This window comes from Procambarus clarkii, chromosome 10 (assembly GCF_040958095.1).
Source record: "Procambarus clarkii isolate CNS0578487 chromosome 10, FALCON_Pclarkii_2.0, whole genome shotgun sequence".
In the NCBI taxonomy this organism is placed as follows: domain Eukaryota; kingdom Metazoa; phylum Arthropoda; class Malacostraca; order Decapoda; family Cambaridae; genus Procambarus; species Procambarus clarkii.
The window spans coordinates 13847357-13968085 of NC_091159.1; the positions used below are offsets into that span (position 1 = coordinate 13847357).

The window sequence follows — 120729 nt, forward strand, 5'->3', positions numbered from 1 at the left end:
TATCCATTGTTTCGTGTTCTGTCCTGTGTTGATACTTTTAATACCCTATTAATATCCCCCCGGTTATGTCCATTCATCCACTTGTAAACCTCTATCATGTCACCCCTAACTCTTCGCCTTTCCAGTGAATGCAACTTAAGCTTTGTTAATCTTTCTTCATATGAAAGATTTCTAATTTGGGGAATTAACTTAGTCATCCTACGCTGGACACGTTCAAGTGAATTTATATCCATTCTATAATATGGCGACCAAAACTGAACTGCATAATCTAAATGGGGCCTAACTAGAGCAAGATATAGCTTGAGAACCACACCAGGTGTCTTGTTACTAACGCTGCGATTAATTAATCCAAGTGTCCGATTTGCCTTATTACGAACATTTATGCATTGATCCTTTTGTTTTAAATTCTTACTAATCATAACTCCCAGATCCCTTTCGCAATCCGACTTCGCAATCACAACACCATCTAGCTCGTATCTTGTAACTCTATCATCATTACCTAACCTCAGAACTTTACATTTATCAGCATTAAACTGCATCTGCCAATCCTTTGACCATTTCAAAACCCTATCTAGATCAACTTGAAGTGATAGTGAGTCCTCCTCCGAATTAATTTCCCTACCGATTTTCGTATCATCGGCAAATTTGCAAATGTTGCTACTCAAACCTGAATCTAAATCATTTATATATATTATAAACAACAGAGGTCCCAGGACAGAGCCTTGAGGCACTCCACTTACAACATTTTCCCACTCTGACTTGATTCCATTTATACTAACTCTCTGTTTCCTTTGGTATAGCCATGCCCTAATCCAGCTTAATATAGCACCCCCAATACCATGAGACTCTATTTTTTTAATCAGTCTTTCATGTGGCACTGTATCAAAAGCTTTGCTAAAGTCAAGGTATACAACATCGCAATCCTTACCACTATCAACTGCCTCAACAATGCTAGAATAAAAAGATAACAAATTTGTTAAACATGAACGGCCATTTATAAAACCATGTTGCGACTCAATTATTAATTGAGTATTAAAGCAAGGATTACAATGGTAAATTTGTATGGCTTTGGTACATATGTTGAGGGATTGAGAAGCACTAGGTACAGTGCTTGTTTCAAGCACTAGGTAGGAGACTATGAAGATGAAATTAGGTACTTTTTGGTTTTATTTTTGAATAAGGTAAAAGTTTGACAGCTTTTCAATTCGTTAGGGAGTGAGTTCCATACCTTAATTTACATAGAGTATTTAGAGATATTAAGTTTGACTCTGGGAATATCAAAGATATATTTATTTCTGGTGTGGTGTGGTTATTAAAGTCAAAGTCATACCTTTATTTGCATAGAGTGTTTACAGAGACTTTCGTTTATATAAATAATAAGTTTGACTGTGGGGATATCAAAGATATATTTATTTCTGGTGTGGTGTGATTATTAAAGTCAAAGGTACGCTTGATTATTCCAAGGGCTTATTTAGCGTTTTTAACTGCTGCTCCTACCTGTTGTGCAATTTTCAGTTTATCAAACTGACACTAAAAAAATTAGCAATTAAAAAAAAATACTACTGACCATAGAAAACGTCCCCCCGCCACAGTACCAGAAGCGACCGTCTGACGCCATCACCACAACAACCTCACAACAACCTCCGGGCGCATCCGATCACACGATCGTCGTCGCCCCTAACTCAACAACAATAACCTCCAGAGGGTATTTAATCGCCGTTGTTAATCGAGGAAAAGCTTCTTGCAGGCAACACGTATCATAAAAAGAGGAGGATGTTGTGGTGATCCCAGAAGTTGTTATGAGGTATAGTCAAATCATACACGGGCATCATTACAAAGGTTGTTTTATAACTAAAAACCATATATATCTGGACAGGTTATACATACTCAGCTTTGTTTAGGTTGGGTTGGGTTGAGTGGAAAGCACACCATGCTAAGGGTCTCTGTAATTCTGGCTGGAGTTTAGTAGTAAACTAATTGAGAGTTGGCCTAATTTTAGCCTTTGAAGGGCTAAAAAGGGAACTAAATTTAGTCATACTATGTCATTACTCTTCAAACAGATCTAACCTATCACACAAGGTTAGCAGGCTAAGCTATCACTTTAAGCAGATCACAGTTGACTTGAGAATGGTCCAGGACGGATCAAAGCGTCCTCGTCCCTTCACTTTCTAGTGTGTGGTTTGGTCAATAGATCTAACCTAGTAAAATTAACACTTTTGAATGCGGAGTGTGAGCGCAGCAGACTTTGACGTCATGCTCTCTGTGGTGCGGGCGAGCGTGCAGTCGAGCGTGCGGCGACACCGAAATGTGTATACTCTTTTCAATTTTCTTACCTTAATTCTCATGCTACGTCGTTCGTTTTGGTATCATTGTGTTCACAATAGAATTCACTACAGGTGTATATGTATATAATGTCCAAAATTATATTCTGACAGCTGAGTGGACAGCGCTTCGGATTCGTAGTTTTAAGGTTCCGGGTTCGATCCTCGTTGGAGGCGGAAACAAATGGGTAGTTTCTTTCACCCTGATGCCCCTCTTCACCTAGTAGTAAATAGGTACCTGGGAGTTAGACAGCTGCTACGGGCTGCTTCCTGGGTGAGTGTAACAAAATGGAGGCCTGGTCGAGGACTGGGCTGCGGGGACGCTAAGCCTCGAAACCATCTCAAGATAACCTCAATATAGGAGATAAGGTGTGTACATATGTGCCATCACTTTGACATATCAAGGTAGCATCTAGGGACATTTGTGGATACTACATCAGTCAGAGTGAGCACTTTTGGGACTAGCCAGTAACTGAATGGTGATTGTGCAGATAGTTTTGCCCTTTGAGGGATAGATCCTTGATCACTATAACAAGCTTCCTGTTACTGAGAGCAATATTCCAGTATAGCAGATAATGGAGCAGATACTGAGGTAGGCTTATAAACTTGATTGGTTTACCCCAACAGAGTCATGTACTTTACCAAATACTGTACTGTAATTCTTGGTTTTATTTTCAATGCTCATGCATTTAACTTAGAGTATGTTTTGATTAAATGTAGAAAAGTACAAGAAGCAAATTTGCTACCTCAATTTTTCTCTCCCTTAGGAAGAAAGATTTTCTTTTACTGTACTGTATAGAAAAAGTGGTGAACAAAGTATTTACTGTACTTCTAGGAGTGTTGCCTTGTTCTATCAGTAGCTGTATACTAAACCTGAAGATATAATTTTTTACTAGAATAATGCACTGAATTTCTGTATACTTGTTGCCTTATACATTACCATTATTATCATGAACAAGAAGCTTGTGAGGCTTATCATGGGCTCTCCTTAGCCAAGGCTGTGCTGTCATTCTTCCAGTTACTGGCTAGACCCAGTAGTGCTTAACCTGATAGTGATGTCCACATCATCTGCTGTACCATGACTTATTATACATTTCATTGAACTTATGCCTTGTGTTAGACTATACAGCTTATCACTTATACTATATTGAAGATTTGAAGAAAGATCTCTGCCACTGAATCATTAAGCTAAATATGGTTAATAATCATACTGTAGTTTGCAACTTTAGAAAACATGTCTGTCTACAGTTGTGTCATCAAACTTTTGTTTTTAATTAGCCATGAGGTAAAGAATTTGGGTGGGATTAAGCACATATTGTAATGTGAGCCCTTCGTTAGGTGCAATGTAGTAGCTTGTTACTATTGTCAGGATGTCTCATTACCCAAAGCTACCCAAAGCCACTCAAAGCTTCCTGGCATTACATTAGTAATGAATAAATATGATATATTTACTCATTATAATGTTGGTGCTGAATGTAAAACATGGAAAAACATATTTTTACTCTGAAAATGTATCATTTCATAACGAAATTAGACGAAAATAAGCTGCTGGTGACACCAAAGCAAGTCAACAGTCCAAGCGACAATGTTATACTTTTTCAGAATAAAAATATGTTTTTCATGTTCTACATTCAGCACCAACATTATAATGAGTAAATATATCATATTTATTCATTACTAATGTAATGTCAGGAAGCTTTGAGTGACTTTGAGTGGCTTTGGGTAGCTATTAGATGGACCGCTATTGTCATGTTATGTAAAATAGGAATTACATATATTTTTGCTTACTGTTATATGGATATTTGAATAATGTTCAAGAAAGCTTATTAGAAACATATGTAATTAAATAAAATGTCTTGTTTCCTAGTTAATGTGCAGGCCAGTGTTATTCATTAGTACAGTATAAGTAACAACTACACCATGTACTGGTACATAATTGGCAATTCAACATTGCAGGTTGTGAGAATTGTTTTTAAAATGTTGGAATATGAGAACCAGATGTTGCTGGATCTTTTGCACGAAGATGGCCTCCTTGTTGCAGCCAAGTAAGTACTGTACTGTACTGGCATGTTTCTGAATGTACAATCCAATTCTGAACTTACATGGGGCGTAAACTGTGCAGATCATTATAATGTGCTTTACAGTAAATTTAATGAAGCACAACATATTTTGCTCAGTCAGAATTTGAATTTACACAGGCTTGCTAGGTGAAACAAGTCAGTATTAAATGGTTCATCTTATTACACAAAAGCACCCAAAGTACTCTGCCCTAAACACTGTGTGTTAGTGGCTTTGCAAGGATGTACCACTCAATTACCAACACATACACTCTCACAACCCACTGTACCTTCTTTTATATATTTTAATAAATAAAAATACAAAATAATTATGCATATAATGACCCCTTTTGATTCTTGAACAAGTTTACTTAACAAGATTTGGGAGTGGAGTATTACACACAGAAATCACAATAGCATCATGCATCAATGAATAAATCCACAAGGGCTGTGATGAGGGTTCGAACCTACATCCGAGAGGATATGCCAACACTGTCAACAGCTTATTAATGTTGTCAACAGCTTATTGACAGAGCCCGGGTGCATGGAGGAATTGTGTAAAACCCTGGTTTGTCTCTCAGAGAGACTGCAGGATCTGTGTGAGGGCAGATGAACTCCCGGTTGCAATTCTTTTGACTGAGTCGCAGCACAGTCAATTAAGGCGTGTCTGGGATCCTCTCAGACGTAGGTTTGAACCCTCATCACGGCCCTTGTGGATTTGTTCGAGTGGAGTATCTTTTGCATCTTTAATATATCAGAAAGTGTTCAGTAAAAACTGCTTTAGAGTCTGTTATTAAGTACTACTAAAATTATTTATAATGTGTGAATATATTTACTTTAATTGGGATTGTCAAAATCATTTTATTATTCCAAAATATGTTTCCTGTGTGATATCTGCAATTTGCCTTTGTGTAATGGCTTGAAAATTATGTGACTACAGTACAGTATTGTTATTTGACCCATGTAGCCTCCTAGTGGTAGTACAGTATTTAGTACTGTACTACTGTACAGTACTAAATACTGTACTAAATTTAGCATGATAAAAGGTTGTGCAGTCTTGTTTGAACAAGAGTGCCTTCAGTAGGTTTTTGTACCATCTGTAACTCTAGGGAAATGCTTGAAAATCTTCCTGTTGGGACACTGGAGTTTGTCATCCTGTCAAACTGTGCATGATCCTGTCCAGCTAACACACCTTAAGGAGCTGCAGAATAATTTGCTCCATAAGGGGCTTATCACAAACTTGGAGCTGTATTTATAGCTGCATTTAATTATACACAAAGAAATCACATTAACATGATGTATCGATGAGAAGATCAGTAGGAACCATGAGGAGGATTCAAACCTGCACACTGGGTACACCCAAGCACACACGATAGACCATTTAACCACAATGTGCTAAAAGCAATGCAACCTGGGATTCAACTGAATCCTCTAGGAGTCCAGAGGCTTCCACTGCAGCCCTGTCAGAGATTCACACATAGCTCACATTCACTCTGGCTGTGGTATTCAAATGTTTTGTATAGGAGTTCTACCCCTACTGCTTCTCTTCAAATACACTAAGAAATCCCATTAATCATATTACATACAACAACGGAGAGAGATTTATTAGCTAATACTGTATATTAAAAACATTATTCTCTTCAATTTTCACAGAGGCCTGGGTCTTGAGAGAATTTTGGAAAGTTTGATCACTGCTTACAATGACCCTGGTAATTTGGTTATTGTAATAGGCACCTCTTCACGTGAAGAGGAGTATTTGTTATCTCAGTTGGAAGGTAGAGGAGTCACTCCTCTCCCACGTTGTGTTACTGCCGACTGCTCTGTGGGTGAGAGGTTAGTTCCATTCTGGAGTTTTGGGTTTTGTGGCATATGGATCTCAAATGTATAAATGTATTGTATATAGTAATGCATGAAAATGAGGTATACAGTATTAATTAATACTCTTTATTTCAAATTCTTATCACATACTTCAGTTCTGGTCCTGCTATTTTTTTAGTGGGATTTTTCTTGGTTTAATTTTTATTTCATGCTGTTCTGTAATATAATATATTATGATACTGCATTATTAAAAGTATGCTTGATTTATGATAAATATTCTTGAAATGCAATGGTTATTGAATTTTCCAAACCTCTTTTTAAATAATTATTCTTTCATTTGTCCATTGTTGGATGTACAGTACAGTACTTAAATTGACTAGGGCCAGTAAGCAATTACAGTTATTACACCCTCATTATATTTTATGTATGTAAGTAAAATGCTTAAACTTTTGTTCTCACCGTTGTCAGGAATTACATTTGTCTTATAAATTGTCAGCCTTCCTTAAACACTGATTTTTTAATAGAGATATGGATGCTTGCAGATCACAAATTTACCATCAGGGTGGAGTGCTATTTGTTACGTCACGAATAATGGTGATGGATCTGCTGATGGAACGTGCTCCTATTGAGCTTATTACAGGTTAGAACAAATCCTTTGTACTCTAAAAACTCTGTCTAGAATTTTTCCTGTTTCAGAGTTGTACAAGTAACTACAGTACTATTCTGTATTTTCTGGGGGGGAGCCCCGTCGGCTCCCCGGAGCTATCCCAGGCTGATATGCTAATGTCAGACTTTGGCATCAGTCATGTGTATGGAGTTCTTAGGCCTACCGGGGACCACGGCCAGAACCGGGCCCCCTCAGAGAGGCAAGGGGAGCAATGGCCTATAGAAGCCCCCGTGTAGTTGGAAGCATTCTATGTCTGCCATCGACCGGAACAGGCACCCAGAAAGGTAAGCGCCCCAAATCAAACCCCTATTCTGGTTAAAATTGCTACCAAAAACCGAACTAGTGGATAGAACTCCCCAACCGAAAACAAACAAACTAGTGTGACGTCACACACTGCCGCGCCGCTGTCTGCGCAGCTCCCCCCTCCCCGGGAGGGGGAAGGGGGAGCCCCAGACCCCCCGCGCCGGCTACCCACACCTCAGTTCTTGAGGCTGATGCTATAGGCGATGGTCGTGTGCTCTGGCTCCGGTGTCGCTACTGCACTGTGCTTTGCGTGTGGTGTTAGTTTTGTGGGTGCGAGAGCCAGGAGTTATCTTCAGTACTCGGGCTGCATGCGCCTAGGGCTGTCTTCCCTAGGTGCCCTGTAAGTACTGCCCTTGGGGCTTGGGGCCACCTTCCACAGGCTCCTCGGGGTCTGCCTCTGCTGGTCCGTTTTACCTTTCGGTTTTTCGGCCGCCTGTTGGGCTCTTGGGTGTTCTGTTCTCCCTTGTTACCGGCAGGTAAGAGGCAGTTTGCACTGGTAGGGGCGCAGGGTGCTGCTCAGCTTGTATTTCCCGACATCGCGGCCGGCTCTGTTCCTTGGGGTTCGCTGTCCTCTTGCGGGGTTTTGTTTTTCTTTTTGTTTTTGCCTGGTAGGGGGTTCTGTCATTTTATTCAGTTTGTTTTTGCCCTTCCACTGTTCTCCTCGGTGGCGCCCCCTGCTAGGCCCCCGTGAGTGTACACGTCCCTGGGGTTCAGCTTTAGAAGTTCCTGTACCTCTTTCCCCCGGTTCGGCTGTTGCTCCAAGTCCTGACTCGCTTAGAGACTTACCGGGGGAGAGTTGTCCTTCTGGCCCCTTGGTGGCCGGCCCAGCCTTGGTTTCAGGCGCTGGTTGCTTGGTGTCCGAACCCGAGGGTTTTCCCGCGGCTCCGCCTCTTTCAGCAGATCGGGCCGGTACGTCACGTGGCTGGTTCGATCTTCTCCTCGAGTCTTCGCGTATGGTTTTTTTGACTCGAGTCTATCATCATCTCTATGGTGAACAGGTGGCCTCCTTGTTGGTGTCCCACCTGAGGGCTTCTTCTCGGCGGCAGTATGAAGTTTCCTGGCGGTCCTTCCGTTTCTTTTTGCGTCTTCGTCGTGTTAGCTCCTTGTCTGTTCGGGTGGTCTTGTCCTTCCTCTCGTGGTTGTTTCAGGACCGTCATCTTATGCCTAACACTGTCGCTTCGTATCGTGCGGCGCTGGCGGAGCCGCTTCAGCTTGCTTTCGGTATCGATGTTACGTCTGCGCCGTTTCGCAAGCTGTCTCGTGCATTGTTTCACCTCTGGCCTGCCTGAGCCGTCCTGGTCTTTGGACAGAGTGCTCGCTTTCCTTTCATCTCCTCGTTTCGTTGTGGCCCCTTCGGTCCAGGATTGTTTTTCCAAGGCACTTTTCTTGTTGGCTTTGGCCTCTGGGGGTCGGGTAGGGGAGCTTCATGCTCTCCTCCGGCGCAGGGGTTTCTGCTCTTTTGGTCATGGTGATTGTTTTGTTCGTTTGCAGCCGTCTCCTTCTTTTCTGGCGAAGAATGAGACTGCTGCGTTCCGGAGGGGTCCATGGGTGGTTGATGCTTGGTTGGTTAGGCCGGGGGGTGCATCATGTTTTGTGTCCGGTTGCGGCGCTTCGCCGTTATTTGCGCGCCACAGCTTCTGTGTCCGGGGACGTGCTGTGGGTTGATCCGGTTTCCCTTCTTCCCTGTTCGCGGGTTCGGGTCTCTCAGGTCGTCCGCAGGGTTATTAGGTCCAGCCAGCCTGCGGTCTATCCCCGTGCCCATGACGTTCGTAAGTTCGCGGCTCTTGCTGCCGTCTTTGGGAATATGTCTTGATCTGATATTCGGGCGCGGGGATTTTGGCGGTCGAACAGGGTCCTGGCTGCTCGTTACCTTGTGAATGTCCCTGGGCCTCGTCGGGCCTGTGTTGCTTTGGGTCGGCGGTTGCAGCCAGTTGTCTCGGCTTCGAGTTGAGGGGTGAACGACGACCGCCTCCCGGGTAAGTCCCTCTTTTTCTGTCTGTGGGTAGTTAGCTCCGGGGAGCCAACGGGGCTTCCCCCAGAAAACCAGCATTGAATGTAATGAAACGCCATTTTCTGGGTGAGTCCCGGAGGCTCCCCGGCATCCCTCCCTCCCTCCGGTCGGCGGTTTTTCGCGTTTTTGACATCCAGCCTCAAGAACTGAGGTGTGGGTAGCCGGCGCGGGGGGTCTGGGGCTCCCCCTTCCCCCTCCCGGGGAGGGGGGAGCTGCGCAGACAGCGGCGTGGCAGTGTATGACGTCACACTAGTTTGCTTGTTTTCGGTTGGGGAGTTCTATCCACTAGTTCGGTTTTTGGTAGCAATTTTAACCAGAATAGGGGTTTGTTTTGGGGCGCTTACCTTTCTGGGTGCCTGTTCCGGTCGATGGCAGACATAGAATGCTTCCAACTACACGGGGGCTTCTATAGGCCATTGCTCCCCTTGCCTCTCTGAGGGGGCCCGGTTCTGGCCGTGGTCCCCGGTAGGCCTAAGAACTCCATACACATGACTGATGCCAAAGTCTGACATTAGCATATCATCCTGGGATAGCTCCGGGGAGCCTCCGGGACTCACCCAGAAAATGGCGTTTCATTACATTCAACGCTGGTTTTTTTGTGTACTAGTATGATATAAATATTATTTATGATTTTAAGAATGCTCACCTTACAAACTTCTGATCTTGTTTATTACCAGAATGGTGGTCATTCTGAATAGCTGAGCTACGTTTTATGAAATTTGGAATGTATAGGCACTCCTAAAGATGTTTTAGATTGCTTATTTTTATTATTTTCCTCTGACATAATTGCCCAATTGTGATAAATCCTAATGTGAATATTTCTCAAGCCATAGTATGTTGCTTGAGGAATTAAGTAGCCCTCCTCTAATCTTTATGTTTGGAATTTTTGTATGTGAGTCTGTCATCATTTGTATGGTGCACAGGTGGTTGAGTTGTTGATTCCACCTACATCTTTCTTTACAGCAGCGTTTTGAAGTTTCTTTGCTCTCTTTCTTCTTTCTTTGTTATTTGTTGTCAATTTCAGTTTAGGTGGGTTTGTCCTTGTCTTGGTTGGCATCCTATGCATTATACTGTCACCTCACCTTCTTGGTTCCCTGTTCCAAGGCCTGTCTTTCTCCAGCTGTGAATTAGCCAGCCTACGGTCTACCCTTGGGCATGCAGTTTTGTAAGCCCCGCCTGAGCTCTCTTCTTCAAGAGTTTAATTTTCGTTTTCCTCCCTGGTAAGTCTTGGTTTCCTTAGTCTTTGTGATTAATTAGCTTCATGGAGCTACCATTCAGCTCCTTCAGAAAATAAGCATTCAATGTAATGAAACACCTCTTTCTGGTTGGGCCTTGGTGGCTCCCGGGTCCTCTTCCCCTGTACCGAGTGTGTGTCAGTTGTGTGATCTTCAGCTCCAGACTGAGGTGTGTTGACATTGAAGCTGATAGCTCCCGGTGGTGCTACCACCTGCTGGTGGCCAGTTGTAACTAGAGGGGTTCAAACTAACTACTGGGTGAATTGCTTGCAAAGTCATTTGTTCCATTTTTTGCTTCTCTGTAAACCTTGCAGTTGTCTATTTTACTTTGCTTGCTTTCTGAATGATTCCTTGGTATGGATGATCATAAAGAATCCCCATCTCTCATCATCCCTGTGAGAGGGGCCAGGTTCTGTCTCAGGTCTCCAGTAGGCTAGTCAGGACGCCTATGGCTGATATGACACGTGTGTGTGGTGCTATTTCATTTCCTCACTGTTTTGATGACTCCAGGGAGGCCCAACCAGAAATACTCATTTTATTGCATTCAACTGTGTTGTTGTTCTTTTACACAGATGGTTACAGGAACAGATGATTCTAACTTTCCTTTCCTTTTCTTTTATCATAGCTCATGATAAAACCTACCCACTAGTTTTCTCTGGAACATGACCCAACAATCAGTTGAGAACCAGGGGCCAAATTCACAAAACAGTTACTCAAACACTACATCTTTTCTCAATCTTTGGTGGCTTTGTTTACAATTATTAAACAGTTAATGAGCTCTTCAGCACCAGGAGGCTGTTTATAACAATAATAACAACAGTTGATTGGGAAGTTTTCATGCTTGTAAACTGTTTAATAAATGTAACCAAAGCCGTCAAAGATTGAGGAAAGATGTACACGTTCATAAGTACTTACGTAACTGCTTTGTGAATCTGGCCCCAGGCACCCAGTTACTGCTAGGTGAACAGGAGCAACAGTTAAGGATTGGCACTCAAACACTCATCCCTGACCAGGACACAAACCCAGACTAAATCGCTTGTGAGGCACTAGGAAATTGTGTTACCTCAGTAACTTCTGGAGGCAGCACTGGAGCGACTTGATTTCCATCTCCACCTCATCCTTGAAAAATGTGCGGCGAAAAAAATGTTGACCTGCCTTAATGGTGTAGTACTTGAGCTTGTCTTAGGGAAGAGTAGGTCACTAGATAAGAGAGCAACCAAGTGGCCTGCTCAGTAAAAAGCTTATTATCTCCACTCGAAACCTTATTTTTTCAGTTAAATTCTTAACCAAGTATTTTGAGGACAACTTAAATATGAGGTGTCTGAGCATGCATCTCTGCTTTAGAACTAGGAATGGGTTGTTCGGTGTTTGATTTTGAAGATTTTAATGCATTAATTTTCTTGCATTATCTTGCCGATAGAACTACGACTATAATGTAACGTGTATAATTTTTCTCTTCAGGCATAATTGTATGGAAAGCGCACAAGATTTTGGAGTCTTGCCAAGAAGCATTCATCCTCAGATTGTATAGACAAAAAAATAAGGTATGGTGATAATGACAAGTTACAACATTTTTATTCACACTTTTTGTTGGAAAACCTTAAAGTTGCTTGATTTACATGACAGCCTCTGTAGTAGCCATGATGGGGATGGAAAGGCCTCTTCATTCTCCTTGATGAACTTTTATACAGTACAGTACAGTGGAACCTTGACTTATGAATGCCCCTATTTGTGAATTTTTTGAGTTATGACTCCAATTGCATCGGAAAATTTGACTCGACTTACAACCTTTGCCTTGACGTTGCGACTTTGTTGATACACGTATGTGTCGACGGAGCGAGTGGTTCCTGGTGGCACAAGCAACCCCACTTCAGTTTATCAGACCGCCCGCTTAGTGACGATCGCGCTTGAATTCTTTGTAAAGAATTTAATTTTTTTTAAACATAAAAGTAATTATTATATTTCATGCCATGGATCCCAAGAAAGTCAGTGGTAAGGTTCAACCTAAGAAAACACATGTGTGGATGACCATAGAGGAAAAACAAGTCTCTATGGAAAGGTTCTTAGTGAGACAAACAAGGAGTTAGTCACAACCAGATCCTAGTGTTATGCAGACAAAACGTAGGAGAGAGAGTACCCCAGGGAAGTTATCACTTCCTGATGTTATACTGGAAGGAGACTCCCCTTCCAAACAGTAACACCTCTCCTCTTCCCCCCCCTCCCCCGTCCTCACTGTTTTCTATACACCAACAAGTCATCAATAAAGATAAGCTATAACTTGTACATACTACAAGTATAGCACAAAATATGTGTGTGTGTATTATGTATGAAATGTATTTTGAAGTTAATATTTTTGGGAGTGTGGAACAGATTAATTTAATTCGGATTATTTCTTATGGGATATTCTTTTCGAGTTACGAATTTTCAAGTTAAAACTCATCTCTGGCAATGGATTAAATTCGTAAACAGAGGTACCACTGTAGTTACTGTATATTTCAAACTGTAGCACTGTGTTAGTTTTTAATGCTTTGGTTTTCTGTGAACTGTGCAGTTGTCTGTACAGGAGTAACTCAGTTTAAGAGTTTAATTCGTTCCTGGAGACGGCTCGTATTCCAAAAACTCGTATTCCGAAGCTAATTTCCTCATAAGAAATAATGGGAAATGAATTAATCCGTTCCTGACTACCCCAAAAACCCCACATCAAACTAAATTTTTATACCTAATTCGTCTAAATAAACCTACAAAACTATGTTCAAGTTATTACTTACCTTGCTGTTGAATGCTGTAGGCGTATGGAAGATGGTGAGGAGGGGGGAGGATGAGAGAAGTTACTGTTTGGAAGGGGAGTCCCCCTTCCATTATCACATCAGGCAGTGAGGACCTTTCTGGTATGCACTCCCTGGCACATTTTATCTGAGTTTTATCACAGTTTTATCTGTATTTATCTCTTGTTTCTCCTCTATTGTCATCCTCACATGGGCTTTCTTGCCTTGATCCTTACCACTGGCCTTCTTGGGACCCATGGTGAGATATATAATAACAAATTGTATAGTCAAATGACCAAAAATCCAACAAAACACTGAAAATCCGGGTGAAGAATTGATGTGGGATAGTCACTGGGCGCGAGACAATGGTAAACTGAGGGGTGGAGGGGCGGAGGGACGACGATCGCCGAACCACCACGCGCTAGGTCGCCCTGAACGCGTATCAACAAACTCGCGTTCCGAGGTAACCCTCGCCTTCCGAGATATATTTTCCGAGGAAGTCCTGCTCGTATTCCGAAAAACTCGCATACAGGGACACTCGTGTTCCGAGGTACCACTGTATTGCTAACTTACTTTCTGGATGCTTTCTTAGTGTGGGTGACTGTAAAAATCCCCGGCTGTCCGTGCCTCTATGAGGGGGGGCTATGTTTCGCCTCTGATTCCCAGTAGGCCAAACTGGACTCCTATGGCGATGTGACTCAGTAATGGGAGCCACCGAGGCTATTTGAGAATAAGGCATTTTGTTAAATTCAGTACTGGTTTTTTGTTTTACTTTGTTACAAATTATATGTTTGCAAATACTGTAATTGATTATTTAATGTTTTGTAGCTTCAGAAATACAAAGAAGCATGACATTATGATAATGAAATGCACAATAGACACAAGGAAACTCAATTTAGTGGGTAGATAGGTGACAAAATGACATGACATACTGCATGATATATTAATTTAAATTCAAGCTACTTTCTTCAGACAGGGTTTGTGAAAGCTTTGACAAGTAGCCCACTGTCATTCACAGCTGGGTTTTGTCATGTGGAGAGAGTCATGCGAAATCTTTTTGTCAAGAAATTGTATTTATGGCCGCGTTTTCACATGGATGTTACGGCTTGTCTGGAGAAATGCAAGGTAAGCTGATCCTATAACTTTCGTATTTGAATGATATTTAAGCATATACAGTACACACAAGCATATGTACACGTCTGTGAACTTGTATTTTCTAAACCCATTTTATTTGTTCATATAGTAGGGAGAATCTTTACCTCTAAACCAAACCAGTTTAACATTTATATTTTGTTTAATTACAGTATACTGTATACACTACCTGATTCATCAACTGTGGTGTCCAACACTTTGTGTGACACAGTCCTTCATTTTTTTTGTTTACCTTATAAATCTTTTAATATTGACCCAAAATGTTAGGACTAAAAATTCTAATCTGAAAAATCTTCTGTGCAGTATATACAAATGCATTAATAATGAGGAAGCATTGTCTAGAACAAATTGTGATCAGACTAGCAATAACAGTTAAGAAATAAATAAAAAAAAAGCTGATATAAATTATGTAGTGAATGTAACAAGGCATGCAAAGACAAATCCTGAAAGGTTCTTTCAAATACATAAAACAAAGAGTAGGGGAGAAAACTGTGACCACTGAAAAAAAGAGACAGGTAAGGTAAATATACAGTAGATGCCACCTTCCTTGGCTGTAGAAGCAAGTTGCTTGAAAAGGACAGTTATTGCATAATATAAAATAGTATTAAAAGAAAGGTGAATTATTGTATACATGTATGTTATAATAACAGCCTGAGGTTGTGGAGCTGCACCTGCAGATGACACCACCAGTGAAGCAGATCCAGATGGCAGTGCTTGATCTCATTACTGCAACAGTCCAGGTATGATTAGTATGAGGTATGAGTATAGTTGCAAGATATTGCAGAAATTATTAAAATACGTTGCTTGTGAATATATATACTGTATATATATATATATATATATATATATATGTCGTACCTAGTAGCCAGAACTCACTTCTCAGCCTACTATTCAAGGCCCGATTTGCCTAATAAGCCAAGTTTTCCTGAATTAATATATTTACTATAATTTTTTTCTTATGAAATGATAAAGCAACCCTTTTCTCTATGTATGAGGCCAATTTTTTTTTATTGGAGTTAAAATTAACGTAGATATATGACCGAACCTAACCAACCCTACCTAACCTAACCTAACCTATATTTATAGGTAAGGTTAGGTTAGGTAGCCAAAAAAAGCTAGGTTAGGTTAGGTTAGGTAGGTTAGGTAGACGAAAAAACATTAATTCATGAAAACTTGGCTTATTAGGCAAATCGGGCCTTGAATAGTAGGCTGAGAAGTGCGTTCTGGCTATTAGGTACGACATATATATATATATATATATATATATATATATATATATATATATATATATATATATATATATAAATAAATAAAACTTAGGAGCATTTTCTATTGATTATTCTAATTTTAATAGAGCTAAAGATGATTACATATAAATTTTGTTTACAGGAACTGCGGAGATCAAATAGCACAATTGACACAGAAGAATTTACACCAGAAAATGCTATATCAAAATCTTTTGAAAAAATGCTTCAGGTGCAGTTGGAGCCCATCTGGCATCAGCTGTCAATACGCACCAAACAACTTATTGCTGACCTTAAAGTTTTACGAACAATTTTAGTGTAAGATATGCTTCTGTCAATTGTATGTTATATAAGAGGTTTTTGTAGTAAGATGTAATACACTTGTTCCATAATGCTTCAATTATAGAAAATTATTTTACTTTATAGTGTATAGCTAGCAATGTCAATTAATTATTTGATAAGTGGTATAATCCTGTAGCATTTTAATATTGAAAAATGCCATAACCTTTGATATAAATAATGTACAACAATTATTTTTAAAAATTGGTAAAAAAAATTAGAAATGCAATATAGCCTTGATTTTATCGATCTAACATGACCCTTGATATGGAGAAAAAATGTTGGAATGTCCCTGCTAACTCATAGTGGAAAAGGAAGTCACTGGTGAAAACTATCCAGCCATAAAGAGCTCTTGGAAGCTCATTCATCTACTGTACACTCAAAATCCTCTCCATGTGAGACTAAGCCTAAATAATACCACCAAATATTGCTGCATTGTGTGACCTTGATTATTCGGACCAGTTGATATTATCTGGGTACAATATTTGGATATGTACCTTATAATTTGACTAAATGAATAAAACCTGAGACCTAATTAATATACAAACAATGTTTCATCTTTTTTATTTATTTTTTTATTTATTCTTGCACATATTGGCTAAAAAACCCTGTATTGGTATTTTAATATGAATGTACAAACATGTATATATGTAGAAACAACAAATTTTCTATTTGGTATAAATAAGTGTCCATTTCCGAAATGCATGAAATTTTCATTGGTAATGGGGTGAAGAGGTGGAAATTTCTAAGTCCAGATAATACAAGAATTTGGTTAATAGGGATCAGAATAACAGAGGTTCTGCTGTACTTGAAAAAATTATGGAAGTTGTTAAGAAGAAAGATTGATTGAACAGGAGTTATTAGGGTGGAATTCATTAAAAAATAGAAATATTGTACAAAAGGCTAACAAATCCCAGGTTCCAGGGTATGTAGTGAATGCAAAAAAAAAAAAAATGAAAAAATGCTCTGGCTCATATTTTGATGACTATGACCAAAATTAATTTATTATATATTTAAAAATTTTACACAAGAAAATACTGTACAGAACTTGCTAATATATTACGTTGATAAACAAGTAAAAATATGTGCATTACCATTTTCAGTAAGGAAATGCCATCAAAATCAACGAAATTGAATGAAAATGTAATACTGTACTAAATAAAATCTAGAATTGGAAAATATGAATAGGGTTCAGGACTATATACAGTACAGTATTCTGGAATTTTGAGGTAGAATCTTCATGGGGGCAGTAGCACTCCAGGTTGCAATTCTTTTATTATGTCGTGGTTCAGTTGACTAGAGCGTGTCTGGGAACATTCAGCGCATAAGTTCGAATCCTCATCAAGGCCCTTGTGAATTTGTTCATTGATATATCACGTTATTGTGATTTCTCTGTGTACAGTATTGTTATACATAAATTGGGGGATGCCGGTATCTGAAATACGACAAGAATATCATAATGATTTTTCATTTTTATTTCCTTAGGTATCTTACACAGTATGACTGTGTCACTTTCTACAACTTGGTAAATTCTTTGCGGACAACAGAGAAAGCTATACAGAGCTCTGGATGGATGTTGCTTGGTTCTGCAGAGTCGTTATTTGTCAATGCTAAGTTGCGTGTGTTTGGAAAAATGAATAGCCCAACTAAAAATGATAAAGTGCAAGATGGAACTACAAGCAAATCGAAGAGTGATTTAATTGGTATGAATGAAAACTTGACTAATTTTGTTTAATTCTACACATTATTTATAAAAAATATTTGCCTATAAAAGATTCAACGAACCTATAAAACCTTGATTCAACGAACCTATAAAACCTTGATTCAACGAACCTATAAAACCTTGATTCAATGAACCTATAAAACCTTGATTCAACAAACTATATGAGACCAACCCCAATTCGTTGCAGCGAGGGATTCACTACAGCCAGAGATGCCTTTAGCTTGCATTTCTCATGCCCTGTGGGCTAATTTCACTTAGTAAAATATTAATTTTAACCTAAAATATAACAAACTACAACCAAATAAGTATGTCTGCAAACAAATTTAACCACATCTAGCTTATTTCTCACATCCCCCACCCCTCAAAACTCATTTTCCAACGGTAGCAGAGTTCATACCCGACTGAACAAAAACCTTGCCAACTCAAATTGAAAACAAACCAAAAAATACAAAAACTCCCAAGAAAAAAATGCAAAATTCCAAGAATAAATTCCAAAATGGCAAAAAAAAATTCCAAATTCCAAGTGGAGATTTGCAGAATTAAGGCTCATTGAATCGAGGTTTCACTGTATTCTGTATTCCACTGTAAATTCAAAGTAATGTACTGTATTTTTAATTCTTCACTAAATCTTTTTCTTTTTCTATAATGAAGAACCAGATTTGGAAGTAAACCCAAAGTGGTTAGCTTTGTCTGAGGTCTTAGATGAAATTCGAAAAAATGTCTGCGAGAGTAAGATCTTGGAGAAATGTTTGGTGGTAACTCATGATGATCGGACAGCCCAACAACTGAAGGAGGTATGAATGGATAATAGTTTTCTATCACTTTCTTTTATATTTGTAATACAATTGATTAGCTTTATCATTGCATTAAAAAACCAGCGTTGAATGTAATGAAACGCCATTTTCTGGGCGAGTCCCGGAGGCTCCCCGGAGCTATCCCAGGCTGATATGCTAATGTCAGACTTTGGCATCAGTCATGTGTATGGAGTTCTTAGGCCTACCGGGGACCACGGCCAGAACCGGGCCCCCTCAGAGAGGCAAGGGGAGCAATGGCCTATAGAAGCCCCCGTGTAGTTGGAAGCATTCTATGTCTGCCATCGACCGGAACAGGCACCCAGAAAGGTAAGCGCCCCAAAACAAACACCTATTCTGGTTAAAATTGCTACCTAAAACCGAACTAGTGGATAGAACTCCCCAACCGAAAACAAGCAAACTAGTGTGACGTCACACACTGCCGCGCCGCTGTCTGCGCAGCTCCCCCCTCCCCGGGAGGGGGAAGGGCGAGCCCCAGACCCCCCGCGCCAGCTACCCACACCTCAGTTCTTGAGGCTGGATGTCAAAAACGCGAAAAACCGCCGACCGGAGGGAGGGAGGGATGCCGGGGAGCCTCCGGGACTCACCCAGAAAATGGCGTTTCATTACATTCAACGCTGGTTTTCTGGGGGGAGCCCCGTCGGCTCCCCGGAGCTAACTACCCACAGACAGAAAAAGAGGGACTTACCCGGGAGGCGGTCGTCGCTCACCCCTCAACTCGAAGCCGAGACAACTGGCTGCAACCGCCGACCCAAAGCAACACAGGCCCGACGAGGCCCAGGGACATTCACAAGGTAACGAGCAGCCAGGACCCTGTTCGACCGCCAAAATCCCCGCGCCCGAATATCAGACCAAGACATATTCCCAAAGACGGCAGCAAGAGCCGCGAACTTACGAACGTCATGGGCACGGGGATAGACCGCAGGCTGGCTGGACCTAATAACCCGGCGGACGACCTGAGAGACCCGAACCCGCGAACAGGGAAGAAGGGAAACCGGATCAACCCACAGCGCGTCCCCGGACACAGAAGCTGTGGCGCGCAAATAACGGCGAAGCGCCGCAACCGGACACAAAACATGATGCACCCCCGGCCTTACCAACCAAGCATCAACCACCCATGGACCCCTCCGGAACGCAGCAGTCTCATTCATTGCCAGAAAAGAAGGAGACGGCTGCAAACGAACAAAACTATCACCACGACCAAAAGAGCAGAAACCTCTGCGCCGGAGGAGAGCATGAAGCTCCCCTACCCGACCCCCAGAGGCCAAGCCAACAAGAAAAGTGCCTTGGAAAAACAATCCTGGACCGAAGGGGCCACAACGAAACGAGGAGATGAAAGGAAAGCGAGCACTCTGACCAAAGACCAGGACGGCTCAGGCGACGCATGAGCAGGCCGGAGGTGAAACAATGCACGAGACAGCTTGCGAAACGGCGCAGACGTAACATCGATACCGAAAGCAAGCTGAAGCGGCTCCGCCAGCGCCGCACGATACGAAGCGACAGTGTTAGGCATAAGATGACGGTCCTGAAACAACCACGAGAGGAAGGACAAGACCACCCGAACAGACAAAGAGCTAACACGACGAAGACGCAAAAAGAAACGGAAGGACCGCCAGGAAACTTCATACTGCCGCCGAGAAGAAGCCCTCAGGTGGGACACCAACAAGGAGGCCACCTGATCACCATAGAGATGATGATAGACTCGAGTAAAAAAAACCATACGCGAAGACTCGAGGAGAAGATCGAACCAGCTACGTGACGCACCGGCCCGATCTGCTGAAAGAGGCGGAGCCGCGGGAAAACCCTCGGGTTCGGACACCGAGCAACCAGCTCCTGAAACCAAGGCTGGGCCGGCCACCAAGGGGCCAGAAGGACAACTCTCCCCCGGTAAGTCTCTAAGCGAGTCAGGACCTGGAGCAACAGCCGAACCGGGGGAAAGAGGTACAGGAACCCCCACCTCGACCAGTCGAGCCGAAAGGCATCGACCCCGACGGCCTCGCAATCGGGGAAGGGCGCCGCATAAACGGGAAGACGCCGCGACCACGCCGACGCGAAGAGGTCCACTTCGGGGCGCCCGAACGTCTGGCAAAGCCAACGGAAGGACTCGTCGTCGACCGTCCACTCCGTGGAGAGGGGAACGAAGCGAGACAGGGCGTCGGCCAAGATGTTGGACACGCCCCGTACGTGAACCGCCAGGAGAGCCAAACCCCGAGAACTTAGCAGACGAGTCACCTGAAGCGACCAACCCCAAAGAGACAAGGACCGCATCGAACCCCCGCGGTTCAGGCAATGAACCACCGGAGAGCAGTCCGAATGGAGCCGAATCGTCGATCCGCGGGCCACCCGAATCCTCCCCAGAGCAAACCACACTGCCGCGAACTCCCGCACCGTACTGTGAGCTCGACGGAAGGATGGATCCCAACGCCCCTGGCCGGCCTGGTGAGCACTGGTCACAAAACCCCAGCCGAGAGACGACGCATCCGTGTACACATCGAGCGAGGGCTCGGGTAGGCGCCAAGGCACTGAACCCCGAAAAAACCCGAAGAGGAAGCCGGTGACGCAGCAACCGACGCAAGTCCCCCGGGGGTCGAACTCTGCGATCGCGAGAGAGGCGGAAGGGGGAACCCCGAAGGAACCAGAACAGCCGTCGAAGCCAAACCCGACCCGGCGGGTAGACCACCATCGCGAAGTTCAGGCTCCCGCACAGCCCCTCGAGCAACCGCCGGGTGACCCGAGGGCCCTCCAGAAACAGACGAAGGCGGGACCGCAGCCGCAGGAGAGACTCCGGAGGGAGAGACAAGGAGGCGGTTCGAGAGTCCCACACGAGACCCAGCCAAGTCCGAACCTGAGAGGGAACCAGATGGGACTTCCTCCAGTTCACCAAGAACCCGAACCCGGCGAGCTGGGAAAGAACCAAATCCCTGGCTAGCAAGCAAGCTGACTGGCTGGGAGCCCAAACCAGCCAGTCGTCGAGGTAGGCCAACACCCGAACACCTAGGAGACGCAAACGAGCCACCACAACCCGTGTAAGGCGTGTGAACACGCGAGGTGCCAGGTTCAACCCGAACGGGAGACAACGAAAGCGGTAACTCAGACGCCCCACCACAAAACCGAGCCAGTCCCTGAACCGCGGATGAATCGGGACATGCCAATAAGCGTCCCGGAGGTCCTGGGACACCATCCAAGCTCCCGGCTCCAAGAGGAGCCGAACCTGAGACAGCGTAGTCATCCGAAAGGAGGGGCAATGAACCCAGGGGTTCAGACGGGACAAGTCCAGAATGAACCGCAGGTCCGCGCAGTCCCGTTTCGGAACCGGAAACAGACGGGAAACCCATCCGAGGGACGACGTCGTTTCGACGACGCCCAAGCGTACCCACTCCAAGACGACTCGACAGAGCGCAGGGGAAGAAGCCTGCCCTGCCAGCCCCGACCCCCCAAAGGGGGGAGGGGCCACCCAACGCCACCGCAGGCCGCGAGACACGACCCGAAAGGCCCACGAATCGTGGGACCAGGCGCGGGCGAACAGCGCAAGCCGCCCCCCCATCGCCCCGTCAAGGGGGCAAACTGCGAAAGGGCCGGCGACCCTTACGAGACCCAGAACCCCGCACAGCGCGAACACCGCGCCGACCAGACGAGGGAGGGTCCGCAGGAGCCAACCCCAAACCTGACACCAGAGGCCTACCACGGCGAGAGGAACCCCGAGCCCTGGCACGACCTTTCCGGGAAGACCCACCCCGGGACCCCCGGAAAACCAACAAGTCCGACATCGGACGACAAGCCGCCGACGCAGCCTGAATAAACTGCGCCACGGCCGACTCCCCAAACAGGAGAGGACAAAAAGGTGAAGAACGCCTAAGAGCCAGAGCCCAAGCAGATTCCACTGAGGAACCCAGCACCGCCTGCCGACACGCGAGACGGGAAGCATAGAACAGGGAAACCGCATCCCGCAAAATCGGCGTGAACAACTTCAACAAGGCAGCCGACGAACGCGCAGCCGAGGACAAGGTGCCGGACCCCGGGACGGACCCAAGCGTCCCCACATCCTCCACGAGCCAATCCGAAGACAGCTCCAGGAGGGAAAAGAACCGCAAGGCTGAACACAAAAGGCCCCGAGCGCGCAAGTCCTCCGCCACGAGCGCCGCCGAAATGGAGGGAACCTGCACATGGAGCTGAATAACGCCCACATCGCGGGGAAGGGCAGGGGCAAACAAGCACTCATTCAGGTACTCAAGTTCACCCCCTAGGAAAACCTGAAGCACCGTGGAAGCTTCCCGCCACTCCAGCGTGCGGGAACGACAGAAGGAATGCCAGGAATCCAGACCAAACAAGGGGCAGTCTGCTAGCCAGGACGACTCCGGAACCTCGTAACGGAGCCAGAAAGGGAACGAAGTCCCAAACCTGAACGTGGACGGATCCATTTCCGAGGCATAATCCGGGTCACGCAGGAGGTAAGCCGCAAAGGCCGCTCGCACCACACCAGGTTGGATGCGATAAGCCGAAAACCTCCGGAAGGACGGAACCGACGTACCCGGGGGAACACGGAACCGAACCCGGGGAGGGGCCGACACCAAATCCAACTCGTACGCAGAGGGGGGGAAAGAAAACCCCACTCCTTGTAACAATAAGCCCCGCTCAGTGGGAAGAAAAACCCAGGCGGGGTCCAGCGGGGCCCAAGGCCCCCAAGTCAGCCCCTTCCCAGCCTCGAGGTCCGTCACCACAGGACCCGAGGCCGAGTCCTCTCCCCAAGCCCCGACCCCACAAGACAAGGACGGAGCAGCCGAAAAAGCTGGAGGAAGGGGGGCCCACTGGTCAGACCCTGAAGCTTCGGCCGGGAGACAAGACTCGAATGCCTCTGCCGCCCCCCCCCCAGAAGGGGCAACCCCCGAAGCTGCCCGAGTCTCGAGATCAAGTAACCCCTGCTCCGACCCCGAAACCCTCAGACGCTTCGGGGCCGGAAGCAGGGGCGGGGGACCAGAACGAACAGAAGGGGAAGGACGAGGAGGTGCGGACTGAACCAGGATCGAAGCGACCCCCACCCCCAAGTCCGGGTCTCGAAAAGCAAAGCGGGGCAGCCCCGGGGCATCCAGGGAAGCAACCAACCGAGCGCGTTGCAACAGACGAAACCTAGACTGCAACGCACGTGCCGCCTGTACCCGAATAGAATCATCAGAGGATTGGGTAAATTGAGTCACAAGCAAGCAGCAACACTCACAGGACTCAGGGTCGAAAGTATCACCGACCCAACAGGCAGCGTGGCAGAGGCAAAAACAATGAGGGTCACCCTGAGACAAGGGGACCGAGCAACCCTCAAACTCGCACACAGCGAGTGGGGACTCCGGGGTCACATCCATCGGACCCACGCGCCCCCTAGGGGATTCCCAGGGTCCTGAGCGTTTACTTTAAGAGGACTCGCGCTCAGGTAGTCCCAGGCAGGGTGCTGCAAACCGGCGCCCAAAACTACCAAGCAAACTTCTAAAGCTGAACCCCAGGGACGTGTACACTCACGGGGACCTAGCAGGGGGCGCCACCGAGGAGAACAGTGGAAGGGCAAAAACAAACTGAATAAAATGACAGAACCCCCCACCAGGCAAAAACAAAAAGAAAAACAAAACCCCGCAAGAGGACAGCGAACCCCAAGGAACAGAGCCGGCCACGATGTCGGGAAATACAAGCTGAGCAGCACCCTGCGCCCCTACCAGTGCAAACTGCCCCTTACCTGCCGGTAACAAGGGAGAACAGAACACCCAAGAGCCCAACAGGTGGCCGAAAAACCGAAAGGTAAAACGGACCAGCAGAGGCAGACCCCGAGGAGCCTGTGGAAGGTGGCCCCAAGCCCCAAGGGCAGTACTTACAGGGCACCTAGGGAAGACAGCCCTAGGCGCATGCAGCCCGAGTACTGAAGATAACTCCTGGCTCTCGCACCCACAAAACTAACACCACACACAAAGCACAGTGCAGTAGCGACACCGGAGCCAGAGCACACGACCATCGCCTATAGCATCAGCCTCAAGAACTGAGGTGTGGGTAGCCGGCGCGGGGGGTCTGGGGCTCCCCCTTCCCCCTCCCGGGGAGGGGGGAGCTGCGCAGACAGCGGCGCGGCAGTGTGTGACTTCACACTAGTTTGCTTGTTTTCGGTTGGGGAGTTCTATCCACTAGTTCGGTTTTAGGTAGCAATTTTAACCAGAATAGGGGTTTGTTTTGGGGCGCTTACCTTTCTGGGTGCCTGTTCCGGTCAATGGCAGACATAGAATGCTTCCAACTACACGGGGGCTTCTATAGGCCATTGCTCCCCTTGCCTCTCTGAGGGGGCCCGGTTCTGGCCGTGGTCCCCGGTAGGCCTAAGAACTCCATACACATGACTGATGCCAAAGTCTGACATTAGCATATCAGCCTGGGATAGCTCCGGGGAGCCGACGGGGCTCCCCCCAGAAAAGCTGTCTTTTGTCATGAAACTTTCTCTCTTGCTAAGGATTAGTTACACAAAGAATCTTTGAATAAGTTAGTGTACAGTACTGTACAGTATAAGGAAATATCAGTAGGAGTAGCTGTACATGAAATGAGGAGCAATGATGATTATAGAGTTCAGCTGTAAGGTATTATACAGTATATTCAATAACAATTGTTGAGCAGTGAGGTCTTGTCCAACAACTAAAGAACTGTGATATTTCACTTTACATCTACATTACTCTTCTTCTTCTTCTTGATAGTACTGTAGGTGCAGTTTGCATGAAGGGTTTGTCCTCCCAATGACTGCTACATTTCTCAATTTACAGAAGTACAGTACTGTATTTACAGTTTGGCTTATGACCCAAACTATATCTTTTGTTTGTTTGATTTTTGAAATGCTAATTTGATATTAAAATTTCCTTTTTATTATGCTTCCTTCACCCCATTAAGGTAGGAATGGATTGGCTTATTAATTGAAAATGTATTTCCAAATAATGTACTATTCTACCCAGTTCACAAGGTTCTACTGCATTTTAATATTTAATGATGCAATATATTTCTTTGAAGCTTACCTTATTAATGTTTACATACTGCTTTTTCTGTTTGAAGTATTTAGTTGATGGTGCTCAAGTGGTCCTTCGCAGAGTGTTCTACAGCACCATTGGAGCCAAAATGGGACTTCAACCACCGGAACATTTCCTGAAAGAGCTGAACAGAATTAAAAACAGCAATAGAGAAAGAGGAAACACACTCACTGGAAAAAGAAAAAAAGATTTAAGCGAAGTACCTCAGAGAGAAGAAAAAGATAAGGGAAAGAAAGGTAAAAAGACAAAGAAAACAGAGGATGAACAAAAGGAGGACATTACATTAACACAAATAACAAGTAAATATAAGTTTGTTGGCCAAGATGAAGAAGAATGTGATGATGACAAAGAGAAAGAGGAATACAGATTAATATCTAGAAGATTTTTATCATCGCCTCTAATAATGGTGCAGTCTGTGCGGGTAAGAAACACAATAAAATAGTCTTTTTAAGTTTTCTCTGGCTTTAGTTAGTGTTATATGGTAATACTTAATTGATACCATGTATTGTTAATTCAGTATTATGCACTGCATTGTAATTTAAACAAAATTCAAGTAAATCATAAGAAGGTCTTTGTGGAGTCTACAATATTTAGTTACCATGGACCACTTGTAAGCTTTATTCCTTTTCAGACGCTTCATATAGAAGTATGGGACATCAAAATCTAGGCAGTGTAACAAGCCAGATGACATGTAGTAGATCATGGTCATTACGTTTAAATTACATATTTTATCATTTTCACCTAAATCATAACAAATGTACAGCGAAGCCCCCATTATCTCGATCCTGTTTTCTGGATTATAAGATTATCCGGACATAGAAATTTATCATTCTATTCTCCACTACTTTTATCCATGCAGTCATGGCACAATTTGGCAGACATTTATTTGTACCAAAGACACAATAGTTTCATTGGTTTTCTACATTTAAATTGGTGAATTCCTATTAATATTGAGTGCACTTAGCACTTAACATTATTAGCTATTGACACTGAGGTCACCAGCTAACCTGGAATGCGCTAGTACTAATGGAGCATGCACACAAACGGCAAGAAATGCCATCATAACTGACCAAGTCAGTGAGTGAGGGAGCAGGTTGTCTAGGACCACAAGTGACCTGAGCTGTCACCTGGTGGTGGCCAAGCATATTACGGTTAAGGTGTCAAATTTTCTTCAGGTAGCTGCTTTTTTCAGTTTTTTTCTTGGGCTTGGGTTGATCTGTGATCTCAAGGCCCCCCTTGCCTTGCCTGGCTCCCAATAGACAAGGGTGGATCTCAGAGGCCTGGTGCATCTTCCTATAGCTTGACTGGACCACCACTTAGATCAGGGAGCTATCTTGAGGTTATCTTGAGATAATTTCGGGGCTTAGTGTCCCTGCGGCTCGGTCCTCGACCAGGCTTCCACCCCCAGGAAGCAGCCCGTAGCAGCTGTCTAACTCCCAGGTACCTATTTACTGCTAGGTATCAGGGGCATCAGGGTGAAAGAAACATTTTGTCCATTTGTCTCCGCCTCCACCGGGAATCGAACCTGGAACCTCAGGACTACGAATCTGAAGCACTGTCCACCCAGCTGTCAGCTACTAATGTCTCTACCAGAAAGGATGTTTCATTACATTTAATGCTTGATTTTATATATACAGTATATTTCTTTTTTTAAACTATAAGCCATAAATTATATAACTTCTAGATTTTTCCATTCATTTTAAAAATTCAGTCTTGGGAAGATAGCCAGGTTAAGCCCAATGCCAATAAGTAACTTTATAGAGCAGCAGCAAGCAGTAATAGTTTCTGAGTCTGTAAACTTGAATTTAAATTTTCATGTAATAATTAATATTGTGTTTTCATATGGAATAGTCAAAATCTTGAATGGCTTGTGAACTGGATTGTGCAACTGTGATGTTAAACAGGGCACAACAGTGTATATACACCATCCTCTAATGCACTATGGCAGAAAAAATAAGAGTGGAAGGATGCTAATTATTATTATGAATGAATGAATGAATGTAGTTGCTGTAGGCATACTTTTGAATAAAACATTTCAAGGAAGAAATGCATTAGAAAGGCATTAGAAATGAGTACATCACCTTCTTTCAGGATACTGGTGATCCTTTCATGATGCCACGATTATTAGAAGAGATTCAACCCAAGTATGTTGTCATCTACGACTCTGACTTAACATTTATTCGGCAGCTTGAGGTAAAGCTAATTTTTGTTTGTATATTATTTGTTGTTTTAACAAAATTCAACATTTACCATCTTATGTAATACAGTACGTGATACATAATAGTGAATCAATATTTTTGATACTAAAGCCAGTTTCAAGCAAAAAAGGTTTGATAAAGTACTATACTGTATTATAAATGAGCAAATCCACAAGGGCAGTGGTGAGGGAGAGTATGTACTGTACTATACTGTAGTAACAAAATCACCTTGATACATTATTCATCATAAGTACAGGATATTGTACATTGGAGGGAAAACTGTAACCCAGGGCCCCCCCCCCCTTTTTTTTAATTCTCTTGCTTCATTCACTCTGTATGATGTATAATTATGTATAACTATATACCTGAAGTCTGTATTAGTAATATGGTACATATGTTCCTTTCAATGCATGAAGAAAATGGTAAGCTAAATTCTCTGGCATTTGTTGTTATTGTTATATCATTTATATAGTTTTTAAATAACAAGTCATTGGTAATCACATTTTCAATCAAAACAAATTCTCATACAGGTGTGGCAGGCAAATTATGGGGAACGTATACTTGTGTATTTTCTCGTGTACAAAGGAACTACCGAAGAGCAAGTTTACCTTACCAATGTCAAGAGAGAAAAGGATGCTTTTGAGTACCTAATTAAGGAGAAATCTGTAAGTACAGGGTACTTGGAAATAAACAAATTAATACTGTACTTATACAATATATAAATAAAATGTCATAATTTCTGTGTTTTCCTACTTTATTGGGTGGCAGGCATCTGCCCAGAAGAAAAGTTGTACAGTACTGTACATTTTAATGATTTGTAGGAGATATCTTAAACTGGATTGAGCATATTTGTTTCAAAACAAATAGTGTCAGCATAAATGGAGTGAAGTCTGAGGGAGGAAATTATGGCAAGTGTTTATACTTGCCATAATACTTGTATATGTTTATTATACCCCAGGTAGGTAGTGGGGTGTTTACCATATACTGCACTATATAAAAATGACTCTGGACACTGGAATAAAGAACATTAGCAAATTTGCTGATGACTAGAATAAGGCTCAATGAAGAATTGACGTTGCTATAGGCATTTAAAAAAGGTGAAAGAGTAGCAGATGCAATTTAGTTATGGCAAATGTTGGGTTCTGGGCCTAAGAAATTTAATTTTCAGGTAGTGTATCAGTGTACTAACACTGAAAATAGCAAATTTGAATTCAAAGAGGACTAGTTATGATTAGTAGGGAGCTTAAACCAAGAAATCAATGAAGAAATGTTTGAAAGTAACCAAATTAGATACAATAATGAGATTCACATCCAGAAGCCTTAGTAATAATACATAAAATATGTTATTCTTCTGCTTTATCTAGCCCTCGTTAGGCTCTGTTTAGATTATTAATTTAGGTGTTTAGTACAGTACTGTACTATAAAATGGACATTAAATTCCTTTTATAGTTTACAGGAAAGGTTTACAAAAGTTAATTCTGGACATTGGAACTTACCTTATGAAATGAGATTACTGTAAGTATAATTTCAATTATATAAAAACCCCACCGTTGATTGTAATGAAATGCCATTTTCTGGCCGAGTCTCGGAGGCTCCCTGGAGCTATTTAGGTTGAATGGATATGTATAACTTTCTGGCATCAATGTGCACAGAGTTCTTGCCTACCGGGGACCATGAGCCAGAACCTGGCCTCCCCTCAAGAAAGGCACGAGGAGCAATGGCCTATAGAAACCCCGTGTGATTGGGAGAATTCTGTCTGACATCGACCGGTTCTGACACCCAGAAAGATAGGCGCCCCAAAACAAACCCCTATTCTGGTGAAATTATTGCTACCGAAAGCCGAACGAGTGGACAGAACTCCCCTAACGAAAATTAGCAAACTAGCATGTCGTCATCATGTCACCATGCTGCTGTCTGCGCAACCCCCCTTCCTCCCTGGGAGGGGGAGGGGGGAGCTCCAGACCCCCATGCCAATGATCCACCCTTCAGTTCTTAGGCTGGATGTCAAAATACGCAAAAACACCGCCGACTGGAGGGAGGCAGGGATGCCGGGGAGGCTCCGGGACTCGCCCATAAAGTGGCGTTTCATTACATACAATGCTGGTTTCCTGGGGGAAGCCCCGTCGGATCCTCAGAGCTAACTACCCAAAGACAAGGAAAAACAGGGACTGACCGGGGCGGCAGTCAGTCCTCACTCCTCAACGCGAAACTGAGACAGCTGGCTGCGACCTCCAACCCAATGCAACGCAGGCCCTATGAGAACCAGGGACATTGAAAAGATAGCGAGCGGCCAGGACCCTGTCTGACCTCCAAAAACTCTGTGCCCGAATGTCAACCCAATACATGTTGCCAAAGACGACAGCCAAAGCAGCAAACTAACACACGTCGTGGGCACGAGGATAGACCACAGGTTGGTTAGCCTTAACCCTTACACTGCTCAGGGGTCCTTGGGACATTTACACCCCTGTGCGCAAGAAAAAAAAAATTCAAAATTTTTTTTTCGTCTTCTAAACATGTTAATTTGTGTCCCCTGAGCATGGAAAAAATAACAAAAAAATCGTAGGTGACATATTTTGGGCGCAATTGACCGAGGAAGTCTGGCAAAAAGTGGGCGTTGACAGAACGGTCGTCAGACCCGGTCAGCGTCACCCGCGCTGACACATGGGAGTTGCCACAAAGATATTATTACCTAATTGTTTCAATGTCTCCGATTGATTTTTTCTTAGTTTTTTTGCAGTAATATTATTCAATAGTGTGTATTGTAATATACAGTGGTACCTCGCATAACGATCGCCCCAAAAGACGAACATTTTGGGTAACGAACGGCCCGATCGGCATCAAATCGTCCCGTATGACGAACGCTGGTTTGAGTAACGTCAACACCACATGGTGGGCCAGGTGGGGTCGCGCTGCTTCTTGCACATTCTTAGACGCCTCCGACGATGCACATAAATTATGTTGTTCTTGCATAAAGATGCTAATGATGCTGGGATATAAAAGGGTGACTGCCGAGATGTTGCAAAGCATTGACGTTTTTGTAGGAAAAAAGAAATGAAATGTCTGATATACAACAAATGTCAAAAAGGTTCGTTCGGTGTTCAGCAGGTAGGCTGCTCCATTATAACAATCTTTCTTTGTTTCAAATGTGTTCCATTTGTTTTGTATTTGTCATTTACGTCTCAATAATGGAGAAGCCTACCTTACATACACTGAATAAACCATTATGACATTTTCCTTTCTTCAAATGTGTTCAATATTTATTTTTCATTTGTCTTATAGCAAAAGGTTCGTTCGATGGTCGGCAGGTAGGCTGCTCCATGTTATTTACATACAAAAAATGTAAATAATAAAAAAAAATGAAGAATTTTGAAAACCAGTACAAATGTCAAAAAGGTTCGTTCTGTCATCTACAGGTCGGCTGCTCCATGTTTCTTAAATAAAAAAAAAAAAAATAAAAGAACTGTTGAAACAATTTGAAAAATGGACAAATGCCATAAAGGTTCGTTCAGCGTTTGTCGGGTAGGCTGCTCCATTATTGAGACGTAAGTGACAAATACAAAACAAATGGAACACATTTGAAACAAAGAAAGATTGTCATAATGGAGTAGCCTACCCAACACTGAACAAACATTTTGCTATAACAAATATGAAAGACAAGGGCTGCTGGCTGGGTTAGTACTGCGTGAGCAACCATTTGTAGCACATGTGCCTCTGGCTCTCAAACACCTGTCCCACACGGTGTTGAAAGACTGCGCTAAGTCGGTGCAATTCAGACCCCTATTGTTTGAAGAACATAAGGGTCATAACATTGGTGAAGCTAGGCGCAATAAGGGCTTAACACAACGGTCGGATGCCAGTGATACAGCACCTATGAGGATGATACAGCGAGCGTATCCAGTTGTAGCTCTGAGCCCCACCCGTGCCATCTCAAATTTATATAGATGATACATAGATGAATCGTTTTCTGCGTTCAGTGATGATGCATCTGATACAAGTAGCATAGATGAACAGTGTTAGCGGCTTCCATGGTGGTGGTATTCATTGATATTTTCAAGAACACCTGAATCTCTTCCTGACTGATGGACACTCTTTGAGGCTAGCTGAATCTCTTCCTGACTGATGGACACTCTTTGAGGCTAGCTGAATCTCTTCCTGTGTGGGACATTACAAAGCGATCTTTTCAAGATTACCTTACAAATTGAGCTTTTCCTATAATCGTTTCAATACTACCTTATGCAAGCTTGGCATAAGCTTTACAAGCTTGGCTACATTCCACCTACAAGTACTAAAGCCAAGGGTGCACTCAAGTGCGTTATTTGCAAGCACATAGAACGATGAAACAGGAAACGAAAATCTATCTGTAGCTGGTGCAAGGAGAGCAAAGTCGCGCTGTGTACCATGGACTACTTCGTTGACTATTACGCACCTCCAAAGTACTGAGTGTGTAATACAGTGTATTACTGTGTAAATAGTATGTGAAACTGTACATATTGTAATTTTAGTGAATTTTTACCACGTAATATTGTGACAATAAACATTTATTGTGGACACATTACTGACACATGTATCACAGTTTCATGGAAAATTATGAACATTCTACTGTATACATATTGTAAAGGTCACAAATATGCATCATATACGATAAAAGAAACAAATAAAACCTCATTGGAAATGCATAGAAAAAATATTTGAAAATATATTTGTGGCAACACGCGGTGCTTGAATGGCCTGCGCGACCGTGTCTGGGAGCTTCACACACGGGCAACCAGGCCCTGATGACATCACAGCGCACCTTGTCCACGCCTTCACAGCCAAAGTAAGTGGAATTTGGTAATTATTTTTACATAGACATGTTCAGGGACGGTAATTTATCATTTTGCAAAGAAAAATGATATTTTGGGGAACATTTGATGTCATGCACACTGGGGGAATTTCACAATAAACACAGTGCATCACACTGGTTACATGGGGGACACTCGTTTTGTATGACGTCCGTTTCACATGACGAACATGGAACGGATTAAATTCGTTATGCGAGGTACCACTGTATTTATGTAATAAAAGTGGTGAATAATCGCTATACTCAAAAGTATGATGTGCATATTAGTGATTCAATTATTATGTTTATAAAACAATAAACAAATAGTTTTGCTGCTATTACACTCTATACACAGGTTATATATAAGTATCTGCATGTTTTGGTCACCATAACGAACCACTAAGTTGGTATTGAGAGTTGAAAAGCAACGAAGAGTTACCGCCACACACCATCCAGCCACTCACTGCTACTCCCTCAACACACGCACTAAACTTTCTCCCTCAACAATACCATTTGTGGTGTTATTACACTATATACAGACGTTATATATAAGTATGTATATATTTTGTTCACCACAACTGTACTGCTAAGCTCATATAGTTAGTTCAGGTACTAAGAGTCGTCGCTATACACAGATGGCGGCTGGCGGTTCCCTCACTCTTTCAAGGTCACACGCACTAAACTTTCTCCCCCAATAATACCTTTTGCAGTGTTATTACACTATATACACATGTTATATATAAATATCTACATGTTGTATGCACCGTAACTGTACACCTAAGCTTGTAGTGCGCCCAAAGAGCATAGTGGCCACCCTCTAAACAGCTAGACAAATCGTGCAGACGACGTCACCTCCGTCACCCATATGGCTCCTCCCAGCATAATCCTTTTGCTGTTATTACACTAATACACACATTATATGTGTCTGTATGACGTCCGTTTCACATGACGAACATGGAACGGATTAAATTCGTTATGCGAGGTACCACTGTATTTATGTAATAAAAGTGGTGAATAATCGCTATACTCAAAAGTATGATGTGCATATTAGTGATTCAATTATTATGTTTATAAAACAATAAACAAATAGTTTTGCTGCTATTACACTCTATACACAGGTTATATATAAGTATCTGCATGTTTTGGTCACCATAACGAACCACTAAGTTGGTATTGAGAGTTGAAAAGCAACGAAGAGTTACCGCCACACACCATCCAGCCACTCACTGCTACTCCCTCAACACACGCACTAAACTTTCTCCCTCAACAATACCATTTGTGGTGTTATTACACTATATACAGACGTTATATATAAGTATGTATATATTTTGTTCACCACAACTGTACTGCTAAGCTCATATAGTTAGTTCAGGTACTAAGAGTCGTCGCTATACACAGATGGCGGCTGGCGGTTCCCTCACTCTTTCAAGGTCACACGCACTAAACTTTCTCCCCCAATAATACCTTTTGCAGTGTTATTACACTATATACACATGTTATATATAAATATCTACATGTTGTATGCACCGTAACTGTACACCTAAGCTTGTAGTGCGCCCAAAGAGCATAGTGGCCACCCTCTAAACAGCTAGACAAATCGTGCAGACGACGTCACCTCCGTCACCCATATGGCTCCTCCCAGCATAATCCTTTTGCTGTTATTACACTAATACACACATTATATAGCAGTCTCCGTGGTGTAGTGGTAAGACACTCGCCTGGCGTTCCGCGAGCGCTATGTCATGGGTTCGTATCCTGGCCGGGGAGGATTTACTGGGCGCAATTCCTTAACTGTAGCCTCTGTTTAACGCAACAGTAAAATGTGTACTTGGATGAAAAAACGATTCTTCGCGGCAGGGGATCGTATTCCAGGGACCATAGGATTAAGGACTTGCCCGAAACGCTACGCGTACTAGTGGCTGTACAAGAATGTAACAACTCTTGTATATATCTCAAAAAAAAAAAAAAAAATATATAAGTATCTACATTTGTGTTCACCATAGAGAACCACTGACCTGGTATGGTGAATGCAAACAATAACAGCTAGCCACACAGTCAGTAAACGATGCTGTCTCCCTCCATCTCTCAGCATCACTCCTCCCACAGCGCTAATTATTACAACAATCCTGCTATTATCACAACCCTGGTTATTTATATCACAGTCATGGGTCATCTGTAATATTGTCATCGCTAAATAATAACAATTATATATTTATTTTGACATTTTTCGGCGATGCTGTGGTCACAAGCTGAACAGCAATGCTGTTCGCTCATGCTGCGTGCGCCGGCCTTGGTTGCTCCAACAGTACTGTGCCTCTCACACCTGAGAATATTGCCCACGATTTTTTTTTTAAATGGCATCTGTTTACAAGAGCCCTGAGGAAGCTACTGTGAACCCCGTGTAGCCGCGGGCCATTTGAATCAGGCCTGGCACCCTATGGCGTATATATACGCCATGCGCACCATGGGACATGTTACTCAGGGCGTATATATATGCCATGCGCAGTTTAAGGGTTAATAATCCTGTGGACGACCTGGAAGACCCAACAGACGTCTGGGAGAGCAGACGTAACGTCAATATTGAATGCAAGCTGGAGCGGCTCCGCCAGCGCCGCATGATAGGAGGCGACAGTACAGTACAGTATTCAGCATAAGATGACGGTCCTGAAACAACCACGACAGGAAGGACAAAACAACCCTATCAGAGACTGTAGTACACCTACGCAGTGATAGAAAACCCGAAAGTACTGCCAGGAAACCTCATACTGCCACCAAGACAAGACACACAGATGGGAGACCAACAACGAAGCCACCTACGCTCATACAAATGCTGATAGGCTCGAGTCAGAAAGACCAGACACGAAGACTCAAGAAGAAGAGCAAACCAGCCTCGTAATGGGTAGGACCGATCTGAAAGAGGCGGAGCCGCAGGAAGACCCTCGGGTTCGGACACCGAGCAAGCAGCGCCTGAAACAAAGGCTGGGCCGGCCACCAAGGGGCCAAAAGGACTACTCTCCACTGGTAAGTCTCCAAGCGAGCCAGTACTTGGAGCAACAGCTGAACCGGGAGGGGAAGAGGTACAGGTAACCCTACCTCGCCCAGTCTTGCCTGAAGGCATTAACCCCGATGGCCTCGCCATTGGGGAAGGCCACCATGTATACCGGGAAACACCTCGACCACGCTGACAGAGAGATCCACTTCCAGAGGCCCGAACATCCGGCAGAGCTAAAGGAATGAGTCGGCGGCGACCGTCCATTCCATGGACAGGGGATTGAACTGGGACAGGCCGTCTGCCGGGACATTGGACAACCCCCAAAGCGACCAGTCCCAAAGAGCCAAAGACTGCATTGACCCCCTGCAGTTCAGGCAATGAACCACCAAGAGAACAGTCTGAATGGAGATGGATCGTCGATCCGCGAGAGACCCGAATCCTCTGGAGCGACATCCACACAGGCGCGAACTCCCGCATCGTGCTGTGAACCCAACGGAGGGACAGAACCCACGGCCCCTGGCTGGCCTGGTGAGCGCTGGTCACAAAGCCCCAGCCAAAAGATGACACGTCTCTGAACACATCGAGCGAGGGCTCGGGTAGGCGCCAAGGCACTGAACACCCCCCCCCCCCCCCCCCAAAAAAAAAAAAAAAAAAACACGAAGAGGAAGCTGGCGACGCAGCAACCAACGCAAGGCCCCCGAAGGCCGAACCCAGTGGTTTCGAGAGGCAGAAGGGACGTCCCCGAAGGAACCAGAACAGCCGATGAAGCCAAACCCGACCCGGCGGGTAGACCATCATAGCAAAGGTCAGGCTCCCGCACAAACCCTCGAGCAACTGCCGCATTACCCGGGAGCCCCTCAGAAACAGATGGAGGCAGGAACACAAGCGAAGCATAACCGCCAGAGTCAGAGACAAGGAAGTGGTTCGAGCATCCCACACAAGACCCAGCCAAGACCGAACCTGAGAGGGAACCAGATGGGACTCTCGCCAGTTCACCAAAACCCCGAACCCAGCGAGCTGGGAAAGAACCAAATTCCTGATAAGCAGACACACAGACAGGTTGGAAGCCCAAACCAAGCAGTCATCAAGGTAGGCCAGAACACGAACGCCTAACAAATGCAGGCGGGCCACCACGACCCAAGTAAGGAGAGTGAAAATGCAAGGCGCCAGAATCAAGCCGAATGGAAGGCAACGAAAGTGGTAACCTCGATGTCCCACCACAAAACCGAGCCAGTCCCTGAACTGCGGATGAATCGGGACGTGCCAATACGCGTCATAGAGGTCCAAGGACACCATCCCAGCGCTCGGCTCTAACAGAAGGCGGACCTGGGACAGAGTAGTCATCCGAAAGAAGGGGCAATAAACCTACGTGTTCAGACGAGACAAGTCCAGAATAAACTAAACTGCGAACCAGCACCCATGACTACCAAACAATCTGTTTAATTGCTGAATCCCTGGGACATGTCCACTCACGGGGGCCTAACAAGGGGTACCACCAACCACACAAAAACTGAGAATAGATATAATGATAGATATATACACCCCAACACAGAAGGGGCAACCACTAAGGCAGACCCCCTGACTGGGCAGAAAAACAAAAACAAAAGCAAAACCCCACAAGAGGACAATGTACCCAGGTGAAACAGAGCCAGCCACTGTAAGAGGTGAAAACTAGCTGTGCGGTACCCCCGTGCCCCTAGCAGTGATGAAAACTACCCCTATCCAGAGGCAACATGGGCAACACAGACCCCCAGTTGACTCCAAGAGCAGCCAAGTACCGAGCAGTAAAAGACACAGCGGGGGTAGATCCTGAGGGACTTGTGGAAGGTTACACCAAGCCCTAAGGTAGTACTTACAGGGCACCTAGGGATGGTGGCCCTAGGCGCATGCAGCCCGAGTACCGAAGAATATTTCTCCTGCCTCACACACATCACCAGTAGAGACAGTCCATACCACAAGGCACAGAAAATAAGACAAGTCGATAGAGCCAGAGGCACAAGACCACGACAGTAGCACATCAGCCTGAGAACTGAAGGGTGGATTGCCAGTGTGGGGGTCTGGGGCTTCCCCTTCCCCCTCCCGGGGAGGGGGGGTAGCACAAACAGTGGTGCGGCGACATGATGATGTCATGTTCGTTTGCTAATTTTTGTTTGGAGAGTTCTGTCCACTCGTTCGGCTTTCGGTAGCAATAGTTTCACCAGAATAGGGGTTTGTTTTGGGGCCCCTTACCTTTCTGGGTGCCAAATCTGATCGATGACAGGCACAGAATGCTCCCAACCACACGGGGGTTTCTATAGCCCATTGCTTCACGTGCCTCTCTTGAGGGGGGCCAGGTTCTGGCTCATGGTCCCCAGTAGGCAAGAACTCCATGCACATTGACAGATGCCAGAAAGTTATACTTTCTGGCATCTGTCAATGTGCATGGAGTTCAATGTGCATGAAAGTTATACGTCAGGGAGCTGACGGGGCTGCCCCCAGAAAAGCAGAGTAAGGGAGGAACTGACTGAAGCATGCAAGTGGATAACAGGGTATAACGAGGTGGCTATTATCAGGGTGCTACACATATTGATACAAAAGAGGGAACACAGTTTGAATAAGTTTAGATTAAGAATAGAATTGGGCAAATACTGGTTTGTAAACAGAGATTTATGAAACAATTTGCCTTGACCAATAGGCCCTCTACAGTAATATATGATCTTAATTTTCTTAGATCTTACAAGGTCGTCAAGATTTCATAGATCTATTTCTGATGGTCATTTATTTGTTAAACAGTTTAACTTCTGCAGACATTTCCCTACTTTCTTAGTCATTGTATATCTTACACATGTCAGAAGTTTGGTATCTTAGCTTTCCTTGAAGAGTTTGCTTTTTAGGTAATCTGTTATTAATAGTTGAATTTTCTTTATACAGTACTGTATATCAAGAAGTAAAATAAGTAATGTTGGAGTCAATTGAAGGTTACTCCATCAGTAGGAAAGTTTAAAAAGAGTTGGAAAAAGAGCTGTAGTGACAAAATTTGAAAATATAATCATCTAAATTATTTTCTTGGGTTATTTGACATATATTGTACACTACTGTATTTCTATAATCCTGCAGTCAATGGTAATCCCGGAGTATAATGATGGTAAAACTGAAGATCATCCAGACCTTGTACGCGATCCTCGTAAAGCCAGTGAAATTATTGCCCAGGAAGACAAAAAGGACACACGAAAGGGAGGACAGACGAGCATAGAGGCAACAGAGCCTCAACGGATTATTGTTGATATGAGAGAATTCCGGAGTGAACTCCCTGCTTTAATTCACAAAAGGGGAATTGATATTGATCCTGTAACCATAGAGGTTTGTATTGGTGCATATTATCACTGCATACATAATAATAAAAAAATAATAATTTGTGGCAGCCTTTACATTGTGTTTAACAACCCTCAGAAGACACAACATGTGTATCTGTTTAAGATATCATGTGACTTAGGGCCTATCACAAACTGGTGTTCATTCATATCAGTAATGAGATATATAGTTTAGTTACTTCTTATACTCATATTATTATGATACTACAGTATTACGTTTTTGTATATGGCTTAAAATAGAGGTAAATGGCTTTTCTGTTTTGCAGGTTGGTGATTATATCCTGACTCCTGATGTTTGTGTAGAAAGAAAGTCTCTCAGTGATTTAATAGGATCCTTGAACTCAGGGCGTCTATATAATCAAGCTCAGGCCATGACCAGATATTACAAACAGCCCATTCTACTTATTGAATTCGACCAAAATAAGCCATTTCATTTGCAGGTAATCAGTTTTATTTTATTTCACAATATAAGAGTTATAATTCCATAATCATAAGTTATGTAGGTTGTGATACTTGCTAATTCCATACCATACTTATTCAAAAACATTTAGTATATTCAGATTCAGCTGATAAGATGAATTTCCTTGTTTCAGACATACACAAGGCTTTCCATTCACCTGGACTGTATGGGTCTTGAACCGTGGACCTCACGTGTGTAAGGCTGTAGCTCAATTGACTAAATGGCCTCACACGCGTGGGGTCCACGGATCGAGACCCATACAGTCCAGGTGAATGGAATGGAAGTGGGGATGGCAATTTGCATAAGTGATAATAATCATCTGTTGCATGTAGAAATCTCATTAAAATAAGCCAAATTTAGTCTTTTCAAGTAATGCATAAGTTTGGTAAGTAGTTCATTTGTTGTGGAATATTTATTGCCAAGAGAGCAATTTATTCCATTCACCTTAATATTTACATTTTTTTGCATTTCATAGTTATTCGTTGTAATTGTAAACAACCCAACCATATCATAATCTGTAATTTGCTTGCAAATTACAGATGATATGGTTGGGGGTGTAATTTTCAGAACCTGCTAGCAATTTACAGACCACGTTATGGTGTAGCATTTTCTGCTTTACTAGCTACCTATCTTATGTATCATATACATTTTAAATTTTCAGTCAAGTAAATCTCTCTTGACAGTATCTTTTTGTAGTGTATAAATGTGACTAAAATCCTAATAAAAATGCAGAATTCTTTGTTCCATGTTTTTTATTTTTTGCTGGATCTTCAGCACTTGAAAATATTGATACTTTATATGACTAATTTATTTGCCAAAATGTTTTAATTAAGTAATTTGTTATAACTGTATAAATCTGTGAAGATATCAAATGATAGTATAATTCATAACACCTGCATTATGGAATCCTGCCTACACAGTAGGTAAGTAACTTGCTGAGAAACAAAAGTAAATTAAGATGTTGGTGCCATGCTTGTGTAATTGTATACTGATAATATACTTTGGAATCAGGGACGGTACTATTTGTCAAGTGACGGATCATCTTCACCAAAGGACGTTGCTGCAAAATTACAGTTATTGACGCTCCATTTTCCTAACCTGCGTATCCTGTGGTGTCCTTCTCCGTATGCTACTGCCGAGATATTTGAAATGCTCAAGGTAAAAAATAATACATTAGCATTGTTAGATTACAATGATCAATAGTTTTATCAGTACATTATGCTTAATCATTAAGTACATTATCAGTAAATTATGATTTATCAGCTTAAAATAATTATCAAGCTGGATTTACGGTATTGTGAAGAGAAATAGTTAAAAAAGTGAAATGCCATTTTTGGACATGTTCTTGGTGCATGATTCAGTGCTTCAGTGAGATTTATAATTTTTTTCCCCACTGTAGTATCTAGAGGAGTAAAGCTTTTGTGGTGAGCAGCTTATTTTAAAATGAGTACAATGGGGCCTCGACTTACGATGCTAATCCGTTCCCAGAGACGGATCGTAAGTCAAAATATCATAAGTTGAAGCGATTTTTCTCATAAGAAATAAAGGGATTTGAATTAATCCGTTCCCCACCCTCCAAAACATTAACATATAAATACATTTTATACTGAATACATTGTTTTTTTTCTAACTACAATACAGTACCTAAGTTTATCTTACCTTCATGGAGGGCTCTTGATGGCATATGGAAGATGGTGATGAGGGGAGAGGAGGAGAGTTGTTACTGTTTGGAAGGGAAGTTCCCTTCCATTATCACATCAGGCAGTGATGTTTTCTCTGGGGTACTCTCTCTCCTACATTTTGCCTGAATATCACTAGGACCTGGTTGTGGTTCATTGCTTGTTTGTCTCACTACAAATTTGTCAGGAGACATTTGTTTTTCCCTTCATTTTAACATTTGTCTGTAATGATGCATCACTTTAGCACCCATAATGTCCTCTTTCTTAGCCAGTATGGTGGATATCGTTGACTGAGATTTGTTGTACTGTACTGCCTAGCCAGTCCAATAACCCGCACACCATCTTCATATTTACGAATGATCTCTTGTTTCTGCTCTATGGTCATCCTTACATGAGATCTCATATGTTGAGCCTTACCACTGACTTTCCTGGGACTATGGTGTGATATATAATTATTACTTTAATGTTCAAAATGCAAAAAATCACCACAAAAGCGAAATTTCTTATAGGCGCGATCGTCACTAAGCGGGCAGCTGTAGTAAACTGAGGCAGGTCGGCCGCGTGACCGGGAACCACGCGCTCGGTCGACCCGAACGTGTACCAACAAATATCATAAGTCGACGACTCCATCGGATGTCGAGTCGCATTTTTCTATGAAATTTACATGGTAACTCGAAATTATCGTAAGTAGGGGCAATCGTAAGTCGAGGTGCCACTGTACTTGTTACCCCTGTACCTTATTCCACAAGGTGTCACAGTCAGGGTTCCTGTATACTGTAACTTTTTATTTTTACAATACATACCACAAAGAAACTTTTCAAAAGAAACCCTAAATGTGGGTTTTACATTGTGAAACAAATTAGAGGTGTTGTAGTCTCTCATGGTGGAATGCACCTCTTACCGCAGCATCACTTTGACTGTCTCACAAGGCAAAAAAAAGTGTTGAATACTGTACTGTTTAAATTTTATAGCCTTTGGAATTTGCATAATTTATATACAGTACAGTATGTTCAGTCCAGGTACATTGTGATCACACCATATATATATACGTAATATACTTTGGGTGTTTCTGAAATGGGTTACAGCTCTGTAAAATTCTGCCACCACTTTTCTGCATTAGTTTATAATTGCATTTTAAATTGTCAAGAGTATGAGGTTTTGCAGCATAGATCACTGATTTAATAGAAAGGGCATACAGTATCTGTAAACAAAATGAGAAAATTTAAAATTTATGTAACATTTAATTTAATTAATGTTTTTCCTCTTTGAGAATGGAGTTTTGCTGCACCCTGTATGTTTTAGATGCTTTGTGTATTTTAATACTTTTATTATTTAAAACATCTACTCCTGCTTGGTGCCTGATAAGAATGTGAAGCGCTGAACATAAATTGCAAAGCTGGTCACACTTAAAATCAGAAATATTTAAAATAAATATTTATTGCTTGCTAGACTTAATACTTAACATTGCCTTAATATTTAATTCTCTTTGCTAGAAGATTGCTTGATATATATCTTTACATATAATCAAATCAAATTATTAAATTAGATTTGATATTATTTGAAACTTGACTTTTAATACATAGCATTACTCATGTGCAGACTGGCAAGCCTGAGCCAGTGGTGGCCCAGGCTCAGGCTATCACTGCTGAAACCAACCCAGATACTGATTCCGACAAGTTCAATCCCCAGATAAAGGTAAATAGCTTTATCTTTTATCAAAGTAAGTGCGTAGTCTGTGAAATGTAGACATACATATTTTATATAGTACAGTAAATAAAGTTGAATTAAAGATCAAAGTAGTTATGACAGAATTATATGGGTATACAGTATTAAAAATCCAATACTGTATCTTTAATGGTGAGAACACACCCTAAATTTGTAATTGAAGTATTTTCTAAGCAAGTACATCATTATATTCGTCCACAAGTTGGGTTTTCTGTAAATGAGCTCGTCACTTCTGTAGTATAATTACTGTAGCTGACATTCCTAGAATTTGATGTTTGTTCACAGTAGGATTGTATTTTCTGAATACAATAAGTCAGATTACCAACTGACTTATTACTGTATTGATTATCAACTGTTATATATATTATAACATATATTTTTCTTTCAGGACTTTGTGTCCAAACTACCTGGAGTTACCACAAAGAATATCTATACACTATTGAACAAGGTGTCAAGTCTGGTGGAGTTGCTGTCGTTATCTAAGGAGGCTCTGTCAGATATACTGGGCAATAGCCGACATGCCGAAGCATTACATGCTGGTCTTCATCAAAGCATGAAGCCTCCAGAACAAGCTCAGGAATCAAAAAGGGGTGGCAAGTTCACCAAGAAGGGAATGAGACGTTTCAGAACCTGAGGGATTTATTATTAAGATTGTAAAATATGCTAGTGCTGCCCTGCTGGATAGTAGAAGAGAGCAATGTGATACAGATGTGCTGTACTGTAGATATAGTTGATTATTTAACTTGTATGAATGTGTTGGAGAACCCATCAGTGATCTTAGTGACAAACAGTGCTGGTATCAACTACTTGCCTTATGTCCCACCTTATCTGTTACAAACAGGGTTATGGCAGTAATCTTTTAATTCTTAAACTGAACCAAGAAAAATGTTCTACCTCCTCCTCCTCCTCCTTTCTTTAGTCGTTGGATTTTCTTTCCTGCTGTCTGCTAGCTCAACAGTGGGGATGGTTGTTATCATAGGACATTTAGACTATTGCAAACTCTGGGAGCGTGATGTGCACCCGCCACAGGCAAATAAGTCACCGACTAGCTGGCATGGTGGCCAATTAGACAACAAATTGGACTTAAAGATAAAAATGATGGATCAAGATTCTTTACAAGGTGGAATGCACACTACAGTCCCAATCACAGTGAAAGGATGCCCACCACATCCTTCAGAAGTGTAGTGAACCGCTGGGGACAGAAACTGTAGTTGCAGCAACAGAACAGAAGGCAGAAGATGAGAATTTGATGCCAAAGGGCTCAGTTGGGGGCTGCAGAGGCTGCCGCTGCAAAGCAAGATCCTACAACACAGCCGCAATCTTATAATTCATTGCACGAGGACGACTCAGCCTGTACAGAAGTTCTATGCCAGAAAACAGCACACATCTTAGGGTAAAAGGACTCCTGAACCCAACAAGCATAATGTTTGAGGCAACAAAAGTAACCATTGAGGGTCCAAGAAGGAAGTACATAGCAGTGTCAGGATAGAAGGAGGGCAAGGAATACTAGCTACCTTGAACATACACAGTTGAGCAACTATGCCAGGCATAGGAAAAATGTCTTTGCTGAACAAACATTGATCCCTGACCCGAGCCACTAGGCAAGGGAAGTCATATGCAGCCAGGGGCATGAACAGTCACTTAAGTGACCCAACCATATCCTGAGCTAAAGCACACGGCCTGCCTGCACAGAGGAAAGAGCCAGGTGTGATAACCTCGCAAGCAAATAGCTAACTGCTGTACTTTCAATCTCCGTCAATAGGCTTTGTAATGGGGATCAAACCCATGCACTACCCGAAAATGAGATAACTAGAGGATTCAACTCATAGAGGCAAAGGCATAGACAAAATGGCTTGCAAAACTAAAAACAAAGAAAAGAGCTACAAGGAGAGGCTAGAGGTGTTAAATATGCTAAAGCTAGAAAATAGAAGAAAAAGAGGCGACATGATCACTACATACAAAATAGTAACAGAAATCGACAAAATTGACAAAGGAATTCTTGAAACCTGCAACTTCATGAACAAAAGGTCATAGATTCAATAAAGGGAACAAAGGTTTCAAAAAAATATTAGAATGTTCTCTTTTGTAAACAGAATAGTAGATGGTTGGAACAAGTAAAGTGAGAAGACCATGGAGGTCAAAACCATCAGTAGTTTCAAAGCATCATATGACAGAGTACTGGGAAGATGAGACACCACAGGCATCTCTCTCTTATTGTAACTACAGTTAAGTAAATACAAAACACAAATGTGAAGCAGGAAATGTAACAGACTCAAATTTCTGTGAGTGGAACAAAACATTCCAAGGATAGCCAATGGCACTCATCTGAAAGTGTGAAGCTGAATGTGGGTCTAGCAGAGAAGTTCGACCCAGGATACACCAGGCAAATGAATGAGTGACCTTGGCTGCCAAGTCGTGACTGATAGGCATGTCTTGACTGTAGTGTTTACTCCGCAGCAACGATTGCTGTCATTGTTTTCCTGAGTTACCAATTTCCTTAAACATGTTGCTTGTTTTGATGCATTTATACTTTCTGGTGACATTGTTTTCTTTTCATGTTGGGTTAATTGCTGAACACTAAACTTCCTCTCACCTCATAGATGAGGTGAGGGATGTCCTGGCTCCTAGTAGGCTGGAGTGGGTCTTAGAGAGGTGTTATGATTGTATAAGTGCTATAGCTTGGTGAGCTACTTAGGAGGCCCTACAAAAAAATGGAACAATTGTGCAGAGTGAATTTGCATGAATCGAACTCATGAATTAAAGTTTTATGGGAAAAATAGGGATGTGTTCCACAGGTATCCAAATATCAAGTTATTGTACAATACAAAAGTATTCTCATCACTTTGTAGCCCCAAATACATATACAGTACTGTACTGGAGTACTCAACATATTGTAGTAATGAATAAGTACAAAAATAATATTTAATATAACTACAAAAAGTTTGCATCTTTACAAGGAAGATTTTTGTATAATTCGCATTATGTATTTACATTATTTTACTTGTAGACATTAATATATTAGAAGAAAGCAGGGCAGCAGGGATATATGTGTTCCAAGGTATATATACAGTACCATATACACATACAGCCGACACTGCCCTTTCTTGTGTACTCAAGCAGCATGAACTTTAAACTTTGTATTTCATATGTTTTATCTAAATGCTGTGTACAAATAATTTTATAAATAAATAATGTTAAGTGACCACTGTATAACACTATTCCCACCAGCTTGTTGTAAAACCGTATATGGTTCACAAATATCCACCTCAATGAGGGAGGTATACATTCTGGTCTCTCATAATCTGCTGAGATTACTCCAGACTAACAAATTGGTTGACTCATCAGCATTTCGTTCTTGCACTGTAAATGGGTAACTTACCTGCATTGGGGGCATAATCCATGAAAGAAAAAATATTTGTGCCTGCTGACGGCCATTTTCTTTTTTCTGGATTTTGTTTAAAAATGCAAATAACATCTGTTCAACTTTTATAAATACCCAAATCAGTGCATAAAATATCTTGACAAATTATATACTGTACAGTACATCACTGTACTATACTATATACTTTATGTCTAAAGACTTGAAGACTTGAAATAAATGGGAAGATTCTGCATGTTGTCATCCCCTCAAAGGTATACAGTCCCCAAGTAAATTCATAAGTATTAATGCCATACATGGGTAGTTTTACTAAAGGTACATTATTGTAGGGTGATTTTTTAACTTTAGTTAAAAAAACATTCTATATTTTCATGCTGATTTTATAAAGTTAGTATCTAGCTATCTTACAGAAGCGAGGCATTTAGTTAATATTTAATTACCTCGATGTTTACTTCTATCTTATTAATCATACCAGATCACAATCTTACATCATCTTTATATACTTTCACATGTACACGTTCTGGACATTTTTCATGACATCTAAGATATTCATTCTCTACACAGTAATTATTAATTAAATATGATTTACTGTACCATATTTGCTGACATATTTAGGGCGCCTGACCGCTTCGGATTCATAGTTTTGAGGTTCCGGATTCGATCCCTGGTGGAGGCGGAGACAAATATGCAAAATGTTTCTTTTACCCTGATACCCCCTGTTACCTAGCAGTAAATGGGTACCTGGGAGTTAGACAGCTGCTACGGGCTGCTTCCTGGGAAATGTGTAACAAAAAGGAGGCCTGGTCAAGGACCGGGCCGCAGGGATGTTAAGCCCCAAAATCATCTCAAAATAATCTCAAAACAACTTGACCCATAGAACCACATTTTACCTTAATATGTCTTATAATGATACTTTGCATCAAATGGGATCTGAAAGTTGACCAAGTATACCATTCACTAATGTGTCTCAATGCATGTTAGAGGTTGTCCAGTAAGTGATAAAGCCAAATACTGTACAATTAATTTGACACATTTTAGCAGACATAATTTTATTGAGTTGGCAGGGGCAAGAAAGTAGAATTTTGCAGTACCACTTGTAGCAGCCAACATGGATCTGTAGCAACACACACACATAGGGGTAGTACAGTTGGGTTTGTTCTTGACTAACAACTGGGAATTCTGGGATCAAATCCGGGGCAGGCAGCCCGTCCTCCAAACAAAGACCCAAAAGTGATTCCATGCACCCGCCAAACCCTCTGTTTATGAATGAAAAGCGGTTTACACACGACTCACAACTGCTGACGTTCGAACATATCCGGAACAAGTGCTTCACTGACAAATTTTGTTTGAACCACAACGCTATAAATGCTTCACCCACGTACTACAAATACAAATAATCACCAACAGAACCTAAACACCTAACCTAACCTAACCTATGGTTATATATACACAATATGCTAATATATTATAATGTTAATTTAGATTTGAGAAAATTCCAGTTTTGAATGAAGAGCATGTAAAAGTTTATGAATGCGTCTGTGGGGTCGACCGCTGGATGGAATGGACTTGAGTCGAGGACAGGTTGGGGCAGGACAGAAATAGTTGGGTGTGTTTCTTATCACCTAATGTTACCGTTTACCTAGCAGTAAATAGGTATCCAGGAGTTAGTCAGCTTATTGTGGGGTTGCATCCCAGGGAGGGTCAGTAATTTGACCTTAGGGTGGATCTACTTATAAGCCTAATATGTATATGGTATATACACCTGGCTCCCTGTCCCCCAACAAGATAAATTATAGGTTACACAAGATGCAAATTTCTTGTAATTCATAGCTCCTGTTACGGTAAAACTCCTAAGCCCATTTGACTGAAAATTGCCCTTTGAGTAGATCTGGACAAAATAAGTGTACAGCACAACACTTGGTTGATGGAATTTGATGAGAATAAATGCCATGTTAGGGAGTGTGAAACAGGAGAAAATAGGCCACACACAACATACAAATTATGTGAAAAGGTTTTAAAGAACGCTGATAAAGAGTTCTTGGGGCGGTTCTAGATAGAAAACTGTCACCTGATGACCATGTAAAGAACATTGTGCGAAGGGCCTGTGCTACACTTTCCAACTTTAGAATAGCTATTCAATTCATGGCTGGCAAAATATTAAAGAAAATGATCATGACCTTAATGAGACAAAAATTGGAATACTGTATGCAATAGTTGTATGGTGCCCATATCTCAAGAAGCATACCAATAAACTGGAAAAAGTTGTAGACATGCAACTAAATGGCTCCCAGAACTGAAAAATGTGAGTTACGAAGAGAGGCTAAATGTGTTAAATATACCAAAGCTAGAAGATAGAAGTAGAAGAGATGATATGCTCACTACATACAAATTAGTAACAATAATTAACAAAATTGACAAAGAAGAATTCTTGAAACCTGCACCTTCAAGAACAAAAGGTCATCATAGACTCAAGTTAAGGAAACCAAACTGCCAAAAAAACATTAGAAAGCAATTGTTTTTATTAAATATCAAACATTACAATACTATACATACATGTTGATTGTGCAGAATTTTGTCTTCAAATAATTTGTTTGGGCACTAACTGATTGTTAATTGTATGTACAATATTAGAGAACATTTCACAAGGACTTGAAGAATTAAAATACAGTATTCATGCTATATTTAAGACTTGCAAGTGTGAAGAATTAAAATTATATTTGACTGCTAGTGAGAGAAATGGAAGGTAATCATTCACCTCGGTTAACTTCAGGTATTTCTACAGTGGCATGAAACATACCTTCCCTCCAGACAACATCCAAGCTAACATTTTCACCCTCAAGGACTTCCAAAGGATTATTTAACACAAAAAGACTTTGGTTGCACGGAGAATCCGGGTGGTTCGTTGATAAAACAATGTTGTCATGTGGAGTTGTGCTATGACCTGATGGAACTAAGGAGGGCAGTTCAGAGGTTGATTCTGAAGGCAATTTAGATGAAACTTTAGTTTTTTGAGGTAATTCACCTCTGATGTGAAACCAATATGGAACAGCGGTAATGGTTGATGAGTCAGTGACCAATACGTTGGTAAGTACATTAACCACCTCTCCTCCCAGCACTAGCAAACTTGCGTTCTCTTCCCCTAGTTCCTCCCGCAGTGGGCCTAGAGGCTCTGCATGACTGGAGACAAGTGACAACCTCACTACAGGGACAGGATGTTGTATTACTGTTGCATGTGATATTGCAGACAATGGTACATCCAGGTGGTGAGTTGTCTGAAATAGTAAAAAAAAAAGTTCTTAACCACACGCATTAAACAAATTAAAACAAATATAATCATATCCAATCTTTGCATTGTCTTGTTTGCAAAGTCTTGATATAAATTTAGGCTAAAATGAGTGTACATTTGTGAAATAATTCCCTACAGTCAGAGACAGGAAGGGATCTCTTAGACCAATTGACCTATCCCAAGATGTAACCCTCAACATTTGCCTAAATTACAGGCACCTATTTGCTGTCAAGTGGACAGTGGCATCCAGTAACAATAAATGTTTCCCAAACCCTTCAGTCCCACTGAGGGAATCCATCCCAGCTGGAACCTTTTGACTGACATAATTTGCATATCTGTATTTATTTATTTATTTATTTATTTATGCATATACAAGAAGGTACATTGGGATTGTGAGGATACATAATATGGTAATTACAATCTCTGCCCGAAACGCTGCGCGTGCTAGTGGCTTTACAAGACTGTAATTACCATATTTGTATCCTCACATTCCTTATGTACATTCTTGTATATGCATAAATAAATAAAATAAATTGTAAAGCCACTAGTACGCGCAGCTTTCGGACAGAAAACGTATATTATGTATTTTATGTAGGCCTAACTAAATACATTTTGTATTTGAATTATGTTAAAATAAATTGTAGAAAATAAATAAAGCAATAATTAAAATGAAGTAAATTTAAAAATTTTCAGTTATAGAAAAAAAGGTAATACAAAAATAAATAATTCACATTAAGCAAGTAACCCACGACAGCTTCCCGCGAGACCCGTTTTCTCTGATCCTCGCTCGCGAGGCTTGTTTACATTGTGAAGTACTTACGGGAAGCCAGAGTCTGAGAACAATGTCCCAAAACTACACTAAAACGTGTTTTTAAATGAGTTCCCGGCATCTCCACGTACACCACTCGTTCACTAAACACACTTAAACATCGTGAGTAACTTGCAGCAACAGTGAGATCGTCCATCCTTCACAGTCTTCCCAGTCAACTTACTCGGTCCAGCAGCCCCAGTCATGTCCAGACTGGTACACAAAGGAAAACCGTAAGCCCCAGGTCATCAAATATTGCGCCACTGGCTAGATATGTGACCAATGGTTCTACGTCATCCTCCCTCCCTATCCTAATTGCTACTTAGCATCATCATGTTGCTTACCTATTAGTGACTACAGTAGGGTTCACAAATGTCCAAACGTTGTCATCCTGTCATTGCTATCCTTCGAATAAACTTAATCTATCCTACCCCAACAATAATGTAAGACAATAGTTTTTTTATATAACTGTGCAATGCTATTAGCTTGCTGCTTTTTTCAATAATTCTGTATGGATGCTCTAGTATTTTATGCCCTACCTACCAGCTTTTAAATACCCGCTGTCGATTTTATATCTCAGTGTTCGAGTTTTGTACTGGATCTATTTTTGAAGTGGCCAGAAATGGGTTCGATGATCTCGTCTTTCATTGCACTTGCTGCTCTTCCTTTGTGTTATTATTTAGTTCTGCTTTTCCAATACTGTACTGTACTTCAACACTTAATATTTAATGCCAAGAACACTAATTATGTTTACTCATAGCATGATGGTTGCATATTAAGTTTTTGTCTTCTTGGAGCATGTATAATGCTCCAAGAGGATTATACATTATAAAAGAGTATATGTTATCAATAATGTATACACAGTAGTATACATTACTACATGATATTTTTAATAGTATTCCTATACAGAACTTAGTAGTTACTAGGTTGCAGTTGATGTTTAATTTGTAAATTAATGTTACTTAACCTAATAGGGTGTATAAAAACTTGTTAATTAACAAAGCATAAAGATGACTGGCCAGTTTTCATATACTCTACACACCGATATCAGCCTGAGGAGATTGTAAGGTCTATGGCCTGAAGAGACTATAGGGATCCCATCTAGGGACCCCATCATATAGGGACTCCGCTATTTCCCAGTATCAGGCAGCCAGGGCGCATTCGATCCCACGATCGTTGTCGCCTCTAAATCAACACAACAACAACACACTGATATCATTTAGCCATTAGCTGGGTTAAGAATGATCAGGTAGGTTATCTTTGGAGAAAATTAGTAAATAGGCAATTTGGTCTGCCTCAAGACATCATGCACTAATTAAATTATGAATGTATCATGTATAATGGGTGTGTAGTACAGTTCGTTCCTTCTCAACTCACAATCAGAAATCCTAGGTTTGAATCCTGGGAGGAAGAGAAATGGTTGGGCACATTTTCTATCACTTAATACCTCTGTTCATCTAGCAGTAAATAGATACCTTGGAGTTAGAATCAATGTCCCTTACGTTGAGGGACATAGGTTTCCCTGTTGTCTTCCTGTCCTCTGCTGTTGCAGCAGTCTCTTCTGGTACAACTTTCTACATGTTAAATTTTGTATGTCTTTCATAGTATTGCCTCTTTTTGTAGTCTTTTGTCAATTTTATCATTACCAGCCAATTTATTTTTGACCATGTAATGGCCAAGCCTGAAAACTTCAATTATATATTTTTCACTCCCCCACCACCTGCTTTGGTTGTGGATATGCTAAATAATTGACAAGCATATTTTCTCAAGTTAAGACGTACAAACAAATTCCCTGTGATTATAGATTTCTGATAATGAGGTAACAACCATCTGATAGTGAAAGAACAAATTATTGTATCAGGTATTTGTTCACACAGAACTGTATTATGTTGCTTCTACTTTTTATTGAATATGGATGTATGTATATTGTTAGGAAAGGAAGCCTCTGCATGTCTTGTTGAGATATTACTTGAAATGGAAGATTCATGTTCGTGTGGTCGCCCATCTAGTTACTGGCCAGAAACCAACACCTAAAGTTACTGGATTCTGTCAAGTTGAAACTAATATCTTTAATACTGTACATATTGGATTATATTGTACGGAGATTTAATTTAAATTTAATGGGTTGTGAATGTCTTAATTTAGTTTTTAACAATATCCCTTATATGAATTTATTTTTCTTACAGAATGAATAATCGTCCACGGTATAGATCCATGGAGATTGCACTGCCACCTCGTGAACGCACAACCAGCACAAGCAGTCTGATTGATGATGGAACAAAGCGAAGATCTTCATCTCGTGCCATTAAACGGCCAAAATTTGATGATGAATTGGTGGAATCTAGTCTTGGAGGACAAGGGTCTACACCAATTAGTAAAATCCGTACACGTAATCCATCATTATCAACTGCTTCCGACTGCTCACTGTCTTTACCCCCAACACCTTCCGTCACATCTGACGTTCGTAAACGTTTGTCGTCAAAGTCTTCCAGTAAACGCGCTAGAAAAGGCCGGGGATCACAGTCTATTGTTACTAAAGACTTGGGCAGGTGGAAACCCACAGATGACTTGGGACTGATCATTGGGGTGCAGCAAACATGTGATTTGGTTACAGTACATAGAGGAGTAAAGTTTTCATGCAAGTTTACACTTGGTGAAGTTCAAGAAAGATGGTATGCATTACTTTATGACCCTACAGTATCAAGAATTGCTCAGCAAGCTATGAAAAATTTACATCCTGACCAAGTAAGTACAACAGAGACCTCCATAACTGTATTGCAAAGAGTACATTTGACAGTACAGCAATGTTTAACTGCTTAAGTCAGCTCCCCAAAATATATATATATTAAGCATTTATTATTAGAAGTTACATAAAATATCTAAGAATCGTACCCACATCTTAATACATGCAAAACCCTGGAATTATTGTGTGACCTGACAATGCCAGTATATAACATGGAATTTGTTTATAAATTACATATTTATGGTTTCTTCCCCTGCCTGTAATGATTTCTTGCAAAGCTATTACACACAATTTACTTAGCTACGATTTCTAATACAGATACAAGCAGTGCAGTCTCGAGCACTATACAGTAAGGCAGAAGAGGAACTTCTAGGTACCATCAAGTCTAACTCTAACCCAACACTTCAAACATTTGAGCAACACCTTAAGGATAACCCACACGTATTCTTCCTGTCTCGAACAGCAAAGAGTCTACTGGCTCACTGGCAGTTGCTTAAGCAGTATCATCTTCTACCTGACCAAAGTGTTCCACCTCTCAATAAGAATGGCCCAGTTAAGGATTTTACAGAAGCAGAGCAACAGGTAAGAACATTGTGTGTGTAATTACCCAAGTGTAGTTACAGGATAAGAGCTACTTTAGTTGTGTCCCGTCTTCCCAGCACTATCATGTAACGCTTTGAAACTACTGACGGTTCTGGCCTCCACCACTTCACTTAACTTGTTCCAACCATCTAACACTATTTACGAAAGTGAATTTTCTTATATTTCTTTGGCAGCTTTGTTTAGTTAGTTTAAATATAAGACCTCTTATTCTTGAACTTCCAGGTCTCAGGAATTCTTCCCTATCAATCTTGTTGATTCCCATTACTATTTTGTATGTAGTGATCATATCACCTCTTTTTCTCCTATCTTCTAATTTTGGCATATTTAATGCCTCTAACCTCTCCTCTTAGCTCTTGTCTTTCAGTCCCAGGAGCCACTTAGGGTGTGTGTTGAAAGGGGGGGAGGGGGGTCTAATGCCTGGCACTTTACAACCATGGGTTACTCAGTGGTTATTTAATGACTCAAATAAATTTATTTGAATTAATTCCTTTGATACATAATTCCTAATGTACAAACATTAAAAAAATATGTGTACTAAATATATACCTGTCATGACCAAGTGTGATTGAATACGTTAAATCAAAATTTTATATAATAATTTTTAAGTTATTATTATTGTTGCAAAAAAATTATAATTTTTCATACTGTATATTACAAATATTGTATACTTGCATAAACAGATTCATGATTCAGAGTTGTATGAAAGTAGTGATGACCTGTTAGAGCATGAGCTTGGAATAGCCAGCAGAGGAAGTAAACGTGAAATTCGCCTTCTTGAAGATCAGGTCTCCAAGTGGCAAGTCTTGGTTGACACTGTTACAGGAATCTCTCCACCGGAGTTTGACAACCAGACCCTTGCTGTTCTCCGTGGTCGATTAGTCAGGTCAGTATCATTAGAGTTTGTTTTACCTTAATACTTTAATATTCTGACCCCTTTCCACACACCTGATTGTAAGCATTATGGGCCTCTTAAGGCATGTATGAGAGTGCTTAATATATCAATATTATTGAACATTTCTCATCAATTTTGTCAATATTAATAACATATTGACATGAAAATGTGTGCACAAACTCAGTCTATATAGCTGTAAGAAAATAAACAACTTTCATATTTTTCAACCAGGTAATTTATAGACAAAAATACACACAGGCTAAGCAATTATTAAGTGACGAGGTGAGTGACCTAATTGATCCTCAGTGGATCCCTTGATACAGTAATTTAATTTGTTTCCCTGCTAAGCTCTGCACACTGTGCTCATGTGCTTGATTTTTATTAGTTTTTTCTTATATTTTGTTCAGATGATGCATCTTAGGATGATTAGAAAACCAAAGTGTTTAAATAAGGTTAACCAATAAAGAACGGCTATCAGCAAAATTGACACCTCACCGTTGTGGAAAAAGAAATCATAATTTTTTCTTATAGCAAATAATAATATTTGCACGTAAAACAATAAGAGAAAAAAAAATCAAGTCTCTTTCATGCCTATTAGTGGGAGAGCTAGGTGTGGAAGTGGAGGGGGGGCATGCGCCAGATGTTGACATGAGATATGCATTTTGCCGACTTGTTGTGTAAAGAGGCTCCCTTATTAATTGACATACTGTATTATGTTCTTTGTATTTAATAACTCAATTTATGTACACATAATTGACAAAAAAAGCAATTGAGTACTCTATATAGGTCTACAATGTAATATATGCACTGATAGAACACAAGCCTTTTACTGGCACAGCTTATAGAAAATGTTTTTGCAACCCAATCCCTTCTTTCTATTCTATCCAGGAACGTCTTGCAGAAATAGATTCAAATACCAAATTGCAATTTGATGATAACTGTAGGCTACTGGTACATAACTGCATTGCACAGTTAGCAATTAAAAATGATAGCAGAAGTTTATGTAGGTCTAGGTTAATTGTAATACCTGTACATCCATATATTGTAGATGTATTATAACCATATTTACATAATTTGTATAAATGCCAGGCAATAGTGATTTTAAGATGTCACCATCATCCATGATCCCCTGGATGATACAGTTATTATAGCATCCAGGGGATCAAAATATGACAATAACTATATTTTTTAAGGGTTAAAAACACATTTTCAGTCCGTATTGTATAGCCTGTTTTCAAAGGTATATATAATCAATCAGGCCTGATTTTTAAGGTTGTACTGCTTCAAGTACAGTACATTAAAAATGGCACCTAAGAGTTTATTGTACAATAATAACCATTTAATTTTCAGGTATCTAATGCGCTCCCGAGAGATCACTTTGGGCCGAAAAGCTGCAGGTGTGAATGTAGATGTTGATCTTTCATTAGAAGGACCAGCATGGAAGATATCTCGTAGACAAGTGAGTTTAAAGTATATTATTGGTTATTTATAAGCTAGAATTTGTATTGTTATTCATACTTGAATCTGTGTACTAAAACATTATTTTAAGAGTCTCGCAATGAAAGTCTCTAGTTGTATTATGAATAGCTGATCAATGAAGATATATTGTTACTGAAACACCAAAGATTATCAATTTAAAGATAATGTATTTGGTCATCAATTACTATTTTTCCTAGCATATACCTGTCATGATTTAACATTCTTACAAGCTATATCATAAAATATAGTACTGTATGCCTTTGAATGTGATTAGTCAAAAAATGCAAAAAGTGCTTTTACCACCAAATCAGCTCCTAGGTATTTTATATATCCACTGTTATACTACATAGTGATATGTCTGCTTATATTATTTTTGTGTTGTAAATGCAGGTCGTGTACTGAATTTAACAGTGATTAAATGACGTTAAAACATCCACAGGGTATCATCAAGCTTCGCAACACTGGTGACTTCCTTGTTGCAAATGAGGGAAAGAGACCAATATATGTTGATGGGAAACCTGTGTTGGCTGGCAACAAGACCAAACTCATTAACAATTCAGTGGTTGAGATAGCATCACTTAGGTTCATATTTCTCATTAACCTTGATCTTATTAATGTTATTCGCCAGGAAACTGCAAAACTTAGTGGTCATTAATGGAGATAAAATGTAAATAAGTGTTCATCTTAATATTTTACACAACATTTTGGGTACTTGCTAGATAGGTAACCCATGATATAACTTGCACTTGTCTTGTAATACAGCCTAACATCTGTATAACAAGAAGGAATTTTATATATCATGATAAATCCAGTGTTACTTATAATTCATTGTACAAAAAAACAATATTTTGTAATAGACCATAACACAATAGACCAAAGATTAAAGCCACAATAAATGAAATATAGAAAATCATTTGTAACTCCATTGGAATAATTTTCAACATTTGTGCAGATAATTATATGGTGTAACTGTTAAGAAGTACCTGTGTACCTGGAACAAATAAATTAGTATGTATTTCTATTGCATTTTAATTTTTACTTCCTTTAGAAAATTTATATGGTATTGCATATTGTGAAGGACATTTCTTTTAATACTGTTTTACATTTAACAAATAAAACAAAAAGACTTTTCTAGATTTCCAATAAATTAGTAATTGATCTGTGCCATATGCAAATATTGGAAAGATAGGTGATTAATGCTAACTAATGATAAACTATATGGCATGAAAAACTATTTACTTCTAAGGAGTTCATCATGTAATCAAAATAAGACATGAAACATTAGGTGAATTACATACTACATAATCCTACATATTGCATATTACATAATCAAATCATTTTTTTTTTATAAACGGTACACTGTTGAAATCTTGTTTTCCAGTAGATGCATAGATGAAGTTAATAAATCATGACTAAAAGAAAAGCACATAGGCACTTAATGGAAAAGAAAACTCTCTACTATCCAAATTTAACTATTCTGTTCATAGTCACACATTAGAATAAACAAAGTTACAGAAGGCCTAATGACCCATACAAAGCAGTTCCTGTTTCAACAGTTGCTGCCTATACTGTTGCCTTATTTCATTTGGTTTTAGCCTCTCTTACTGGCATTTGGGTAGGGAAGGTGGGTGTGATCTCACTTCTTTCCCTTGGTATTCTTTGAGCTTTGGCTAGGGTCCAATATGCACTTTTCCTGCGATTGCAGTGCAGCATTTCTGCTCTCTCCTTGCAATGTTAGGCTCGGAGCTTTTGTTTGTCAACCCTATTTATCATCTCTTTTGTTCCAAAGCTCACCATTACCAGATCCAGGTGGTGGTTCAGTCCAGCCATCTGGCTGTTTTGTCCCTGATCTTGAAATGTGTGGATGTTTACTACTTCAACACCTTTCTTTTCCATTTTGTCCAAAGCGGGTATCAGGCTCTGGGATTCTAGTGGTTCTTCTGATGTCCTTAAGTCATGCCATTCTTGGACGTTTTGTAAGCAGCTGCTGTTCTTTGTTCTGGACTTTACTCTTTCATTGTTCCTCTCCCACAAGTCAGCCCAGGCCAACTTTACAGCTTTATTTGAAAAGCCTGCTTCCACTACTGAGGTGTCATTGTGAGTAAGCTTGGGGAACTATCAAGGGATCCCTTCTGGATATTAAGTATTAAATGTAATGAAAACCCTCTTTTTTTTTTTTTTTTTTTTAATGGACCTCAGTAATTTCCTGCCCTGTTCACTTCTTTCCTGTAGGGTTTTGGGCTTTTGCACAGGCAGCTCCAGAGTAAGCAGGCAGGCTGGCTAAGACCTCAGGTAACCTGGCCACTATCTAGTGGTTATTAGGCACATCACAACCACTTGTACAGCCACTAGTACGCTACGCATACTAGTGGCTGCTTGTATGTATCTCAAAAAAAAAAAAAAAAAAAAAAAAAAAACCAAGGTACTTAACCCACAACAACAATCATTTGTTGTGTTTTCAAGCAGTCACTTGTTTGGTTGCACTATGCTTTCCGGTGGGGTTCAGTTTTATGGTTATTCTCTAAACTCCTGCTCCCCTAACCTCATAGTGTAATCCAGATTCTGGTCCTGGTCCCTGGCAGATGATGGACAACCAGGAGAGGCATAGGCAGGGCCTTTACTTTCCAGGTCAATAAAAATAATTGTAATGTAATATGTAAAAAAAATCACTTTATAGTATTACTGTGTATATGTGTGTGTAAAGATGATATTTTTCTTCATTTTATCATTTGCATAATACTTAAATGGCTCCAATCACAACCTTCAACTACCTTCTGTACACAAATTGGCAAATGCAGTATTTTTTACATTAGTTTTGTAAATATTTTTTTGTCATGTAGGCCTTTCAATTAGCTGAGCCTTTTTGGATTAAAGAACACTCCTAAAAATTGGTGACAGCCAAAATATAACAAAAGTCAGAATACTGTATCTCAAAATTCTGACTGTTGTGAATCTGGAATAATATGGTATAATCTGAATTTTAAGAGTGCCAGTGTACTGTAATAATACAAAAATATTAGAAATACCTGTATAGCATGACCAATGCATACCAGAAACTAAGTTTCATGTGTCAACAAATCAAACATAAAATGTGATCCCAAACTGCAAATTGTACATGGGACAGTCAGGAAGTATGTGAGCTGGCTCGCATCAGTCGGCCTTGATGCTTTTACTTGGTGGATGTTAGTGTTGACTGCCAGGCAAAACAACCAGTAGTTAGCAAGAACCCAATTTGGCATTCACTTGCAATGCCAAAAAGATTCAAAAAGGCTTTGACTGTCTAGCATTAACATCATCTTGCACAGAAATGTTGTTTGACTTTAGAGTTAAGCCTGGCAGTTAAGAGCATAGAAATCTTCTTTTAGGGAGTAAATGAATGTGATAGCTCCCAAAATGTATCAGGAAAACTCAATGGATTCATCATTAGTTTGCCTTCTTATGTTTGTGTCATAATGGTAATTTTGTATATTATAACTAACATTTTATTTGTACTATGTTAAGGTACACAATAGAAAGTTTCCCACCTTAACAATGTTGAAGACTTCTGCCACCTTGACATCACATGTGTTTTGATCATGGACTCGTGTCATCGCTGCCAGCGCTGGAGAGCTGATGATGCTGACGACGAGATCTATCTCTTGTGGATACACTAGGCCATCTCTGGCCATCATTAACCTAATACATTTAAAAGCATATATTTTTGTTACAGTTTTAATAGTCTTGCACAATAAAATAATGCAATTTTTTTTTATCATTATTGCTAACTAAATAAGATTTTGTACTCATATTGTTTTTGGCTAAAAACTGGTGAAAGGGGATTGAGTGGGTGGTTATTTATTTAACATTACTGTATTATTATTGCCAGTGTCACACAATAATCCATGCTTCCTACAAATAAACTTGTTTTTGCACAAGTACAGTACTTGAACTTTAAAAGACAAAGCACAGTAATTCCATCCTACCTGTACATGATAATGTTTTTCACTAGTCCATCCTTCAGTGTTCCTTCTTTTGTTATTGGCCACATAAATAGGACATCTATCTTCTCTTCCAGATCTTCACAAAGGTGAACAATAATTCCTAATTCATTTAGTGCATTCTTTATGTCATCATCCTCTACATAAAGCTTAGAGTTTGGGAATGCTGACTGTACAGCCAGACCAGCCACTGGGAACGGTGTGGTGTCACATATAATTACTGGACGCTTTCTAGGAGCTTTATTCCTTCCTGCCTGATGCAGGTACATGACCATTTCCTGTGCAACACAGAGAAAACAGTTTACAAATTTTTTACTGTTCAAAAATCTTATTGCATTTTCACTGAGATAAAAACAGTCTTCATGTTTTGATGTTGTTGAGCTATCTTGTATTGACAGCTTTATGACACCTGAACACTTAAAGTCAACTGTGATGATGTTTTGAGTAACAGCACTAATTAGGTTTGTAACTGGATACACAGCATTCTCCCACAGAGTATTACCTGTATCCGGAAAAGTATCAATGTAATGTTCTTCATCCATGTAAAGCTTAAATGCAATTATGATAGCATCAATAGGTCCATTTTCTGTGCAATGCAACTTTAAAGTTTTATTTACTTTCCCTGTGAGGTGTTTTTCTATGTCATCAAGAGAATTGAAATCCACTGTAGTTAAATGCGTCCACTTTGACAATAGCTTAAAGCCTCCAGGTACTTGACTCAATTTCTCTGACATATATGGCTCCTGGAGCTTTATGCAAACATTTTTGTTTCTGAAGTATGACAAATCAGATCTGTGAACCTTACTTTGCTTTGCAATGTAATCACAGCTGATAAGAGCAAAAAATACTTCAGCCTTGGCAGGAATAACTTTCCCAAACTCTGAAGATAGGGGATCTGTTTTCCTACATAGCAATCTTTCCCTGTCTGCAGTCATAACCTCCAGAGGGTCTGTAGATATTTCTGAACTAGATTCAACTTGTGTTGAAAAATTAGATTTAACTGAAGTTTCTGGCTTTTGAGCTAATGATGACATAACTTCTGACTCATGGGGCATTACTGATGACTTGGGGGGCAAAAGAAGATGTTTCCATGCATGTTCTAGTGTTGTGAGGATGTGTTCTCCAAACAGCCCAGCATCCATTATCTCACTCACTACCAGTGATACCCTGAGGAAATCAGAAAATCAAGATTAATGAAATATATTACATCATTATTTTTCTCTTGAATTATAACTTGTAATTATGTAATAATAATTTTGTCTGGGATATGAAGCCTGTGTATGTACAGTATATACTTTAGGCTTGTATTGAGGTTCCGCCCCCCAAAGGTCAAGCTACCGATTATTCCCCCAGGATGTAACCCCCACAGCAGTTCTCCAACTCCAAAGTACCTATTTACAGCCAGGCAAATAGAGGTAACAGGTAAAAAGAAAAGTGCCCAACCAATTTTTGTTGTGCCCGGGGATTGATCCCGGGAGAGTCAAGACTGTATCCACCATACTACCAAGACACAACAATTTGAAGATAAGAATTTCACTGACAAAACTTGTAGAATGTAAAGTGAATTTTTTAGTCATTTTTTATGCTGTATTTCACATTATTCAATTGCATCACTATTAAAAGAAAGTGTAAAATTAGGAAACAATCATACTAATACAGCATCTACTTACTGCATCTGTTACAGAAAAACCTACTACAGTAATAAAATATAGATACACTGTATTCAAGTATGATTAGTAACTAGCAGCTCATTTAGTGCAAATTTACCTTGCTTAAAGGGAAGAAAGCTACATATATGTTGGTTTTAAGACTTGCCTACTTTTTACTTTTAATATTTTTCCTAAACATTAGTGTGGTTAATGCCTTATAATTTGTCTTTTAATGCTGTACCATGTATGTATATAATGTAGTATAACCAGTACATTTTCTTGTATAATACATTTTATTAGTATTATAAATAGATACAGTATATTGTTTTATAAACATTTAAGACATTTAATTAACTCACTTTTGTGGGATGTGTGAAGCGATGATAATATCTGTGCTGTGTTGGTTAAGTACATGAATCACTGGTGGGTCCATGTTGGCCTGGAGAATACTGTTAGATAACTCACACATAAACTTGTCAACTTCACAGGCATACACTTCCCTGGCATGAGCTCTCTTGGCAAAAATGCTGGTGAAAAGGAGGAATATTTGTTAGAAAAGCAGCTCTTATTTATGTTCTGTATTATACCCAGTCAATATTGGAAGGACTATTATGGAAGTTTAATACAACTAATAACCCAAAATATAATCTAAAAATCTACTGTTTTGTAACTTAATACATATCCACTTGGAATGGTTGGTACATCATCCTTGCTTCTTGCAAGGTCAACATTTAATTTCTGATGCCCCAAGTGGTTAGGTCCTACTCCGGTACTCTATCCTTTTATCTATTCCAATGCTAGTCGTACTGTACTGGTTTGGCACTTTCTTCTATATCACCGTACCTTTTACTATCAAAGATATTAAATAAGCCAAAATATTCTCACAAAACGGCTCTTCATTCATTCTTTTACTCATTTTGCTTGCATTTTCTCATTAACAGCATTACAATTATCGTTTATTCACAGTTACAGCCCCGCTCCTGTGCCAGGTAAGTCCACTACGGGCTCACTATAGCCCGTGCTACTTGGAACTTTTTGTTCTGAATAGCTGAATCTAAAACAAACAACATACTGTTTATTAACCTACCATACATAATTTTGTTTATAGCTGGACTGGCATCAGTAACCCATGTAGTACAGTACAACAGCTTACAGTATTTGTACAAATATTTAATGTCAATGACTGTACAATGATGCAGTTTCAAATTCTCTAATTTAAATATTTTAGGCATGCAATAGGGGGGAAGTTTTTCACTTTTATTATATACCATTACTCAATAGAATTTTGTTGCTGCCATTCGTGGTCCCCGTGGCACAGTGGTAAAGCACTCGCCCGGTGCTTCGTGAGCACTTTGGCCTGGGGTTCATATCCTGGCCGGGGAGGATTGACTGGGTGTCAATCCTTAACTGTAGCCTCTGTTCACCCAGCAGTGAATGGTTACCTGGTTGTTAAACAATTTGGCAGGTCATATTCCAGGGAAAATTAGGATTAAGGACCTTCCTGAAACACTGTGCTAGTGGCTTTACAAGAATGTAAGAACTCTTGTACAGTATATATAAATAAAAAAATATTGGCTATCTGTATAATGACCTGGTATTTATCTACCCTTCCCTCTCCAATATTTTAAATGCCTTGGTCATATATAATCATGCTTCACAGGCATGCATATCTGCAGCGGGTAGAAGTTAAGTTTTCAGGTTACAATAGTACAGTACAATCAACTTTGCTGTACAATTATACTTTATCAACTGTGTTCATGCAATTCTAGAGCTTCCATCAAATACAGTAGATTTTAAATACTTCATTCAAGTTTATTGTGAAATTTCATATCAACATATAATTTAAGTGTACTGTAAGGATGACACAAGCAACTATGTCAAAGTTATACTACTTCACTTTTCTAAATTTGCATTTGATGAAGGAATCACCTTAACTAACCTGAGTAGGCCAGTTCCTGATCCTATATCCAAAACACTGTGGTGCCCCTGTTCCACAGCTTTCTCTATAGCCAGTTTAAATGCAGAATTCCGGGTGGAGTCATTAATCATAGGCAGATGCCAGCGGTCAACCAAGGCATTGGTCAACCTGCTTCGGGTCTCTTGAACATTTGGATCTCGTGGGCATTCCACCTGAGCAAGACACGCATGATTCCAAGCTTCGTGTACACTTCCATGTCTGTAAAACCCAAGGAAAGTGAAACTATACATATGCACAGCCAATTTTATTGCACATACATAGATTTATAAAATTTAAATGGCAATAGATTACTGCATACAAAAATTATTAAGTTAAATTTTACAGAACTGTAAAACAAGATTCTAAAATTGTTTAACATACTAATTAATATATAGTATTTTATTACCTGTTTTGAGATACTGTACTGTAAAAATCCTTAGCTTGAATTTATTATAGTACTTCATAAATTTTAAGAATACAGTATCATGCCATGATTAACCCTTCCACTGTAGACAGCATTTACGAGTGATTTCCTAGTTCCTGTGAGGTCTGATAACTGCACCTGTGAGTGCAGTGACATGTCTGCAAATGTTTGGTTTTGCATGCAACTACTGTATCAAGTCTTTGACAAGTGACCTTCATTTGATAAACTTTTTGGAAGTTATAGTGACCACCTAACCCATGAGGGGAACAGATCCCCTGCTTCCATCTTGCCCTGACAGCTACGAGATAGGGTATTGATGTTTATTTGATATTATTAGCGATAATTTAATAATATTTGTAATAACGAAGGATCTACCTGAACAAACTTGTGAAAGTAATATTGATACTGACTTAAAAAGTGGCAGGAAATACATTCTTTGAAGGCAGAACTACCGTGTGCATACGGAAACCGGAATAGCTCAAGTCATCCCTTCACGTGTTTGTGTATGCATAAAAATAAAGTACAGCAGCTAGATTTTTTGTCCTTTTACCATAACCTACATATGTTCTACTCTATTTTCATGAGTTTGACAAAGAGGAATCTATACTTTACTTACTCTATTTTCAATAGTTTTTTATAACTGTTAGGAACCATTTCATTTAGAATTGTTATTCTTTTGCAGGGGAAGATACGCTATCAGTGATACACCCTTTTTCAGCCCCTACACCCACATTATGGCAAAAAAAAAAATTGTACACAATGTACTGTATTTGTTTTGGTGGGGGGAAGGGGGGGGGGGTGACAGGAAAGATTGAGCATTGTGGGTAAATCAATTTTTGGGGGCCTATCACAGCCAAACAATAACATCTAGATTTTTTATTTTCCTGATAATATCTTCTCGTCATAATATTTTCACTAATTTCACAAATCCCTGACATAGACAAGCTCCTGACATAGACATAGTTCCTGACAAGCTCCTGACAGTCATTTTAACAAAATTCATTTAATTTTGTTAAAAAAAAAATACATGAGGTAACCCCTAAATAAGGCTTCGATGGAAGGATTAAATGACTACTGTACACACTGTAGATCTTATAGTACAGACAAAAAATAACTTATTGCCTGGCTCAAGTTGAACTCCAAGCATTGCACTGTACAGTACAGACATTTTTAATGTAATACTGAGCAACCAAGCTAATTATTCATTAATGCAAAAGCTGCAACTCTAATGAATGATAAGTCTTGATTCTTATAAGCCACCATTATCTTTTGTACCACACCACCAATAATTATTATATTTTTTTAATAATCTTTATCTTGCAATTTAACATTAACTCAATGTTAAACATTTTACAAATAAGTAAAGAAGTGGCTACTATTACCAGAGCCGAACACCCAAAATACGAAATGACTGGGTCATGCATTGTATAATCTATACATTTTTGGATTCTAGTCTAATAATGGCATAACTTTACTAATACACTATAATTTATTTGCAAATTTATACTCTCTTTGTATAAAGAAATAAATGTTAAAAGCATTGTAGTAGAATATTTTTATTTGACTTACCAAGGCAAGAAAATTACAAGAGTATACTAATGCTAATTAGTATACTCAGCTAATATAACTGGGAACAATATCCATAACCCAGCAAGCTCAGACATATGGCAGTCTTCAAAGGCACACATACATTATCATAGTAAGCAAACCCTTCCAAGCTATTCAATTATAAAGCAGAAATACAGTTTATCATATGAAAAACAACATGCTGTACCACTGCATGATATGGCAATTTCCAAAGCTAACCAGCAGTTATGTTGGTGCGTGTCGCCTCCTTTTCTTGACCTTCCCTTGCACCTAGTCACAGATATGGTAGACTTCTATACACATTAGTCATTATCAATATAATTAAACCAGAAACAAAAATTCTAGACCAAGGAATGATGAGGACTCAGTGATGATTGTGCTCCTCTTTACAAACATCCTAGCAAGGTTTATGTCCATAAATACAGTACAGTACCATAGTAAGCAAATCCATCCGAACTATTTCATCAATATATTTCTTGACAGCAGAAGGTACAGAAAACCAATCTACTATATACCAGACATACATACATATACATACACACACACATTATATATATATTACGCACACACAATATACACAAACACACACACATATATAGTTTATGTATTTTAATATTTCTTCAAAAAACACAGTTGTCTATCCCATATCTCTGTTGGTTAAAGTGTGGCTAGGGATGTCTGTTGGTATGGGTAGATGGATTAATTGGAGAGGATGGAGCAGATGGGAAGGTTGGTGTGGATAAGAGGCACAGAGTGGCACTATGGGAATGCTTAGCCAATTGTATCTACAGGGCATGAGATCCAGCTCCAGAGCCCCACCTCAGCTAATGTAACTGCTGCCATTATAACCTCACTACAGTACTGTTATATTTACTTTTGAAGCTGTGAATGACAGTTGCTTTCATCATCTTTAGCCTAAGCTCATTTCACTTGTTTGCCACTCCCAATGATTATGAGCATTTTCTCACATTTCTTTGGCTCATCCATGCTTTCATCTTCCACCTGTGCCCCCTCACTCTGTTTTCATTTATCACACAGTTGATAAAGTTTTTGAAAGGCATCTGTAGCAAACCACATTATAGATAATGTGTCAGCTACTTACATTATTCCCAAACTACAGTATTCAACATTCCAATAGATTCTATTGTAACCACCTAAATGTTCCCACTAATCCGATTATTACTAATGACACCTGCAATCTATTCACTCACATATAAGACTGTTGAGAATACAGCAAGGCCAATGAAGAGGTCCAACTTTCATACCTGATGTTACAACCCTCACTCTGAAACAGAACGAGCCAGAGCAGCCCGTCCTCGCATACAAAAATCCTATCTCATTAATCCAGCTGCCAAACATTGTTTACGAATGAAAATCAGTTTACGCACAACTCAGTCCGTCCTCATAAAGGCCCAAAGTGATTCTACGCAGCCGCCAAATCCAGTAGCAGTCCTAGGCGTCCAATCCCCGACCGTCCAAGTGGTTTGGCACCATTCCTCCCCATCCCATCCCAAATCCTTATCCTGATCCCTTCCCGGTGTTAAATAGTTAAGACTGTTGAGAATACAGCAAGGCCAATGAAGAGGTCCAACTTTCATACCTGATGTTACAACCCTCACTCTGAAACAGAACGAGCCAGAGCAGCCCATCCTCGCATACAAAAATCCTATCTCATTAATCCAGCTGTCAAGCATTGTTTACGAATGAAAATCAGTTTACGCACAACTCAGTCCGTCCTCATAAAGGCCCAAAGTGATTCTACGCAGCCGCCAAATCCCGAATATGAATTAAAACAGTTTACACATGACTCGTATCTGATGATGTCCGAACACTTCCGGAATAAGTGCTTCACTGACGAATTTTGTTCAAACCTCAACACTGTAAATGCTTCACCCACGTACTACAAATACAAATATCCGCCAACAGAAACTAAACACCTAACCTAACCTAACCAATGCCTAAATATGCACAATATGCTAATATATAATAATAATACTGTATTAATTTATATTTGAGAAAATTCCTGTTTTGAATGAACAGCATGTTAAAATTGATATGTCTTTGGGGTCAACCACTGGATGGAATGGACTTGGTCTGAGAAAGTGTTGCACAACTGATGATGTTCGAACACTTCCGGAACAAGTGCTTTGCTCACATCCTCTGTTCAAACCACAATTCTATAAATGCTTTACTTACTTCACATATAATCGCCAACAGAACCTAAACACCTAATCTAACCTATGCCTAACTATACACATAATTGTTATGTATAATATTAATTTATATATGAGAACAAACCTATTTTCAATACACTTAAAATTGCTGAATGCATCTGAGGAGGACAGCCGCTGCTTTAAACAGCCTAGCGAGAGGATGGGTTACATAGTGACAACCACATTCAAGCTCTTCTCCCGCCCTCATTCGAGCTTTCCGCTCCAGGCCTTCCACAAGCTCTTATTCTCCAGCCCCATGTCCTACCTAAGTCTGCCAGCAGCACGTAACAAGCATCCTCGTCTTTTTTTTTTTAAACCTTTCATTTTAAAAGAAAAAATATCACCCCTACTCCAAATATTCTCACTTAAAATTGTATACCTTACACATCCATATGTTTATTAGTCTGCTCATAAATAGGTACAGTATTCAAATTTTCATGCCAATAAGACTAGGAAGTCTCACAGTATTGGCCCATATGCAATAGCTTTAAATCTAACCATTCCTACTTGGAGACTTAACCTAAGCTACATAGCCTTCCCGGTTTGGTGCCTTCTTTTGATAATTACCTTACTTAACCTATGCTTGTTTGAAAAGTTTCTTGTATAATGTTGCATAACAGTTCTGCAACCCTTATTTCTGAATCAGTGGTTACTCATCTATTAACCAAAATGTTATGACTACCATTTCAATATTAAATTTCTTTATTATCTTTAACTTTTTTCATCGAAATTCTATTTTTTGCTTTCAAAAAAAGTTAACTGCAGTATTTAATTCTTCCCTTCGAGTTTCTTTACCAACCTTGGTAAGAACTCTGTCACTTTTTAACCGGTTCAAAATGATCCTAGAATGATGTAATTAGAGACTAGATATACACAGCATGGTTTAGGTGTGGTCTAACTAGTAATACCCAGTTTATTCAGGGGTTTATTTTTTCTCTCTCTCAATAAAGCCAAGAATTGTGTGCTTTCCAATTACATTACAGTATAACACGTTGACCGCTTCTCTTTATATTCAAATGCTTCTTTACCTACACGAAGATTTTTTATAATGCTGTACTGAGAAATAATCTGTGAAAGTAAGTAATTATCAAAAGAAGGCACCAAGCCGGGGAGGCTATGTAGCACAGTTAAAAGTTTGGGATATTCAATAGGCGCTAAATATCAGGTGATGCCAGTATGAGAACAAAAGCGCACACAGCAAACCACATCAAAGGCATCCAATTCACCAAGGATACTATCGAGGGACACAAGCTGTTTAAGTATGTGCATACTGTAATTAAAAATACTGGGGGATGAATGGACTTTCAGGACAACGGGCAGTTTGTCAATTATCAGTTCATTGGTCACATCCTTTCATGGAAAATAACTGGCTTTGTTTGCAAAGCTTTTCAGGAAAGTTGATAATTCCAAATGAACATCACTCTAGTGAATTATTTTAAAGGAAATTTTATTTATAATACATAAAACTTCATTACCTATGTACAGTATTAGCATATTTACATGCACTATCTAATTCCCAACCCTAAAGTGTCAAGAACCAATTTGACAGAACAAACTAGCTTTTTAACTTTGCAATAATCAAGGCTCATAGTAGTCTTGTGAGGAATTTACTTTTTTTCTTTAGTTTATATATATTCAGTATACTGTATATATATATATAAAGACTATAATTATTGCTTAAACTCAGATAAGGTAGTATTGTAGATAACTATACAACAAAAACATTTAAAATATATTTTATGCTAATCCAAACAGAGCAACTTTCCTCTATTTAGCACCGATTTGAGATTTTAGTCCTGCAAAAGACATACAGTAGTCAAAATAATATCGTGGAAATAACCGATCCTCAAATATAATTTAAGTTTGTATAATACTGTATATTGAAACATATAGCTGCAACCTATCTTCCTGTTTAGATAGTAGGTATTGTGACGATCGTCAATAGTCACAAATTTGTACATACAGTACTTAACTTTTAGATAGCAGTATACAGACTAGTAATGATTTTTTAAAATAAATGAAGCTTAAAAAAACAAATTTAAATATTTCTAGGCCTAGTATAGCACACATGTACTGTATTAGGCCTCTGATATTGTCTATTAGGCCTAGGAAGGTTAGGTTAGTTTGTCAAAGCAACAAGTAAAAAAAAAGTTTCAGTTTGTCCAACTCAACAGTTCAGATTTCTACTTTCCAATTTTGTTGTACATCGCTATATATACTATGGTCCTCATCGTTACTATAAGTACTACCAAAACAGGAGGATGGGCTGATAGTTCTATGTATATTGTGGTTATACATTATTGCAGGATAATGTTAAATTTTAATAATCTTTGCTGTAGCAGAAAGTAATATGCTAAAACACCAACACTTGCCCATTTAAAAAATAATACAGGAAAATTACATAGAAATTTATTATAAAGCTACAGAAAGACAAAGGACTGAATCACACCGGAATCTTGCATTCGAAAAGCTGCCAGCTTGCTCAATCCTAACATTTACCACATTTCCCCAATGTTCGATACCTCGTCGTAGATCTCCTTCCAGAACTTCAGGTATACTGAAGGAAAATAACTCTACAACAGATCCATCAATAGAACAATTAGCACTCAGTTTGAATACTTTGAGGGGCATGCCAGAAAGGCTGTTGCCACCCGATTCACCTTCCCACCAATATATATGTGGGTAACCAAGCAGACATCCAAATATTGTACTAAGGTTAAGATCATCTGGTAGTTTTATTTGTGCTGCTTTTATCAATCCCGAGTTACAAGTTGAACTTTGAGCAGCAGTGTGAGGAGCACCGTCAACACCATTCTGGGTGTGAATACCCACAGAATCTGGTATTGAATTGTCTTCATTCTCATTGGTAATAATACCCAGCTGAGCAATGATGGAGTTAAGATGAGTCCGGAATTCCTGGTGATTTTCACTGCTGCCAAGTTTGGGAGTAGGACCACTTATATCAATCAACCAGGTTGGGGGTGCACCAGTGATGCCACCAAGGGTACGGATTACAGCAGCAACATTAACAATAAACACATCAAGGCCTAATTCCACCAATACAAGTTTTGATACTAGAAGGCTTTTTAACCTTGCTTGGTTGAGAAGGGCCAGCAAAGCTGAGGTGTCTGCAGTACACACATCCCATAAGAGAGATGGCTTTACACCTTGGTCAACAGCCACTAACAGAGGTGCAATCTCATCACAATATTGTGCCCCACGTCCACCCAGACACTCTTTGAATAACACGCGCCATGTTTCTAAAGCCATGATGCAAAGGTCTGCTCATGTAATAAAAAAAAATGGATTTGCTATTTGCTCAATTTTTTTTTTACCCCAATTATGTCTAATTTTCCTTGTATACAATTATTTTATTCCATACAAAAAATATTTGTATTAATTTGTCTAATTTAAATTGAACAAATTATTAATATTGCCACATATTTCGAGAGTATGAAATAATTTAAATAACATACAATTAGACGTAGAACAAATTATACATTGAACAAGGACATGGCAATGTGAAAATATGCAAATATTGTCTGGACATGCGTGATGTTCATACACCTGTAGTACAATAACACAGGACTGTATTCCTTTCCCAAGTATTGATTAAAAGGTTGGGTTAGGTGCTAATTCTTAAAAATGACCAACAAATACGGATGCAGTTTACTTTGCCCTTATCAAGCATCAAACTACCTGTAGAGAATCTTAGCAAGCAGATGGTGCAGATCTGGAGACTCTGGATAATGGTTGAAAGCAACCTCAAAAATAGTCATCGCCTCCTGAAAGCCATTGTTCTCTTCAACTTTTCCAATCCAGTCTTCTGTAACAAATAAAAAATTTAAAATGTTATTTTACAGCCAGTGAGACAATAGAAGGGCAAAACAGGCAGAGTTAGGAAGAAGTGTGGAAGGTGCTACAAGGGACAGTTGTAAATTAAGATATTCAGAAATAGTGCGCACAAACTATTGCATGATTAATACAAATTACCATGCAGCATTGTTATATTTTGACCTTCCAAGACAAAGATGATAATACAAAACCAGTAGACAAATAAATAAATATACTAGACAATAAATCACAATAACATGGCCAAAACTGACAAATATGAAATAATATATATATTTTACCTACTTTAACCTAACAAGCATGAAAATTGTTATACTGTACTTCAAATACATAATATTTTTCATTACAGTATGTACTTATATGAACATACTGTATGTTCAATCCTTTATGTGAAAAGGAATGAACAGTTGTAAAAAAAAAAAAGATACCAAAACATACAGTACTGACCAAAAACTTGAAGGTAAGTGGAGTAATACTCTGCTTTGAGGTTTGGCAAAATGCAAAGCACCAAAGACAAATGTGAAAAGCTCTGGCCAATTTCCCCTCTTTGCTGGCACAGTTCAAATGCCTGAAGGTGACGCTCTGCAACCTGTAATATGAATTACAAATCATACCAACCATACTGTGAAATGGATTTCTTATATCACCCATATATTTAAGAGCTTTTTTTTAATTACATACAATCTGGTGATGAAGATGGAAATAGTCTACATACAATATTAGACTATCTAAATGAAAAGTCAATGATCTATGTTAAGATTTAATAAATAAAAGAAAAATTTTATGCATTCAGTACTGCATTTATGATTACACACTACATTATACACTGTGGTTTATTTGCTGCCACTCCTGAGAAGGTTTTCTACTCTTACCGCCTAATTTGAGGCCAGCCCTCCCGGGTAAATACCTAATCAGTCAAGTAAGTAAGTAAGTAATTATCAAAAGAAGGCACTAAACCGGGAAGGCTATGTAGCACCATCAAGTACGCAAAATAATCAGAGGGCGCTAAATATCACCAAGGATGCCAATACGAGAACAAAAACGCATAAGGTGAACGATATCAAAAGTATCCGAGTCACCAAGAATTCTATCGAGGGACAGGTGACCGCGAGGGGCGGTCGGAAAGCAAGACACACGCTCGTCCTGGAAGTCAGGACATTCAAGAAGGACATGCACGACCGTAAGAGGGACGATGCAACTAGGACAATAAGGAGCAGGGCGGCGCTCCATCAAGTGACCATGGGTTAAGCGAGTATGGCCAATACGCAACCTCGCCAGAGCTGTTTCCCACCGCCGGTTACGGTGGAAGGAGGACGGCCACGAGGAAACACAACATTTAAGAGTACGTAGCTTGTTACCAGTAACAGACAACCAAGAAGCCTGCCAACGGGTAAGGACTGAGGAATGGATAACCGGGTAAAAGTCGGAATACGGAATGCCTTTGTGAGAGATGGGACAAGAGCGGACAGCTTCCTTGGCAGCAGCATCCGCACGCTCATTTAAAGACACACCAATATGGCTGGGAACCCAACAAAACTCAACCGACTTAAATTTACTGTGAACGAGAAACAGCCAATGCTGGATCTCGACAACTACTGGATGAACCGGATTAAAGGACCCGAGAGCCATGAGGGCACTACGAGAGTCAACAACAACCACAAAGGAAGACTGACAACGAGAAAGCAGGAGACGAAGAGCATAGAGAATAGCATAAAGTTCCGCTGTAAAGATGCTAGTCTCCGGAGGCAAGCGACACATATAAGTGCGATCAGGAAAAACAACAGAGTAGCCAACACCATCCGCTGACTTAGACCCATCGGTGAAGACAGAAACGGAGCGGGAGTGAGAAGAAAAGTGCTCGAGGAAAAGGCGTTTGAGAACCGTAGGAGGGGTAAAAGCTTTAGTGATACGGGTCAAGGATGTACAAAACCGCGGAAGAGGGACCCTCCACGGGGGCAAAGAAGGAACAACACGAGGAGAAACATCAGAAATACGAACGGAAAGAGAATCCTGTAGGCGAGACAACCGGACAGAAAGAGGAAGGTGGTGAAGAGGAACAGGAACCGCAGGAGGGGTAAAAGTTAAAGCACGACAGAGGCGAGAGGAAGGATGTTGTAAGGACCGCGCAAGATAGCGAAGACAGTAGCGATCACGGCGGTCCTGGAGAGACAGGAAGCCAGTGTCAACATACAAGCTAAGGATGGGAGTCGAACGAAAGGCACCAGAACTGAGACGCAACCCAGTATGGTGCAAAGCATCAAGACGGCGAAGAGTAGAAGGAGAAGCAGACGAGTAAGCAGGGCAACCATAATCGAGCTTAGACAGGACGAGAGAGGAATATAAAGCAAGGAGAGTGCGCCTATCTGCCCCCCAAGAAGTATGGGACAAGACCCGAAGGAGGGTAAGGGCCTTAGAGCACTCAACACGGAGGTAAGAGATATGGGGAGACCAAGACAAACGAGTGTCAAGAAATAACCCCAAAAGCTTCGCGGAATCTTTGTATTCAAGGGGATGACCATAAAGTGACAAAGAGGGACGAAGAACAACCCGTTTCCGCGTAAAAGTCATGGCACAAGTCTTAGAAGTAGAGAACTTGAAGCCATGACCTGTGGCCCAAGACGACACGGCATCAATGGCAAGTTGAAGCCGGCGTTGAAGGAGAGGCGAATCATCACCCTGACAACAAAGGGTAAGATCATCGACATAGAGAGCGGAGAAGACACCAGAAGGAAGAGAGGAAAGAAGACCATTGAGGGCAACCAGAAAAAGAGTAGTGCTCAGAACACTACCCTGGGGCACACCTTCGTATTGCTGAAAAGAGGGAGAGAGAGCGGTACCAAGGCGCACCCGAAAGGAACGACGAGAGAGGAAGCTGCGGAGAAAGAGAGGGAGATGACCACGAAGGCCAAAAGAATGAAGTTGAGATAGGATATGATAACGCCAAGTGGTGTCATAAGCCTTTTCTAGGTCAAAAAGGACGGCAACAACGGAGGTCTTCGCAGCAAAAGCAGTACGAATATAGACCTCCAAGTTCACCAGGACATCTGTCGTGCTGCGGCACTTGCAGAAACCAAATTGAGAAGGGGAGAGGTGATGGTGTTCCAGGAACCACATCAGACGAACGTTAACCATACGTTCAAAGAGTTTGCAGACACAACTTGTGAGAGCAATAGGGCGAAAGTCCTTAGGGGAAGTACCCAGAGACCCCGGTTTGCGAACAGGGAGGACAACGGCATCGAGCCAGTCCTCAGGGACTGACGACGACTCCCAGATCCGATTATACAGACTCAGTAAATACCGAGACGTGCTCGGAGGGAGATGGCGAAGCATCTCATAATGAATACCATCGGAGCCCGCCGCCGTAGAACCGCAGAGGGCCAGGGCAGAACGAAGTTCAGAGAGAGAGAAGGGATCATTATAGGGAAGCTGAAGATGAGTGCAGAAATCTAAAGGACGAGACTCAAGGACAGGTTTACGAAGAAGGAAAGATTGGGGAAGATGAAGACCAGAGCTAACAGAAGAAAAGTGGGAACCCAGTTCGGAAGCGACCTGCAACGGGTCCGCCACAAGAGTATCATGGAGGTGAAGGACCGGAGAAACATCGGGAACGAACTTACCCGCTATCTTGCGGATACGCTTCCAGATCTGGGCCAGAGGGGTTGCGGACGTAATTGTTGAGACATAAGATGCCCAACATTCACGTTTAGCCGTACGGATGGCCCTACGGGCCACCGCACTCGCTTTCCGAAAGAAAAGAAAAGAATCGGTCGTCTGCCTACGGCGGTGCCTCTTCCAGGCTGCACGCTTACAGCGGACAGCCCGAGCACAGTCCGCATTCCACCAGGGAACGCACTTCCGTGGACCCCGAGAGGAAGAGCGAGGAATAGAGCGGAGGGCAGCGTTGAAGACAGTGTCATGAAAAAGGAGGAGAGCGCGAGAGAGGGGCAGAAGGGAGAGGTCAGAGAGAGTAGCACTGAGGGAAAATAGGGTCCAGTCCGCTTTAGCAAACTGCCACCTAGGGAAAGAGAGGGAAGGGCGAAAAGAGAAAAAGGAAACAAGGATGGGGAAATGATCACTTCCATGGAGGTCATCAAGAACCTGCCACGTGAAATCTAAGTAAAGAGAAGAAGAGCAGAGAGAAAGATCAAGACAAGAAAGGGTGCGAGTTCGAGAGTCCAAATGAGTGGGCTCACCAGAATTCAGAAGAGACAGGGAAGAAGAGAGGAGAAACGGCTCAAGGAGGCGACCCCGGGTATTCGTGAGGACGTCACCCCAAAGAGAATGACGACAATTGAAGTCACCAGGCTCCGGCAAGGAGTCTAGGAGGTGTTTCAAATCAGGAAGAGAGAGCGGGACACTCGGGGGGAGATAAATGGAACAAACTGTGTACCATTTCCCCACAAAGATACGAGCAGCAGAACAATGGAAAGGCGAAGGAAAAAGTAAAGGAACAAAGGGAACATCAGCCTGAATCAAGAGAGCAGAAGAATTAGAAGCCCCAGCAATAGCGGGGGGGGGGGGGGGGGAGAGAAAGGAATAGCCACGAAAACGACCAGGACGAGCACCAAGCATTGGCTCCTGGAGACAGACACAAAGGGGCGAAAACCGCGAAATCAGAAGTTGGAGTTCGAGGAAATTTGGCGTAATAACCTCGAACGTTCCATTGAAGAATGAACAACGACGAGAAGAGAAAGGACAAAAACAGAGAACAAGGAAGAAACAAAGGCGAAAGAGCAACAGAGCACGTTAAAGAATATCAGGGTCGGGATCAGGGTCAGCAAAGTCAGGGTTAGGGGGCATGGGTAAACTGAGCAAAGACGGAGGGAAGGAAACGGGAGAACAGATCAGAGGTGGGCGGGCAGGGTCCGGAGGAGGAGGAGGAGGAAGAGGAGACAACGGAGAGGAGCAGTCAAGGACAGCAGCAGGAAGAGGGGGAGTAGAAAGAGGGGAGCGCACCCCAGCAAGAGCAGCAACCGAAAGGGAAGCAGGGGCCAAAGAAACCTCCATAGCAGGAACAGGGGGCGCAAGCACTGAAACGGGAAGGAAAGGAGCAACAGAGCCAGAAGGAGGAGCTGAGAAAGAAAGCGAAGCCTTCTTACCCGCCGGGGAAGAGGAAGGAGAGGAGCCAGGCTTACGCTTCTGACTTAAAGAGACCGGTGTCCCAGCAACTACGTACCGGGCAACGGATTCCAGTGTCTCAACAGGAGAAGCCGAACGAGAGCACACACGACGGCCGTTAGGAGAGCGATGGACATCCGCCCGCACCGACAGGCGGTGGGGAGAGCCGATAGATGGAGGAAGAGGATGGGAAGGAGGATCGGAGGGGGACGAAGAAGAAGACACAGAAGACACGACAGACCGGGTAGAAGGAAGGGGAACCCCAGACAGAGGACCAGGAGGAGGATCCTTCGGGAGAGAACCCAAAGGGACAGAGGAGGGGGCAGTGGGCGCATCAGGGTCCAAGGCCCGGAAACGGTTGTGAGTCTGAGGAAGGCGGGAAGGACGAGGAGAGGAAGAGCGCAACACGCGAGCATAAGAGAGATTATTTTTTTTTTTTTTTTTTTTTTTTTTTTTTTTTTGAGATATATACAAGAGTTGTTACATTCTTGTACAGCCACTAGTACGCGTAGCGTTTCGGGCAAGTCCTTAATCCTATGGTCCCTGGAATACGATCCCCTGCCGCGAAGAATCGTTTTTTCATCCAAGTACACATTTTACTGTTGCGTTAAACAGAGGCTACAGTTAAGGAATTGCGCCCAGTAAATCCTCCCCGGCCAGGATACGAACCCATGACATAGCGCTCGCGGAACGCCAGGCGAGTGTCTTACCACTACACCACGGAGACTGCAATTATTAGCATAAGGCGGGAGCCGGCGAACCTGGCGCCTCGCCTCAGGAAAAGATAAACGCTCCCGGTGCTTCAAGTTGAGGACAGCTGCCTCAAGCTTGTAATGGACACACGCACGGGAGAAGGTAGGATGGGCCTCACCGCAGTTGAGGCAACGAGCCTGGGGAGAAGCGCACTCCGACTTAGAGTGACCTTCGCCACCACACAAAGGACAGAGAGAGACAGTCCCGGAGCAGCGGAGGGCACCATGCCCAAACCTCCAGCACTTGTTGCAGAGCCGAGGAGAAGGAATGTACTCCTGGACAGAGCACCTGGCACCAGCAAGAATGACAGAGGGTGGAAGGGTCCTACCATCAAAGGTAATCTTCACGACCCGGAGGGGTTGACGGCGACTACCACGAGGGGGACGAGTAAACGTGTCCACCTGGAGAATAGAATGGCCCTGGGCAGCGAGGATATGTCGAATATCGTCGTGGCAGTCGCGCAGGTCCCGAACACCGGTCGCAACATGGGGCGGGAGCAAAATAGTGCCAACACTGGCATTCAACTGAGCGTTCTTCGAGACCCGAACGGGGGTCTCGCCAAGGCAGGATAAGGCAGCCAAGCGGGAAGCAGCATCCTGAGAAGGAGCAGCAACGACACGTGTACCGAGACGAGTGGGGTTGAAAGTAATGGAGGCATCCACGGAATCAATGAGATGTCGATGGAGGGAGAAATCGTCAGGAGGCGCAGAATCAAGAGGGAGGAGATCAAAATATTTGGCCCACGAAGCGGGACCAAACAAGGCCTGATAGGTAGCAGAACTGGAAGGAATCGAGCGAGGGCGGCCGTGACGAGGACGGCGGTGAGAACCCCCAGAGACAGAGGGGTTAAAAGGTGCAGTAGTTACAACCAGAGAAGGAGCCGCGCCAGGGGACGAGGTAGTCACCACTGGGGGCTTGGGGCTCGACCCAACCACAGAGGAGGGAGGGGAGCCAGAGGAAGGAGTCAGAGAGGCCAAAGGAGGAGCAAGGTCGGGGCCCAATGCAGCGGAGGCTACAGAGCCCGGTCTTCCAATACGGACCGACTCGGGGGCTTGGTCGCCCACCCCACGAGCCTGAGAAGGTAAACCAGAAGAAGCCGAAGCAGGGGTAATCATCTTGACGAAAGAAGAATTCACTCACGAATGTGCCCCCACACCCACCATGGAACCACAATTAGAGGCAGGACACCCAACAAGAAGCTATCGCCGATCTTGTCGGGGCCTCCTAGGGGTGCGTCGTGAGTATACGCCCCACAAACGCCACCTTAAGAAACCGACAGTCCGTCGAGATCGGGTTCAGTGACGAAGTGGGGATTGACAATAAAAGGTTCCCCTCGCTCTCGACGTCGGGTACTGCAGTTCTACGGGTGCAAGAGTATGCCTCCTCAAGCACCCGGGCGTCAAAATAGAAGAAGTCCAAGGGAAGAACCAGAACGAGCAAAAGGTCGGCAGGAAACGGCAAGCAGATAGGAGAAGAGGGGGGAGAAAAACGAAACAGAAGGAAAAGGAAAAGATGCCCAGCAGAATTGGAGAGGACGGCAGCAGGAGCACAAGGCTAGAAAAGGACAGAGGACTGTCCCAAGGAGCATCACACTCCGGCAGCCGCCCACTAAGCCCCCACACGGCGACAACGAGCTGAGCGGGGAGGGGGCCTAATCAGTCAAACTATCGATTCTTATGGCCTGCAAACCAACTAAGCCGCCACAATGTAAGTTCTCTGCCACAATGGCAAGAACCTATCAAGATCACAAAAATTTTAACTTGTGTTCATTTAACCCTTCATATATATTTTGCAAGTGGAAATCTGAAGTGTAATTACCCAAGTGTAGTTACAGGATGAGAGCTACGCTCGTGGTGTCCCGTCTTCCCAGCACTCTTTGTCATATAACGCTTTGAAACTACTGACGGTCTTGGCCTCCACCACCTTCTCACCTAACTTAGGTGAGAAGTGTGTTTGTAATTACCTAAGTGTAATTACCTAAGTGTAGTTACAGGATGAGAGCTACGCTCGTGGTGTCCCGTCTTCCCAGCACTCTTTGTCATATAACGCTTTGAAACTACTGTTTGTGTTTGACCTCTAGTGTTTTTCTAACTACGCAGCATAACTTTTCACTGCGTTTATCCTGTACCTCTTACTGTATGTTACTACTTCAAGTTACTATCCAAGAGTGTAGATTTAGGACCCAATTTATAATTATTTTCCATATATAGGTTACGAGAAATTATTGCATGCTGTTGTGTACAACATACATTGTGTTAACTGAACTTGAATTGGAAATAAATTTTTTTTTAATCATTATCAAGTGATGAAATCAATATCAATTCAATGGTCAATCTTTTATAGCGTTGGTTCAACATCAAACCAACACTACTGTACTCTGATATCGTGACCACTGGCATCAATTAGTTTCTATCATTTATTTACTAAAAATATTATCTACATAAGAATATTAATAAATACTGTATAAAGGAATGAACAAGTCAAAAAATAGAATTTAAGGCATAATAAAAGATAGCAACAAGCGAAGCCTGGCTATAAATCTGCCCCGAGCTACAATAATTAAAAGCGACGTATTGCAAAACAAGTTTCAGTCATTAGGGAAATAAATATACCACTGTATAAAAAATACATGCACAATTATTATACAAATGGACTCAACCAACCTGTGATCTAGCCAAGAGACTCGTCTTGGACCTGCCGTTATCGAGACCCTGAAATATGGGCCGTCCTGGCATACTTTTCTCAGCTTTGAAATGTCTGGTGGAAATTCACCAAGAACTGCTGTGGAGAAATTGCAGTGGTTTAGAACAGGTTTAGCAGAGTAAAAAATAAACCAACCTGCCAAAAGTCCCCACTGTGCCATAGATACTATTTGGAAATATTCAGGAACCAGGTAGTGCTGTGTTTTTATACAAACACAGTCAAATAATACCACACATAATGCATATAATAGACCCTAATATTTATCTGGCAAAATTCTCTTGCATATTAGTGATGTATTGCCGTCCAAATTCTAGCACCCGAGAGCTCAGGCTTCATGCAGCCCTTTCTATCTGGGTACGTAAATATTTGGCCTAACATTTCATTAGCATGAAATGTTACATACAATATTATACACGTCACAGTCATTATACATACCGATGTTTACAATACTGTATTACAGTACTTATACTTTTAAATAAAATGTAAACACCTCATCAATTTAATTCTCATGATACTAACCTAAACCTATACAACTAACTTATCGAGGCCCTCGTAGCAACCAGCAAGGATAGGTCTGGTCACCCTAGACTACCAGGATCAGCTCAATAGTTCGAGTTGAAGTGCACTTCAGCCACAGTGCCCAATTTATCCTTACTGTCCAGGTTTAACTGCACCATTTTCCCAACGCCTGGGCAATGTCCTTGTCCCTTAAACATATGCAAAGTGGAAATGTCACAGGTAAACTCAGGCACGTTGAGGTAACTCGTTTGAGTTATGTTAGGATTGCCATAATGAACTTCGTGACCTTTAATGACTTTACTTTATACCGAGGTTTTAGAGAATTGTATTTTGTTGTTACGGGGAATCACGATTTAAAAGAAAATTAAAAAAAAACTGTCACCTTGCTGGTCGACTCTCGCTACGATTACTTCAATGCTTTACACTTGCATGGACCACGGGATCATGTCGACACACACACAGGACTCTCCCAAACACCTGCAACACCCTGCTAACAACACACACACCAGAATGACTGAACAAGCCAGGTTAATCACCCGTGGTGTAGTTTTGACCCCTGCGGCCACCTCTCCCTCCCTACTAAAGCCAGCCTCCACACGCCGCCCTGCCTCACCTCTCCTCTCATCCATATAACAACGCTTCCATAATACCTATAGAATTTCAATATATAATACACAATTTCTCCCACGTTTCTCAAGAATTTGGTACTTGGGATTATTTTGTGCGGGTTGTGTGGCCAAGTATTCCCCTAGTTGTATTCACCTAGTTGTGCTTGCGGGGGTTGAACTCTCAACTGTTAATCAATCATCTTTTTTTGTTTTCCACAAGGTCTCACTGGTCACTGGTCATGGTCACTGTTGTATACATTAATAATTAATAATTCACAGCATCTAGCATAGATGACATAGACACATCAACACATTCTAATTCTTTCCCATTCCCTTCAGTCCTTCGATATGCATTTAATTGTATAGTGAATTAATTGAAATTTATTATATTGTTGTAATTTATTTATTATTGTTGTAAATTAGTTGATTTAATTGTATAGTGAATATGCAACTTAATTGTATAGTGAATTAGGATATATATATATATATATATATATATATATATATATATATATATATATATATATATATATATATATATATATATATAGCTATAGGGTAATATTATCCAAACTATTACATTGAAATTGAAATTGAAATTGAAATAAGTTTATTGAGGTAAAATACACACAAAGGGATGAGGTAGCTCAAGCTATTCTCACCCCGTTCAGTACAACGTGTTAGTACATACATAGACACACATCACAAACAATAAACCTGTTACCAAACATTCTGAGAGATAAACATGTACATTTCCTCCTTCACAAGTGGTATGGTATCAGACGTACACAAATAATTTTATGACCTAGTTATACGGATAATTCAACAAAATATTACAGTCTTGGTGCAAAATTCTTATATCTCTCAAGAATATCATCAACCTTTCCTTTGTGACACATCCAGGCTATTTGCTCAGGAACAGTCCTTATCTCAGTGTTTCTAAATACATTAATCAACGGACAATCAAACTATTACAATACCAGGCCTTTACGGAGACTACAGCTGATAAAAAAGGTCTCAAGTAATAAATTTCCGGACAGGGCGAAGATGTTGTTCACGTTTCCTTTCACCTGATGCCTCTGTTCATTTACCTGCAGTAGTTAACTATTTTTTTTTTTTTTTTTTTTTTTTTATAGTGAATTATATATTATAATTAAGCTAATATAATTATTCTTGTCCCAGCAACAATTAATTATTTATATAATTAAGTTGTAATCCCATTAATGGGAAGCCAATCAAATAATTAACCTGTAAATGACGCGCTTCGATCTATATACGTGTTGACGGATAATAAATCAATTTTATTTAAATGGGTTACCTTAATAATTATTGAAGATAATGTAGCGACACTCTAAGATTGATGAAACATCAACTAATGCGCAGCAGCGGCTCATTTGTCTGGTTTCATGAGCATTGTGGGTTCTCGCGGCGAACTCTTGAGGGGCTCGACCCTCCCAAGATTCGAATCTTTAAAGGTTCGAGTCCCTTAATACATGTATATAAATGTTTAGTAATTATAAATATGCAAAAAGGAATAATTAGGGCGTGAGAATACACGTGTTGGCTTTTAAATGATACATTCATGAAAAGTCACTCAGCATATAGCGTATCCGCCAGGCCCTGAAGATTGACAAAGAATATAAAATGACAGAATTTGAATTCACGTACATACTGTATTAACTTAAATGGTGATAAAATAAATTATATTGGCGTAGTTGTAATTCTAGATAGTAAATTATACTATAGGTGAGTTACCGGGACAATTTTGTATCTATATAGAACACTAATTCATCAACTGTTCTACTTTTGAAAAGTATAGGTTGATTTTTTTAACTTTCTTAGGAAGGGGACCCTTTTATTGGCATGGCGTGTTTGCATATATTAATTTAGTCTGATTCCTGTCGATCATGGTCTGTGTTGTCCTATAACAGAATTTATTATAATTCTTATAGCTGGTCTTTGCTAGATAATATGATGGGCATGTTATTGCAGTGGTTGAACCCCATGTACAGATACCACAAGTTAGATATAGGCATAGATTAGTGAGTAGTATTTGGTGAGAACAGTAGATCGAGTTGGGAACATATAACGTCGGACTTTTTAGAATGAGTGGCGAGGTTCACGAGTGAATATCAGGGTTGATGTGTGAGTGTCAGGGTTGATGTGTGAGTATCAGGGTTGATGTGTGAGTATCAGGGTTGATGTGTGAGTGTCAGGGTTGATGTGTGAGTGTCAGGGTTGATGAGTGTCAAGGTTGATGAGGGAGTGTCAGAGTTGATAGTGTTAGCGTTGATGAGTGAGTGTCAGGGTTGATGAGTGAGTGTCAAGGTTGATGAGTGAGTGTCAGAGTTGATGAGTAACTGTCAGGGTTAGTGAGTAACTGTCAGGGTTGGTGAGTAAGTGTCAGGGTTGGTGAGTAAGTGTCAGGGTTGGTGAGTGTCAGGGTTGATGAGTAAGTGTCAAGGTTGATGAGTGAGTTTCAGGGTTGATGAGTGAGTGTCAGGGTTGGTGAGTAAGTGTCGGGGTTGATGAGTGAGTGTCAGGGTTGGTGAGTAAGTGTCAGGGTTGGTGAGTAAGTGTCAGGGTTGGTGAGTGTCAGGGTTGGTGAGTGTCAGGGTTGATGAGTAAGTGTCAAGGTTGATGAGTGAGTTTCAGGGTTGATGAGTGAGTGTCAGGGTTGGTGAGTAAGTGTCGGGGTTGATGAGTAAGTGTCAGGGTTGGTGAGTGTCAGGGTTGATGAGTAAGTGTCAAGGTTGATGAGTGAGTGTCAGGGTTGGTGAGTAAGTGTCGGGGTTGATGAGTGAGTGTCAGGGTTGGTGAGTAAGTGTCAGGGTTGGTGAGTGTCAGGGTTGGTGAGTGTCAGGGTTGATGAGTAAGTGTCAAGGTTGATGAGTGAGTTTCAGGGTTGATGAGTGAGTGTCAGGGTTGGTGAGTAAGTGTCGGGGTTGATGAGTGAGTGTCAGGGTTGGTGAGTAAGTATCAGGGTTGGTGAGTAAGTGTCAGGGTTGGTGAGTGAGTGTCGGGGTTCACGAGGTCTCGAGTCCGGCGGGGAGAGAGTGAAGCAGCGGCAGCCGTCCCGGTGTCTTGCGGGTCGGTCGTCAAGTCAGTCAGGATGTTCCGCCGGGCGACTATTCTCGTCAATTACAAGTAAGAGAAGCGTCTGCCCCGGGCGAAATGTTAGCTTATGCATGCCGAAGCATCTCTCTCTTTCATGTTCAGGGCTCGAGAGGAGAGAACTAGCGAGTACAACGTAGATATTAGGTCGAGAAATGGGAAGCGAAAATGGCTTCCATGGCCGGCAAGCATCAGCTGATACAAATGTAAACATTGTTGGATAGGTCTTAACCTGGTGAGCTTGGCAGGGACTCCTTTGGGATAGGTTATCCTATGCCCTCGTGCTCCCGTATCGGGGTCTTAAGTGATATATGAGATCTTTAATATTTTGTGACGTGAATCTATCACAGGTATTTCAACGCCTCCCTAGTGATAAAACTGTATCATGATTGGGTTGGATAGATTTTAAAATCTTTTTGGCGAACACTCATGGGTATTAAGTGACCTGTATTCCATAGTTATACATTGTATAGTTATACATTGTGAATGTTTTTAATATACGAGAGATGGTTAGATGCGATCTCCGTGGTGCAGTGGTAAAACATCCACCTGGCGTTTGGCAGGCACTTTGGCCTGGGTTTGACGGTAGAGCGACGGTCTCGCTTCATACAGGTCGGTGTTCAATCCCCAACGTCAAAGTAATTGGGTACCATTCCTTCCCCCCCGTCCCATCCCAAATCGTAATCCTGACTCCTTCCCAGTGCTGTAAAGTCATAATGGCTTGGCACTTTCCCCTGATAATTAAAAAAAATTGGCCTGGGTTTATATCCTGGCCGGGGAGGATTAACTGGGCGCTAATCCTTAACTGTAGCCTCTATTCACCCAGAAGTGAATGGGTAAACGATTTGGCGAGTAGTATTTCGGGGAAAAAACTAAGATTAGGACCTCCCCAAAATGCTATGCGTGCTAGTGGTTTTACAAGAATGTAAGAACTCTCATTATATATAATATATACTGTGTGTGTGTAGTGTGTGTACATGTATGTATATATATATATACAGTATATGTACAGTATATATAAAATAATAATAACAAAAATAATGCTAGTCACATTGTGCACAAGACTTCGCCAGTGGATTTTAAACCTGCCAAACCTGAAAACAACCCCACCTTCCCCAACAAAATAAATGACTGACACTTAGAGACTGAGCTTTTGTCAAAATGCTGTGTATATTTTGACCATACCCTGAAAAGCTTGTCAGTATGTTAACGTGATGGGGTTATCAGGGAAGCTACGGAGCTGGAATACACGTTTACATATTGGCCCTGTTTAGTGAGTTGTCATCCTATGTAATTGGCTCTCAAAACGGATCTGGCAGTATTGTATTGGCTGATGATCAGCATCGGCAAGCCATGTTCAATTGCTTGTACTTGAGTGCTGAGAAATGAGATCTGATACTTATATTGAAGTTAATATAGCATGCTGATATGTTATGGTGCAATATGTCACTTAAAATGTTATTCCACTTGCCACTGGATTTTAAAATCTATCCAATCCAACAAAGGCCTATTCTATCCTGATCTAATAATTTACATAACTTTGTCAATTGGTTAAAAATAGACATTTGTGTACAATTTTATTGTATTTTAGTCTTTTAATTACATTTAAAGAAGTAATTTTGCTAGCTTAGAGCAAGATCATGAGTTATTATGGCACCAGTATCTGAGTAATATTGTACCCACAATGCACATTACTAGGTGTCTACCCTTGTTCATTACATCTGATGATAAAGGCCATGCAATAAGGTTTGCATTTGAATATAAAATTCTAAAGATTTTAAGTGGAAAATGATTATTACATAAATTCTAAGCATTTACAGTCTTCTACTTTAACTGGGCAGAGCAAGAGCCAAATGCCCATTACTTTTTTATTTATATATATATACTGTATATATATACACACAAAGAGTTCTTACATTCTGGTACGCGTAGCGTTTCGGGCAAGTCCTTAATCCTACGTTCCCTGGAATAAGACCCCTGCGAAGAATAGTTTTTACAACCAAATACCCATTTTACTGTTGAGTTAAACAGAGGCTACAGTTAAGGATTTGCACCCAATAAATCCTCCCCGGCCAGGATACGAACCCAGGATAAAGCGCCCGCAGAATGCCAGGCGAGTGTCTTGCCACTACGCAATGGAGACTGTGCTGTGGATATAAAATATCCAATGTAATATATCAAAATATAAAAATAAATCAATATATATCAATATATCAAATATATCAATATATATCAAATATATCAATATATATCAAATATATCAATATTGTAACGGGGGTGTGGGGGAAATAGCTCTATCTTGTCCATTATTCCACCCCCCAGTTAACTAACGAGGCCGGGGGAAACAGCTCTCTCTAGTCCGTTATCCCGTCCCCAGTTAGCTAACTATTCTAGAGCACTCCCAGAGTTCCTAAGGCAACCTCTCTCGTTCAACACCTTGTAACCTAGGTATTTGACTACCTAGGTGCTAAGACTACAAGGCGCCGTAACTGGACCAGCTACCCAAAACTCTAGAGAGAACTCTAGAATACAGAATCATTGCCACAAACGTATAAGAGGAAACGAAAGGAAAGAAATGAATAGTGAAGTAATTAGTGAGGGCTTGGGGTGAGAGGGAGAGAGGTGGGAGGAGCGAGGAGGGTCATTAGTTGAAAGTGAGAGTTCAGAGAGGGGTGGAGGGAGAGGTGTAGATAGGTAGGAGTAGAAGAGTAGATAGTAGAAGTAGAAGAGTAGATAGTAGAAGACGAAATGCTGCCACCATCCATTCATGATCATTACATACAAGACAAGGAATGGAACTTGCCTGTATCACAAAATTCTCAAAGGATGTTATCATGAGTTCATTATTAGTATGTTCCCTCTGTACCATGTATCAACTCCAAACATGTACTCATTAATATCTTGAATCTAGTAATCACCGAGGCTTTCTCACCTCAACTCAAAGCTCTAGGGAACAAAGACGATTTAAATAATAAGTTCATATATTTCACATACTAAGTATCATAATATAAGCAAACCACTTAAAATGTTAAAGATTAATGTGGGAAATTTTTACCCACCATATCTAATAATCATCTAAGAAATGTATAATTTCTATATCATATCTAAATCATATCAAAATCATATCTAAATCGTATCAAATCATATTTGAATCATTAAAGATTCATTATAGCTTGATCCTGGATGACAATGGCACCATGAACACGTACGCAACAGGGGCCCTTTTGATGCCTACGTGACTTTGTACATGATTTCTCAAGGATCCAGAAGCTTCTAGAAGGACTTCTTAATTAAAAAACTATTGGAACATTGATTCAACATCCGGTAGGATTAAAAATCGAATCCTTAATAAGATTCAGTGGTACTTTCAAATACTACTTATAATCTTTAAATCTTATATCTAATTATATTATAATCACATCTTATCTTAATCATAAGTCTAGACTGTAAAAATAATCAATCAATATTCATAGAAGGCTACCGTGCTCAGAGAGCATGGCAGGGCGATGGGGGGAGTGAAGCGCCCACGACGATGCCTCGCGGCACTCCGCGTTTGTTTACAAATGAGTGAACAAGTGACTGATCCTTAGCGAACATTACCAGCTCAAGGACACCTTATCTAATATTTTTTATCGCCAGTGAATACTCTCTAGAACTGGGGGAGTACCTGGACAATATCTACAAGGAAAATCCTAGAACATTCACATAAAATAGAGTGTATAGTGGAGATCAGTGACACGGTTTCCTCCACCTTCATTCATAAACCTTTATCTCGAATCATTCTTCTGCAACTGCAGGATAATCACGTAGCAACGCTACCAGATCATCATACAGCAACGCTGTAGCAAAATATCGTGCCTAAACTCAACAAGAGAGAGTTAATCAGTCTGGCAAACTTGTCAGACAGGCACCCCGACTGGCAGAGAAGTATATTGAAGGTTATTTGGTGTATGATTGGCCAATTGTATGCTTGTGTAGCTTTAATATCCTATAAATCTGTCTGTTGGTTAAAAAGCGAGGCTAAGCCTCACATTTCAGTAAGTTTATTAAAATTGTAGTGTAGCTGTGAATCTTATCCAAGCACTGAACCTCATGAGTGTCCATTCTGTCAGAAAAGAATTCAGCCTCAATAAGTAAAAACCTCACAAGTGTCTACAGCGTTGGAAGAGATTCACTCAAGCTAACTGTATCATATAAGTGAATATGTCTGCATATATATTTGAATATATAAATTAAGTTATCAATTGCTTGCTTAGTTATTTTTAAGTTATCATATAAGTTCATTTAATTGAATATAATTTCTAGTACTAAGTTAATAGTATTAAGACTACATTTAAGGTCATTTATTTATACTTTTACAATTTAATTTGTTGTTTATAGTATAAGAATCTATTGGCTGTTAAGTTATGGTGCTAGGTTAGACTATGTATGTTTAAATCCCTGATTTAAACAGAGCCAGTGTTCAGTCAGATAACTGAATTTATCAAATCTTATCCTTGTATAAAATACAAGCTGATGTGAGATCCCTGTCTACAGGTGGATTGGAACTTCTATCAACAAGTCATTCACCCCACCTGTCCCTTACAGCCTATAGTTTGTCATTAGGAAAAGAGGATCTAGGATTTACAACCCTAGCTAGAGATTTTAGTTGAATTAATTAGCAGACAGTGAATTTTTAATTTATTTCAGTACAAGTCCCTGGTAGTCTCCTCTTATATCAATCCCAGCAGGTTTTTCCCACATTAATGGTCCTTCGAACCTAGATAATAATGGTCCTTTGTACCTAGATATTTATGATCATTTGTTTACCGAATATTTCAGTGCCAAATAGATAAGAAACTTCTTGATTTTGCATTGGAATAATTCTTACATATTCTAGCCTAACCTAGCTATCAGCCAATATTTATCATAGCTATATATCTAAGTAAACAAATAGTTTGCAGTGGCTTAAGCCACCATATCCATTAACTAGTAAGCATTCATAACAAACTGATACTGTTTTGTGTTAAGAAACCTCAGTAATTAAGTATATCAGTGTCAAAGACACAACTGCATCTTAATCATAAAATACCATTATCTACCTCATTGTGGTAACAATACATATATATTTAAGTGTATTATCTAGCATTATCTCCAATCTACTGATTTTCAGAGCTGCTCATTACATAATATTCTTTAAAAAAGTGTTATCATCACTGTAAGAGCATCATTACAATCTATCTATAATCAACTATATCATACCCTATTCCAGGTAAAACCAGTAGACATTCTACTGTATTTTATCTAACAATTATTATGGTAACAGATTTTGTAATAACTTTGCAAAAATAGTGCCATTTACTATTTTTAAAAAATCATTACAAGATTTACCAACTTGGTGCATTCGTGCATTCGGGTCACAAATCAAATTATTACAATACTTTTGATAATTGAACACCTGCTACAACCAGATTCCAGGGAGGAAATGAAGGACGATCTTTGGAATCATTACCTAAGTAGACAGGAAAGCTCATTTATCAAAATACATTAACATCAAACATATTTATCAGAAAAAAGAGAAAAATCTCGGAATCTCCAAAACTCGGAAAAGGTCAAAATGGCTGACAGTGTTCCACCAGCAGCTGAAACAGGAAATAGGAGGACACTTAATGGTCTGCAAAATCACCTAACTCAACTGATTGACAAATGTCAAAAGTTGGCTAGGCAACCATCTCCTGATTTAATAATTCTGAATACCAGAGTAAAAGCAGCTGTGGATAAGTATGAACAAATCAAACGCCATGCAGAGATTTATCTAACAGAAATGGCTAATGCAGATTTAACCCGAAAGGAACTTCAGGAAATTGTCGTTGAAATGACAATGTATGAAGATAAAATCCAAGATCAACTTGATCCTTTAATCAAACAAATATCTCAAGCAGGAACCCAATCCAATGTGAGCTCATCCACTCAACAGAGCAATGCAACTATCACACATATAGCCGCAGAGCTCCCAAAGGTACAATTACCATATTTTGAGGGCAAGGATGAAGACGATTGGGATACCTTCTGGAGACACTTTGATTCTATAATAAATTCCAAGCCCTCTCTCAAAAAGGCGACAAAGTTTCAATATTTGCAAGGCCAGTTACGGGGAGAGGCAAGGCAGGTCATTGCTAATTTGTCATTAACAGATGATGATTACGACCATGCCTTACAGTTGTTACAAGATAACTACAGTGATAAGGAGACTGCAATTGCACGTCTCTCATACAAATTATTGGATTTACCCTCTCCAAATAAAAGTTATGAGTCACTACAATCATTTCGATTGTCTATAGAATCAATCATCAAAGCCCTCAGTACAAAAGTACCTGTAGGTGATGCAGAGTGGCTTATAAAGTTAATCATTCAAAGGAAACTTCCAAATGAGGTCATAGACAGCCTATGCACTCATTATAACACCAACATCTTATCACAAAGCCAAATCATTGATGGACTTCGAGCTTACGTACAAAGATTACGAAGCCGAGGAAAACTTAGATCTCAAGAAAAAATCCCCAAAGGTGAATCCACGGACAAAAGCAAAAATGTCCAGAATGGCAGTCAAAAATCAAGGCAACAAAACTCCTCTTCTGCAAAGTGGAAACAGAATAATGTTGGCTCTTATGCTATATCCCCCACAGTTAACAGAACTGTAGGAAACCAAGCTCCTAAGACAGATAAGACAAAAGGAGCTACAAGTGCCCCAAAATGTTTATTCTGTCAAGAAGCACATACCATTTATCAATGCACAGTTTATGTAGGCCGTGCCAGTCGAATCGATCGACTGAAATCTCTGAACAGGTGCATCCGTTGTCTACGGAAGCACGATACTAGTGAGTGTATCACTCAATTGCAGAACTGCCAATATTGTCATAAAAGTGTACATCACACAGCACTCTGTGGTGATATTAACACTCAATCCAGATCACAGACTTCCAATAATCAACATGCATCTCAGGCAAAGCCCAAAGATGATAATACCACAACAGCCGTACAATTCTGTACAGTAATGAGCAATGTCAACGACTTGGATACAGAAATTGTTACAGCAGCCATATTGCCTACTGCACAGCTAGAACTATGCAATCAAGGAATTTGTATTCCAACTAGAGGCTTTTTTGATCAAGGGTCACAGAAAACCTTTATCAGTAAAAAGATGGCAGAAGATTTACAACTTAAATCTTCAAAGCAAGTATCTACATCCATATCAGGGTTTTTTACTAATTCTGGTCGTAGAACCTTTCCAGTAGTAAAACTCGATGTCTGTCTAGGTACATCCCAAAGGACAGTAGAAGCCATAGTAGTTGATAAAATTCCTACTGAAATGGAAGTGACTGGTCTGACAGCCACAATTAAATTCCTAAAAGAAAAAGGAATACAATTAGCAGATCCTCTGCTCGATTCTGACTACATAGGGGATATCGGAATCCTGATTGGAGCTGACTACTATCATCGATTCATTCTAGGATCAGAAGAATCTATGGGTATGAATATACTCAAATCAGCAGGAGGCATATTGATGACAGGACCTATACTAGATCTTGAACCTTCAACTCCTGAAAAATCACATCATACAGAAACTGTAATAGTGGCATGACTAGGCAAAGAACAGTCACCACTTAAAATCCCCCACATGATTGATGATGGATTAGAATCTGTACCTCAATTGTGGGAACTTGATGCCATAGGAATAATTCCTGAACAACCAAGTCCTGATGATGTCTGTGCATATAATCAATACTTAGAAACTGTACAGTACTATGATGGACAGTACTGGGTAAGGCTACCATGGAAAATCAACCATAAAACCTTACCTACCAATTATCACATGGCTTATAGTCAATTTAAATCGCAACTAGCAAAGCTAAGAAAAAGGCCTGAGCATTTAAAACTCTATCATGAGATTATTGCTCAACAATTAAAGAATAAATTCATCGAAGTCGTGAAACATGACAATACGCGAATAGGCCATTTTTTACCACACATGGCTGTAATGAGAGAATCAAAAACAACTCCTTTACGGATAGTTTTTAATTGTAGCTCTAAATCTGGACCCCAAGGAATCAGTCTAAATGATTGTTTGCAAACAGGTCCAAGTCTAACTCAGAAATTGTATGACATACTGTTGAAGTTTAGACTTAACAAATATGCGTATTCAGCAGATATAAGTAAGGCCTTTCTAAGAGTTGGCTTACAGGAAGAAGATAGAGACTTCACTAAGTTTCTATGGGTAGAGAACCCAGATGATGTCAATAGTCCTGTAGTGACTTTCAGATTCTCTTCAGTTCTTTTCGGCGCGACAAGCAGTCCATTTCTATTGCAAGCAACTCTAGATACTCATCTGAAGAAATCATCAAGTCCCTGTAAGACTGAAATCAGTCAAAATCTATATGTAGATAATTTTCAAGGGACAGTTAACAGTACTACTGAACTGTTACAATTATATCAAGAGGCTAACAAGGAGCTACAAGGTGCAAACATGCCACTACAATCTTGGGCCTCTAATAATGCAACATTGAATAATCAAATAGCAAGAGATTACCCTGAATATCACGTACCAGAATCACAAAAGGTGTTAGGTATGGATTGGGATTTAATCTCGGACACAATATCGATCAAATCCGTGCCAGTAAATTACAACATCACTACAAAAAGGGATTTGCTTTCACAAGTTAGCAAAGTATTCGACCCACTGGGTCTACTAAATCCTTTGACTATCAAGTGGCGTTTATTGGTGCAACAAGCATGGAAAGCTAAGGTTGGTTGGGATGATCCACTACCAATCCAGTTACAAAAAGCTTGGATGGAAGTGGCTCAAGAACAAACTTTAGTTGAAAAGATAATCTTTCCGAGACACATAGTCGAGGAAAATGAAGAAGTATCACTACATGTATTCGCAGACTCGTCAGCCAAAGCTTTTGGAGCTTGTGCTTACTTAGTGACTTCTAATCAATCTTATCTTATCACCTCTAAGGCCAGAGTCGCTCCATTAAAAAAGAGGACTTTGCCTCAGATGGAACTAACAGCACTGCTAACTGGTACACGCTTAGCTGTGCATATCAAACAAGTCTTGTCTACCATGAACATCAAAGATGTCATTATATGGTCTGACAATGAAGCTGTCTTACAATGGGTACGAAACGACAACTGTCCAACTCCATATGTAAAAAATCGCGTCTCGGAAATTAAAGAAATTTCCGCAGGCTTTCAATTGTTGCATGTACCAACAAAGGATAATCCAGCTGATCTCTTATCAAGAGGTATGACATTTAAACAGTTTGCAAAGGCAGATATTTGGTTTCATGGGCCTCGATGGTTAGTGAATGGTAGTTGGCCTGAACAAAAGCCACACGTCATTACGACACAAACCATAACTACCACCAGGCAGCAAGCTCAAATATCAGTCTTGGATTGTACTCGTTACTCCTCGCTCATCAAATTAATCAATGTAACACAGAACGTGTTTCATTATCTCAGGAAAAAAGGTATAAAATACACTTTTCCTGATGCACTTATCTATTGGGTAAGACAAGCCCAGAGAGAAACTTATGGGAATAACTATGAAAATCTTCCGCATAAGTTAAAACACAATCTCGGTCTGTGGATAGACCAAGAAAATCACAACATTCTGCGTTGTGGAGGGAGACTTAAACACGCAGATATCAATCTAGATACCGTGCATCCATGGCTTTTACCAAAAAATCATTGGATCACAAGGTTGATTGTGTTGCATACACATCAACAAATCATCAAACATGGAGGAGTGTTAGACACACTCACACAAATCAGACAGCAGTACTGGATTCCTCAGGGAAGACAGTCAGTCAAATCAATCTTGAAGAATTGCATGATATGCCGAAGGTACGATGCAAGAACTTGCTCTTATCCAGGGCCACCACCCCTACCAAAGGAACGAGTGGTCCATCTACAACCTTTCGAAACGACAGGAGTAGATTATACAGGAGCAATATATCTAACAGGGACTGCAGATAAGCAACCTATCAAGGCATACATCTGTCTGTTCACCTGTGCTACCACCAGGGCAGTACATCTAGAGGTAACACCCGATATGACTGCTCAATCATTTATTCAAGCTTTCCGCAGATTCGCAGCACGCCGATCATGCCCTAAGCTGATGATTTCAGATAACGGAGCAAACTTGGTAGCTGGAGAAGCATGTCTACGGGAAATCTGTTCCCATCCTGCAGTTACTTCCACACTGGAACAGCGTCATTGCAGATGGAAATTTATCCCTCCGAGAGCCCCATGGCACGGAGGATTTTATGAACGGTTAATAGGAACTGTAAAAAGATCCTTGAGAAAATCTCTACACCGTCAGAAAATCAATCTTCAAGAACTCCAGACAGTAATCACGGAAATAGAATCAAGGGTGAATAACCGGCCGTTGACTTACTTGTCTGAGGATCCCACTCAACATGAGCCATTAAGTCCTGCCCACCTAATGTATGGAAGACTTCTGTCTCCAGTACCATCTCTAGTGGATGATGAGATCAGAGATCCCTCATATGTGGGTGAGAGCGAGTTGGTTCAGGGGTATAAGCATCTGTCCAGCATAATCCAAAAATGGAATGATGTTTGGACAAAAGAATATCTTACATCTCTACGAGAACATCACTATGGGGCCAACGTCCCACATAATATAGCTAATCTCCAACCTGGCGATATTGTCTTGGTAGACAGTGATGGCCCTAGGGCTGACTGGCCATTAGGTAAAGTTGTCTCAGTCCATCCGGATAGTCAGGGGATTTTGAGAATAGTCAAAATCCTGTCTAAAGGAACAACTTCCCTGAAGACATTGGACAAACTCATCCACATGGAATCAGTGAGCCAGCTGCAGTTAGATCCTGAGAGACCTCAAGACACTCTAACTCCACAAGACCCACAGACTCCTAACAGACACAATCGTCCACAACGGACAGCAGCACAAAAGTGCAAGCAAAATTTGCACTTGTATTATCAATCCAATGGAGAGTAAATAAATACATATGGTTACTATTGTCCTAAGTATTGGACTCTGTGCCAGTTCTCTCCCTCTGGAAGATGTGGGAAATTTTTACCCACCATATCTAATAATCATCTAAGAAATGTATAATTTCTATATCATATCTAAATCATATCAAAATCATATCTAAATCGTATCAAATCATATTTGAATCATTAAAGATTCATTATAGCTTGATCCTGGATGACAATGGCACCATGAACACGTACGCAACAGGGGCCCTTTTGATGCCTACGTGACTTTGTACATGATTTCTCAAGGATCCAGAAGCTTCTAGAAGGACTTCTTAATTAAAAAACTATTGGAACATTGATTCAACATCCGGTAGGATTAAAAATCGAATCCTTAATAAGATTCAGTGGTACTTTCAAATACTACTTATAATCTTTAAATCTTATATCTAATTATATTATAATCACATCTTATCTTAATCATAAGTCTAGACTGTAAAAATAATCAATCAATATTCATAGAAGGCTACCGTGCTCAGAGAGCATGGCAGGGCGATGGGGGGAGTGAAGCGCCCACGACGATGCCTCGCGGCACTCCGCGTTTGTTTACAAATGAGTGAACAAGTGACTGATCCTTAGCGAACATTACCAGCTCAAGGACACCTTATCTAATATTTTTTATCGCCAGTGAATACTCTCTAGAACTGGGGGAGTACCTGGACAATATCTACAAGGAAAATCCTAGAACATTCACATAAAATAGTGTATAGTGGAGATCAGTGACACGGTTTCCTCCACCTTCATTCATAAACCTTTATCTCGAATCATTCTTCTGCAACTGCAGGATAATCACGTAGCAACACTACCAGATCATCATACAGCAACGCTGTAGCAAAATATCGTGCCTAAACTCAACAAGAGAGAGTTAATCAGTCTGGCAAACTTGTCAGACAGGCACCCCGACTGGCAGAGAAGTATATTGAAGGTTATTTGGTGTATGATTGGCCAATTGTATGCTTGTGTAGCTTTAATATCCTATAAATCTGTCTGTTGGTTAAAAAGCGAGGCTAAGCCTCACATTTCAGTAAGTTTATTAAAATTGTAGTGTAGCTGTGAATCTTATCCAAGCACTGAACCTCATGAGTGTCCATTCTGTCAGAAAAGAATTCAGCCTCAATAAGTAAAAACCTCACAAGTGTCTACAGCGTTGGAAGAGATTCACTCAAGCTAACTGTATCATATAAGTGAATATGTCTGCATATATATTTGAATATATAAATTAAGTTATCAATTGCTTGCTTAGTTATTTTTAAGTTATCATATAAGTTCATTTAATTGAATATAATTTCTAGTACTAAGTTAATAGTATTAAGACTACATTTAAGGTCATTTATTTATACTTTTACAATTTAATTTGTTGTTTATAGTATAAGAATCTATTGGCTGTTAAGTTATGGTGCTAGGTTAGACTATGTATGTTTAAATCCCTGATTTAAACAGAGCCAGTGTTCAGTCAGATAACTGAATTTATCAAATCTTATCCTTGTATAAAATACAAGCTGATGTGAGATCCCTGTCTACAGGTGGATTGGAACTTCTATCAACAAGTCATTCACCCCACCTGTCCCTTACAGCCTATAGTTTGTCATTAGGAAAAGAGGATCTAGGATTTACAACCCTAGCTAGAGATTTTAGTTGAATTAATTAGCAGACAGTGAATTTTTAATTTATTTCAGTACAAGTCCCTGGTAGTCTCCTCTTATATCAATCCCAGCAGGTTTTTCCCACAATTAATATTCAAAGTGAGTCATCCTCCAAGAATCTGAGAGCACTACAACTGACTGCCCCTGATCATCACACAACACTTGTAAAACACGACCAAGTCACCTTACTGTTCACTCACCGAGGACTGAGTCTAAGTTGAATAGAGAGGGGGGGGGGGTCTGTAGCTTGACAGAGACTGTCTCGCCCCTACCGGCCGACAGCCTCCCTGCTAGGGACGTCTTCTCTACTGGCTCGTCTGCTGTTCTGTCTGTTAATGCTTCATGCTCGATAGTTCTCCGAGTATTTATTGGGGAACCTAGTAGCTAACTCCGCCCACAAATAGATAGCCTCCGGCACTCTACCAAGCCACTCCTTAAACGTCGGCATGTTTGAAGGCTACCAGACTACAATTATAAGCTTAGCGGAAGCAAGGTGAAATTCTGACCTGATCAGAATGATGACCTGATCAGAATCATGATCTGACCTCAGGTCACTTGAGGTCATTAACGCTTTGAGGTGTGAGATCTCAGGCAGACAACTGGTGCCTCTCAGATCCTTGTCTGTGACTCATGTACTCTATGTATGTATTAACCTAAACCAAACACTTTTACAGTGTTACAATATATATCAATATATATCAAATATATCAATATATATCAAATATATCAATATATATCAAATATATCAATATATATCAAAATAAATATCAAATATCTAATACATATCCAATGCTGTGGATATAAAAATCATGCTGTTGTCACTGATCCAATCAGAAAATGTGGGGGTGGGGGGATGGGGATGAATCTATAAATTTGCCTGTGACCCCAGGTGATAAGGGCACCAGGAGCCATGTGAAGCACTGGTGGAGAGAATATCAATACCCAAATGAATGGGGATTGCACTTTTTTTTTTTTTTTTTTTTTTTTTTTGTGGTCCCTAGGCACAGCAGGTATAAAGAAGTGTGCTTGACCCTTTTTCAATCATTTCCTCTACCATTTCCTTATCTCTAAGCTGATGCCTTCCACCGTCATGAAGTTGGGAACCAGGTACTAATTATTACAGGAAGATGTGCTTAATTCATAATTTATACAGTATATATTATATTTTGTGTTTGTCTCAACAGTGGGCAGCAGCAGGTGCGTGGTATGGCCACCTTAAAGGCCATTGCCATGCGCCTGAAGTCTGTTAAGAATATCCAGAAGATTACCCAGTCTATGAAGATGGTGTCAGCAGCCAAATATGCAAGAGCTGAAAGGGAATTGAAGCCTGCCCGGCCGTATGGTGCAGGGACTTCTGCTTTTTACGAGAAGGTACTTGATTACTTCATTTCTGTTATCAGACAATTGTAATTTGTTTCTCAACATGTTTTGCTTTATGATGCAACCCGTTCTCGTACTATCTTACCGCCAATATTGACTTATTAAATACGTGCATATGTGACATACTAAACATACTAGTTTATCTTGAAAAGTTTCATAGAAAACACCGACCTTACCTAACCTTCTTAGTATGTTAAGATAAGCATCTTATTGCTTCGTAATTTCAATTATTACTTAACCTATACCTATAATAGGTATAGGTTATACCTATAATAGGTTAAGTAATAATTGTAATTACGAAGCAATAAGATGCTTCGGTATAGGTTACCTATTATATATAGGTATAACCTATACCTATATATAATAGGTATAGGTTATACCTATAATAGGTTAAGTAATAATTGTAATTACGAAGCAATAAGATGCTTATCTTAACATACTAAGAAGGTTAGGTAAGGTCGGTGTTTTCTATGAAGCTTTTCAGGGTAAACTAGTATGTTTAGTATGTCACATATGTACGTATTTAATAAGTCAATATTGACTATACAAAAGTGCGAGAACGGGTTGTATGATGCAGGCTTCAAATCACACTTTGTGAGTGGGTCGACCTTCCCAGGCCATGTGGAGGGATTAGCAACACTACTAGGACTATACTGGACATTATACTTTAAGTGCTGCTGATTTTTAATTCTTTTATCTAGTAATATTTGGTATTAGGATTTAGTTATTTAATACAATCTCCATTGATAACCTTCCCCCACTTGTATGTTTTATCTTGAGGTCATCTTGAGATGATTTCAGGGCTTAGTGTCCCTGCGGCCCGGTCCTCGACCAGGCCTCCTTTTTTTTTTTTTTTACACCCCCCCCCCCCCCCAGGAAGCAGCCCGTAGCAGCTGTCTAACTCCCAGATACCTATTTGCTGCTAGGTAACAGGGGCATCAGGGTAAATAAAAGAAACATTTTGCCCATTTGTCTCCGCCTCCACCAGGGATTGAACCCGGAACCTCAGGACTATGAATCCGAAGCACTGTCCACTCAACTGTCAGGCGCCCTATGCTTGGAACAGCTGAATGCTTCCGCCTGCTTCTGAAGCTTCCACCTGATGCCAGGTGTCGGGCAGAAGGGGGAAAGGGGCACTAAAACACTAGCAGACTGCAGAATAAAAGTTTAAGGAAATGACTGGAATGCTTCCTTGTATCCTGAGTTTTAGATTTACTGATTTTTCCTCCTTTATAGCAATGCTACCACTTAAGTTAACCTTTCACTTTTTGCCTGTTTTTAAATTGTTGCTTTCCTGACTGATGAACTGTTCCATAACTTCTGCACATTTCTGGTCTTGGTCTAACTTCCCCTTTCCTACTCTCCTATGAAATCAAACATAATTGTTTGGTGACTCATAGTGATTGATACTCTATCCTTTTGAAGTTTTGCTTCAAAAACACAGGGCCAGATTTAGTGTTGGTGGTGAGTCATTTCCCTTTGTCTTATCAAGTCTAATATTTTTGCTAGCATTTCTGGTGTCCATCAGTTTAGTTTACATACCAGTTTGTTTGCACATTGTTTGATTGACCTTCCTCACTGGCTTCAATACCTGCTGTTGCATGAATGACATCTGTCACAGCTTCATCTAGCTTGGTTGCTTTGTCTTCTACAGACGACAAAGGTTTGCCCCTTTCCATGAGCATTCGATTAGAACCAGCGTCCTTGTCTGGCACTTTCCCATACTTTTGTGTTTATATCCAGTCCCATCATCAGTGTTCTTGCCTGTTCTTGTATTATTCCTTAAATTCAACACACCAATCAAATTTATTGTATCTTAAATTCTAGTGAAAGGCAGCATACCTCACAAACTGCTGTGGTTACAGAAAGCTGTTGAAATACATGCCAGGTGTGTGTGTATTGAATCTTATATAATTTATTTCTACAGGCAGAGGTAAAGGGTGAGGAGGATAAGCCCAAAAAGTTAATTGTGGCTTGTAGCAGTGATCGAGGCCTGTGTGGTGCAATTCATTCAAACGTCTGCAAGCACATTAAGGCAGAGTTAAAAGATGATGATTCAAATGCTGCCATTATATGTATAGGTGATAAGTCTCGAGCCCAGCTTACCAGGTGAGTGCTGCTCATTTTGGGCTTTGCCTCTTTGGCTGTTGATACTCTGATTTATGATTGTGTTTTATATATCATTTCAAGTTGGATCTTTGAAAAAACTGGTGAGCACAGATCATGTGTTTTTCATATCTTTGTCATGATAACCATAGTGCATTTCATGCAAAATGAGTATACTGTACATTGGCCAAGTTTAGATTCAGAAAAGATTTTGTTAAACACTTGTTTGGAAATAAGGTTAGAGTGAAGGAGTAGATTATAGGGTAACACAGACACTGGATTGTTTATAAAGCATAGGTTAGACAGAGTAAGTTTAATTTGGTGTAAATAAGAGCTGCCTTAAACATTCCAGTACGTCTTCTGTAGTTTCCTCTTTATGTTCTGAGCAATTATATTTGAAAATAAAGCCATTCTTGCCATATTTTAAGACTGACTCCATTTACAGTATTATTATTTATATATATACACGGTATAGTGGAACCTCGACCTACGAATGAATTTTTCAAGTTTTTCTTTACTAATTTTTTTGAGTTGTGACCCCAATTTCGTTGGGAAATTCAACTACAGTGGAACCTCGAGTGACGAGTGACTCCAGTTACGAGCATTTCGAGTAACGAGCGAGTCGCTCGCAGAAAATTTGTCTAGATTAACGAGCAAAGTACATGGTGAACGAGCAAAGTACATGGTGCTTCCTAGCGTTCCCGCTGGTTCTCAGACACCTCTGACGACAGTGTTGTTGTTTCGCAAGACGAACGTTTCACATGACAAGCTTTGTGCCAGAACGGATTAAATTCGTTAATCGAGGCGCTACTGTACTTACAACCTCTGCCTCGACTTGTGACTTTGTTGATACAGAGCACCACTTGGTTTCCGAACCCTTTGGGGACGAGACCCGTCGGTTAACATGTAAGTTCGTATACGAGAAATAGAGGGGAAAAAATAAACTAGAAATGTAAAAAGAAATTTTTCAAAAAAAATGTACGAAAAAACTCTAGGGGGAAAAATCGACAGGTTCATAGCGTAAATGCGACCGTGTTTTGTTTGTACTCGCCAATAAGTGAAGTGCTGATCCGCTTTATAAAAGTCCTTAATTGTTCCTAACTGATTATTAAGACGTCTGGCAAACATCCTCTGGATGTTTCCTGCCAGCCTGCAGGAACATCCTGCCAGCCTGCAGGAACATCCTGCCAGCCTGCCTGCCAGCTTGCCTGCCAGCCTGCAGGAATATCCTGCCAGCCTGCAGGCACATCCTGCCAGCCTGCCTGCCAGCTTGCCTGCCAGCCTGCAGAAATATCCTGCCAGCCTGCCTGCCAGCCTGCAGGAACATCCTGCCAGCCTGCCTGCCAGCCTGCAGGAACATCCTGCCAGCCTGCAGGAACATCCTGCCAGCCTGCCTGCCAGCCTGCAGGCACATCCTGCCAGCCTGTAGGCACATCCTGCCAGCCTGCCTGCCAGCCTGCAGGCACATCCTGCCAGCCTGCAGGCACATCCTGCCTAAAATATACGATGATGTACAGTACTGTACATTTAAGAAACAAATCTGGGTCACAGGTCTGTGGAGTGTGGTTAGGCTTACGGAGTCAGCCGGTCCCTCCCCCACCACCGACACACCTCCCCCTCTCCCCCCCCACCCCAAACCCATACACACACACACACACACACACACTCTGAGGTCACGTGGTTCATGGTTCACTTCAACACCCATATATCGCTTCCTGCCTGCCTGCCTCCTTCCCAGCCTGCAAGCCTGCCTGCCTGCCTGCCTCCTTCCCAGCCTGCAAGCCTGCCTGCCTGCCTGCCTCCTTCCCAGCCTGCAAGCCTGCCTGCCTGCCTGCCTCATTCCCAGCCTGCAAGCCTGCCTGCAAGCCTGCCTGCCTGCCTGCCTCCTTCCCAGCCTGCAAGCCTGCCTGCCTCCTTCCCAGCCTGCAAGCCTCCCTGCCTGCCTGCCTCCTTCCCAGCCTGCAAGCCTGCCTGCCTCCTTCCCAGCCTGCAAGCCTGCCTGCCTCCTTCCCAGCCTGCAAGCCTGCCTGCCTCCTTCCCAGCCTGCAAGCCTGCCTGCCTCCTTCCCAGCCTGCAAGCCTGCCTGCCTCCTTCCCAGCCTGCAAGCCTGCCTGCCTGCCATCATGCTAACGGGTAGTGTGTGCTAGGCTTATCTTCGGGAATGAGCCGGTCTCGCCCCCACCACCCGCCCCCCCTACATCCCATACTCTCTTTTAAAGGTCACGCGGTTCAACCGCGTGACTACCACTCACTCCCTGCCTGCCAGCCTGCCTGCAAGCTAGCCTGCCTGTGCCTGCCTGCCTGCCTTTCCCTCCCTAATTCTCACTACTTCCGTCCCTTCCTGCCTACCTCCTAGCATCTCTCCCTACCTCCCCCTCCCTCTTAGCATCTCTCCCTCCCTCCCCCTCCCTCCTAGCATCTCTCTCTCCCTCCCCCTCCCTCCTAGCATCTCTCTCTCCCTCCCCCTCCCTCCTAGCATCTCTCTCTCCCTCCCCCTCCCTCCTAGCATCTCTCTCTCCCTCCCTCCCTTTCTGACTAATTCTCCCCCTCTCTCATACTGCCTCCCACCTAAGCTCCCTCATCCATCCACCCACCGGTCAGCCATCACTGACGCAATGCGTGCATTTGGAGCCGACATGGTGCACAGATGTTTCTTGATTGTGCAGATATGTAAAACAAAAGCACAGAATGAACATTCCAGCCTTATGGCAATTCAAAATAATAGGAATAATAGGCTGTGAATCTGTGAAGTCACAGTGGGCAAACTGGACCATCTCCCACCCACCACAACAAGCCAGCGTGACGCTGGGCGGACCCCTTCCTACCCGAACTTTGTTCGGGTAGCATGACTCCCCAACCCCAATCGGGAAACTGGAAGTTTCGGATAACTAAAGTTCGGAAACCAAGTGGTGCTCTGTACGCGTATGAGTCGACCGAGAGCGTGGCGCGCTTCAGTATGCCAGTGTCTCTCACCTAGTAACGATCATGCTTGAATTCTTTGTAAAGAATTTCATTGTTTTTCTGCTTGAAAGTAATTATTATATATCACACCATGGGTCCCAAGAAAGTCAGTAGTAAGGTTCAACCTAAGAAAATAGTTTTTGAGTAGAGGCAGTCCCCTCCTCGTTAAGAAAATGTGTGAAGTATGGGAAAAACTGCAGTTTTGTTGAAAAAACTCGCACAGATAAAGCTGTAGCAGGCCGTTGCATTGACTTTTTGAATGACACTGTTGTTGTCTTACTACAGACAAGTGTTAACACTTTCGCGCTCTTGGCGCTCAAAAAAAAACAATACCCCAGATGCTTTCGGCACTTCGCGCGCCTACACGGTAAGACCGAAAAAGTGTACACTCTTTTGACTGTCCTGACAATAATTGAAGGCGCACGTATTTAAATTTGGTATCACTGTGTTCGCAATGAAATTGTCTTTAAGAGCATACCTATAAAATGCCGCACAAGCATAAGGAGTGTCAACACCAAATAAAAAACTATGCAGATCACTCACCGAGAGCGCCAAACAGCAACAAAATGTTTCCACTCTCTTAATGGTTGCGAAGCCTACAGTTGTCCTACATCGCTAATTTTGGTATCATTGGAATCGCAATAAAATTCTCTACACGGACATATGCATATGAATGTTTAATATAGGTAATTGCCCACCCGCAAGAGTGTGTGAAGTGGAGAGTAGTTAGCCGCGAGCGCACTGGCGAAAACACAGGGGGGAAATCATGCTTGGAAAGTTTATACATTTATACGTTTCCTGACCCTACTTTTCTATGTACGTATTTCTTTTTTATACCAATGTGTTCGCAATAAAATTTTCTATAAGATGAAATGTATAACAATTGTACAAAGCATGTGTAAGAGAAGCGCCAAATATAGAACCACGTCGCTTAGTATGCGTTCGCGGCAGAAACAAACGCATTGTTTTCGTTCGTTTGATGTTTGTCATGTTTATACTTGTTGAAACATTTTATAATTTGTATGACAGTGATCACAGTAAAATTCCCTACACAGACATATACATAACACATACAAATATTTCCCACGTGTTGGATATATCAACGGCTAAAGGGAACCCCACTGCCACATGCCCGCCACACCCAGAGCCACACCCGCCACACCCCCAAACATACTTTGTGTTTTTTTTTTTACTCATAGAAGTTTGTGATATAATATTCATTCTGGTACCAAACAATTCGCAAATAAATTCTCTACAAAACGTATATAATATAACTTAAATATAACCACTTCACGTAATTGTTCTGTTAGGCTTACCGAGTTATAGTAGTTATCCATATACAAATGATAATCCTTGTTGACTAGGGGCGCCATCAACCCCATCATGGTTTCCACTGTCGTTTTTCCAATTCCACAATACACATCAAATTTATATATGTAGCCTGATTTCCCTTCGGCCAACATATAAAATTTTACACCATATTTATCAGGCTTGTTGGGATTGTAGACCTTGAAAGAGAGGCGGCCGCGCCATCCCATTGTACCCTCATCGAGACTCAATTCTTTTTTGGGGATATATACAGATTCAAATTTTTCTGAAAATTTTCGGTGAGGGAGAACGGGAATTTCATGGAGAAAAATCTGAGAGTATCCCCATCCATTTCGGTTAGAAAATGGAATTTATAGAAATATTTTTTCGATGGACTACAGGCGTAGTCTGTTATGCGGAATCGTAAGAAAAAACGGTGACGAGCTATGTCTAATCTAAAGCGCGAAAGTGTTAAAATGTAAGGAAAAGTGTCTTTAGACAGATTCTTAGTAAGACAAGCAAGCAGTGAGCCACAACCAGGTCTTAATGGTATGCCTGCAAAACATAGTGTGTACCCCAGAAAAGTCATCACTGCCTGATGTTATAATGGAAGGGGACTCCATTTCCAAACAGTAACACCTCTCCTCCTCCCCCTTCCTCATAGTCTTCCATATGCCAACAAGTCATCAATAAAGTTAAGCTATAACTTGAACATACCATGGTACAAAATATGTGTATTATGTATGAAATATATTTTGAAGTTAATATTTTTGGGAATGTGGAACGGATTCATTAAATTTACATTATTTCTTATAGGAAAATTTGTTTTGAGTTATGACCCGCCACTGGGAATGGATTAAATTCATAAATGGAGATACCACTGTATATATATTTTCATACATTGGACCTTTGTTATATTTAATATCAGTGCAATTTCTATTATCTGAATTAATGTGTGCTATTGTTCATTCAAAATATGGTATGCGAGCCATGTAGAAATAATTTTTTGGCATAATTTACTTTATTTTATCAGCAATACTTTTATTGGCGAGGCTATTTTTTTCTTATTTTAACACATGCAAACCTAAAGTATTATAGGAAATAATTTTACTTTTGTAGAGGTGACATGTTGTGTTGTCACCCATAAATGCCCGAAGGAGGTTATGCATAATGTGCTAGTGTAATGGGCCCTTTTCCTGTGATAAATGAGGCAGCAACTTGGCGACTCTAAACCAACCCTTCCCTCCATAACCAGCAATGGTTTGCTTTGAATACACAAACTTTCTACACTTTCTGCTGTTTTCCATGCTTTACTCGTGTTACTCAATATGGATAGGGTGCAGCTAGGAGCCAATGCAAGCCAAAATGCTGTGGTGTCAAGGATGGTGGAGGATGCTGGCAAATAAAAAAAAATAATAACCGATACTGTAGTATTCTTGATCATTCGAAAATTAGATTTCATAGAGCCATGCTGAGTTTTTAATACTTAAATGAACATTCAATTTGAAAGAAATTGGTAATTTTTTTTAATATACTGTACCTGTTTTTGCTGGCAACATGTAAAATATCTATCCAGAGCAGTTGCCAGCCATATGTCTTCTATTGAAAATAAAAATATATTTGGCATGAAAATTCAATTCCAGAAATTTTTTTGAGCATAAAATTATACATTTATTAATTTTCATAACATTAAATAATTTTTTTCATAATGTATGGTGCAACATGTTCTACATAGGTTGTTGCAATAACTTATATGCAATTTAATCTTGCTTGAACAAAATAATTGAGACAATATTCTGACTGAGCATTTTGTAATTTTGTTGTTGACATACAGGTATTACTAATTTAGTTCTTCCTGTCCCTAAATGATAGAACATCTTCGTGCATATATAGACACCAAAATGTTGTTAGAGTAAAGGAATCTATAATTTATCCATTCTTTATACGGGTTTCATATCAATTTTATTTTGAATTGCACACAGTATTACTGTATTGTGCTTTCAATTTCTTATTGTATTATATTGTCATAAAGTAGTTATACTGGTCATTTGTGAATATTATGTTTATTGTACTTCATTTCATTACTGAAAATGTAATACTGTAGTATGTATTCTATGTTTACAGGCTACACGCTAACAATATAATTGCTCAAGTAGGAGAGGTTGGACGTAAACCTTCCACATTTGAAGATGCTGTTAGAATTGCTTCATTCATCCTCAACTCTGACTATGATTTTGGTTCTGGCAAACTTATCTATAACAGGTTCAGGTATGTTCAATATACTGTATTTAAAATAAGTAATGCCTTTCTTCATTTAGGAAATAGTCTACCTCAACATTTTATTCCCATATAGAATGTTACTCTCATGCTTAGATATATCAGCTGTTTACTATTAAAAAGTGCAGTTGAAGTCAAGAATTTCATGTTTTGGCATGAATGTTGCATAATGCAGTTGGCTCTTACACATGGCAAAAGTGTGAAAAGACATTTAATTTCCATGCAATGTGGAAATATAAAAGAGTAAACTATGCTAGTAAATAATATAGGAAAATGGGTCTCATTGAAAGGGCCATGTGAAGTTGTAGAAAATATAGAATAGCTAAAAGAGCCAGCATGAATGACTTTGAACTTGTTAGTGTTTCTCCAAGGCTTGACAGCAAACTCTACTTCAAATTGACAATGCAAATTTTGTTTTAAGATGAGGCAAAATATGTAACATGTAATGCTCATGCAAGTTACTGCATTTGAAAAATTAATGAAAACCATTAATTTGTTGAGGTAAGGTAATCATTCTTAACTCTTGTCAACAGGACTGTAGTATCATATGATACAAAAGAACTGCCTTTTTATTCAGCTGCAGCCATTGCAAATGCAGAAAAGATCTCTGTGTATGACTCTCTTGATGCTGACGTGATCCAGTGCTATATGGAGTACTCCCTGGCATCGCTGCTTTTCTATGCACTGAAGGAAGGTGCATGCTCTGAGCAGTCATCAAGGATGACTGCCATGGACAGTGCTACCAAGAATGCAGGTGAGTACATATAAAGGATGTGACTTATCAACATAAAGACTATTAATTTTATACTTGAAAACTATTATTTTATATTTAACATATTCATTTTGGTCAAGGAAAATACTAATCGATGGTTAACCTTTAGTGCTTAACACTATTGGCGACCCGCCGCGCACCCCAAGGGAGGCAGAGTGGTGCACGTTGTTACCTATCGTACGTTACGGCTCGTGATCCTACAGCAGCCAAACTTTAATAAGTCTAGGGATACGACACAACTGCTGTTCTCAATAGCGAATCACCAGTATAACCCCTTAATGGGTAATGAGCATAAAATAGAATCTTCATAGGACTGAAGAATAAAGATACTAAGTATAGATATATACTATTATATTAAATAAATCTCAAAGGCAAACAGATGATTATATGGTCACAATATATCACATTAAAAATATCACTGTAACTTCCAGACATTAAATCAATACTAAGAATAATTATGGCTATGATAGAACAAAAGAACTTAACTCCAACAAGTTGTTATCTCCCCGGCTCCCGTCCAGCTACTGAACTACAATATGCGAGTCAAAAAACACATTGCCTTGCCCCGCGAATAAATTGCCAAAGTTACAATATTTATTATTTCAACAATGGAGCACTACATTGTGACAAGAGTAATCTTAAACTAACTTAATGAATAATTAGTACATATTGATATAGACAAACAAAGCAATTGTTTCTTTACATAGTAATTAAAATATGCATACAGAATAGCATAATGGCATGCACACCCCAGCAACGGACGATCCCACGACAATTTGCCAGATACAGTTCACTCAATTATTATTTCACTCTGTTACCCACTTATGATCACATATAAATCATTAGTTCCCGTGGGAAAACTGATCACACAAAGAAATAAACAATCATTCCCACGATACGCTGGGCCTAACGCCAACACTGTAACATGAATGTGCATTTGCATAGAACATATAAGTATAACAATATACATGCTTGTAATTTACATACAATTATAAATGTACATATTAATATATTCACTTACGTATCTTATAAGGGTACGTAACACTTCCACCTCCAAGAAAAAAAATGCAATGGATTGAAGATCAATGGCATTTTTTCAGAAGTAAAAATGTTAAGTAAAAAGAAACATTTCATTTATGGTACATCAAAACTTCTTGACAAAGCATCAGCAATAACATTTTGTCTGCCTGGAATATGTTTGATTTCTACATTAAATTCCTGCAAAAACAATGACCATCGCAGAATTCGTTGGTTCTTGATTTTCATCATATTTATAAAGATAAGGGGGTTGTGGTCTGTAAATACTAACACTTTATTTCCTGATAAGTAAATCTCAAACTTCTTGATTGACAATATAAGACCCAACGCCTCCTTTTCTACCACGGAATAATTTCTCTGAGCTGCATTAAATTTTCTGGAATAGTAATACACAGGATGCTCAATCTGGTCTAAACCAACTTGAATAAGCACAGCACCTATTCCAACATCTGACGCATCAATGTGTAATATAAATGGTTTATCAAATTGGGGACTAGCAAGAATAGGTGAGGTGGACAATATGCCCTTTAGGTTCTGAAAAGCATTCTGACAATCTTGTGTCCACTGAAACTTTACTTGCTTGCGTAACAAGTTTGTCAAAGGAGCAGCTACTGTTGAAAAATTTCTACAATAACGCCTATAGTATGCACACATACCAATAAACCGTTGGACTCCTTTCTTATTGGTCAACACTGGGTAGTCCACAATGGCTTGAATCTTATCTTGTAAGGGGATAATCTTACCTTGTCCCACCTCGTGGCCAAGATAAGTTATCGTACCTTTTGCCCAACTACACTTATTCATATTTATGGTTAACTTTGCGTTTTCCAACACTGTAAACAAGTTCTTAAGGCCTAAGAGATGATCGGCCCAATTCTTACTGTACAAAACAATGTCATCAAGGTAGGCCCTACAATCTGGCACATCCTTGAGTAAGAAATTCATAAGTCTTTGAAAAGTAGCAGGTGCATTTCTCAAACCGAATGGCATGACATTAAATTCATACGCACCATCAGGTGTAACAAAAGCAGTAACCTCTCTAGCATACTCTGTTAATGGAATTTGATAATACCCTTTTGACAAATCAAGCTTACTTACATATTCGGCATGACCTATGGACTCTATACATTCTTCCAACAAGGGTAAAGGAAAAACGTCCACTGTAGTGTTCTTGTTCAGTTTCCTGTAATCCACGCACAATCTCCAGGTTCCATCTGGTTTTGGCACTAACAAACACGGAGAGCTCCAAGTACTTTGACTTGGCCGAATGAAATCATGCTGGAGCAGATATTCCACTTCTGCTTGCATAATTTTCCTCTTTTCGGGATTCACTCGGTACGGATGTTGTCGAATGGGGGTGCTGTCCAGGAGCTGAATGTCGTGTGTGATGAGGTGGGTCTGGGTAGGAACCTCCCCAAACAGAGATGTATGGTTGTCCAGCAGAACCTGGAACTCATCACGTTGTTCCTCCTGTAAATGACATAGCATCTCCCTGCCATTGGAACTGGAACTGAGAAGTGGGATATTAACAACATGTCCCTCACTACAATTATCCTCAGGTGGTAACTCTTCCCGACTAAAACAAGCTACTACACCAGGTCCAACATAAGCTTTTAATCTGTTAATGTGCACAGTCATTTGGGGTTCTGAAAGATTAGGGTTAATTAGTTTATAAGCTAGGTCTCCCACCTTGTCTACCACTTGGTAGGGTCCTGCGAACTTATGGGACATGGAAGTCCCCATACGAGGTTTCAACACCAACACCAAATCTCCGACATCAAACGACCTTAGCTTAGCTTTGAACTTCTTGTCATATCGTACTTTCATGGCTTGTTGAGTCCTTCCCAGATGTTCTTTCGCCAACTCACGAGCCCGACACAACTTAGCCTTGACCTCACTCAAGTACAATCCGCTCTGATGAACAGAGACATCTCCCAACAACTTTTCTTGTAGCATTTTAAGAGGACCTCTTACTTGGTGACCAAACACTAGTTCAAAGGGTGAACAGCCCAATGACTCTTGTAGCCCTTCTCTAGCAGCAAACAACACAAAGGGGAGATTCTCATCCCAATTACGTGGATGAGTTTCTCCGGTTGTCTTCAGCATTTGTTTCAAAGTCTGGTGGAAACGTTCAAGTCCACCTTGGCTTTGTGGATGATATGGACTGGACAATTTGTGCCGAATCCCTCGGGATTCGCAAAAAGTTCTGAAAACTTTAGAAACAAAATTTCCCCCATTATCACTCTGAATAACTCTAGGCATTCCAAACAACGAAAAGAATCTTTCAAGACACTTGATGAGATTATGAGCCTTGGTATTCCGTAGAGCATAAGCTTCAGGAAATCTAGTAGTCATACACATGAGAGTGAACAAAAACATGTTACCCGATTTAGTCTTAGGTAAAGGACCCACACAATCAATTACAACATGAGTAAATGGTTCATCAGGAACTACAATAGGTTGCAATGGTGCTCTAGGTACAGATTGATTTGGTTTACCAACAATTTGACAGGGTATACAGTTATGACAATATCTGACCACGTCTTTCTTTAACTTTGGCCAGAAAAAATATTTACTTATCTTATGGTACATATTCGTGATACCTTGATGACCTCCCATGGGGTCATCATGTGCAGCCTGCAGGACCTGCCTACGATAATCATTGGGGACAACGAGTTGGGTTCTAATCTCACAATCCTCTGAAGAGGGAGTTCCCTTGGGTCTCCACCTTCTCATCAGAAGTCGATCCTTGAAGAAGAAACCCGTCCCTTCCTCCAATGCATCAATATTATCAGGAGCCTCAGAAATACACTTACTTAAACTAGGATCAGTAGTCTGTACAACACTTAAGGGCAATGACTCAGACTCAGCAGCGAGCGGGCAAGAACCTAGTAGCTTGATCTCTTTTCCCGATTGATCAGAATAAAATGAAGTCATAGCTACTTCGGCCTCACTCTCGACAACTGGCGCACTGGAGACACGCGGGCAAGGTACAGATAGTTCAGCCTCCTCACCTTCACTTTCCTTGTGATTTAGGTTCGGCGGGGCTTCTACTACGGCCTCACTCTCATCATCCAGTCGAGTCATAAAAGAATCCTCAAGATCCACCTCCCACTCCTTTACTGAAGGGGTCCTGGTCTTGGGATCAGCAACCTTAGTGAAGACAGGATTACTCTCACCTGTTTTTCCCATTGATCTAGTAACAACACAAGCAGGGTAAATAATATCATCATCTGCTTCCGGTTGAGCTAATACATTATGGGGTTTAGTTAACATGATGGGACACTTGGGCCCTACAACCATTTGGTTGCCAAAATCATTACCTAGAATAATGTCTACCCCAGGAATGGGCAGTTGTTTACTTACACCAACATTACACCATCCTGAAGTATATTTAGAATCAAGGTTAACTTGCAATAAGGACACTGGTTGCACACTTCCGGCAATACCCTGGAGAAGCACAACTTCACCCAGATCTCGGGTGTCAACATCATCAAGTACCTTCTGGGTAATAAGAGACTGTGAAGCTCCAGTATCACGGAGTAATTGAACAGTCTTATGTCTACCATTAGTACATAATAAGGTACCTGTGGACATATAGGGTTTGAATTCAGCCATCCAATTGGGACTGACTGTAATACATGAAGAATTAATAAGTTGCACTCCTTTACTCATAATAAGACCAGTTGGTCGGAGTTCAGGATGCAAACTAAAACATGAAGAAATCACATGCCCCCTTCTCTTACAATGGGTACAATGTTTGACAGTGGACACACTGGTAGAACCAACTGCCGGTTTAGAATTAGCATTACTAGGCTTAGATGATCCTGGCAATGGAGTAACCATCTTAGGGTTAGTAAGAGAAGAGTTCACGGGAGTAACTGTCGCACCAGGAGGAGACTTATACTGATAAGGAGTACGGTGAGCATTGAAATTTACTCTACGACTAGACTTAGGTGAAGTGGCCATAAACGGGGCCTTAGTCAGCAACTCATGCTCATCCGCGAGCTTTGACAGCTCATCAATATCGGTTACATTCTTTTGTTCTGCCATAAAAGTAGACAACTGGTCTGGAAGACAGGACAATACTTCTTCCATTATGAGAAGATTCTTTAGAGCATCAAAATCAGTGACTGCAAGTGACTTTAACCATCTGTTGCAAAAATTCGTCTTCTGACGAGTAAAATCGGCTATTGTCTGATCCTTGATTCTCCTTAGGTTCCTGAACTTTTGCCTGTGTGCCTCTGGATTTAGCTGGTATGCATTGAGGATGCTTTTCTTTACAAAGTCATAATCAAAACTATGAGCGTCAGGGAGGGATGTGAAAACCTCCTGACTACGCCCCTTGAATTGAGACTGCATAATGGCTACCCACTGATCCCTTGGCCAGTTCATACTGATGGCAATTTTATTAAAATGTGCAAAGAAAACCTCAGGATCTTCCTCATTGAACTTGGGCAACTCTATATACTTATTCATCCTGATGGGATTATTATCACTATTTGTTGAAACATTACTAGTATTTCCATGCCCAGCTGCCATACGCTGTGATTCAAGCCTGAAGTTAGTGTCAGCCATTTGTTGTTGAATCTCTAATTGTTGCTTCTTTGTGGCTTCAAGTTGCAACTCAATTAAACCTCTCTGGTTTTGTGCCGCAATTTCTAAACGCCTAGTCTCCAGCTCCCTTTGCTGAGCTTCAGCCTCTAATATTTTCTGTTCTTTTTGAGCTTCAAGCTCTAATTGGCGAGCTTCTAACTCAAGACGCTTTAACGTCATCTGATCACTCGACTCCTCTCTTAACTCCTCTAGAATTTCTTCATCTAAATCCCCATTCTCAACAAAATGCGTCACAATGACTTTCAATATTTGGGCTTTAACCATTCTATTGCTGGCGGTCAAATCCAAATGATTTGCCATTTGTATTAACTCAGTCTTTTTAAGGTTCTGAATCCCTTCAAAGTCTGGGTGAGCCACCAACGCTGCAACTTTCTCCTCCATCGTTACTAACACTTGGCACTTGATTCACAAAATTAATTAACACAATGGCACTGCACTACACTTCACTGTAAAATTGTCACCACACTGAAAATTCGCTTGGCCTCACTGCACAAACAAAATATATAGGATGACTTACCTCAAAATCGTGAAACGTTGTTACTTGACACAGGAAGGCTTGCTTGGCACATGGAATAGTTCTTAAGAAACACACAGAGACACTTGACACTGGTACCTAGGAAGGCAAGGTTAGATTAGCATAGTTAAGTTAAGTGGGACAATATTTCCCGGCACAGGCCCCCATAACTCTTTGTTACCTATCGTACGTTACGGCTCGTGATCCTACAGCAGCCAAACTTTAATAAGTCTAGGGATACGACACAACTGCTGTTCTCAATAGCGAATCACCAGTATAACCCCTTAATGGGTAATGAGCATAAAATAGAATCTTCATAGGACTGAAGAATAAAGATACTAAGTATAGATATATACTATTATATTAAATAAATCTCAAAGGCAAACAGATGATTATATGGTCACAATATATCACATTAAAAATATCACTGTAACTTCCAGACATTAAATCAATACTAAGAATAATTATGGCTATGATAGAACAAAAGAACTTAACTCCAACAAGTTGTTATCTCCCCGGCTCCCGTCCAGCTACTGAACTACAATATGCGAGTCAAAAAACACATTGCCTTGCCCCGCGAATAAATTGCCAAAGTTACAATATTTATTATTTCAACAATGGAGCACTACATTGTGACAAGAGTAATCTTAAACTAACTTAATGAATAATTAGTACATATTGATATAGACAAACAAAGCAATTGTTTCTTTACATAGTAATTAAAATATGCATACAGAATAGCATAATGGCATGCACACCCCAGCAACGGACGATCCCACGACAATTTGCCAGATACAGTTCACTCAATTATTATTTCACTCTGTTACCCACTTATGATCACATATAAATCATTAGTTCCCGTGGGAAAACTGATCACACAAAGAAATAAACAATCATTCCCACGATACGCTGGGCCTAACGCCAACACTGTAACATGAATGTGCATTTGCATAGAACATATAAGTATAACAATATACATGCTTGTAATTTACATACAATTATAAATGTACATATTAATATATTCACTTACGTATCTTATAAGGGTACGTAACACACGTGACCTCACTACCACCCACAAATGTTTATACTCACTTTTGGCTTTCTGGCCTCAAATGCTGTGCTATGTCGTTCAATTTGGTATCAAATTGTTCACAATAGAATGTTCTACAGGAATATGGGCATATATGAACATAAGTCCTAATTTCCTAGTTTCGCACTAATTTCCCGCCGCACACCACAAGGTAGGCCGAGAGCTCACTACCACAAAAAAATGTTTATACTCTAAAGCTTTCTGGCTTTAATTTTCGTACTACGCCGTTCAATTTGGTATCAAACTGTTTACAATAGAATGCTCTAAAAGATTAATTGCATATAATAACACACATCTTGCTTTCCTATACAGTGGAACCTCAGTTGACGACTGCCCAAGAAGACAAATTTCTTGGAACACGACGTCAAATTTGTCGTAAAATTTGAATTTGGAAGCTGACGATTTACTTAGAACCCTACGTCTGTATGCATATGGGTCGAACGAGCACATGGTGCTGGGGGCGTGGGGCAAGGTGCTCTCAATTTGTTTACAAGTCTATCGCACGTAGTAACGACCGCGGCCACGTTTTGAATTGTTTGTGAAGAATTTTATTGTTTGCTGCTTTTTTAACATAAAAGTTCTTATTATATACATCACACCATGGGTCCCAAGATGGATGGATGGTAAGAAGACTGGATGCATGGTGAGGGGACTGGATGGATGGTGAGGGGACTGGATGAATGGATGGTGGGGGAACTGAATGGATGGAGGGACTGGATGGATTGTGGGGGGGGACTGGATGGATGGGTGGTGGGGAAACTGGATGGATTGATGAAGGGACTGGATGGATGGTGCGGGAACTGGATGGATGGTGAAGGGGGACTGGATGGATGAAGGGGGACTGGATGGATGGTGAAGGGGGACTGGATGGATGGATGGTGGATGAAATGGATGGATGGTGGATGAACTGGATGGATGGATGGTGGATGAACTGGATGGATGGTGGGGGGACTGGATGGATGGTGGGGGGACTGGATGGATGGTGGGGGGACTGGATGGATGGATAGGAGGGACTGGATGAATGCTGGGAAGAACCTCCATCCCCCATACCTCACCCTCCCCACTACCTCCATCCCCCCACACAGCCCCCTCCCTGCTACCCCCATACTGCCACCGAACCCTCCCCGCTACCTCCATCCCCTCAATGCAACCCCCCCCCCCTCTGCCCCCCCCCCCAGCTGTACCCTCCCTGCCACATCTGGATCTTATTAATATAGAAGGCTTCCTTCCTACCAACTGGTGGATTGGAGGCAGACTGCCTCAGACTGCTGCCTGATATTAAACTCTTGTTGTTTACTGGCTGTGAAGGCCTGATTTACTGTAAATGGCTGAATGACTGTAAATGCATAAATGACTAAATGCTTAACTAGTTGCTACCACAAATATGAATGCTTGAAATGCATGACTAACTTGTGACTGGTTTTGACTGGCTGCCACATACGAGGCAGTGAAATGTTTGAAAGGAAAATTAGAACCAGTGATGCAGATATGAATGCGCGCAAGCAGGGGATGGAGCACTATCTCCCCCCCCCCCATCCTCCTCACCCTCCCTATACACAAACACTGGTCCTCCCTCCCTCACCGTCTCCCATACGCCAACAAGAGTCCTCAGTAAAGGTAAGGTGCAGTTAAATGTTCTTATTTTATTTATGGTTTATATTCATACTTGATTGTTTGGTATATGAAAAAAAAATATGAGTAGTATTCTGCATAAAATGTATTTTTAAGTTAATATTTTTGGGGGTGTGGAACGTTTTAATTCAGTTTACATTATTTCTAATGGGAAAATTTGTTTTGGATGACGTGTCTATGGGAATGGATTATGATCGTGAACAAATATACCACTGTACTTTAGACATCCTTGCACCACAAGGTAGGCCGTGAGTTGTCAGAGATCATAGGATCTCTGACAACGGTCAGCGTTGGTGACTGCCCACGCCTCGGGGTTGGGATGCCACGTGGGGTCTATAGAGAATGGGAATATAATGGCGCACATTTTAAAACAAGTCTCATAGTATTCGGACAATAAATGGAATTTTTACAAATTTTTAAATTATTGACGCCGTTTGCATCATGCTGCTCCGTGGTTTTGTTTTCTGACGGATATACCGGCATTGGGTACCGAAAGTGTTAATGTTCTGCTCTGTCACCACTGAACTGCTGCAGCAAATTCAAATTTGCTTGCTGCTGCAGCAACAAACTTCTGTCCTAAATGATAAATGTCTGGATGAACATTTCAGGTTTGTTATTCTCATTGAGATGCATTTGGCAAAATCACATACCAGTATTGCAGTAAACTTTTTTTTTTTTCCACCCACTAGACTAGTAGAATTATAATATTGGAGCAAAAGAGGGTAATTTGCCTCGTTCACAATTATTCCTCATTAATTTACTAGCCAATTTCTCACTTTTTGGAATAGGGAAATAAGGGTTAAATATTTCCAGACACCTGTCCTTTCATAATATTTTCCAAAGTATTGTATCTGTTGTTGTATGTTATTTTATAGAATAGTTGTATGCAGAAGTGTGTATCTGTATAAACACAATTTCAGGTGAGATGATTGACAAGCTGACCCTGACATACAACCGCACCCGCCAAGCTGTCATCACTGGAGAGCTGATCGAGATCATCTCGGGTGCTGCTGCTGTTTAAATATCTGAATTTGCCTCATTTCATGATGGGAACTGTACTCTTGTAAAGTATAATATTGTCTTTGGTAGAAATTTTTCCTAGCAAGAAGTTACTAAATTGAGGCTACGTGAGTTACTGCCATCACTATCTTCAGTTAAGGGTTTCTTACCAATGTTAAAACTTGCTTCCAGTGTAACTATACATACAAACTCAATATTTGGTATATAACATGCAAATTCTCATTGTACATCATGTACCAACAAGACAGAAATGCGTAATGTGGTTTATGTGTCGAGTTTCTTAGAAGTATGTCTCAGCCCAAATAATGAGTAGAGTGGGATTTTTGGTTTTGCTCTACCAAAACTTCTGTGTAACTTTGCACATAATCCAAAACCCGAGTGTAGAAAGAAGCATGCACTATGAAATTTGTGTTGTCTGTACAGATGACTGGAAAAATGTTTGGTATAATAAAATAATATTAATTCATGTTTGTTTTTATCTCTAAATGATTTAAATATTGAAGTAGGAAAAAACTAAAGTGCTCATTGATTTTGGTGTAATTAGTGTGTTCCCCAAATTAAGTAATTATCAGAAAGAAGGCTGGGAAGAATATGTAGCACTGTTGTTGAATATTTAAAGGTGGCATTAAATGTAATTATGGATGTCATTATGAGAACAGAGGGACCTTTACCTTGCGATGATTTCAGGGTTCAACGTCCCCCCGGCCCGGTCCTCGACCAGGCCTTCTGTTGCTGGACTGGTCAATCAGGCTGTTGGGCATGGCTGCTCGCAGCCTGATATATGAATCACAGCCTGGCTGATCATATATCCTTTGGAGGTGTTTATCAAGTTCTCTCTTGAACACTGAAGGATCAGCCAGTTATGCCCCTTATGTGTAGTGGAAGCGTGTTGAACAGTCTTGGGCCTCTGATGTTAACCGAGTTCTCTCTTGAGTACCTATTGCACCTCTGCTTTTCAATGGGGGGTATTCTGCACATCCTGCCATGCCTTCTGGTCTCATGTGATGTTATTTCTGTAACAAAGAAAGGACAAAGGAAAGCAATATCTAAGATTTTTCACTTGATTATATGGAACTGTGCTTAGTTCTAAAAAATCTGCAATGTTCATGCATTGTGGGGAATGCAATAAGAGTACCAGCTTGAGACACTGAACTTATTTATGGGGGTAGAAGGAACAGGGCTCTCTTGTTATTGGGTCATGTAGCCCACTGGTGGCAGATTTTAGAATTATAATAAATTTTTGGAGGTGCTTGCCATTTTGTGGTAATAAGGGATCACTGGGGCCCAGTCTCAGACTAGGCCTCCTGTTTGATGAGTGTTCAAATATTAAAAATTTCTGTTGGATATCTAGTCTCTCAAGTATTTTTTCCAATGGAGTTGTATAATGTAGAAGCCACAGAGTCCTTTTGCACACATCCCACTACTCAAAACCATTGTTTACTGATTTTTACGTAATACAAAATTGTTCTCTGTAAATGTTGGAAAGATCAATGGTTAGCTTTAAAAAAAAAAGTGACACTTAGCCAACTATATATTGGTCATACAAGATTAACCCTTGGACATTTGATGAAAAAAAAACTTACTATAGTGTTATAATTTTGTTCTGCTCGGTGACACGTCTCCTAGAGAGCCCAGAATTTTTGGGAGGATTTGTAGTCTTTGGGACGATTCGGCTACATTTACTGTATAGTCAAATTAAGTTTCACTTTGCAAAACATAATTTGACTAAAAGTTGTCGATTTCATAATTAATTTACTGTTTTAATACATTGGGCAACATCCCCAAGAATTGAAGCTTGTCTCGAGCAGTTGATCCTGGGTGTGAATGGAAACTGGTGATGTTTAGCATCTAGTTGAATAATGTGTGTGCATATTTTAGAGGCCGGCGAGCAATGTTTCTCTATGCAATTTATCTTCAAAACAAAGGGGCCCAGATGTTACATGCAGTAGTCTCTGCCCCTCATTCATGAAATGAACTTTACATGATCACTGATACAAGTTGACCAGACCACACTAGAAATTGAAGGGACGACGACGTTTCGGTCCGTCCTGGACCATTCTCAAGTCGATTGTGATGAGGTAGGGACAGGCAATAAATAGGCAAGAGAGAGCTGAGGAGGAAAGTCAGGTGTAGGGGATAGTAGTAATGGAAACTGCAGCAGGCCTATTGGTCCATACGAGGCAGCTCCTATTATAACCACCGAAGGAGAAATAATAGGAAAAAGAAGAGGATAGCAAGGGATCCAGGACGGACCGAAACGTCGTCGTCCCTTCAATTTCTAGTGTGTGGTCTGGTCAACATACTTCAGCCACGTTATTGTGACTCATCGCCTGCACTGATACAAGTTTTTTTCAAAAGTAGCTTATATAAATTAAAATGGTCAAAGTCCAGTTTTTGAAGTAATTCACATTTCAGACATCTATGCAGCCATAGGGTTAAATAGATCAAGATAATATTTAAATCTATTTAATATGGATAGAAATTTGTCTTCTCGTGAATTTGAAGTGATTCTTTGATCTGTGACATGCTCTGTGCTGTGTAACTGTGGTGTATATGGGGTATGTCAAGCATGGCACGTGTCCTGGGTGCCTCTTGAAGGGGGCACCACTGAGCATTTTCTAAGTCAGATAAGCTATCCTTGAATAGTGAAAAAAAATCAGATGTTCAGTATTGAAATGAGAGCATCTTCCCTAATCTTTGCATTGCTATTCAGATAATAGCATCATAGTGTCCATTGCTAGCTGTGAGAGATCATTTAGCAAGTTAAAACTAATATTTTTATAATTGAGAGCCTCCATTGATCAAGGCAGACTGTTATCTTGCTCAGCTAAGTGTAAAAAGAGAAGGAACTGAAAAAAATCTGACTGACCACATCATAGACAAATTTGCATCAGTGAAAGCATGAAAGGTGCATTTGTAACTTTCATGTAGCCATTATTTGTAAAAAG

The 120729-nt window shown here is 40.8% G+C and overlaps 4 protein-coding genes across 17 annotated transcripts; 3 read left to right on the plus strand and 1 right to left on the minus strand.

The window, feature by feature from the left end:
* Positions 1-1644: 1644 nt before the first annotated feature.
* mei-9 (DNA repair endonuclease XPF mei-9) lies at positions 1645-45903 on the plus strand. 2 transcript variants are annotated; one of them, XM_069321632.1, is made up of 19 exons: positions 1645-1804; positions 2436-2690; positions 4278-4366; positions 6032-6211; positions 6739-6836; positions 11874-11956; positions 14150-14302; positions 14980-15069; positions 15719-15891; positions 17398-17615; positions 18287-18429; positions 25504-25899; positions 27570-27671; positions 28207-28341; positions 38584-38826; positions 39104-39277; positions 40309-40455; positions 42576-42671; positions 43090-43485. In XM_069321632.1, the coding sequence occupies exons 3-19, from the start codon at positions 4299-4301 to the stop codon at positions 43333-43335; spliced, it is 2745 nt and encodes a 914-aa protein (XP_069177733.1). In that variant the 5' UTR covers positions 1645-1804; positions 2436-2690; positions 4278-4298; the 3' UTR covers positions 43336-43485. The 2 variants fall into 2 exon arrangements, with proteins under 2 accessions (XP_069177733.1, XP_045584977.1); XM_045729021.2 differs by lacking the exon at positions 2436-2690 and having other exon boundaries at positions 1652-1804; positions 43090-45903.
* A 2683-nt stretch (positions 45904-48586) lies between these two features.
* On the minus strand, positions 48587-82314 carry LOC123747014 (protein arginine N-methyltransferase 9). Of its 9 annotated transcripts, none has more exons than XM_069321634.1 (9): positions 82232-82314; positions 80085-80202; positions 71998-72139; positions 71398-71524; positions 63457-63693; positions 61877-62044; positions 59854-61035; positions 59416-59566; positions 48587-49352 (listed from the first exon to the last, which is right to left on the minus strand). In XM_069321634.1, the coding sequence occupies exons 2-9, from the start codon at positions 80154-80156 to the stop codon at positions 48828-48830; spliced, it is 2604 nt and encodes an 867-aa protein (XP_069177735.1). In that variant the 5' UTR covers positions 80157-80202; positions 82232-82314; the 3' UTR covers positions 48587-48827. The 9 variants fall into 9 exon arrangements, with proteins under 9 accessions (XP_069177735.1, XP_045584932.2, XP_045584915.2 ...); XM_045728976.2 differs by lacking the exon at positions 82232-82314 and adding an exon at positions 81180-81266 and having other exon boundaries at positions 80085-80199; XM_045728959.2 differs by lacking the exon at positions 82232-82314 and adding an exon at positions 81180-81262.
* Positions 50159-56910, plus strand: Rcd5 (microspherule protein Rcd5). 3 transcript variants are annotated; one of them, XM_045729008.2, is made up of 6 exons: positions 50159-50297; positions 52361-52919; positions 53236-53499; positions 54201-54403; positions 55763-55871; positions 56331-56910. In XM_045729008.2, the coding sequence occupies exons 2-6, from the start codon at positions 52362-52364 to the stop codon at positions 56544-56546; spliced, it is 1350 nt and encodes a 449-aa protein (XP_045584964.1). In that variant the 5' UTR covers positions 50159-50297; position 52361; the 3' UTR covers positions 56547-56910. The 3 variants fall into 3 exon arrangements, with proteins under 3 accessions (XP_045584964.1, XP_045584946.1, XP_045584955.1); XM_045728990.2 differs by having other exon boundaries at positions 50165-50407; XM_045728999.2 differs by having other exon boundaries at positions 50279-50418.
* A 1926-nt stretch (positions 82315-84240) lies between the features above and the next one.
* ATPsyngamma (ATP synthase, gamma subunit) lies at positions 84241-118245 on the plus strand. 3 transcript variants are annotated; one of them, XM_045728941.2, is made up of 6 exons: positions 84241-84398; positions 98251-98437; positions 100374-100555; positions 106946-107089; positions 107632-107852; positions 117682-118245. In XM_045728941.2, exons 1-6 carry the CDS (start codon positions 84364-84366, stop codon positions 117780-117782), a joined length of 870 nt encoding a protein of 289 aa, XP_045584897.1. In that variant the 5' UTR covers positions 84241-84363; the 3' UTR covers positions 117783-118245. The 3 variants fall into 3 exon arrangements, with proteins under 3 accessions (XP_045584897.1, XP_069177743.1, XP_069177744.1); XM_069321642.1 differs by lacking the exon at positions 84241-84398 and adding an exon at positions 84519-84571; XM_069321643.1 differs by lacking the exon at positions 84241-84398 and adding an exon at positions 97682-97707.
* Positions 118246-120729: the final 2484 nt, after the last annotated feature.

What these genes read in the sequence shown, in the direction of transcription:
- mei-9 (XM_069321632.1), top strand. Translation starts at nt 4,299, where the DNA reads ATGTTGGAATATGAGAACCAGATGTTGCTGGATCTTTTGCACGAAGAT. An exon ending in CTTGTCTGGAGAAATGCAAG is followed by an intron (nt 14,303 to 14,979) that starts GTAAGCTGATCC and finishes TTATAATAACAG; the next exon opens with CCTGAGGTTGTGGAGCTGCA. An exon ending in CATTTATTCGGCAGCTTGAG is followed by an intron (nt 27,672 to 28,206) that starts GTAAAGCTAATT and finishes ATTCTCATACAG; the next exon opens with GTGTGGCAGGCAAATTATGG.
- Rcd5 (XM_045728990.2), top strand. Translation starts at nt 50,379, where the DNA reads ATGTCCAGACTGGTACACAAAGGAAAACC. An exon ending in TTACAGAAGCAGAGCAACAG is followed by an intron (nt 53,500 to 54,200) that starts GTAAGAACATTG and finishes TTGCATAAACAG; the next exon opens with ATTCATGATTCAGAGTTGTA. An exon ending in GGAAGATATCTCGTAGACAA is followed by an intron (nt 55,872 to 56,330) that starts GTGAGTTTAAAG and finishes AAACATCCACAG; the next exon opens with GGTATCATCAAGCTTCGCAA.
- LOC123747014 (XM_069321634.1), bottom strand. Translation starts at nt 80,156, where the DNA reads ATGCCAGGACGGCCCATATTTCAGGGTCTCGATAACGGCAGGTCCAAG. An exon ending in GTCTCTTGGCTAGATCACAG is followed by an intron (nt 72,140 to 80,084) that starts GTTGGTTGAGTC and finishes TTCATATTACAG; the next exon opens with GTTGCAGAGCGTCACCTTCA. An exon ending in AAAAACATTATCATGTACAG is followed by an intron (nt 59,567 to 59,853) that starts GTAGGATGGAAT and finishes TAAATGTATTAG; the next exon opens with GTTAATGATGGCCAGAGATG.
- ATPsyngamma (XM_069321642.1), top strand. Translation starts at nt 84,534, where the DNA reads ATGGCTTCCATGGCCGGCAAGCATCAGCTGATACAAAT. An exon ending in AAGCATCAGCTGATACAAAT is followed by an intron (nt 84,572 to 98,250) that starts GTAAACATTGTT and finishes TTGTCTCAACAG; the next exon opens with TGGGCAGCAGCAGGTGCGTG. An exon ending in CAGTGCTACCAAGAATGCAG is followed by an intron (nt 107,853 to 117,681) that starts GTGAGTACATAT and finishes ACACAATTTCAG; the next exon opens with GTGAGATGATTGACAAGCTG.